We start from the raw sequence: 144179 nt of genomic DNA, 5'->3' as shown, positions 1-144179 counted from the left end.
TTGTAGATATTCAGATCCAAGCCTTGTCATACAATACTTGAGAAATTCATAGAATGAAAGACATACCCAAGACAGAGAATGTCAGAGACCAAGGAAGGGCAAGATCACTGAAAGCTTCAGAATAAGGAATAAATAAAGAAATGTGGCATTTATGCTTGGCAAAAAGAAGCAGGAAGTTGAAAAGAATAGCTTTTAATTGAAGGACATGTTGAACAAGAAAGTTCAGTTCTCAGGGACAATGCAACCATCTTTAAGGTAAGTCCTAAAGATATGTATATATCCTCAGAGTCTCACAGTCTTGAAAGTGGCTGCTTCATAGTGTGGTGGCCACAACTAAAAGTAAGTGGAAAAATAACCAACGAATGCTCTGTATTGGAGCTGGCTTCTGCAAGTCCCTTTTGCCTCTGACTTATTATCACTTTTCTTTGGATTACTGGGGAGAGCCTGTCTAACATAGGAAAGCAGACAATTACACAATGAAGTTTTACCATGTACTATACAGAGACTAGCTGTATAACCTTTCATCATGTTATCTTTATTGAGTGTCACATACAAGTAGAGTAGAGGTTATACAAGGCCTATTGGTTACCACTCTATTTGCAAGGCTCATTTGGAAAATACCACACAAAGAAGATTCATAATCAGTTTCAATAAGAGTAAACATCACTCATGAAGCACTAATAATAAGCAATCTCAATGGTTCTTGGCTCCTGTAAGTAAAGCCATATAATTTGTCTCTTTGGAGGCTAGAAGCAAATGAACTGAGAGTTTACATAAAAGGATTATAAGACTAGATCAGAAGTCAAATAGTTACCTTTTGTCAAATAAAATAACTAGTTTTAAATGGTTAAGTGTATACTTTCCTTAATAGAGTCTAAATCAAGTCTTGCTATACAGGTATAACATTCAATCTGTTCACCAAATTGTCTTCCATGTTTGTGCCTTTGTGTGCTAAGATTACAGGCATATGCCTCCATGCCCTATATTTTTCCATTCTCGTTGTTCCTAATTTGCTATGTTTTAATTACCTAAGTTTTACAAGCCTGAGCATAGGAGCTGTTTTGAAAACCAACCTCCAAGAAGTATGATCAACACCACACAGCAGTTCACAACTCCAAAATGACTTTAACTTTTTAAGCAGTAAGAATCTATTTTGCTTCTAAGTCTTCCTTCTAGTGATTGGTGTGATTTTTGTCAGTGGGATTGCACAAGAGATGATAAACTAACAGAGTTACAGCATGCCAGCAATGAGTTTTGCAAGCTTAAAGATTCAAACAGCCAGGAATATGAGAGCATGGCGTGATCATGAGGAGAACCCAGACTAACACTGGTAATGCTGAAATCCAGAACTGTCTGACATTCATGTTCAGCTGCCATCAGTATTCTTATTACAACCACCTGGATATGTCAGGCTGACTGCTTTTGTGCATGAATAAGTATCATGAACATTTCATTACACATAGTAACACCTTTATTTTACAGAAGAGATACTAAGGTCAAGGCTACTATTATAATCTCTTACAATAAAAAGAAAAGGAAAATAATTCTGGTCATTTCTATCTGCAATTTAATATGCCAAAACACACATACAGGATTTCCTATAGTTTATAAGATCTAGGAGAAAAGGATGCATGAGGATGTGTGAAAGGATACTGTGAAAATTGTGTGTGCACATAAGAAATGGAATATAAAATGTGCTTTACAGTTCAGACATCCCATTAGTGCACTATTAAATATATATATATATTATGGGATAATAGACAGACATTAAGGTACATCAATTTTCTTCTAATTAATTTCATTGGCTCAATAATCAGAAATCAATGCTTTGTAGAATAAGTTGTCAGACTCACAACTTACAAGTAAACACAGTTATCTCTTTCTAAAAATAGAATCAGATTGAAGCAAATGTACTTCTGACATCTTGCTGTCACACATTGCCTAGATTTTACTGTGTTTTCCATATTTCATGATATATGAGAAAGAAGCTAAAAGCATTCCTTTTTGGTGTCCTATGGAAGAACTCATGACCTTTATATGTATTAGACATATGGTGTAAAAAGTATTTCCACTTCCAAAGAGCCCTTAAAGATCAGAGGATCATTTACCTTTGGTGCAACAAGAAACTTTGTTTTTTTTTTTTTCCTTCTTAATATAACTGTTACATTCTTAGCGTTTTGGCTATTTGTATTTGACAGCCTTGAAGAAAATATCTTTCCTATCTTGGTGCATATAAAATTCTGATATAAATCAAGGAACTCATAAAGAATGACGTGTTTTTGTTTTTATGTCTGCGGGATACATGTACTCAAGCAAAAAAGGGCACAACTATAAGCACAGAACGTCAGTTGGTCACATTGGCCCATCAGTCAGGAACCAGAAAGCAAGCTAGGACTGGGTCTGGGCTGAAAACCCCTCAAGTCTTACTTATCTGATCTCATGCCTGCAGCCAATGGTCCACCTTATAAACATTAACAGCCTTGCCAAATACCACTTGGAGGAGCTGCATGCTAACATATGTAGAACATCTCCTAATTCATCCATGTAATCACCTAATTTTAGATAATCCAAATCTAAAGTCACTATATATGCATATTTTTCACTTGCTCAGAAATGTTCCTGCTAAATATTTTTCTTTCTTGCTCCACGTGCACTACTCATTAGAATATCAGCATTCTCACGAACGTCGTCGTCTCTTAGATCTTGGCCATATAACGCTCAGAAATTACTTCATTGTATAGTAAAAGAAGGAATTGTCCAGACTCATGACTTACTGAGATTCTGATTTAATAAATTTTTTCTTCTCTGTGTAACTGACACAAGTAAAGTAAAACCCAGTGACATCTTTACTCTGTAAAAATTAACCACATATAAGCACCAAATAATGTTTGTACACTGAAGGCTTGCATATGGTAGTAGCATACTTTTAAAGAGATTTTGATTCAATATGTACCAAAATGTCATAAAGTATATTATTATCAGTGAACACTTAAAAATTTAAGAGAAGTCACCATTCTAAGGAACTCAATCTTCTTAAAAGTAGAAATTACCTTTATATTTGTTTGTAAAACAATTCAGTTCTCTGTAACCTGCTCCTCTAAATTCTGATCTTTGATAGTACTGTAAAATAAGAAACAGCTAGAGCTCTAAACCAAACACATGTGTAGATTGATTCCATAAAATGAAATAGACCATCCTCCTAATGTCTGAATTACATAGCGATAGAGAAGCAAACAATACTATCATAAGCTATAATTACTTCAATAACAAAACAAAAGCAGGGTGTTTGCTGTCTTACAGTAAGAACCACTGTACACTCAATGTACTTCTTCCCTTTTTAACTTAATGCAGAAAATGGAAGTAACAATGACAGCTGAAAAATCTGTACCTGGAGTTGCACTTTGGTCTCTCTTACTCTAGAGTACTGCCTAAAATTATGGGAATAGAAAATCAGTAAGTTGCCAATTTGTGTGGTATACCCCAATGATGCTTTACAGTCAGTTGTGTCTTGTATTATATATAACTTGTTATTCATAAAAGCCTAAAAGTAGACTTTAAGAATGATATCTTTATTAAAATAATTAGGGTACTTGACTCAATATACATGTTGCATATTTGTGAAACATCCTTAACTTAGGGTTAAAAAGTAATGTCATTTCAAATTGACATTTCCTGATATATAAATAACATTTAGTGGTGCTGATGTTTTGAAGGATAGTATTACTTCGATTGTACCTACTAGAAAATAATATTAATATTCATTAATCAAATTACTATCCTAATGTAGTTAATGCCACCAACAGCTTTGCTTCAAAATATATTTAGATGTTGCTCTATTTCTGTTGATGTTGGTATCAATAATCATCATTTAAACTAATTAATTCACTATGGGAAACTATAAATATTTATAGTTTAAATTATTTATGATTATAAATAATATTTTGCAGTGCAATAATCATCTAGACTATAAATAAAAAGACAGATGAAATAATAAGTACTCTACAGAAGAAGCTGTTAAATACATGGAATTACTCTATAAGTAAATATTAGAATATACACATAAACATAGAATATAGAATAGCCTAAGCATCGATCAAGTATCTGTTACCTGTTCCTCATTCAGTAGGCAACCCAACTCACTTAATGTAACCTCAGTCAAATTGTGACAAAATCTGTCTGAAAAAAGGGACGAACATGCTATGTAAGTCTTAATTTCAAGTTTTCTTTCACCACAAGAATTCATAATGTTCAAATTTAATACACTGGCTTCTAAAGATGAATGAGGTATGAAAAGAAAAGGCATACAAATGTGTGAAAACAAAGTTAACAATAAATAAGAAGTCCTGAAGAAATTTAAATGATCAGTCAAGTTATCTAAAATTGCTTAGTTTTATTAATTAATTTTTCATGTGTGTAATTTATTCTCTCAAAAAATGGAGCAGCGATGGGAACAAAATATTTTCAGTGAGATACAGAATAAAAAAAAAATGATTACCCTCATACTTTGCAGGCAGAAGAGCAAATGTGGCCGGTTTTCACTTTTTAATTCTTACTATAATATATAAGTATATATGCCCAGTTATTATAAAATTCCACCTACAGAAATTTGTCTTAAGGAAAAAATTAGACAGATTTACAATGTTGCCTATAACATAAAATGGTATGGATGGCTAGCATTTCTTGAGTTTGTGATATAATTATTTAACTTTATCAATACATTTTCAAGTGTCATTTGAAATTAGAGATGGGAGTGAATAACAATTGAGGCACTCTCTTTTTAAATTCATTCTTTTAAAAATTTTTACTTATTTTTAATTATTTATATATTTGTTCACTTTAAGTACAATTTTTATCCCCCTTCCTCTTCTTCTCCCCATACCACCCTCCTTCCCTCTTCACCCTGTCACTCCTCCCTACTCCTCAGATTAAGGGTGCACCCCCCCAACTCACAGCAGCACATCCAATAGCATAAGGGCTGAGAGGGTCTTCTTCCACTGTGTTCTGACAAGGCATCCCCACCAAGGGGAAGCGATCAAATGCAATCACCAGACTCCATGTCACAGACAGTCACATCTTACTTTCCTAGAGGACCCACATGAAGACCAAGCTGCACATTGTCTATGTATATATAGGTGGCCTGGATCTTCGAGACCATGCATGGTCATTGTTTGGTGTTTCAGTCTTCAAAAGCCTCTTGGGCAGAGGTTAATTGGCTCTGTCGGTATTCTTGTGGAGTTCCTATCTCCTCCAGGTCCTTCTATTCTTGCCTCTACTCTTCCGGAAGAATCCTTGCATTCCTTCCAATATTTGCCTGTGAGTCTCAGCATCTGGTTTGATCTGTGCTCGATGGCACCTCTGAGAGGACAGCTATGCTAGGCTCCTGTCTTCAAGCATAGCAAAGTATCATTAATAGTGTCAGGGGCTAGCTCTCTCTCCCATGGGGTGTTTCTCAGGTTGGGTCAGGCATTGGTTTGACATTCCATTAATCTCTGCTCCAAATTTATCCCTGCTCATCTTGTAGGTAGGGTAAATTTTAGGTCAAAGTTTTGTGGATGGGTTGGTGTTCCCCTTCCTCCACTCAGAGTTCGTCTGGTTGGAGGGTGTCCTCTTTGGTCTCCATGACACCTGCTACTAGAAGCCTCACTGAGAGTCACCCCCATATCCTCCCAGAAGCCTATCTAGTCATAGGTCTCCAGCTTGTTACAGAGATGCCTCCAGCCATGGTTTCTCTTCTCTCTACAAGCCTACTGCCCTCTTATCTCTGTTCTCCCCATCTTTGTCCTCCACCCTCAGTTCTTTCCATGCTCTTTCTCCTATCCTGTGCCCTCTCTTCAATGGCTTTTGTTGTCTATTCTATTTCCTCTTCACGTCCTGATTCTCTCTTAAGCTTGTTTACATACCTTGGAATTTTAGGGAATGAAGAAAATTCAACAATATTGTCTGTAGAATATCTGCCAGCTTCCTTTTACTGCAGAACCAAGGCAATATACAGCATGTAGACCATCCTGAAATCAATTACACTAATTATTATATTGTCAACTTGATATAAGCTAGAGGCATCTTGGAATTAACAATGTTTTTTGAGAGCATTCTTCCATCAGAATGACTTGTGGACATTTTCATGATTAGTGATTCATGTGGAAGGGCCACACCACTGTAGGTGGTACAAACTCTAGGAAGGTGGTCCTGTTTGTAGTTAAATAAAAGAAAACTCTGTAAACCATAGGAACAATTCAGTAAACAATGTTTCTACTTGCCTTCTGCCTCAAATCTTTTGTATAGATATTGCCTGGAGTTCCTATCCTGCCCTTTCTTCATAGTGAAATACAAGCCATGAGAAAAAATAAGCCCCCTCTTCCAAAAGTTGCTTTTGTTTGTGGTGATTGGACAAAAAAAAAAAAAAAAAAAAAAAAAAAAAAACTAAGATAGAAATTAGTACTTACAACATGGGGTATTGATGTAACAGACCTAACCATGTTGCCTTTGTGAAAATTGTGGAACAATGTTGCACTACCAAGGCCATTCAGTGATTACAGATTAACTGTCTGTTCTGTGGGAAATTTGAGGACAAGAATTCTGGGAGACATGTAGACAAGGGAAGCCTGGTTCTGAGATTTCAGAAGGAAGTTGGAGAGTGACTCTAAGACTCTACTGGGAGTGTTTGTGTGATATTTTATACTAAGATTTCATGGTGGCTGGCCAGATTTGCTTGAAGAATCTGCTGTGATTAATACAAGACCAGCAATACTGAAGTGAAGACTGTTTTACAGTGATTATTGATGCTGCTTAAATGGAGCTGATATATCAGCTGTGATTAACAAAAAACCATCATCATTTTATTGAAAGTTTTTCAGAAGTATTTCATTGAAGTCACTACATGGACCTGGGGTTCCAGAAGGGAACAAGGCTAGATCTCATTAATGATTAAACCCAGTACAAGCACACTTCAGGGAAGAGGGAATTTTTATGATCAGGCCCTGGCTTACATGGACCAAAGACTTTTGGACCACAATTGCTGCGTCAACAGTTTCCTGAGATCTGGATCCAAAATAGTCAAATTTTTCATGAGGCAAGTGGGTGGAGGGAGCTACATTTTCTTGACTCTGGAGATAACAGCAAAAGGATTCTATTATTTATTTGACATGTTTTGGTAGCAGTCGCTCACTGACCCATGGATCACTGGGACAACATTGATTTCTCTCTCACAATTCATAACAGCAAAGACTGCCTCTTGACAACCAGTCTTCTAGACTGAAAGAAAGATAGCTGTTTTCCCAGTGAAGGATTCAAGAGTATTGTTTTGAAAAGAATTCTTGCTGATAAAGTTTGGAACTTACTTTTACACCCTACTAACAATTAGGATAATAGCCTAATTGTTTTCCTTTGTAGCATTTAACCACAGGTTCTATATACAACCTTTGACGTATATTAGAGTTGTTTACTATATTTAATCATTGAATCAATTTAAATAAGATAATATGGAACAGGAACAATCTATTTTATAATATTCATATATATTGGCATATAATATAATAATTAATCTTAAAAGGTACATGTACTCATTAATTGACATGAAAATGTATTTAATATATTGCTGAATTATAAAGTAGGCTAAAAATATGATTTTGAATTTGTGAATATTGTAAGAGAGCTGAAAATAATACCAGAAAGCTTTCTTTCAGTGTTGTTTTTTTAAGTAATTCTCACTCTTTTGTAGATATCCATATATTTGTAGAGCTTTGTGAATAAAATTGGTTTATAATATCAAAAACTCCTTCTTTCTTTGTGGGACATAGAAGACAACACTCTTATTTTAGGCACAGGGTATGGATTTCACTATTCTTTGACTTGTCTGACTTTCTCATGTATAATTTTCCATTCATTTTTCACATCCACCATATTCAGTTCTTTTAAAAATTATGAAGATAAAGAGAGAGGATTAGAGATGAACGCTCATTATTCAATTATTTTACAAACTACCATTTAACACATACTTTGTTCTTGTCGTAACATATTCACTTCACATGGCAAACTTGACAAAGCTTTCCACATACATTGAATCTAGGACCTCTTTTTTACTTTAATGGAACAATTATGTGTTCTTTGTATCATACTTAGGTGAAATTATGAACCTTCAATACCTTCTTCTCTAATTATTCCATGTCTCTAATATACTTTTTCTTTTCTTTATTTCTCTTTGTCTACATGGTAAAGTATAGGAAACTATTAGAAAGACCAGAGCTGTTTTTTTATAGTTAGATATAAGAAAATATTATACATGTAATGACACATAAAATTGTATCACCTTTTGTAAATGTTCAGTGGTTGTGACTTTCTGACTGTATAATTAATGTTTCATACATATGTTATAAGTAGATTTCAGATATTTTTGTTTGGATTAGCCAGGATTCTCTAGATGACCAGAACCAACAGAATAAATACATATCAAAATGTATGTATTAGGGTTGGAGAGATGGCTCAGAGGTTAAGAGCAGTAACTGCTCCTCTAGAGGTCCTGAGTTCAATTCCCAGCAACCACATGGTGGTTCACAACCATCTACAAACTACTCTGATGACCTCTTCTGGTTTGCAGGTATACATGCAGGCAGAGCACTGTATACATAATAAATAAATCTTTTAAAAATGTATGTACTAGATTGGCTTGTATACTGTGGTATTGGTAGTGCAGCAGTGGCTTTATTCATACTGGAAAGGGTGGTAAACTGGAAAGGTTGATAATTCTGTGAGGCTGGATACTTCAGCAGTCCAAGTCTAGTGTTTAAGGCTGGCGGATTCCTGGAGGAGTGATTGGTTTTCATTCTTTATTGGAAGGCTGAAGAGGCTGGATTCTGATGTCAGGGAAGGTGCAAGCAGCAGAAACAAGAGCGCATCAAAAGGTGAACTCACAGGAAGATGCAAATAGGGCTGCTGAACTTGCAAGTATGACAAAAAGACAATGTATACTGGTGTTTTACAGCCTAGGAGTCTACCAACCCTTTCATAGGTATTGGCTAAGACAATCAGAAAACATAGAAATTTACTTTAGAAAACATACCCATCACAAAATTATAATTATAAAGTAGCAATGAAAGTAATTTTTGTGGTTGTAGGTCACCAAAAACATGACGAACCCTGTTAAATTGTCTCTGAATTAAGGTTGTGAATGGTGAATTTCTTCACCGTTTAAAAATATTAATATTTCAAAGTACTTCTCAAAAATTACCCTGAAATGTTGGGTTGAAAGCAAAACTCAAAAGTATAAAAGTATAAAGCAATTTATGCTTAGCTTTACTTTTCTCTACAGATAAACTTCGGAATATCTCCAGTCCATAAATTAGCTTATGGTTTAGGTTTAGTATATTTTAACTGCATGGTATGTTGCTTTGCATTTGATTGTTAATTTTCTCCCCAAGGCCTACTTGTTGTCTTTTAAAGGCACACTCTCACATATCACAAAATAATATTTGTATCCTTTCCTACTAAATTATACCTGATTGGTTGAATAAAAGGCCTACACCTGGGTAGGACAGAAGTATGGTGTGGAGCTAATGTTTGTGGGCTTTGGGAACAGAAGAATCATGGAAGCAGAGAGGTACTGGAGGAAAAAGGAGCATAGTCTCCGTGGGAAAGGAAAGAATCACATGAGTCAGGACGAGTGAACTATGAGAATGAGGAGAAAAGTTGGAACAGCCACATCTAACTGAGAACAGTGAAAGTCATAAAGCCAGCACAGCTGTTTGACAAAGCTTCAGAAAACCTGAGCTGAATGATGGAATCACTGTGTGAAGTCGCCCACTTTTTGGACTTGACCTCTACATATTACATTCTTCGAGGGTTTTTATTATTGTACAATTTTGGGTTATTGGGTTGATGGGTATTTACCTATGAACCATGCATGACCTATGAAAATTAGCACGGTGATTATTAAAAGTTGATAATACACTGCTTGGGACATGGGAATCTTCACAGGCTGGGTAGATGAATTTTTTTCTGTCTAATATCTGGAAACTGCAAGAGTTGCCATATTAAGAACAGCCTGTCATGCTTTGGCAAAATACTCCCTTAAAACTTCAATATTAAAAGTTTGGTTGTGGGCTTGATGATGGAAAACGATTGTAAAATATAACTCTGTTCTGTCAAGGTTTATCAATGATGACTAAACTTATGACCAAGCAGAAGTGAAAACATATGTCTGAGCACAAATATAATATGACCTATGTTTTGGGACAATACTCATCTACCCCTGCATTCTGAGTTCTATATAAATAAAGAAGCACTCTGACTGTCAGTCTGTCAGGCTACAACAATCCTTTAGATTCCCGTGTCAGGCTCCTTTATGCCTCACTGACTGTGTTTCTCCTCTGTGGGACTTGGCCATCACTGGGCTGGCCCCCTGGCAAGAAGCAGTCCAAATGAAGAACATGTACACATGTTTATAGAGATATTGGATGGGAAGTAGACCAACCGGCATGTGGGGCTGAGAGATAACAAGTTAGATTAGGGGGTTAATATCTATCTACCCAGCCTCAGCTTAGATAAGGCTTCTTTAAATATAATAAGTGTATGTGTCTTTCATTTGATATGGTGGTGGTTTAATAAAAACCATGATAATAATTATACGCAATTAATAATAATAATTAATAGCCTATGGATTTTCTGAAACATCTAGTTATGCTAAATTCTATCCAGTGTTCTAAATTTCTGCTCTGTTTTCACTATGAGAAACTTTAAAGCAGAGTTTTCAAGGTATTACAATGCCAGGCCCACAATATTATCATCAATAGCTAAGACTTCTGTTTTAGGATTTTTATTCCTGTTAAGAAGCACCATGACCACAGCTATTCTTATAAAGTAAAACATTCCACGGTAGCCAGCTTACAGGTCCAGAGGTATAGTCCATTATTTCATGGAAGAAAGCATGGCTGAAGGCACTCAGACAGATATGGTGCTGTAGAAGGAAGATGTTGAAGGAATATTAATGTGGATATTAATTCATAAGAATAATACAGAGACAGCTATCCTTATCCAGATATTTACCTGAGTAATGACGTATGTAGACCAGGAATGACTTACTTAGCCCAGAGCACAGTACTGAGCAATAATTACTGTATCCTAAACTTCCAAGCTAGTCCAGCTTCCTCCCAGCCAAATTTCCCATTGTACTGGCACTTTTAAATATCCTGAGCTCCAGTTCACTTTTCCTGATGCTTACTGGTCCTTTTCTCGTAGCTCAAGTAGCTCAATATCTTACTTCCTGTATCTTTCTCCTTCACTCACTGGACCTGGGTACCAAAGCCCAGCCTTGACAGTTCCAGAGGAGGGCAACTGAGGCAGGTATATGCAGTGCTGCAGATTTCGGAACCAGGCAGACTGGTGATTAACACCTCTTTCTCTCCCATTTAGGGTCAGTCAGTGAGTAAAAGTTCTTTTTTGTTCTCTATATCTAGAATCAAAAACCTTTTACATTTGGATACTTACAAAAGGCAGCCAATAACGACAGAGAGGAAGGGAGAGTTTCCTCCCTGCAACTCAGTACATGCTGTTTTGTCACTGAGGAGGAGAAATTTACTGATGCCATTTTTTTTTAAGTTTTTATTATTAATTTATTCTTGTTACATCTCAATGGTTATCCCATCCCTTGTGTCCTCCCATTCTTCCCTCCCTCCCCTTTTCTCCTTATTTCCCTCCCCTATGACTGTTCCTGAGGGGGATTACCTCCCCCTGTATATGCTCATAGGGTATCAAGTCTCTTCTCGGTAACCTGCTGTTCTTCCTCTGAGTGCCACCAGGTCTCCCCCTCCAGGGGACATGGTCAAATGTGAGGCACCAGAGTACGTGAGAAAGTCATATCACACTCTCCACTCAACTGTGGAGAATGTTCTGCCCATTGGCTAGATCTGGGTAGGGGTTTAAAGTTTACCGCCTGTATTGTCCTTGGCTGGTGCCTTAGTTTGAGCAGGACCCCTGGGCCCAAATCTGCCTATCATTATGTTCTTCTTGTAGGTTTCTAGGACCCTCTGGATCCTTCCACTTTGCTATTCTCCCATGCTTCTCTCATCTAGAGTCCCAATAGGATGTCCTCCCCTCTGTCCCAGTTTCCTGGTAAGTGAAGGCTTTCGTGGGACATGCCCCTTGTGCTAGTATGCAGATGTAAGTGAGTATATATATTTAAGTCTTTCTGCTTCTGGGTTAACTCACTCATTATGATCATTTCTAGCTCAATCCATTTATCCACAAATTTCGGGAACTCCTTGTTTTTAATAGCTGAGTAGTATTCCATAGTGTATATGTACCACAATTTCATTATCCATTCTTCTATTGATGGACACTTAGGCTGTTTCCATGATCTGGCTATTATGAATAAGGCTGCTATGAACATGGTTGAGCAAATTTTCTAGTTGTTTTGTTTTGTATTTAACCTGCAGGAGGACTCAAAAAGTGGTTTCTACCCCAAAACTGCAGGTGAATCTAAAAGGAGGCTCTTTGATCTGTAAATAGGCCTCATTGCAGAGATCTCCAGTAAGCTAAAGTATGCCTGCTCTTGACAGAACAGTGAGTCTATTAACTTAATTGTGAATATGCAGGGAAATAAAGAATAAGAAAGAGATAAAAACAGACCATTCTCTCTCACACCCATATTCAAGGAGAAAACGTGGATAGAGTTAAAAACTTCAGTCATGTTTGTCATCTGGTCAGAAAGTTTCTAGTTCTGAGACAAAGCTCTCCACATCAGAAAAAAAAAATACCTTATAATCAAACAGACAATTAATTACAAAACAGAATAATAAAAAATACAACATGTTACATGCTTTTTCATTAAACCTCACAGTTTCTTATCTATATATCTATTACATAAGTTCATCGTGAGCTCTGAATGACCAAGATTGACAAGCTCTAAAGGTTAATGGGATCCAAGAGGTTGCAAAAATACATATTACCTTCCATTAGGCCTGGCATGGCTACTCATATTCCAGCTATGTCTTTGTTGGTAGTTAGTTCAGGACAATGGTTTTATGTGTTTTTCATTCCAAGACACAAAGTAAATTGAATGATATTATTATATTCTATAAGCTGACAACATATAAGAAATTACAACAAAACAGTTTGTATTTTTGACATTCAGGTTTGTACTTAGACATTTTTTTGTTGCCCCACTGTATTTTGGGTCCATGGGAAATTTAAAGGGTCTTGTATATATTTAAGTTACATACCAGGATTTGTGTTGCTCTGTCTTATATGAGGCCACGAATCTCTCTCAAGCCTGCCTGTTGATGGGGCATCTGGAGGTCAACAAAAGCGTTTATTGTAGTCATAAACTTACTATCAACTGTTTAGCTTTTACTTCTAAAATAGTAAAAATTGAGTCAGAAATTCTATAAAGCTATTATTAGGAATAATGAAACAATTATGTCATCTGAACAACAGTGCATCTTCATGAAAATACCATAGGAGGTTTATTCAATCAGAGTGGGTAACTACCAAGAAAGTGATGAGTCACAGCATGTCAAAGTTTTGAGAGATGCAGCAATGAAGAAAGGAAATGTGTCAGAGCTGGAGGCAAATCTCAGGGTGTATCACTGCACAGAACTTGCAAAATACCATTTTACCTTCCAGAAAAGCCCACATGCCTACTGGACTTCCCCAAATCAATGCCTCTTAGCACCTGGCTATGCAACACTATTGTCTCCATTACAAAGCACTGGTTGCTCACTGTTTTATTAGCATAACAGAGAACAAATGGTGGACATGTTTACACAGACTTGAGACAGGAGAAATTTTAAATAAATATTATAGTGTTATGTCTGGATTGAAACCAGATACTGGAGTAAAGAAATGAGCATTCAAATGAACAAGTGTAAATTTAACAGTTTACAATAATGTGCCAACAAGAAGCAAACGTTTTATATATGGATCTATAGGCAACAGTAAGAGAGAATGACATTGGGCCTGGCTTGCGCATTTTAAACCACAAAGCGCATCCACAGTGACATAGGTTCTCCAATAAGGCCACAAGTACTCCAAAAAAGCCATACTTACTAATGGTGCCACTACCTATGAGTGTATGGGGTAATTTTCATTCACAATTGTTGCCTACTTAAATTCTTTCTTTTTCCAGGGAAAATTTCTTAGGTATGTCAATCTCAAAGTCCACCTCAGACACAAATTCTTGAGCTTCTTGGACATATTTTTTTTTCTGGTTTGTTTATAATCAGTGCTCTGGAAACTCCTGGACACACAAAACACCCTTTGTCTATACAGTATTTTGTAACTCTATGCCTGATCTTTCAAATTGCGCTATGGTGGAGAGTGAGATCTGACTCTCACATGAACTCTGGTGCCCTTTTCTGACCATGTCCCCTGTATGGGGAGGCCTGGCGGCACTCAGAGGAAGGATAGCAAGTTACCAAGAAGAGACTCGATATTCTAAGAGCATATATAGGGGGAGGAGGTCTCCCTAAATCACAGACATAGGGGAGGAGAGAAGGGGGGAAGTGGGAGGGAGGGAAGAATGGGAGGAAACAGGGGAAGGGCTAACAATCGAGATGTAATATGAATAAAATAATAAAATGAAAAAAAATTGTTTGGTCATATACTCAAAGTGTTACTATATTGTTATTTATTTCCCAGTGTTAATGTGAGATATTAAAGAATGATAACAAATAGACAAGATAACAAATGTACAGATATGAATGTACTCACACTCCCTAGCACCTACTAATAGATGCCCAGAACTATATCTGGATGTTACTTATCATAATCAGGCCTTTACAATTTTGTCAAAGCTGTGAGCCATAAAGTCATCTATCATTGGGGATTTTGTTATAGTAATAACTAGAAAAGAAATACAGAAATTGTTTGACAACTTATAGGGCTATTACTAAAAATGAATGTTTAAAATATAGAAAATGAGAAGCAGGCTACAAAACAAAACAAAACAAAACAAAACAAAAAACAAAAAACAAACTTGAAATAAGTAAGTGGTTCTTCATGAACAGTTCTCATAAGAGTTCAGAACATGGGAAAGCTGGGGAAGTAGTTTCACATGGAGTAAAGGATTTTCCTGGTATTTAGCTTTAAGAAAAAGAGCATCTTGTGATTCTCACGGATGGTGAAACACTAAATGAAATACAGTTAGAAAAAGTACAGATTTTCTGCACCAAGAGTTTTCTTACACCTCCTGTATCACATCACTGTCTAAAACAATATGTGTGAAAGAATCATTCTGGTTGTCCTGAAATAGAATCTTCTAGCTCGCATCCTTTGTATATCATTCAACCCACAACCATCAGACAAGAGTCCAAAGGTAGAGAAGTGCAGACTTAGGCAAATTGAAGAAACTCCATATTTATCTTTGTGTATTTCTTTAAATATTTGCACACTTTTTTTTTCATATTTTCCTTAAGCCAACTGAAACTTTCTTCAAATATTTTTTTTCTTTTTTTTTATTAATTTATTCTTGTTACATCTCAATGTTTATCCCATCCCTTGTATCCTCCCATTCCTCCCCCCCCCCATTTTCCCATTATTCCCCTCCCCTATGACTGTTCCTGAGAGGGATTATGTCCCCCTATATATTCTCATAGGGTATCAAGTCTCTTCTTGGCTACTTGCTGTCCTTCCTCTGAGTGCCACCAGGTCTCCCCCTCCAGGGGACATGGTCAAATGTGAGGCACCAGAGTACGTGAGAAAGTCGTATCACACTCTCCACTCAACTGTGGAGAATATTCTGACCATTGGCTAGATCTGGGAAGGGGTTCAAAGTTTACCTCCTGTATTGTCCTTGCAAACTAGTACAGCCACTTTGGAAATCTATCTGGTGCTATCTCAGAAAAATGGGAATAGGGCTTCCTCAAGACCCAGCTATTCCACTCCTTGGAATATACCCAGAAGATGCTCCAGCACACAACAAGAAAATTTGCTCAACCATGTTCATAGCAGCCTTATTCATAATAGCCAGAACATGGAAACAGCCTAAGTGTCCCTCAGTAGAAGAGTGGATAAAGAAACTGTGGTACATATACACTATGGAATACTACTCAGCTATTAAAAACAAGGAATTCCCGAAATTTGTGGATAAATGGATTGAGCTAGAAATGATCATAATGAGTGAGTTAACCCAGAAGCAGAAAGAATCAAATGGTATATACTCACTTATATCTGCATACTAGCCCAAGGGGCATGTCCCACGAAAGCCTTCACTTACCAGGAAACTGGGACAGAGGGGAAGGCATCCTATTGGGACTCTAAATGAGAGATGCATGGGAGAACAGCAAAATAAAAGGATCCAGAGGGTCCTAGAAATCTACAAGTAGAACAATATGATAGACAGATTTGGGCCCAGGGGTCCCGCTCAAACTAAGGCACCAGCCAAGGACAATACAGGAGGTAAACTTCTTCAAATATTTTAAATCACATCATTTGAGTGTAAATGAGGCAGATGTGACAATTTCTATATTCTAAGTTTTAAACTAGTAGATTCTACAGAATACATTCTTCTTTCATTTTATCCATCATAAGACAGCTCTAGAAAATAGATATTTATAGGAATTACTATATTTCAAATTAAAACATTTTCTAACCACAGATAGGTAGTTGATTGATGGTAAAAAACTAAATAATGACTTTGCCTTTTTCTGATTTAAATGTTAGTGCTGACCTTAAATACAACCTCAAAAGCTCTAGCTCGGCAATTTCTTTGTACTGTAACGAATTTTTCAATAAACAGATATTTAAAAAAAAATCTTGGGACATAAAGATACAAGAAAACATGGCCTTTATGGATCTAGTGAAGAAGCACTGGACTCATAACTCATTGAGGAGGGAGTACAATTGGAGGTATTCCTCCCTCGGCCCAAATATTATGCTCTGAGGTCTGACAAACACCACCTGGAGTTTCAACATCTCCTTGTCTTTCTTCTATTAAAAGCTTTCAGCTCATTTATACCACCTGACTCTAAAGTCACACTTCTTTTACTCTCCCATCCTCATCTAATTAGAGTGCTATTTTATTTTGTCTCTATCCTTTGGAAATTAGTGATTTTTTTCAGACATTGTTACGTTTTCTAAATCCTGCCAACACATTTGTATTAGTGTTAGCATGCCAGTGATCTTTCCAAACTACGAAGTGTGTATTCCCTTCTCCTCTTCATTATTCCTTAAACTACATCTTCAAAACACATTATAATGTATGAAGAAAATGACTACAATGTCTCTTGAACTATATCATCTATGTGTCCTTAATATAAAACAGACATTTTATTCCTGCAAAATTGCTCTGTTAGGAGCCTCCAAACAGGGCAGATATTAACTTAGGCATTATAATTGGGCCTCCACTAACCATTAACTGATTCATGAAGGTACAAACTTACATGTGGCTATAAAACGGTACTGCATCTCCCAACTCTAGGCTACCCCGCAGACAAAATTCAGTTCACTGTGGCATATCCTGCTTTTTAGTTTCCCCGTTACTTTCTTACTAGAATTTAACTTATTGGTCTAAAACCACTTCCATAAGAAGATAGTTTGAACAGTAAGATAGATATGACAGAAAATGAAATTTCAGTTTCAACTTTTTAAAATTCCATATCAAAACAGTTGTTGAAATGGAAAATGTATCAACTGTTTATATAGAAATTTACCCAGAAAAACAGTGAATTAAAATGCTTTCTTCACTTTTACTGCTGGGAGAAACACTTGTTTGTCTGTGTTGCTCTGTGGGAAATGCAGTAAGGAAAAGTATGGCAATCATCTGAAAGATTCATTACCCTCAGGCCCTTTTTTTTATCTGCCCTCTACAATTCTCAGTAAGACGTTCTGTACATGTCAAATGAATTTGTACATCAGTCAAGTAGATAAGAAGACATTTATGTGAGATAAAATTCTGAGACAGCTGTATGCAAGTATAACAGAAAATTATGTATATATTAAATACTTCACTTAATATTCACAAATGTGTGGAATATATTTTGTTCAAATCCATTCCTCATTCTCTTCCTTAAAATTCACCCAGTCTCTCCCACCACTTTTCTCTCCCAGTTTCATGTGCTCTTTTTGAGTGCCCACTGATTCATGTTAGTGTCAGTTTTACATGTATGTATGTGAGCTCCTACTGGAGACTGGGTAGCCTCTCAGGAGCTATATATATGAAGACAACTGACTTTTCATCTCCCCGTAGCCATCTATTGCCAATACCATCTTCAAATAATTGTAAGATGTACACATTTTAAAAGTTCATCCAAGAAACATGAATATGTGCTTTTTATTTTAAAATCTGCATTAATTCGAAGAATATCGATTATTTTCAAGTTACATGGCTAAGTTTAAAACTCTCAAAAAAAGAAATTATATTACTTATTTCCATATACAGGCTGTAAATAAATAAATCTGATTGGCTCAAAGATAAGTGAACTGGAGGGAATGTCAACTATATTTTAGTATTGTTCTAACAGTTATGTGTCAGAAATGAATGGATAAGGATTTGAGCCTGATCCTTAGCCCTTTGCATTATATGACACTAAACATAGGTTTTCTTTTTCTAGATGTTTTAATCACATACCAGCCCCCAGGGTCTTTTCAAAATGTCCTTGGATGGAAAAAAATATTTATTTAACTCTTGCTGCATGAAGCCTGTTTTATACTCTAGCATTTGCTGGAGTATTATAAAATTTTACCAATTCAAATACTTATTTGGGGCTGAGAAAGAGTCTGTTATGTTCTGCTGGCTCAATATTTCAGCAACTTCATTTAAGATTTAAAATTGCACTTTGAGTTATGCCTGCTAGCATATGCCTGTAATTCCAGTTTTACCAGACTGAAACAAGAGTACTATGGTTTTGACTCCACTTTGATATACATATGGAGTTATTACACTCTGAGCTATATAGTGTAACCATAGGTCCAAAATATGGTGTATTTCCATATTTATTCTTCCATAATATTAGTTTTATTGCATTTCTTGAAAGAATCTAGTTTATTTCTAAGATAAAGAATAGCTAGAGATATACACTATGCAAACCATATGAATAAAACAAGTGTGAAAAGAGTAATTACATGCTCCTTATTTTCATATACCACCTACAAATACTTGTTCATTTTCTTTGTTCCTCTATATTTTTTTATTGTTCAATTTTATTTAAGCTTTGCAGCATATCTTATCTTCTAAACAGTTGAATATATGCATCCATAGTATTTAGGATTTTTCATATACTACAGAATAATTACCAAATTATTTAAGTAAACATTATAATTTTTATAGATTACTGTCCAGCTTTCATTTTATCAAATCACTAGGAAATACTTAATATTTCTTAGTAATTTCTTTTTGAGAATTTTATTGAATTTAGTTGTGATGTGTTTTAATCCATTAGTATACATTGCACTCAGTCATCACTTTGGTCCTTTGTGTCACTGACTACTTTAACTCTATTAGACAATTATGAATAATTTTCCTTGCTCAAATTCTTACTCTTGCTATGTATTCCACATTGGCTATGTAGTCTCCATCATCTCACCTCAGTCTCCTGAAAGCTACAATTAAAGGTATCCACCATTTTCTTTTGCCTAGTTACGGGGGTTAGGAAGTAAGGAGATTGTGTTTTGTGAGTGTCTTGTTGGTTGTTATTTTATCTCATTGTTCTGGTGTTAAACCTTTCAAGGCTTTTTGCAGAAGGAGCTTTTTAAAAATTTAATTCACTTAACATTCCAATAGCACCCTTCTTCCTCTTCTCCTTCTGGCCCAACACTATCTCTTCTCTCCTCTCCTTCCTTTATTCTTCAGAAAAGTGGAACCTTCCTAGCCAATCCTCCACAGGTTATGAAATTACATCAGGACTGAGTGTGTCCTACTTCCCTGTAGCCTATCAAGGTACCCACACCAATAGAAAGTAATTAAAAAGCAAGCAAGAGTACATTTCAGAAGCTGTCTCTGCTCTACTTACCAGGACACCCACATGTAACCTGAGCTGTGCATAGGCCATATCAAGGTAGGGGGACCTGGGTCTAGTCTATGTATGCATGGGCCTTGGTTCCTGCTTCAATCTCTGCAAGCCCCTCTGGGTCCTAGTTAGGTGGCTCTGTTAGTCTCCTTGTGGAGCTCCTATCACCTGTCTGTCCTTCTATACTTCCCCTCACTCTTCCGCAAGACTCTTTAGTCTTTGCCCACTGTTTGGCTGAGTTTCACCATCTGTTTCAATCTGCTGATGGGTGTGGCCTCTCATAGTATAGCTATGCTTGGCTCACTTCTGCATGCATAGAAGAGTATCATTAATAGTGTCAGGGTTGGCTTACTCCCATGAGCTGAGTCCTAGGTTGGGCAAGGCATTGGTTGGATATTCCCTCTATATGTGCTCTATCTTTATACATGCACATATTGTAGGCAGGGTACATTTTGGGTGAAATATTTTTGGTGCGTTGGTGTTCCTTTCCTCCATTAGGAGTCTCTCTAGTTAGAGAATATCCTCTTTATCTCTGTGAGGCCTCTGCTTCTAGGCCACAGCTAAAGTCACTCCATATCCTCCCAGAATCCTACCCTGTCTTAGGTCTCCAGCTTATCACAGAGATGCACCTGCCCCTGGTTTCTCTTCTCTCTGCAGGCTCTCTGTCCTCCTGCCCTCCTTATTCCCATGTCTAATCTCTACCCTCTTTTGTCTTTGAGCTCCCTCTCCTATTTGTTCCCTCTTTTCAACCACTACTGCTGTCTATTCTATTTCCCCTTTGAATGAATTTTAAGCATCCTCCCTTGGATATTCCTTGTTACTTATTTTCTTTGTGTGTGTGAATTGTAGTGTGTTTATCCTGTACTATATGGCTAAAAGATGCTTATAAGTGAATACACACCTGTGTGTCATTCTGGGTCATGGTCACCTCAATCAGAATGACCTTTTGTAGTTCCATCTATTTGCCTGAAAACTTCATGATTTCTTTGTTATTAGCTGATTAGTACTCCATTGTGTAAATGTACCACAATTACCTTTTCCATTCTTCAGTTGAGGGGCATCTGAGTTGTTTCAAGATTCTGGCTGCTATGAATAAATCTGCTATGAACATAGTTGAACAATTGCCACTGTTGTATGTTAGAGCATCTTTGGGGTACATATGCAGGAGGGATATAACTGGCTATCTTAGTGATTCACTGCATTATCCATTAAAATACATATCACACTTCTTTATAGAACTTGAAAGAAAAATTCTACACTTCATATGGAAAAAACCCCAGAATAACAAAACACAACCTTACACAAGAAAGGAATTTCTGGAAGTATCTTCATACCTGACTTTAAGTTACATTAGAGAGATATATTTTTTTAAAAAAAACTTCATGGTGTTGTCATAGTAATAGACTAGTTGATCAATAGAACTCAACATAAGACTCAGAAATAAACCTATATACCTATGAACACTTGATTTTTGACAATGAAGTAAATCCAAACAATGAAAAAAATCATCTTCAACAAGTGGTGCTGGTTATAATGGAGGTCTACATATTTAAAACTGCAAACAAATCCATATTTATCACTCTAAACTAAACTCAAGTCAAAGGATAGCAAAGTTCTCAAGATAAAACCAGAAACACTAAATTTACTAGACTAGAAAAATGGAGATGAGCCTTGAATTCATAGCACAGGAAGAGCAGACAACTTCCTTAACAGAACACCAACATTCAGACTCTAATATCAACAATTAATAAATGAGACCTCCTGAAAACACAAAGCTTCTGTAAAGTAAAGCACTGTCAATAGAATGAAATAGCAGTCTAAATATTGGAAAAGATCTTCATCAATCCTTCACCTGACAAATGGCTAATATCCAAAATATATAGAGATCAAGAAATTAAACATCAGCAAACAAAATAATTCAATTAAAAATGGAGTACTGAGCTAAACAGAGAATTCTCAACAGAGGAATCTTGAATGGCTGAGAAGCACTAAAGAAATGCTCCACTTTCTTAATCATCATTGAAATTCAATCAAAATATCTCTGAGAGTCCATCTTACACCAGTTCAAATAGCTAAGACAAAAACTCAAATGACAATACATACTGTGGAGGATATAGAGAAAGGGGAACAGTCCTTTATTGCTGGTAAGAGAGCAAACTTGTACAACCACTTGGAAAATCAATCTAGTGCTTTCTCAGAAGCACTAGAATAAGGAGTTTTCAATTCTACCTCCAGTATGCCAGTTGATCTATCAATACTTTAATGAGTCTTTGTAATTTTTTGAGTCTTTTTAATTGTTGACATAACAACAAACAAATGAGCAAAACCAAAGAAAAGATTCAAGCTCATCACAGTACTTCCCTAGGTCTAATGTCAACCATTCCCCAAGGAAATATTAATTCTGAGACCTATTCTATTAGCAGCAGAGTAAGGTTTCACAGAAGCTTATATTTAGGAAAATTAATACATTTTAGTGAAAACGCTTTGTTTAAATTTGAGCTTTGTGGTAAAAATGCACTAAGAATTACATGGACATTTTAAGCTCAGACAACAGTTAGTGTTGCCAAGTTTTTCTAGTACATTAAAGCAGCTTTATTAAAATAAACATTTACAATACTGAAAGGAGTTAGTTATAGTCATTTCTGTATCCTGACGGCACAAGATTCAAATCAATTAGAAATCTCACAGGTCAACAGTGTTTTCCCATTTACTATCCCAGCTGTGTATCCTCTTCTACAATCCAATCACAACTCATTGTCCTCTGTGTTTCTACTTGAACTCTCTCTAATGTGGGTGCTTAAATCATGAATAATTTATCCTGAGTGCTTTGCTATAACCTTTATTAATAGAATCATTCCAAAAGTACTCCAGTACAAGATATCTACTTTAAATTATCCAATATCAGCAAGTCAGTAAGGGACACACATGGCAAACAATTCAATACCAATTATCTGACAAGAAGCATCTTGAGTTTATTTTGGCTAATAGTTCAAATTTGGGGAAAGAATAGTGGCCACAGTTGATGTTGGTTAGTCCACATTGTACCCATAGTCAGAAAGTGGAATGCAAACAATAGGTGGTACAGGGCCATAAAAAGGCAGAGATTGCCATGTGTCATTCACTAGAATGTAAGTCTATTGTCTCTGTTACATAGTCCACCCTTTCTAAGTAAGGCACAGCCCTTAAACAACCATGCACCTAAAGCATTAGCTATTCTTCCTATCCAAAACATGTTTGTTTAGCAGTTTTGGATTATTGAATGCAATCAGTTAATCTATATCTTAAAAAAGAATAATTTTTGATTCTGTGAAACATGTAAAATTTTCAAAAAAACTAATTTATATTCATATTCACCCTTCATTTTCTGTTTACCACAGGAAGAGCTATTGTATCATTTTATTATAAATATAGAGAATGTACATTTAAATTGATGATGTAAAAGTAACTTCTCGATATACCTGTGCCTAAATGACACTTTAGAGTTACTTGACATCAGTACAATAGTAACTTCAGAATGCTTGTTTTCTTTACCTCTTGGCTCATTTTATCTCTCTTCTTCTACATTCCCCACATGTACGTTTATTATTTCTGATTCATCCCTTTTATCCTAGGTGATCTTTCTTAATAGTAGCTTATTGCATATGATTCATCTCTTTTATTCTGTGTCACCCTTCTTAATAGTAGCTTATCAAAAAGGGCACCAGGAATTCTCTCTATCTTGCCAAGTTTCTAATATTCTGATCAATTAAAGTTATATTCTTCTTGAACCCATTCATTTGCTTTTAATTGCACACTTGGAAACCTCTATACCCTTAGAATTCATTATTCCCTTCATATTTCTCCTATGCAGTTTAAGACCCCATTACCTCAATGGTTTGAAGATATGTCCCAACTTGTTTTTATTGTGGTTCTATGCTCTAATGATTTATTGATACACACTGTTCATGATATTCTCTCCTATTCATTCACTTTCTTCTTTATGTCTTAGAAAATGAAATTACCATACAGAGAGAGAGAGAGATTGGATTGGAGAAATAAGGCTTTCTGGATAGCAAATCCTGAGGTCAAATTCTAGATTTTAAGTAAAATCTTTATAATCCTTTACATGTTTCTTAGATTTAAGCCTTGGTTTTCTTGGGAACAAAATCATCACAATGCCAATAAATGTGGTGAAGACCTGCCCAGAGTCCTCTCTCCCGCAGCAACTCCCACCGGCCACCACACCAATCACCTCCACTGGAAGGCTATGAATTGCAAACCTCAGCCACCGCCACTGCTGACGCTGGTGCCGCTGCTGCTGCTAGCCAACGGTCAGAACATTCTCCACAGTTGAGTGGAGAGTGGGATATGACTTTCTCACGTACTCTGGTGCCTCACATTTGACCATGTCCCCTGGAGGGGGAGACCTGGTGGCACTCAGAGGAAGGACAGCAGGTTGCCAAGAAGACACTTGATACCCTATGAGAATATACAGGAACAGTCATAGGGGAGGGGAATAATGGGAAAATGGAAGGGAGGGAAGAATGGGAGGATACAAGGGATGGGATAACCATTGAGATGTAACAAGAATAAATTAATAAAAAAATTTAAAAAAAGAAAAAAATGTGGTGAAGACACATTTATATTATATGTGTCTCACTTAAAATACTCATTTGACTGTTAATTTCTTACTTATAGTTGGTGTGCGTCAATTTTGTTTGCTTTTGAAACTGTGGTCTACCCACATTAATCTTTATCTTCATCTAGTGCTTATTGCCATTTCCACTTATAAGTTTATTAACGTGATTTCTGATTAAACCTTTACTCTCTTAAAATAATGTCACATACTTGCCTCAATCATCATTGTGTTTTCAGGATCTATCAGAGAATTCATCATCAGAGTGACTTACTACATTTCTGAGGAATTGAATAAATTGTGACCCATTAATATATTCAACTCTAAACTATCATGAACTGTAATGTGATAAAAAATAACAAGTGTTTATTATTTGAAATGTATCAATATATATATATAATTCATCATTTGTTAATTTACAGATATTTTAGTGTTTAATCAGCAAGGTTATAGTTAAACTATTTGAGAGGCTATAAGGATTGTAGCATTGCTGCCAAACATTAGACAGAGCTTGGCGAATCATGAAAAAGAGAGTGAGAAAGCATTTAAGCATGAGGGGGTTCAAGAACAACACAAGAAACCCACAGAATAAACTAGTCTAGGTTCATAGGAGCTCATAGGAACTAACCTGCCAACCAGAAAGAGTGCATGGAACTGACCTAGGGCTCTGCACATATACTACCATTGGGTAGTTGATATTCTGAACGGATGTCTAACAGTGGGAGCAGGTACTGCCTCTGACATCGTTGCCTGCCTTTGTGACCCTTTCCTCCTAGTAGGATGCCTTGTCTAGCCTCAATAGGAGAGGAATTAACCTAGTCTCACTGCAACTTGATATGCCAAGGCTGGATGACATCCACTGGAGCCCTCTCCTTTTCTGAAAAGAAATGGAGGAGAAGTGGATGGTAGAGAAAAGGAGATGGGATTCAAGAACTAGGGGGGGCATTGCAATGGGGATATAAAATAAATAAATTAGAAAAATACAACAAATGTTTCAAAAAAATATAAAAAATATAACATTCAGGGTGAATAAAAGGATTGTAGGGTTAGTGGTGGCTATTAACTCTCATCCAAGTCAATGGCACTCATAATCCTGAAAATGTTTCCTGAATTAGGTGAAATTGCTAATGGATAAGGCATTATTTTGAGACCATTTTCTGAGCACAAGGCTGAAGACTGATGCTCAGTTGGATCAATTATGTTCTAATTGCTCATTGCCCTTTGAATACATGAGCAATAATTTGTTTTGAGTGAAAATCACACCGGGTTAGTTAAATAAGAATGGGGTTCCACATACAGAGGCACACACAGTGTATGCTTTGATTTAATAATGAACACGTTCACATTACTGGTTAGGGAATCGGGATGGATTCCACAGCTATTCAAATACTCCAGATTAATAAATGATACTGTTGCTTGAAAGGCAAAGAATACATGAAATGAAAATACTATCTTAGTATTTTGACGTCTGCAACATTATTGAAAATTTTCTGTTAATTGTACTTTATTTAAATTGTATTTATTTATAAATGTTTTTAAGGCATAATTTATGCATGGATTGGAAAGAGTATTTTCTTGAACTCATTTTCAAACTGAAAATATTTTTTATTGATCTTGGTTATGTCTGTTGTCAAATTTTTGAGAAATAAACATATATTAATGCTTGTATAATAGTTATATAAGCTATGATTGTTAATATCTTTTATGAATTTGACAAACATGAAGACAGAAAGTTCCTACTGAAGAAATGGCTCCATGAGATTGGTCTATTGGGATGTCTATTTGGCATTTTCTTGATAGTTAATACATGTGTCACATTCCATTCTGCTATGGGCAGTACTATGCCTGGACAACTTGAACTAGACTGCATTAAAAAAAAAATCAAACAAGAACGACAAAAACAGGATGAGAATCAGCCTGAGCATAAGACAACAAACAGCTTTGAATGCTATTTCTGGTTGTCATTTTAAATACATTTGGAATTAACTGAAACACAGTGGCTCGGTAAATCTGTGAGCCATTTTTCTTAAAAAAAAAAAAATATATATATATATATATATATATATATATATATAAAATTATTAAATTATGTTCTTCTAGAAAAAGCTGACGAATACAGATGAATTGATTCTAGAGCATGAGATATATAAGGATGAACTTTTTAAGTATCAGGAATAGGCATTTCAATTTGCTAATGCCTAGAGTTATTGAAGTCTCCTGGGACCTTGGAGGGGTTTTGAAAAGCTATGATGTGAACTATTTTAAAAACTAACAAAACAAATGAATTTAATTATCCCGATTCACCAATTGTGACAGACTGTGTATTTGGTGGCTCTGTTTGTAAAAAATTTGACAATTTGTGGAAAAATATGAAAAATGATGATTGATGTTGGTCAGTTACTCCAAGCAGCTCTGGATGAATTGACACTGGAAAAGAGTGAGAACTCTGTGACAAAAGTAATAAACTTTCACCATCTCAGGATAAGGTGAAGGACAACAATATATCCAGTATTAAAACGTACTGCCTGAAAATGTGCCTAATATAAAGAGGTGGTTTCAATCTTTCTAATGGTGTGACTCTATAATACTGTTCCTAATGTTGTGGTGACCCCAACTATAAGAGTATTTTATTTCATTCCTACTTTAAAACTCTAATTTTGATACTGTTATGAATTATAATGCAAATATCTAATATGCAGTCTATCTGATATATATAACCCCGAAGGAGTAATAAACCACAGGTTGAGACCTGCTTGGCTAAAAGTCTCTACGTTTGTCTTGGATTGGAATCTTCTCTTCAGCAGTCACAGAGCTCAAGGTTTGAAAAATCAAACCAAAGCTCTCACTACAAGGGTGTCTGAATTACAGTCAAAATACATGCCCCAGCCTCAGTGGGTATTGGTGGTTAAAGTAAGGGTATTAGTTGGTAAAGAATGTTTTCCTGTAATTTAGAATGGATTAGTATGAGATCATTGAGATTCCACTTCTGTTCAGTTTGATGAATAAAATGCAATAAAGTTAATTCTGCCCCAAAGTACTAGGAGTTAGGTGCAAGCACTGAATCTCCAAAGCTAAGGTGGTTTTAGATACAGTAATGAGAAATACAGACAAAGCAATGTCAGCGATGTCCTAACTTATAAAGGGCAGCACAGGCAAATGATTTTTAATCAATTAAACGCTTTTTACATATACATTTATATTATTACACATATATGCAATAAACTACCTGTAGCAAGAGGAACCACGACACAATCAGAAATTGTATAAATGTTACATTCTTAGTATTTTGGCTATTTATATTTGACAGCGTTGAAGAAAACATCTTTCCTAACTCAGTAGGGCAAATGATATTTATGGTGTCATGACCTCTATGAACTTTCCATAGCTGCTAATGGATCACAATATTCCAGAAATGAAATAGATAAAAAGCCTACTGCCTCATGTGCTGTGTGTTACAATGGAATGACTGTGTGATGTCAGATCCTCTAACAGTAGAGACAAACACTGAGCCCCCAGATAGCGCACATTCCTGGGGTGATCAATCAGCAAGCTACTGGTAAATTGACTATATTGGTGCATTTCTTCTATGGAAAGGACAAGAGTTTGCCCTTAGTGGAGTTGATACTTATTCTAATTATAGATTTGCCATTTCTGCACATAATGCTTCTGTTAAAACTACTGTGCATACGTTTACAGAATGCCTTATTCACCATAATACTACTCAACACAGTATTGCTTCTGACCAAGGAACATACGCTAACAATAGAAGTATGGAAACTGGGGCACACAATCATTGAATCTACTGGTACTACCATTTTTCTGGTCACTTTGAAGCATCTGGCCCAATCAAAAGAGCAATGGACTTTTGGAAACCCGGTTACACTGCCAATTATATGTCAGCCGACCAGAGTGCTGGTGCATCTCACTATTGTTATGGTAGTATATGTTGTTAATTAACATCAAATACATGTTATTACTTCTCTTATAGCCAGGATACTTAAGTTCATGAATCAATGGGTGGAAAAATGAGTATTTCCACCCACTATTAACACTAGTAATCCATCAGGAAGTTTCTTGCTCCTGTTCTTCTGGCGTTATGTTCTGCTGGCTCAATAAATTTGGTTAGACTGCGGGGACCACTCACGCCATCAGATAAAAGAAACAATTCACTGAGGTAGAAGCTTAGAGGTCCATATCGGGCACCTGACGCTGTTAAGCCAACAGGATAAAAAGGAACAACAGTTATTATTAAGAATGATATTTCAAGATTACAAAGTGGAAATTGTATTGCCTCTCTAAAACAGATATGTTTCATGTGTAAAAGATAGTTTAGAGCGTCTATTTTGGTATAACAATGCCTTGTGATTGAATCAATGAAAAACTTCAGTCTAATCCAGGCAGGATTACAAATGGCATAGACATTTAAGGAATAATCATATGGGTCATTCCTCCAGGAAAATAACCAAGGCCTGCTGAGATGGTTTCTAAGCCTGGAAAATACAGAATATGTAAGAGAGGAAAGCAATTACAAAACTAGCTAAGGTCATCTGACAAGTTGCAAAAACAAGGATTATAATCGATTTGAGATTTTTTTATTCTATTTTATTAAGATTTTGTTTGTAGAAATATTTGTGTTTTTATTCCTTGATTCCCTTTTCATGCAATGTAATATCAATTAAAAGAACATCAATAGTTATCATACTTTAGTTTGAGATACTGAAATGATGCCCTCAATGGACACTAGTGTCCCTTTTAAATTAATAATGTTTTTTTTAATAAAAAGAGGGATAGATATACCATGTTCTTATCATTTTTATTTAGAAATTATTTCATGAGGATATATGATTATGTGTCAAGTTGACAAGGAGTAGAATTGTTAGAGATAGTTCTGGTTGTCAACTTGACTATATCTGATATTAAGTAAAACACAAGTAACTAGATATACCTATGAAGTAATTTACTTGATTACGTCATTTGAAATAAGAAGAGTTTTTTTGGTTTTTTGCTTTTTATTTTTCAAGAAAAGTTTTTTTTTTTCAGTGCATCCATCGCAGTCCTGGAACTCTCTCTGTAGACCAGGTTGGCCATGAACTTACAGAGATCCACCTGACTCTCCCTCCGAGTGCTAAGATTCCGCCCCCCCACACACACACACACCTGGCTTAATATGTATCTTTTAGGGTGGAAAGTTACACCTCTATTTTGGTCACACTATCTGTTCGAAGAAAAAAAGCTTCCTCTCTTTGCCTGATTATAAATCCATTACTTTACTGTCATTAGAGCCCACTTCTTCAGGCTTCTGGTGTATACTGAAGACTAGCTGAGAAATCAGACTTCGTGGGCTGAACAACTACTGCCACTGATGGATTCTTGTACCGTCTGTTGGTAAAACAAACATTGGTGGATTAGCTAGAACACAGCCTATAAGGCATTCTAATGAACTTTTTTATCTATACCATATCTACATATGATATATATATATATATTTCTGAACCTCTACAAATCCGTTACTAATAAAGCAAAATTACTCTATTTCAGTTCCTGCCTGCAGGTTCCTGCCTTTTGTCTCTGATCTGATTTCTTTCAATGATAAATTGTGACCTGGAAAGAAACTATAAAATAAACCCTAAACCCTTTTGTCCCCAAATTGTTTTTGTCATTGCGTTTATTAGGTTCCACTGACATATAATAATAACTTCATATGACAGCATTCTTACCACGCCATCTTTTCCTTAATATGGTACATGAACAATAAAGCTTTCATGTGTAAAGACTAATGGTCATTGAATACAGTTTAGATTTCCTGGGCTTTTTCTTTTCATTTATGCTAACATTTTTTAGTATTATAAATGGTTTTTCTCCTAAAATAACATTCTTTACATGAATCTTTTCATACTTGTATGATCTTTCCAATATAATCAATTTGCAAGTAGAAATGCTTCAACAAATCATACTGAGGGAATTTTTCTTTGATTTTATTTTATTATGCTCTGTAAGGCAATCCTTATGTTTTGTCAGCTTTTTTTTTGTCAGAGAATAGTGTTAATCATTTCTAGTTTAATTTTTATTTTAGAGATGAAACTCCTCATGTTGGCATTAATTAATATAATCTTAATTTCATGTTTAGGGACATCCTGAACCTTGCTGATTTTTCAGCTTTGTTTATTAAGTGTCCCTGAAAATTGTATTCATCTTGTTAAAATTTATAAACACTTCTTAAGACACTGCAGACGTCTGAAACTATGTATAGTACAGAAACTTTTGTTTATTATGTATATATACATATGTACATATAATGGATATATTTCTTTCTAATTATACTCATATGATATAATTAAAACTATAAATTACATTGAGTGGTTAACAAAAAGGGTAATAATTTATGAAAATTAATATACATATATCTACCATTAAATTTTATTTAAATTTAGTTAATTTGTGTTTACGAATTGGAGTGGATAACACTTTTAGACTAAAATAGACTGCAGAAAAATTGATCGATTCCTATGAAGGATAAATACATATGAGAGTATGTAGTTGTTTTCTGCAATTCTCTTAATGAAAGACCTCCTTTCAAAGTAGGAAGTATATAACTATTTTTTGATGTTTCTAAAATTGTTTGGAAATTTAGTTTCTCTAATATCTCATGTTTTAAATTTATAAAGTACACATTCTTAGAAAAATATACAGTTCCTCCAAATTTTCAATTCTAATATGTTTAATTTCTGGGTGAATTGCTCCAATATTCTTGATGTACTAAAACACTCTTTATTTACTTTTCTTTTGAGAAATAAACAGTTGTATTTTACCACTATTATTTAGGATTGCTTCAACATCAGCATAACCCATTCCATGGACCAGTGCACAGAAATTGGTGCTGGAGATGAGCAAGTACTATAGAAAAAGCACTTAAAAAGCTATATGAAAATCTTTTCAGATGCAGAATAAAGTCTACAAATATAAGTTTTTAGAAACCAGAATGTTGTTAATCTAGGTCATCTAATGGAAAAAGAGTAGCCCTATGCCTTACAATACTAAAGGATAAAATGTTAGTCTTGAAAACATGAGAGGGCACGTGCTGATTGCTGCTGCTTCCAGATTGCAATGAAATGAACTCAGGAAAGAATGAACAGATTTACAGGTAGATTGAATGGAAGAGAAACAAAGAAGGTTCATCAATTCAGGATCTTTAGAGAATCTACCAGGAAGGTCCATCTCTAAAGATAAGAAAATTAAGACTGGTGGCACTCAGAGGAAGGACAGCAAGTAGCCAAGAAGAGACTTGATACCCTATGAGAATATACAGGGGGACGTAATCCCCCTCAGGAACAGTCATAGGGGAGGGGAATAATGGGAAAATGGGGGGGTGGGGAGGAATGGGAGGATACAAGGGATGGGATAAACATTGAGATGTAACAAGAATAAATTAATAAAAAAAAGCAATCTTGAAAAGAAAGAAAGAAAAGAAAGAAAGAATAAAGAACATGATAAAAACACAGTTTTGTAAGAAACATACATACAATTTTTACACTTGCATTGACAATCACTGAGTGGAATATTTGTCAATTGGACAAACTGGCCCTAGTCAAAGGCAGCTGACTATTTCATCACAGTCAAAAACATAATTCTCCTGAGAATGCTAAATTAACAGGGCAGTTTTATATTGACGTATGTTCCCTAAATTGTTATTTCTCCTATTCTATAAGACAAAGCGCCATCATAGTTTACAGATTGTGCATGTGTTTTGACTGTGTGTGTGTGTGTGTGTGTGTGTGTGTGTGTGTGTGTGTACACATATGCATGGGCACGCAAAACTATGTATGTGTCAAATACAGAGATTGACATAAGCTCTCTCCTTTTCACTCTCTAGTTTTGAAATAGTCTCTCAGTGGAACTGGAGCTAGCTGCTTTAGCCATACTTGCTGGTTAGCAAGCCTCCAGCAGGGGTACAGACCAACAAGCTGCCCTCTGCTTTTATAGGGCACTGGAAGCCTTCAAACATTTCACTCTCTAAGCCATTCCCCAGCGTCTGTGCTAAAAGGACCTTTAATTCTAAGAGTTCTTTTTACCAGTATAATTTTAATAGAAAAGAGAAGAGAGACATTATCTCACATGCAATTGTATTTGTGCATGAACCTTGATCATTCCTCTTGATTGCATGGAACAGAATTGCCCTGCACATTTGTTTTCAATTTTCGTAAAATCTGTTATTATTTGTGTAGCTTTTGGCCATTTTAGTCTATCTATTTTGCCTCAAACATAAATATTATGATGATAGGCAGACAGATGATAGATAGAGGTATAGAGATGATAAATATATGAAAGATAGCTGATAGATTCTAAAAAATTGTACATTTTGTTCATAATTTAATAAAATAATATTTGTTACTATGGTGATAATTGCATATAAATATAATTTAAAATAATACTGATATCACCACAAGGATCATAATGAATAGCTTGATACAAATTGGCAGTGAAACTAAAGGACTCTGATTGAATTACAGCATAAAGTAATAACCATTATCAGAAAGAGACATTTCAAGTTACTTGAAATTAAATTCAATTTTATGTCATCGATAAATGGAATATCAAGAGGTCTGGATTAGTAGGTAAAGGACCTTAAGAGAAGGATACAGGTGAAGCAAGATGTAAAATTATATCTGCCCCTTGAGTATTGGATGCTAACTGGAAACAAGAGTTAATGTTTCAAAATATTGAAACTATACTACTATTTTATTAATATTTTGGCTTCAATTTGAATATTGAAGCTGAATCAAAAGGTTTTGTTTCATGACTAAACTCAGGAAAAAGCAGTGGTTAGGATAAAGATACTTGGAAGTTAACGAATGATGAAAAAAGGAATCAAATACTTGTCAACATTTTTCTTAATACTTCTCTTTCAACATTTATAACACATTTTAATGTGTTTTATTTTTAATTTATGTCTGCATCTATATGTATATTTATTTGTTTGTATGGGGAGACATAAAGAGGGAGGAAGAGAGCAAAGGAGAGAGAGAGACAGACAGAGAGAGAGAGAGAGAGAGAGAGAGAGAGAGAGAGAGAGAGAGAGAGAGCGAGGAGAGGAGAGAGAGGAGAGGAGCGCGAGAGAGGGAGGAGAGAAGAGAGAGAGAGATTGTATGCAAAAGCCAAAGTGTGTGTGTGTGTCTGTGTGTGTGTGTGTATGTGTTTTCCTTCCACTATATGGTTTCTAGAGATTAAACATAGGTTCTCACGCCTGACATTGAAAATTTTCATCTCACCAACTCTCTAATCAAATTTTAATGATATATTTGTATTTTGCTTTCTGTTTTTAAAACTATCAATTGTGAATAAAAATGCAACTCTATATTAATGTCTCTGAAAACTATGCATACAGAATTGATAAAATTGGCATACTGTCATTCAGTGGGTTAAGCATCTTCTAAAAGCCAGTTATGAACTTCATATACAATGAATACCATCTTGATAAATCAACATACAATATACAGTAGATATCATAAAAGACTGAATATTGCTAGTAGAATTCACTGTGTCATAATATAGATTTATTGTCAGTCAAATGGATTAATATGTATAATTTGTAGAAAAGATATTTTTATGATCTTCAGTAAATGACAAATGAGTAAAATATAGTCATTATGGTCAGCCCTTTGTACATTTCTAATTTAGTATCCAAAAAAAATTTTAAGTAAGGACTTTAAAAGAAACATTCTTACTGACAAATGGGAGTGAACATCATGGTGAGAGAATCACATACTGTTAACCAGAAAACTTATCAGGAGGAACTCAATATATGTGGTATACTCATTAGTTAAGTGGAAAGGTAAAAGCAGATTTGATTTATACTTGTCATCACTGAACTTTAGATTCTATAAACTTTAACATCCACAAATTCAATCCAAAAGCTTATGTATCTTTTTAACCTTGGGCAATATAAAGAAATCTTATAGGGATAAATGATGTAACAATTGTTTCTTTTGATGTTTATGCTAGTCTGACTGTGGTCTATGTGCTCAGGATCTACAAAGAAAGCAGAATATTTAAGCTCCTGTCTATTGGGTATCTATTAGCTTGTTTTGTGTTTAGTTGATGCTGGAAATATTGATTTAAAATAAAGTATAGGGATTATGAACCATTTCACCAAGTTTTTAGTATATTATTTCTACAAACAACCTTTACCAAAGCTAGATATCCACATGATAAAATATATTTTAACTACAGTGTCGATTTATTTATTTCTTATACATTTTGTGTATGTGCATGCATGTGGGTGAACGTGTAGTACTCTTGATGCAGCACACATAGAGTGGTTGAAGGATAGTTGATCCTCACCTATTGTATGAGTTCTAGGGATTTAACTTAGGTCATTGTCAGACTTGACAACAAACACCTTTACAAGGAACCATCTCAGCAGCCCTGTAGTTTAGAATTTTAAAATAATGTTAAATGTGAACTCTGAGCTTATATTTATCTCGGATGAGACTATTCTTTTAAAAGTATTTCTCTTGAGAACCAGTTACAGGCTCTGAGTGATGTCTCAGAATGTGAGGAGTCAGCTAAGCGAGCATGTACATGGATGGCCAAATGTATATAATTTAGATGCTTATGTGTGTTACCAATAGTAAATTAATACATAAATGTCATCCTTACTACAGAAATGAGGACAATCGCCAATAGGTAGTGACAGACACCCACTACATGACAACATAACCACTTCAGAGTGTTTGAGGTCTCTGTGAAGAAATTATGCTTCAGTACATCATTCAAATTCCCAAGAAGCCTCAGGGTTCATCTTTAAGCAAACATACTTACATACCAATTCCCATACTCTCATCCAAATGAAGTCACTCAAAAGAGAGACACAATACATCTTCCCTTTCCTGCTATTCTATTATCATTCTCCATACACAGGGTCATGACTGCAACTCACTGTCTCCTGGAAATATTTCACATTACAGAGAAAACAATAGAATTATGACTTGGTGACAGATCTGCTCTACTGCCAAGGTATGTTGTATCTCTCCATTAATTTCGCTGTTTTTCTTATTTCCCCCTGTCACTTCCCAGGAACCAAACAAAAATGATGCTTTCAGCAATGAGATGAAAAACAACAGGAAGAAACCCTTATTTTTCATTATCCTACAAGATTTGACAGTTCAGTTTAAGAAGTACATTTCTTTAAATCTTACCATTATTATTAAATTAAGAATATTGAATAACTCTAACAATACCTCCTACTTTTGAAATCTTTAAAAATTGACATATTTGGTTATTTTCTTTACAATTTATGCCAAAGAACAAAATAGCACATGTCCAGAAAGGTACATGTCTAAATGGAAAATGAGAAAAGTGTTTGTGGAAGTTGTACCGGAGAATTAAGGATTGGTAATCAGATAATTTTATTTTCCTCAATGTTAAATAAAATTGACAACACAAAAGTCTGAATTGTCCACAGAATGTTTTAGACCTCTTGATTTGTGAGCTTATATGCTTTCAAGATGTCTTAAGCAGGAGGGAAAAGCATTAAAGAACATGCTAGCTAAAAGGGAGAAGAAATTAAGAAAAAGAGGAAGAAATTACATAATCAGACAAATCTTGGAGTGAAGCTCACTTAATGGTAAAGCACTTGTCAAATATGTAGATCCTGGCACCAAACTTTGGGGGGAGAGAAAGGGAGAGAGAGAGAGAGGGAGAGAGAGAGAGAGAGAGGCAGAGAGGGGAGAGGTAAAGGGAGGGAGGAAGAGAAGGGAAGAGGAAAAGAGGTAGAGGGAGGGAGAGACACAGAAGGGAGACAAAGAGACACAGAGAGAATCTGAAGCATGTTCAAATGTTATACAATAATAAAAAGGACAATGAAAATAAATAAGGAAGTATGGACATTATAGTCAAAAGAAGGAAGAATCACTAAACAGATATTCACATTACTGAGTGAATGTGTAGCATTCCTTCTTGACCTTCTATAAGTTAAAATCATTTGGGTGCATACTTATCTAAACTTCCCCACACTGAAACATGAAATACAGTTCATACTGAGTACTTTAATGATTTCACATCTCATCATAGGCAATGACTAGAAGCAAGATGAAAGCAGATTTCTTTTCCTGCAACTTGTGTATTTTCTCAACTCTTTCACTGCTGTTCATTGAACAGTCTCTTATGTCCAAGAAACACAATTATATTTAAACCATTCACCATCATTAAAGACAATAAATTATTAAATTCCAATTTACTTTAGATATAGTTGCCACAGGGGCAGCAGTGACAAATCTGACTTCCACTCAGCATTCCAGAGCCACATCACACATCCTAATTTAGAGATCATATATACTCCCCGTCACCTCACGACTTTCTGCATGGGCGTTCCAGCAGTGCGAAACTGAGTATTGGTAGGAAGAATGACTTGTGGTAATAATATTCTGAGCCATTTAGGCAATGAGAAAAAATAGGAGTTCGCAGTTGCATATAAAGTAAAAAAATAATGTTGATTTACTCATTAATAAAATATTTGAACTTAAACAAAGACAACAGTTTTAAATTCCTTTGATCTTTAAATTCCTTATAACACAAAAGTAAATGTTTAGAAAAGGTTATTTGAAACAAATAGATTTTATGAATGTCTCTTGACACACACACAAAATGAATCAATTAATACTTAAACTTCTTATATTTCTTAAAATTTATTTATTAAATCACTTTATAACCCCCCTTCTTTTCCTCCCAGTCTCCTCCTCACATACCTCTTCCCCATTCTCTCCTTCCCTTCTCAGAGAAGGAGCAGGACACCCATGAGTACCAAGCCTTTCTACCATATTTAAGTCACTGCAGGACTAAATGTATCCTCTCCCACTGAGGCCAGACATGGCAGCTCATTTAGGGGAATGGGATCCAAAAGGAGATATCAGAGTCAGAGAGAGTTCTGCTTTCGTTGTTGAGGGGTCCACATAAAGAACAACATGTACATCTGCTACATATGTGCAGGGGGCCTAGAACAAGTTCTGTTATACTCTTTGGTTTCATGGTTCTCAAATAGAATCAGTCCTTGGTAGGCCATTCCCCCAATCTTTGCTCCATCTTTGTCCCTGCACAGGGACAGGATAAATTTGGGATCCAAAGTTTTATGGGTGTGTTGGTTTCCTTACCCATCTTCTGGAAGTCCTGCCTGGCTACTGAAGGTGACCAATTCAGGTTCTATGTCCCAGGTGTTAGGAATTTCAGCTAGGGTGACACCCATAGACTTCCTTGAGTTTCCCTATCACAGGTCTCTGGCACACCCCAGAAATGGGTTTCACCTCTGATTTCTGTTCTTGTACCTCTCCCCTGATCTCCCTTTTCTTAGTCCTCACCACTTTCCCTCTCTTCAGCCTCTCTCCTACCCAGTTCCCTTCCAACATTACCTCATAAGCTTATTTTACTTCCTCTTTTGAGTGCAATTTAAGCATCCTCCCTTGACTCTCCTTGTAATTTAGCTTCTTTGGGTTTGTGAATGGTAACACGGTTATTTTGTAATTTATTACTAATATCAACTTATAAATGAGTCCATAGCATTCATGTCTTTTGGGGTATGGGTTAACTCAACTCGAGATAATATTTTCTAGTTCCATCAATTTTCCTGCAAATTTAAAAATATCACTGTTTTTAATAGCTGAGTAATATTCCATTGTATAAATGTATCATTTTTTTTATCCATTCTTTGGTTGAGGGACATTTGAGTTGCTTCCAGTTTCTGCCTATTAGGAATAAAGCTGTGATGAGCATAGGTAAGCAACTGTGCTTGTGGCATGGTGGAGCATCCTTTGGGTATATGCCCAGGAGTTAGAACTATTTTCAATTTTCTGAGAAAACACAAAAATTATTTTAAAATAGTTGTACATGAAGGAGTGTTCCCCTTGCTTTATATCCTCTCCAGCATGTACTGTCCCTGGGTCTTTTTTTGTTTTCTTTACATTATTTTTATTAATTTATTCTTGTTACATCTCAATATTTATCCCATCTCTTGTATCCTCCCATTCTTCCCTCCCTCCCATTTTCCCATTATTCCCCTCCCCTATGACTGTTCCTGAGGGGGATTACCTCCCCCTGTATATGCTCATTGGGTATCAAGTCTCTTCTAGGTAACCTGCTGTCCTTCCTTTGAGTGCCACCAGGTCTCCCCCTCCAGGGGACATGGTCAAATGTGAGGTACCAGAGTACGTGAGAAAGTTATATCCCACTCTCCACTCAACTGAGGAGAATGTTCTGCCCATTGGCTAGATCTGGGTAGGGGTTTAAAGTTTACCCGCCTGTATTGTCCTTGGCTGGTGCCTTAGTTTGAGCGGGACCCCTGGGCCCAAATCTGCCTATCATAATGTTCTACTTGCGGGTCTTTTTATACTTAGTCATCCTGGTGAGTGTATCATCCTATTGATTCACGTTTCCCTGATGATTAAGTACTTGGAACATTTTGTTAAGTGTTTCTTGGCCATTAGAAATACCTCTGTTGATAATTCTCTGTTTAGCTCTGTACCCCATTTTTAATTGTGTTAATTGGTTTGTTGGTGTCTCATTTCTTGAATTCTTTATAAATTTTGAAAGTTAGTTCTCTGTCAGATATAGGGTTGGTAAATATTTTTTACCATTCTTTTGGCCACCATTTTGTCCTATTTATAGTGTCCTTTGCCTTACAAAACTTTTCACTTTCATGAGCTCCCATTGATTAATTGTTGATCTTAGTATCTGATGTTCTGTTCAGAAAGTTGTCACCTAGGCTAATGAGTTCAAGCACATGTCTCACTTTTTCTTCTATTAGACTTAGCATATCTGGTTTTATGATGAGGCCTTTGATTCACTTTGACTTGAGATTTGTTAAGAGTGATTCATATGGATCTATTTGCATTCTTCTACATGCAGACATCCATGTAGAGGAACACCATTTTTTGAATGTACTTTCTCTTTGCTACTGTATACTCTTGGCCTGTTTGTCAAAATCAAGTGTCCATAGGTGTGCTGATTTATTTCTTGGTCTTCAACTCAACTCCCTTGATGACTCTGTTTGTGTTTGTACCAATATCATGCAGTTTTTATTATCACTGCTCTGTAGTAAAGCTTGAAATCAGGGATAATGATACCTCCTGAAGTTCTTTTTAGTGCAGGATTCTTTTTCTATTCTGTGGCTTTTGTTATTCCATATGGAGTTGAGATTTTTTCTTTTAATATCTGTAATTAATTGTATTGACATTTTTGTGGGAATTGCTTTGAATCTGTAGGTTTCTCTTGGTAAGATGGTCATATTTATTATGTTAAACCTACTGATCCATGACCATGGGAGATCATTCTATCTTTGATATCTTCTTCAGTTTCTTTCTTCAGAGATTTGAAGTTCTTGTCCTACAAGTCTTTCATTTGTTTGATTAGAGCTACACACACACACACACACACACACACACACACACACACACACACACACACATATATATATATATATATATATATATATATGTGGTTATTTTGAAGAGTGTTGTTACTTAAATTTCTTCTTAATAAAATGTTTATCATTTGTATCGAAGGGCTAATGATTTCTTATTTATATTTTTATAATCTAGCCAATTGGATGAAGGCATTCATCAGCTGTAGGTGTTGTCTGGTAGAATTTTTGTAGTCAATTATGCATATTATCATATCATCTGTGAATAGTTGTACTTTGACTTCTTCCTTTCCAGTTTCTGTGCTCTTGATCTTTTTTAGTTCTCTTAATGTTCTACCTAGAACACTAAGTACTAGATTGAATAGATATGGAGGGTGTATGCAACTTTGTCATGTCCTAATTTTAGTAAATTGCTATAAGTTTCTTTCAACTTAATTTTATGTTAGCTTTAGGCTTGCCTTTATTTGTGTTTAAGTATTTGTATTGCATTCTGATATCCCCAATATCATGTCACATAATCACATGTGTTTTTCTTTGTTTATATAGTGGATTACATTGGTGCATTTTAATATATTAAATTACCACTACATCCCAGAAATGAAGCCTACTTGTCCATGGTGGATCATGCTTTAAATTTTATTTGTTCTGGCATTCAGTTTGTGAGTATTTTATTTGATTCGATGTTCATAAAGGTGTCTTTTGGTTAGGAGGCTTTTAATGACTATTTCTATTTCTTTTTTAATTTTTACTTGTTTATGTACAGTCTCTTTTTTAATGTAGTGATGTTTAGTCTATATGTTCCCCTACATGCCGGAAGAAGTTATCCTATCTCTATAGATGACTGTGACTCACCATATGATTGTTTGGAATTGATCTCAGGACCTCTGGAAGATCATCTGGTGTCCTTAAGTGCTGAGTCATCTCTCAAGGCCCCTGCTTCTATTTCTTTAGGCATTATAAGACCATTTAAATTGTTTACTGTTCTTGATGTAACATTTACAGGTGAAATCTATTGAGAAAACCATCTATTTTGTTTAGATTTTCCAATTTTGTCGAATGCAGACTTTGAAGTAAAACCTTATGGTACTTTGGATTTCCTGAGAGTCTAATTTAATGTCTCCCTTCTCATTTCTAATTATGTTAATTTTGATATTATATCTTGGCCTTACAGTTTGTTTAGTTAAGGGTTTGCCTAATCATGTTGATTTTCTCAAAGAACCAGCTATTGGTTTTGTTGATAATTTGTATTGCTCTCTTTGTTTCTAATTTATTGATTTCAGCCATCAGTTTGGCTATTTTTGGTTGCCTGTTCCTCTTTCTTATATTTGATTCTTTTTGTTCTACAACTTTCAGGTATGCTGTTAAGTTGCTCATATGAGAACTCTCCAATTTTTTATGAAGGTATTTGTTGCTCCAAACTTTTCTCTTATCATTGTGCTCCATAAGTTTGGGAATGTTGTACACTCACTTTCATGGCGTTATACAAAGTCTTTAATTTCTTCCATGACGCAGTGGTAATTGAATAAAGACTTAATTAGATTCCATGAGTTTTTAGGCTTGGAAGAAGGTATATTGTTTTTTTTTCTGTGAAATTTCGGTACATATCCTTTCTTTAGGTCTGTTTTACTTGTAGTATATTGTGTAGGGCACAATTTGTGCATAAATATTGTTTAATTTTTGTTTTGTTATGGAATATTTTGTATTGTTCATGTATGCTGCTTGAAAATTTGCTGGGTATTGTAGTCTGGCTTGATAGCTTGATACCTGTGGTCTCTTAGTGTCTGCCTGACATCTTCCCAGGACTACTGGTTTTTGGAGTTTCTGTTGAGAAATTGGATATAATTCTGATGGGTCTGCCTTTATATGCCATTTGGCCTTTTCCCCTTTCAGCTTTTAATGTCTTTTTTTGTTCTGAACATTTAGTGTTTTCATTATTATGTGGTAAATGATTTTATTTTCTGGTCCAATTTATGTGGTGTTCTATAAGCTTCTTGTATATTCCATAGGCAATTCTTTTTTTAGGAGAAATTTTCTATGATTTTGCTGAAAATATTTTCTTGTCTTTGGAGCAGTAACCTTCTCTTTCTTTTATTTCTATTATTCTTAAGTTTCAGATTTTCATATTGTCCCTGATTTCATGAATGGTTTGCATCAAGAACTTTTCAGATTTAACATTTTCTTTGACTGATGTATCAATTTCTTCAATTTTATCTTCTATGCCTGAAATGATTTCCTCCATCTCCAACATTTTATTGTTCTCCTCCCTGACTTTTCCATCTCCAGGATTCCCTAAATTTGTGTATGTGTGTGTGTGTGTGTGTGTATGTGTGTGTGTGTGTGTGTGTGTGTATGTGTGTGTGTGTGTGTGTGTGTGTATATGTGTGTGTTTACTATTTATTTTATTATTCTTAGGTCTTGGACCATTTATTCACTTCATATTTTTAATTGTAATTTCCTGTATTTCTTTAAGGAGTCTCTGGTCTGACAGGTCTTCCTGGAAAGATAGGTAGGTCCCTGGCCCAGAGATTGCATGATAAAAGGTCCCAGGTGCCCCTTTAGGGGCAGCAGGTATAACTGTGGGCTGGCATCTGGAACCATGTGTTCCCAGGGTCCTTACAGGCTTCCTTGGGAAGGTGGGTCTAAACTGTTTATATTGTTTCCATAGCAGCCTTGCTATTTTCTACCATTGGTTGGACAAAAGACGTGTACTTAAATTTTTGTTAAAGAAGAGCTAATTTATTTTAATCAAAGTATTATGCCATACTTACATGAAATTTATAAACTCTTATGAAAAATATTTTGTTTTCATTTGGCTTAGGCAGCTGAATTGTGCATTTCCTATCATAAATCTTTCATCTGTAGACATACACAAGGCAGAGAGACACAACACTCACTCATATAAATAAGATTAGGTTATTCACTCAGCAAACAAGTAACCTTTTAAGAATCTTTTATCTAACTTATACTATTTTGTATGGCCCTTTGAGACAGAAGTGGAAAAAGAACCACTGTCAGAATACCACTGATCCAGAGCACCATCCATTTTCTTCTCAGAGGTTGCTCTGGTGGTTTCATAGACTTATAGAGGAATGATGAAGCTTATTATGTCACTATGTCCTCACGAATGATGAAGTTTATTATGTCACTATGTCCTCACTGTCATGGAGGATGCAGTAGTAATGAATAGTTGTTTTTCACCTTCACAAAACTTAATGCTTTCTGAGGAAAATAGAACATGCTTGTTGATGTGGCTCTTGCTTCATGTCCTACTACGTTAGTTATGTCATATATTAATTGTTGCAGACCACTAGTTACTCCTTCAGGAAAGAGACTAGGCGTCATACACTCCTAAGACCCTACTGCCACCCTGTCTTTTAAGCTGCTTTTCTTGGGTAGCTCAATTTCACACAAATACACTTTTTTTTTCTGGATTTTTTTCAAGACAGCGATTCTCTGTGTAGCCTTGGCTCTCCTGGACTTGCTTTTGTGGACCAGATGGCCTCAGACTCACAGAGATTTGCCTGCCTCTGCCTCCCAACGTTCTGGGATTATCAAGACATGCACCACTGCCCCTGGATACAAAGACATTTCTTAAAGAAAGTATTTCTAAATGGCCCCCATGAGAATAAACACACCACAGCGGCATTTCTATAGCACCCTTGATAAAGACCTGTACTTGTTGTTTTATCTTAATTTTTGTTTATTTATTTTCCACACAAGATTCTCTCTTGTATGCAAAAGGTATTCCTTTTTTATGGTGTCTTGGTTTCAAACATTAAAAGGGAGGGCACACACCATAAGGTTAACTGAATGGGTAAAAGATAAATCATATGGTTATATCCCCTTATATGGGAGTTCCTGGTATGGAAATTACTTCCAGCCACCAATATTTTTTCTATTATTTCTGGTAATAAAGTACTAGAACTATTAATGTAAGTTCAAGCAATGAGAGATCAAAGTTTAAAACTTTTATTTTGATTTTTGTTACCCTATATAAGCACAAATTGTCTCAATGAGACAATGTCCAGATTGTGTGACTGGAAAACTCTGATGTCATTTGTGAGTCAGTGGAAGCAGAATAGTTTTCTCAGTCACTTACAGCAAGGAGCCAGGGTTCCTTGCTGACTGAGTAGAATTGTCTATAATTCATTAGCTTGCACATATTTAATAATACTAAGAGTTTTTATTTTATTATCATATTCAAACATATGCATTACTGTTCTAAAAATTAGACCAGCATCATTAACAGTATACTTTTGGACCATTATAGCAAAGTAAACAGCAATTCATGTTAAATAAGAGAAAAAATAGTTGTGATCTTTATGTAAGTCTGCATTGCTTTCCTTATAACACATCCTTGTATTATATTTTTTTAAGTACTTGATTTACTTGTTGATCTGTTAGCTTGTATATAATGAGTTTAGTGATGCAATAAATTAGATTATCTCTTCAACAGTGTATGTGTGTGTGTGTGTGTGTGTGCACATGTGTGTGTATCTATGTGTATGTGTTTTTGTATGTGAGATACAGAGAAAGACAGAGATAGAGGATTTACCAATTATTTTAAAATAAGAATCATATAATTCATGCATTTTTTTTGGATGAGAAGCAGACCAAACTGATACTTGGGTTTCATGCCAACAAAACAACCACCTCCAACTCTGAATAAAATCCTTCTGGTTTTTCTTTTGGTTCTTGTTCATTCTTTCTTTGTTCTCAGCTATGAGATCACAGAACTACAAAGTTTGACTCTCAGCTACCTAGTTATTTGAATTTCCTACAAATAATTTTTCCTTCTCCAAAATCATTTTTGAAAACAGTCCACTGTTTCCTTAAAATATTTTAGTTTATTTCTTTCACTTACAAAATAGTTACAATTCTTGTACATTATGTCACCATAAAATTTCCATCTTCATTCTGGAACGAAGGATGTATTGCTTTTCAGGTGTTACATTCCCATCTATTATAAGAGCAGCTCACTTCTCTCACACAAGGTGTGAGGATCAGATTTTGTTGCACGAACCACAGAGTAAATTTAGTAAATATTGAGAATTGTGTCATATATTCAATTTCCAACACAAAGTGTTTGAAATGGGCTTACATTACTGCCATCCATATACTATTATAGATGTTTGCTTCCTCAAGCTACACAAAGCATTTATCACTAATGGCTAAGCTATAAACAATTTTAGAAATACATTTTAAGAGACTAATTGTCAGAGGTAAAAAGATGTCTCTGTATTCAAGAGTGTTTGCTGTTCTTCTAGATACTGAAGTTCAGTACTCACCACTCATACTTGGTGGCTTTTACCCACCTCTAACTCCAGATTTAAGGGACCCTACACTCTTCTTTGGCCTCCAAGGAAAACCCCACAAAGCCACATTTAAAAAAAATAAAAATACTAATTGGGAAATATTGTTCAGTTATATAAAGTAAGCAGTGATGATACTTTTAAATAGGCTGATTGATAATGAAGCAGATAGCTAAAGATATAAACATTACTAGAGACAGAGATAGAAAGAGGGAGACAGAGACATGGAGAGGAATTCTATGGTAGTGAGTGCTTGAATTTTCTCAGATTCATCTCTTAATTATATTACCATTTCCTCAAAGATTTTGCTTGTTCATGGTTTTTGATTTTATTTGTGACCTCTGCTAAAGTTTACCTCTTACTTATTCAGGCTCATTAAAGACTTCCATTTAGGATATTTACCACCTAGTCATTGAGTACCCCTACCAGTTTGTGGCCCCCTCTAAACTATAATCTCTGCTGTATTGTGTAGGGAAGATATCATTGCTTTGATATCTATTGTAAAAGGCATATTAACAAAAGGAAAGTATTTGTGTTCAGTGGATATAACTTTTCTTCATACAGGGGGCTTGATAAATGAACACTCCCCCAACAGAAAGCATTATATACCCCTGTGTATTCTGATAAAGTGTGGACAGTTGTAGAGATAATTGAAGATATAGTCAAAGGACAAGGAATGGAGGAGAACTTAGCAAGGCATATTTCTTTACATTTTATCTGCCTTTGCTTATTTTTATGGGTATAGAGAGTGACTCTGTGGGATGAAGGTTTTATTAACTCAAAGGAAGACCAGAGGTTTCTATTCTATGAAAGTATGGAGATAGAAATCTAGGGGCACAGCCTGATTCTGCAGTGTTCTCGAATGTCAACGTTTCATATTTACCCTGAACACTGTCATTTCTATTATTACAACAATCACCAAATTACTGTCCCTTTATCCCTTAAGAATTACTATCGTTAAAATGTAAGTAAAATAATATCATCTTCCATTACAAAATGCTGCAATCACCTGTATTCCTTTTCAATTCCTTCTGTAACATTAAGGTTGTAATGGTTCAAAGCTACACGAATTAGCTTTGCAATCTTAGTGTCAGTGAGGCAGATGTCGGAAATGAGTCTATTAGGACCAGAATTAAAGTGCTATCTGAATTTCTTCTGAATGCTCATTGAGACTGTATTTTCAGGCTGTTACCGGTTAATAAAGGCGACCTCATACTTTAGCTTGGAGCTATTCAATCCATTTGTGAAGCTGCCTGCTTAGTTAAATCTCCATTTACTGACTTGATTTGCTTTCATCCTTCTAATAACCATAGTGATCACACCTAACCATTCAAAATAGCCAAGAGAGAGCTCATCTCGAGATCCTTAACTAAAATGCCAAATTTCACTTTTTTAGATGAGGTAACATATTTATAGATTCCAGGGACAAGACTTTAGACATATTTGAAGGTTAATATGCCATGGTGTTCACACCCTCATCTCAGTCAATCGAAAGAGTACAATTATTCTTTATTATTGAAACTCTAATATTCCAGATAAATCTATGGCTTGAAAAAAAAGACACTATAAAAGAAAAGCCTAATAAGTTATACAAATACATGTGAACATATGAACTTCAGATGTAAAAAGAATATTTATGACTCAGAATTAGAAATTGTTTATAAAAAACAATGTATAATAAATGTGATATGAATATAGCAACCAGTTTTTAACTTTGATTTTAGTATATGTACTTATTTACTTATATTGAGAATTCCATATATGAGTATTATACTTAGATAATTTCCTCCCTATCTCTTTTCTCCCCAACTCTTCTTCCCAAATCCTTCCCAAATTCATAGCCTCTTATTTATTATTGTTACACTTTACATCCAAAACGTGAAGTTATTTAAGTGTTTCTAGTAAACATATTTAGGGCTGACTTCTTGGGATTTGATCACCTATCAGGGGCTATTTTTTACATTAGACTGATTCTACTGCTCACAAGAGTTACTCATACCTCATAAGTCTTCATCTAGAGGTGGAGATTTATGACATTTCCAACATCCATATTGGCCTGCCCATTGTTGTCCCTTTTCAGGTCTTGTTTAGGCCATCACATTCTTCAGATTTCATGGATTTGGCTTCTCTGTCATACACAGCAGACACTGTATCACAACAGATGCCTTGATTCTTGGAACTTATAATCTTTCCCCTGATATTTGCATGATGCTTCCTGAGCCTTTGGTGTAGGGCAAAATCAATGGGCAGGCCAATGTGGATGGGGGTGAATCCATAAATCCCAACCTCTAGATGAAGAGTTACTGGTATTAATGATTCCTGTGAGTAGCAGGATCAGTCTAATCTAAAGGTTTTGCCCCCGGTGTGTTCACACTCTATTTTCTAAGCATCTTTCACTGTTGAGACTGTATTTTTGCCTGAGAGCATTTACTACCACATCTAAAGTTTCCTGGATGCCCTTTCCTTATGAAGAAGTTATTTAAGTTTCAACCATCATACTTTTCATGGATGATCTTGTTTTGTGCTCCTTTTTTCCCAGTTAATTTGTCTATTAGAATATGATTTTTAACAGAACTGAACACTTAGATGTAGTTAAAAACTCTTTTGGTCACCACAACTCATCCCTACCTGTACAAGATTATTTAGTGTAGCATCTGTTGACAACCTAGATGACAACCAATAGCTTACTAAATAAATAAAAATTTCAATGTGTACACAGCAAGGTATTGAAAATCATTGAAAATGAACTGGCTGTATTCAACATTTTGACTAAATATACGGATATAATATTGATAGAATTGTCAAAAAATAAGGCAGCCTATGATACAGTTCTAGGTTGTTATATTATAAATTAAATTAATAATGTAAGCTTATGATTATATATGCTTGTTTTATGTTTATATTACATACTTGAATAAATTATATATATATATATATGTGTATATATATATATACACTTATTATAGCTGTTAATTCTAGGTATACATAAATAATTAAAATGAGGGAGGAATATCCTTAAATTAATAATCTTGTGATATGTTAGCTGTTAGTTTGAGCAGTTTATGCCAGACATAATAATTGTATATGCACATTACAGACATGTGAGCACATGTACATATATAATATGTAATATCAGATGATAAAAAATTAATTGTATATAAGATTATTCATTTAGGCAGAAAAATCAAAGTAGATAAGACTAAAAATAGCAAAATATTAACAAAAGAAAAATCTAGATGAGAGGAAGCAGGGTATTCAGCCACAGGAAAAGATCCAACAAAGATCATGAGGAAGGAGATGGAGCTGAGGAAAGCTATAAAGTGCAAGTATCACTGAACCCAAGCATATAGGATTGTGCCATCCATATTTAAGGCAACAAAATAAACTCTTAGTATAACAAACCCTCACCCTGCCCTGGAAGAGTATAGTGGGCAAGAGGAAAATTATTTTAAGAATAAAGAAAAGAAGAAGTGCAAATGGCAGTGCCTATCATGCACTGTTTTTGATCTACCACTCAGAGGCCACAAGAACTGGGCACAATAGGAGAGTAGGGTCCTGCACAGTGAAGACCACTGTTGGGCCAAGTCCTGATTCAACCAATAACCCAGGGAGGATGGGAGCCCATTCTCCAAACTCTGGGCCTGAACTTGCCTGCAAACTGCAGCTGGACTCTAAAACCCAAACTAGTATATGGGACTGAACTTTGGGCAGTGAAGCACCAGAGCTCCTGGCCTGGGGAAATCTCAGAGAATCTAGTGGATCTATCCTCAGATTCCACCCCATGCCAGTCCACAGAAAGACCCAGGGGCCAAACAGAAGCTCAGGCAACTGTAACTACATTACCCAGCCACAGCATTGTGGTCTGAATGCACCTAGACAGGAACATAGCTACTGGCCACAGCAGACCATGTCTGTACAATTGGGAAGATAGAATCAGGCCCACCCAGGCTACACAGCACAGCAGGGTCTCCTACAATCTTGGAAGAGGCTGGACAGCCCTGAAGGGTCAGGACAGAAAACTAAACAGCAGCCCCAATGTAGCAGGAATGAACCCCCTTAGTTGCACAATCTGAATGGGACTGGGCAGAAGCCTAACTCTGCTGAACCAATAGAGAGCCTAAGGTGTGGAGCAAAGTTTCCTGGAGCTAAAACCAGGTCACATGCCTCTTCCAGGGAAGAATTCCCTGATCCCCACCAGCAAGGGCACTGGACATATAATCACTCACCAACTATCCAGTCTCAATGACCAGTGAAGGACACAAGAAGCTACCTCTTATCATCAGAGACACCAAAATGAGTAAATGCCAGCATAAGAACACAAACAACAAAAACCAAACTAATATGGCATCTCCACATCACACCTATCCCATAAAAAGCAAGCCTGAAAATTCAAACACAATCAAAATACAAGAAAATGACCTCAAATCCTTAGTAATGAAGATGATAATAGAAGAAATGAATAAAGTCTCTAAACAAATGGAGGAAGATGCAGCCAAACAGGTAGAAGACATAAAAGAGGCCTATAGAGAGGCACTGGAAGAAATTCAGAAAAATATACACAATCAGATGAAGGAAATCAATAAAGCAGTTCAGGATATGAAGATGAAAATTGAAACAATGATAAAGGCACAGAAAGAAGAAAAGCCGAACAAGAGACCTTAGATAGCAAAGCAAGCGACACAGAGGTGAGCTTCTCTAACAGAATCCAAAAGATGGAGAAATGAATCCTGGGACTAAAAGATACAATCTTAGAACTTGAAGCAACCATCAAAGAAAATGCTAAATCTGAAAAATTCCTGACACAAAACATCTAAGAAACCAAGGACACCATGAAAAGGCTAAGCCTGGGGGTAATAGGAATTGAGGAAGGAAAGATACCTGACTCCAAGGCCCAGAAAATATCTTCAACAAAATCATAGAAGAAAATTCCCCCAATTTAAAGAAGGATATGCACATAAACATACAAGAGGCCTACAGAACATCAAATAGAATAGACCAGAAAAGAAAATATTCCCATCACATAATAAGGAAAACACAAAATATACAGAACAAAGAAAAATATTAAAAGGGCAAGGAAAAAGGCCAAGTAACATATAATGTCACACCTATCAGAATTACACCTGACTTCTCAGCAGAGACTATAAAAGCCAAAAAGCCTGAAGAGATATCCTGCAAACCCTAAGAAACCACAGATGCCAGGCCAGATTACTATAGCCAGTGAAAATATCAATAACCATTGATGGAGAAAACAAGATATTTCATGACAAAAAGATTTTCAAACAACTTATACAGTAATTCTGCTTCACAGAAGTAACTAGAAGGAAACCTCCAACTCAAAGTGATGAGCTACAATGAATATTACACAGGAAAAATATAACCACACCATTGTAATAATATAACCATATAAACACTCTATTGCAACCAACATCAAAATAAAGGGACTTAACAGTCACTGGTCATTAATACCCCTCAACATAAATCATCTCAATTCTCCAATAAAAAGACACAGACTAACTGAATGGGTGCATAAAGAAGACCCAACATTCTTCTGTATTCGTGAAACAGATCTCAGCCATAAGGATTGACATTACCTCAGGGTAAAAGGCTGGAAAAAGATATTCTAAGCATATACACACAAGAAGCAAGCTGGTTAAGCCATTTTAATATCTAATTAAATAGACTTCCAACCAAAAATTAATCAAAAGAGATAAAGAAGGTCACTTCATGCTCATCAAAGGTAAAGTCAACAGAGATGACATCACAATTCTAAATATCTATGCTCCAAATACAAGTGCACCCACATTTGTAAAAGAACTATTAACAAAGGTTAAGCCACACATCGATCAACACACATTAATTATGGGAGACTTCAACACCCTACTTTCACCAAATGATAGGTCACTGAAACAAAAACTAAACCGAGAAATAAGGACACTAACCAATGTCATGAATCAAATGAATCTAACAGACAACTATAGAACTTTTCACCCAAACACAAAAGATTATACCTTGTTCTCAGCACCCCATGGAACTTTCTCAAAATTGATCACATAGTAGGTCACAAAGCAAGACTCGCCAGATCCAAGAAGATTTAAATAATACTATGTATCCTCTCAGATCACTGTGGTCTAAAGCTGGACTTCAACAACAACAGAAATCACAAAAAGCCTACACACATGAAAACTAAACAACTCTCTATTCAATGACATGTGGTTCAGGGAAGAAATAAAGAAAAAAATTGATGACTTCCTGCAATTCAATGAAAATGAAGGAACAACATACCCAAATTTGTGAGATATATTGAAGGCAGTGCTAAGAAGAAAATTCATAGCATCAAGTACCTTTATAAAGAACTTAGAAGCATCACACATATGCAACTTAATGACATATCTGAAAGCCCTAGGGAAAAAAGAAGTGGTAACACCCAGGAGGAGTAGATGTCTAGAAATAATCAAACTCAGGTCTGAAATCAATAAAATTACAAACAAAGAGAACAATTCACAGAATCAACAAAGCCAGGAGATGGTCCTTTGAGAAAATCAACAAGATAGACAAACTGTTAGCCAACCTAACTAAAAGACAGAGAGAATCTATCTAAATTAACAAAAACGGAAATGAAAAGAGAAACATAAAAACAGACACTGAAGAAATACAAATAATCTTAAGATCTTACTTCAAAGGCATATGCCACAAAATCTGAAAATCTAAGGGAAATGAACAATTTTCTTGATCGATTTCACTGGCCAAAATTGAATCAAGATCAGATAAACAAACTAAATATTCTATTTCTCCTTCAGAAATAAAAGCAGTCATTAATAGTCTCTCAAGCATAAAAGCCAAGGGCCAGATGGTTTCAGGTCAGAATTCCATGAGACCTTCAAAGAGAAGCTAATTCTGATACTCTTCAAGTTACCGAAAAGATAGAAATGGATGGAATTTTACCGAATTTATTCAATGAATCCACAGTCACATTGATACCTAAACCTTACAAAGACCAAACACAGAAAGGAAATTTCAGACCAATTTTTCTTTTGAACATTGAAGCAAAAACACTCAATAAAATACTAGCAAACCAATCCAAGAACACATCAAATATATCATTCACCATGACAAGGTAGGCTTCGTTTCAGGCATACCGGGATGGTTTAATATATGGAAATCTATCAATGTAATCCACATATAAGCAAACTCGAAGAAAAAAAAAACATGATCATCTCCTTAGATGCAGAAAAAGCATTTGACAAAATTCATCACCCATTCATATTTAAAGTATTGTAGAGATCAGGGATACAAGGCACATACCTAAATATAATAAAGGCTATATACAACAAGCCTATAGTCAACATCAAATTAAATGGAGAGATACTCAAGAAAATTCCTCTAAAATCAGGGACCAGGCAAGGCTGCCCACTTTCTCCATATCTCTTCAATATATTACCTGAAGTTCTAGCCAAAGTGAAAATATTACCAAAGGAGATCAAGTGGATCCCAACGTGAAAGGATGAAGTCAAATTATCCCTATTTGCAGATGATATATAGTATACATAAGTGACCCCCAAAATTACACCAAAGAACTTCTACAGCTGATACACAACTTCAGCAAAGTGACTGGATACAAAATTAACTCAAAAAAGTCAGTACCTTTCCTATATACAAATGACTTTACACCTGACAAAGGGCTAATATTCAAAATATATAAAGAGTTCAAGAAATTAAATACCACCAAACCAAATAACCCAATTAAGAAATCGGGTTCAGAATTTAACAGAGAATTCTCAAAAGAGGAATATCAAATGGCCGAGAAACACTTAAAGAAATGCTCAATGTCCTTAGTCATCAGAGAAATGCAAATCAAAACGACTCTAAGATTCCATCTTACACCCATCAGAATGGCTAAGATCAAAAATTTAAGTGACAGCACATGTTGGAAAGGATGTGGAGAAAGGGGAACACTCCTTCATTGCTGGTGGGAATGGAAACTTGTACGAACACCTTGAAAATCTATCTGGCACTTTCTCAGAAAACTGGAAGTACAGTTACCTCAAGACCCAGCTTTTCCACTCCTTGGAATATATCCAGAAGATGCTCAATTACACAAGGACATATGCTCAACCATGTTCATAGAAGCCTTATTCGTAATAGCCAGAGCCTGGAAACAACCTAAGTGTCGTTGTCGTTCAAAGAATGGATAGAGAAACTGTGATACATTTACACACTTACACTCAGCTATTGAAAACAAGGAAATCCTGAAATTTGTGGACAAATTGATGGAACTAGAAATGATCATACTGTGTGAGTTAACCCAGATGCAGAAAGACTCACATGGTATATACTCATTTATAATTGGACATCAACTCAAAAGGCATGTCAAATGAAAGTCTTCACTTACCAGGAGATTGGAATAGATGTGAGGACTTCCTATTGGAACTCTAGGGAAGAGAAGTATGGGGAAATAGGGAAATAGAAGGATCCAGAGGGTCCTAGCACCTACAAGAAGAACATCATGACAGGCAGATCTGGACTAAGGGGTTCTGCTCAAACTACTGCACCAACAAAGGACAATAAATGCATTAAATATTGATCCCATAGTCAGATCTAGCCAATGGACAGAACATTCTCCACAGTTGTGTAGACAGTGGGACTGACTCTGACATGAACTCTGGTGCCCCATATTTGACCAATCCCCTTGTGGGGAGGCCTGGTGGTACTCAGAGAAAGGATAAGTAGGCTACCAAGATGCGACTTGATAATCAATGACCATATGGTGGGGGTCAGATTTTTTGTTTAAGTCATCTTAAATGATGCATATTATCCTCCACAGAAATTATTAACTTTCATTCTGTGATGCATAATCCTGATTATGACCCCAATGGAGGTCAAATCTTTTTGTGTCTACAAGTACAATTCCAGAAAGTTTTAACTGAGGTAATAGAACTCAAACACACATGCATGTCACACCATTTCATAACTAAGATCTTGAACTGAAAGAGCAATTGGAAGTGACATCATAGTATCACCATTTATCTCCCTCTGCTTCCCAATGGTATACACAATGTGAACAGCAGTTTCATGTTCTACCATCACACCTTCTCCACTATAACCCTCAATATGTGAGACAGAATTAATGCTAGCTTACTACCTTGCAGGGATATTGTCAGGTTTTTTGTTTGTTTGTTTGTTTTGTTTGTGTGTTTTGTTTTTTGTCACAGTAATGCAGAAGTAAATGTTAAAGAATTAAACAATCTGAATTTCCCTATATATACCACATAAGCTTAGCTAAGAAATTGGACTTTAAGAAAACGGGAAAGATTAGAAATCACTTAAGAATTGGTGTGAAGTTTAGGTTCATTTCTCAAGGTATTTAATGGTGAGAATATAAATTTCAGATGAAGTATTATTCCTATATTTTGAAGAAATAAATTTAGAATCCCAATCAGAAGCTAGCAAATAATAAGGTTGTGCAAATCAGGAAAATGTCTATATTCCCTATATGCTTGTTGTGGCTCACAAAGAGAGAACCCTCCCCCACAAGAAATAGTGATTCAGTATGTCTGCTACTTAAATTAACTAAAATTGGAAAGGTTATGGAGGCCCAATGAATCCAGTTCTTTTTCAGCTAATGCTGCCCTCCCATCTTTGTCCAGAAAGCTAGTCGTGAAAATAAGGGTAAACAGATGAGCTAGCCTAGGGAGAATTGAGATACTGGTATAGGGAAGGGTTTGGAACAACCCTAGGAATTTGAACACATGATTAGAGAATTCAGTGGTCATCATTATTTAGTTGAAGACCAAACTATTGTGGCTATTGGAACCACATCACCATATGGAGAACAGAGATGTGCATCTGGATATTGGGTGTCTTTTTCTATTGCTCTCAGCTTTCTGCATGGGTCACCTCCACCATAATTATAAAAGCCATCTGGAAATTAAAAGTTAAACAAACCAACTGAGGACAATGCATGCAGTGATCTTAGATCCACTGTACAGATCTAGCCAATGACAGCTCATTCTCCACACAGGGAGTAGGGACTGCTGCCTCTAACATGAACTCTGGTGTCTGCCTGAGTTGAGCACTTTCCCCTGATAGGGAGGTCCTGAGGGCTCACAAAGGAAGGAGGTGTAGGCTGTCTGAATGAGATCTGATAGGCTGTGATCATACGGTGGGGCTGGGGGGCTTTTTCTGTCAGAGGTTTAGGATCTGGGAATAGGACAGAAGAGGGGTGGAATGTGGGAAAGGGAAGATACAAGCGAGGGGGTAACAATCATGATGTAATATTAATAAATTATAATACATTTAAAAGTATAATTTACAACTTCTTTTAATCTAAATGTTTCTAAAATGCTAAATGCAGCTTTTTGTGTCATTAGATAGTAGAGTTAATTTGTAAATATAAAGAAACAAAATGGAAAAGAAGATCAGATGAGAAGTAGTCTGCAGATACAGTTGCATTTAATAAAATGACATATTACCTATCCTAAATAAGTACAATTTTAGTGTTAGGATTTGAAATACATAGACATTCATTATTTAATTATATCTTATTTCATTGTTTAATCATATTGTACTGCTTTTTAGAATGTACAGTATTTAGACATAATACCAGTGTGATTCCTAGTACACTCCAGGATGAGAAGAGAATTTATTATATGTCTGTAGTTTCAGACAACTTCCACAAAAGCATATTTATTCATAATACATAAAATTGAAATATAATTTCATGAATTTTCAGAAAACATAAATAATTTTGGCTTAGAAAGGTGAACTAATTTTAAACTAGGAGATGACATAAGTGAGCTTCATAGAGACATTTATGGGGTAATGCAATACAATAAAATTAGCATCTCAAACAAGCAACTTGGACTGACTGAATGATTCTATTATAATTACTCTATCAGACTTACTTTCAAGGATCAAATGAGTTTTTCTGCTGAAGTCCTGCAGTATTATGATAGTGTGAAATATTTACTTCTTCAAAAAATAATTATTTAGATTTGAGCTCTATTTTTTAAAAAGGCATGTTCAGAGTGGACAGTCTAATTTTTCACTTCTCACTGTCCCATCCTCATAATAATGTCTGACACAATGTATCAAAAACTGAAAACTATGATACAAATATGTGGTTGTGCTCACAAGATATTGGACATTGGGCTGAAGATGTAGCTCAGGTGGTAGACTGATTACCTAGGATGAAAAAAGATCTAAGCTCCACATGCAGCACCACTCAAACCAAGCATGACATCATGTTCCTGTAATCTCAGTACTTTGGGAGGAATGATGGTGGATCATGGTCATCCTTTACTAGATAAGTTTGAGGACAGCCTGGGATACATGATATCTTCTCTCCAAAACGATCAAAATAAAACGAATATTTCTTCATTTTAAAATGCACACAGGACCTTAGTGGGTTCAGGTGTTAAATGCTTTCCCCACATGTATGAGTATCCCCAGAACTCACGTAAACAAACATCGATTATTCACTTACAATTCAGGTCTCAGATTGCACATGCAGGGAAGCATGTGAGAGAAAGACTAGCCCTATGGGAACAGACTATACCTCATTAAGAGACTTTGAGCCAATAAGTAATGTTTCAGAAATGTAATAGATGATTATTCTCCACATTAACTATGGAGCTTCATAGGTGTACACGTACATGCTAATCCACACATGTGAACAAACACTTACATGCCGTACAACACATACACATACATTTGGAAAATGGAAAACACTTATGCTCAGGTACCATGGACAAAGTAAAATAGAAAGTTTTTAGGGTTAATTGTGTGATTGTGTTGATTTTTCTGTGGATTTCATTAGCAGCCATTAATCCAATGCTGTTACCTTTAGAATAATGAAGTAGACACTAAAGGAAAGTTGATTGATATTGCCGCTTACAAAATCACAGTAAGAGGGAAAATGTAAGATTTTTGACAGTGAAACCTTACCATTCAAGAATTTTTTGTCAGGGCTGGATAGATGGCTGAGAGGTTAAGAGCACTGACTGCTCTTCCAGCCATCCTGAGTTCAATTCCCAGAACCACAGCGTGGCTCACAACCATCTACAATCTGATCTGATGCACTCTTCTCTCCTGTAGCTGTACATTCAGGCAGAGCACTGTATACATAACAAATAATGAATAAATCTTTAAAAGAAAACAAACAACCGAAAATAACTTTAAAAATTGTCATCAGGTGTTGGAAGTTGGTCTGATGTACTTTGAAGCTAATTCTGCTTGCTGTCTCTGTGTCCCACCTTGTACCTTCCTTAAGAGCCTAACCAATAAAAGGCCATCACACCAGGGCAGGGCAAATGGAATAGAGGTGGCTATGGTTCCCAGGCTTTGAGAGAGAGAGAGAGAGAGAGGGAGAGAGAGAGAGAGAGAGAGACAGAGAGAGAGAGAGAGAGACAGAGAGAGAGAGAGAGAGAGAGAGAGAGAGAGAGAGAGAGAGAGAGAGAGAGAGAGAGAGAGAGAGAGAGAGAGAGAGAGAAGGCCAGAGGAAAAGAGAGGAGAAAGAAAGCTGCACCATGGGTTAGGTTGAGGAGACGCAATGGCCAGCCAGTATGGAGATTTGGGCCAAATGATAATAATTGGCAAGGACTTGGGATTATGGATGTGAGGTAGCTTGATAGAAATTATTAGAAAAAGATGGCATAAAAAGTAGTTTATGGGATTAATATCTGCCTTGCCCCAGGTTTAGTAAGGCTATTTTGAAATATAACAGTTGTCTGTGTCTTGATTGATTGCTAGCACATAAGAAAATACTGTCATAATAATAATTACAGGCTTAATAAAACATTATTAGCCCATACTAATAAAATAACCACAATAATCAGAACTGACTATACTTATCCTGAAGAACAAAGTTAGACAGTGCCCAGCCACTTAGCTACAACTATACCTTAAGTGTAGCTCTGCAGTGAAAATTCTCCTAGATATTATATATGTACTCAGAACAACATAAAGCTATGGCATTATTTGAATTAATAATGAAGTGAACTAAGTACCAATTAATAATGAAGTGAACTAAGTAGCATTTTTCCTACATGATACTCAAATGCATCTAATAATGTTGCCGTTCCATTTTAGAACAGAATATTGTGATTTTTTTTACTTACTGTTTTTCTTCCCTTAGGTGTCATTTTGTGCACAATCTTTAAACAGAAACATAGAAATAAAATTACTTAGATTTACAACCTTTGAAATTGTATATTTTAAATATTCAAATGTTCTCTGGCTGTTTTTATCCCAGGATATTGATCTCCTTTTTATCCTCCAGACTACCAATCTTGGATAAAATGCTGCAAAGCTATTTTTCATCATTGTGTAAAAGTAACCTAGTACTGGTAATTAATCAACGAATATTTGATTGATAAGAAAATGCTCCATCATAATGATGCCATTAAAATACAATTTAAATTTAAATTACAAATAAATTTAAAATACAAATACAGGAGACATATTTAAAACAAATACTCAAATATTACTGAGTTGTTCTTGTTGATAGACTTGAAGACACCACTTGGATGAGTGTCATTTATATTATCTGGAGAAACTAGTACTGCACTGAGCTTCTATCATGATGCTTAAAATCACTTTGATCACTATTGTTAGCATCTTCAGAATTATGCACAACTTTTGGAGTAACTGTAATTCCCTGGTAAATTTTTCAACAGTTGCTTTTGGAACCTGTAGATTTCCCTGACCTGTTCACTATCTCCTGTTTTTGTTGTTGACCCACAAGAAGATCATCACTCCTGTTCCCTTGGAAATCCCAGTGTGATTTTTACAGAACCTTTGCCTGACTTTGAGACCTGTGTTTCAAATTCTCCACATACCAGCTGCATGGGGATCGCAAGGTGCAATAACAGACAAAGCATCTGTTAGTCAGCAAGAGATTTGCCATCTCACTATAATCCTTCTAACAGCCCACTGAGGTGTGCTTGCCCTCATTTTTCAGATGACAATACTGAAACTGAGGTGGTTTACATCTTGTGATTGAGGCCATTGGATAAAAGTAAGTACCCCAGTGGGTTGTTATAAGAGTCATAATGTGGTAGCAAAAATACAAGCATAAACTGCAAGGCTTGTATGTTTAATTTTTGTGATGTTGGTAGATAGCATTCCATGGTGGCCTTATCACAGCTTACTGAAAATCTAAGTGATGTCAAAAATGCATTTGTCCGCTGTATTTGTCAAATTGATATAGGATGACTTTTCAGGACAGAAAAAACAAAAAAGAAACAAAAACAAAACTGTTATAATACAGTCATTTGACCCAGGGGAAGAACTGTAGTAAATGTGCATGCCTTTCGCTCTCTCTCTCTCTCTCTCTCTCTCTCTCTCTCTCTCTCTCTCTCTCTCTCTCTCTCTCTCTCTGTGTGTGTGTGTGTGTGTGTGTGCACACATGTGTGTGTTTGTGCGTATTCTTAATTACTAAGAGGATTTAACATCAATAATATCACTTCAAAGAAATGAACAGAATTTTCTTTCAAAGTAAGAAGGAAAGAAAGAAACATTCATATTTCCATCAATTTTAGCTTGTATGAGAAACAGTTATCCAACTGGTAAAAATAAAAACAAAAAACAAACCAACAAATTAAACCCAATTCCACCCCATGTTTAAAATGAGATTTGTTAATACCTCTGAGTAGTCTGTATACAAATTTACCATTCATGTTCCTTCTTGCTTCCTATATTAGTTCTTTAAATAGTTTCCATAGCAGTACAAAAAAAGCGTTAGAATAATGTGTCTCTGCTTTAATTAACAATATTAAAGTTAAGGCAAAACAGTTTTGAGACTCACAGATCACATCTTGTTGAGTGTCTATTTTGGGTTCTACCTACCCCACAGGATATACATGTGGAAGCCCCAGAAAAAGGCTTCTAAGAGTTCACAAACCCCTGAAACTTTATACAAATTTATTTTTGTAGTTCTCAGTGTGTGTTCATACCTTTCTCTAGATTCCTGCATTGCTGGAAAATAACCCAGTACTTGCCTTATCTAGCACATGGGCTAATTTAAAACCTTAATTAACAGTTTTAAATTTGAATTATAAGGTGTGATATACAAATGTTAGTACCAAAAATTGATATAATAGAGACGATAGTTATCTCTAGAATTAAACCTGAATTCAAGAAAATGTAAGAATAATCAACAGTCCTCTATTTGAATCCACTCACTCAATTCTAAATAGTTATTTATCTATCTCTAGAAGTACTTAGTTGTAAATATCTTGTTTATGTGTGAAATTGCTAGGTAAAACCCAAATATAAGTAACTGATACCACCTTTAATAAGAAACTAAGGTATAACATCCCCTCAAAAATTATTCCTGATAGACTGTCTCTTCTATATCTGTTCTGGTTAGTCATTTTACCACACAAAAAAATAAGCAGTATTATGTGTCATGGTAAGTACCCCATTACTCTTACTTTAAGAATTAATATTTGCAGCCAGTTCTAAGAGAGACTGTTTCACAGCAGACATCCTGGCTTTATGTGGCTATAATGTAGATGTATGCACTGAAGGTGGACTTCTCAAGGTCCTTTGATTGCTAAATTGTGTTCAGGTGTGGTTTTTCTATGATGGTGCCATTTACTCTAAAGAGAAATTTATTTACTAATGAGTGGCACCAAACTTATCTGTGAGCACTTAGAAATGGCTGCAAATATTTAATTATTGAAGTGTAGAAAGGGTTACTTGGAATGACAGTAATACCCATGAAAGAACAATGCAAGGAACATTTTGAATAATTTTTCTATTCAGTGAAATGACTACTTGTTTTAATGACTAGAAAAAAACATAAAAGAACAGTAATTTAGGAATGATTTTTGGTACTACTATATGTTGAATTATCATTCTAATTACTCTATTTAATTTGCAAGAGCAGACCAATAGCATAATCGATAGATATCCTAGTGTAGAAGGGGGGCTCTCACATGAATTCCACCCCTAGACAAACAATTACAGACATTTAATGACTGCTGAGAGAGGGAGAATTTTCCCTCTCAAGGAAGAAATCCCTAGTTGCTCAACTAATACATAGTAGTCAGACATGAAACCATACCCACCAAACCAACATGAACGAAGGCAACAGATTTAATTTCTGTACTTGCGCATACTTATATGTGTGTTTTTGTATGTGTGAGTAAAACAATGTATGTGTATAGAAAAGAAAGACATCAATTTGAGAGTGAAGGGGGACAGGCATAGAGGTTGAAAGGACACTTAGAAGAAGTGGAAATGTTGTATTTATATTTTAAATTAATAAAATAAATAAATAAATAAATAAATCTTAAAAAAAATACCTACATGCAAAATAGTAGTAGTAGTAGTAGTAGTAACTATTATGAGAAAAATATTATTATTATTTGGACCACAACTTCACACCATGTGGAAAATTCAACTGACAATCTTTGTATCCTTGAATTAGGCAAAGCATTCATAGATATGACACTAAAGTATAAATAAGAAACAAAAATCCTTTGTGTATCTCAGGTTGCTGTCAGGAAAAGTAAAAGGCAATCCATAAACAAAAGGAGACATATGCAAATAAAAAAGATTCAGTAAAAAATAAGTATTTGTTTCTTGAATTCTAAAATTAATGAAAAATGTTGAATTTCTGCATGGGAACATCTGCATTAAAAAAGAAACTTTCAACACATTTTCACAATACATAAGCTAATAATGTCTTATAAAATACTCTTAAAATTGGTCAAGGACTCACTAGCTACAAGAAGTATTACATTTCTCCACATGTGTTATGTGTCTCTTTATACTGAGTCTTGCCTCACTAGTCTCTATTTTCACATTTTTAATCCAGTTTTTAGTGCCTTCTCTCATCATTTTTTATCTGGTGTATGAATATATGTCCATAACTTACAGAGAAAGAGGAAAAAGTTTTACTGATTTCTTTTAAAGGTACTGGGAATAAGTATGATGGTTTGTTACATGGTATGTAAGTCCTTCACAATTATGACAGTATGAATCTGTAAGATAACCAAGGTTGAAAGTATTGGCTCTTCAATTTAAATAACCCTTTTAAACATACAATTTATTTCACTCACAATATATATTTTAAAAGGACATTTTGCAACATCTTGTTTGGTATTCATAAAAGCAAATGAAGATTAAACACATAATCACCATCAGGCTTTCCTTCCTTTCTGAGTACACTGAGACAGCGAATCTGTACACCCAGATTGGTCTACTTACAGGAAAGCAAAATCAACACCATATTTAAAGCCATGTAAGATGTTTTATCTTAGGCTATACTTAAAGTGCTTTTATCAAAATTAAAAGTAGTTTCTTCCTTTGAAACTATTCACCAAACTGAATGTTTCAATATATGCCTTTTATCTTTTATCTGTTGTATTTTATTAAACAATGTTACATTCTGTTTTATCTAGTCAATTCTCTCTGTATCTGCCTCTGTCTTCTGTCTGTCTGTCTGTCTGTCTGTCTCTCTCTCTCTCTCTCTCTCTCTCTCTCTCTCTCTCTCTCTCTCTCTCTCCTTCCCATTTTAAATCATCATAGAGCTTTGCTCTCCTCATAACATTTCTTTGACTACAATTTTTTTCCCACTAAGTCAACCTCTTGCATTGTCGGTCATCTGGTCAAATTAGAGATGTGGAGATTTTTCTCTTTCTCTTCAGAAAACCCACAACAGTTGGCTTCATCCAGGTGTCTGAAACTAAGTAGAGCTTATACTTATGATATGAAATAAAAAGAAAATTTAAGACATTGTAAGTTTCTGCAAAGGCTATTTTGGTTCTCTGGGTTACAAATTTAAAGACAAAACCCAGAGTTCTTTGCAAAATAAATTTCCTTTCACCTGTGGTCATAAAGACATCATTATACAGCCACTGATGAGAAAGAAATGAAGAGTAGAAAGGAGTCAATTTATCATATTAAGTACAATCTTACTTAAAATTCTAAACTAAGTTATTTTCATTATCATCTGATTATTCTCTTGTTCTTTATACGTGAATTGTAGACAATACATGAGGCTCTGCAAGCTTTATTTGTGCTGTCAATTAATTAAAGACAAAAGGAATCTTGGATGGAAAAGCGACATTTTTCAGTAAAGGAAGCTCCTGAGAAATACAAGACATTACAAAGAGAATGAAGGTACAGAAGCCAAGTCAACAAAGAACTGAAGTGCTTAGAAGAATTGGCTTTGTTCTCTCTACCTACACATAATTTGGAAAATATAATAAGGTATAATTTCAGAAGACATGCTTGCTGCTTTTAATGTCTTACTACTGTGATTTTGTTTCATTTATCTTGTTATTCACTGAAAAACACTAATTGAAAAATTGTTATTCTTCCTGTGGCATGTCTTTTGACATCAAAAATATAAACCAATATTACAACTCAAACAAGTTATGTATCTTTCTGGTTTTACTAATTTTTATGATCACCTAGTCAAATCTCCTGATATTCATATCCATTTAATAACTATCTGCTAAATGAATAAATGGATAAATGATCACAAAACATGTAGTAAAACATACAGTTTTAAAAAAGTGTTTTTGATTCAAACCCTGATCAGAAACAACTATAGATTTTCAAATTCATAATAATTATATTATCATAATTTTAAAACTGTTTGAAAATAAATACCAAAAGCACTGTTTTTGCTACTCCAAACAAAACAAAACAAAACAAAACAAAAGAACAAACAAGAAAGAAAGAAAGAAAGAAAAAACAAAAAACGGGCTTTGCTCCCCATTGTCTCACACACTTGTCCTTTCCAGCTTGGGCCTCACAGAATGGCTCCTGCAAAGAAAGATGCTGAGACGAAGGACTGTTCTACCATCAAGAAGGTGGTGACCCCAGGATACATCATCAACATTCACAAGCACATCCATTGAATGAGCTTCAACAAGCATGGTCCTGGGGCACTCAAAGAAATTCAGAAATCTGCCATGAAGGAGATAGGGTGTCCATATGTGTGCATATGTACCAGGCTCAATAAAGATTCCTGGGACAAAGGAATAAAGAACGTTCCATATTGTATCCAGGTACAGTTTTCCAGAAAATATAATGAAGACGAGGATTCACCAAACAAGCTCTACACATTGGTAGGTTAAGTGCCTGTTACCACATTCAAAAATCTATAGACGGTTAAGATAGATGAGAACTAACCTGATGGATGCCAAATAAAAAACAAACAAACAAATAAATAAATCACACAATCTCAGGTTAAGAAGTGAAAGACATTACAAAGAGAGTTCTAATAGATACAAGGAAAGAATAAATGCTGCTCATATTCATGCAATGCCATTTACAAGCATTGCTTAATGCTAACGCTTTGTAGTAAGCATCAGTCAGGTAGTTATTAGCTCTTTTTACTAGGCCTGTTTGAGCAACATACGAAATTCCAAAGAAAACCGTGGGCAATGGGCTGAAAGATGGCTCAAGGTTTAAGAGACCTTGCTGTTCTTGCAAAGGGCCCAGCACCCACGTCAGGGTGACTCTAGGTCACGAGGATCCATTATTCTCTTCCAGTCCCATAGGCATCATGAAGTCCTTGAAATCGTAGCCACAAGTTTGCTTAAAATGAAGCCTAGTGTGTTATTGCCTCTAAAGTATGAAAAATATTAATTTATATCTCTTAAAATTTTCTTAATAGGAGTATAAAACATGTCACAAAAGGAATTGACTTTCACAAATATCTTCCATGGCATATCATTGCTTACTTGTAATCACAACAGTTAGGAGATAAAGGCATGGATATCAATAATTTAAAAATTTAAGGCTAGCCTAGACTACACCAGATCTCATCTCAAATAAAACCAAAATTTTGTTTTTAAATTGAATCTGTTTAATATGCTAATCCCTAACCAGAATATTTAAAGCAGAAAATTTTGATGAAGTTTAAAACTTTTTATTGTGTTTACTGTTAGCTTTGGGAACTATTAGGCCTTAAAGTTACAACATGAACTCTGATATACTTCCATGAAAATGATTCAAGAGAATAAATAAAACAGAACATAATTTATTCTCTTATTTGTGAATGACATCAGATTATATCTAATAATACACGTGTTCTTTGAGAAGATTTTTGATGTGAAGTAGAAGAGACAAAATATTTGTAAGAATGATGAATAAATTCTAAAAAGAAGTGTGTTTAGAGCCTTATTGGTTATATAAGCTGCAAATCTCCTTTTAAATGATACTAAGGTCTGGAGAAAGTTGAGAAAGATCAGAGTCAGCTCTGTAGATGACACCCGATAAACAAAGGAAATGAGAGCACATGCACAACAGCACATGGGCATGACCTCTACAATTTCTCTGAGTATATCAGATAAAATGATGAGGCCCACTCACTAAAGGGCCTTTTTACCACCAAAGAAGTATCACCTCTTTTCAAAGGCATAATGAAGGGATATAGCAGAAGCTCACGGAGTAAATTTGCATCTGAGACAGAGGAATGTAGTATCAAAGTAGCAGGTAGTTCTTGAAGGGAGTCATAGTAAGTAAGGGAGGAAAGGAAGTACAAGCCCTGTTGAAAAGTTTGAAAGGAACAAAATATCAGAGACTAAACTGGGTAATTTTGAAGATAAGTACAAGGTAAAACTAAAATATATATGGACTAAGGAAGTGGCATACAGCTATTCTCCTGACAAGCTGCTTGCTTAAATGGACAGCTCAAAAGAAAATTTCAGATTTACCAGGCCTGAAGTTTTCAGCTTTCAAAACAGTAAATTCAAAGTACTGTGAGATGACTACAATTTAGTTCCATGCTATAAATATTGGGTTTTATGGTAAAATAAATTAAGCTAAATTTGAGTACTCATTGTGGCTACAGGTAGTTTATACTACTTAGTGCCAAATGTTGGCAAATTGCTGGGCCTGTTGCTTTGTGGTCAGCTGGGGCTTAGCTGATGCATAAAAACTTCTACTGTGCTATTTGAAATGAGAGCCTACTCCTCTTCTCTTTTCCACCTTCAAAAATATACATAACATTTTAAATGTATACTATGTGATGAAAGTCACTCTTTGTGTTTAAAATGTCAAGTCTGTTTTATTAGATGTCACATCTTCTACATTAAAAAAGTAATTTAATACAATGGGAGAAAATGGATATAAAGGATAGCTGAGGGAAGAATGCTGAAATATCAGTAATTATGTATTTATTGTATCTATATCTTTAATGAGAAAATTAATTAAAAGCTTTGGAGGGGACAAATAATATTGTTATTATAATCATATAAACAAATGTAGAAAAATTACAATTTAAAATATTCTTTAGGGTAAAATGCTGTAATAATAAATCAAAATGGTTAAACTCTTTTAATTTCCCTCATCTAAATGTAATCTTAAAATAATATTAAAAACTTAAACAGAGGCTGAATAAGTTGGTTCAGTGTATACTTTGTTTGCTGTGTATAGCTAAAAGCCAATTGCAGCTGCCTGAAGTCCATAGTTCACATGTAGTCTATGAGTTTATATTGAAACTACCTTTGGAATATATCTCAAGAGAAGAAACAAAACCTAGCTATGAAATTTCTAGTGAGTTTTCATGGAAGATTTAAGGCAAACGTATAGAAGCTGCCAGGCCCATTTAAAAAACCACCCATCTTTATATCCTCTAAAATCCGATTATTATTTCTTTTAACTAACATTTTACTTTTTGAGATTATAATTATATTATTTTTCCCTTTTCCTTTCCTGCTTCCAAGTTATTCCAAGATCTATGTTCCCTCACTCTCCTAAATTCATAGCCTCTTCAATTTTTTCATTGTTGCACACACACACACACACACACACACACACACACACACAAACATGCACACATAGGCATATTCCTAAATACATAAATATAGCCTGTTCAGTTTATAAGCCTGTTTATTATTACTTGTATGTACCTGTTTTAATGGCTGACTGGCCTACAATGATTATAAAAATTATATTATATTATAAAAAAAATGTATGATTTCTCTGGTTCTATGCAGACACCAGAGAGTGGTACTGGCTTCCATTATTCCAGAAGAACTTCTTACTGACTGGCATTCACAGCTAAGGTATACTCGACTAAGCCTCACCTCTGGCATATTTCTTAGTCTTGCTGCATTGGTGAGAATGGAGAAAAGGAAAATTAAAATATATTTTCGAAGCATCTCATTTTAACTAAACAACTGTACAGTCTGTGTAATATCATATTTTCTGGCATCCAAAAGGCGCTCATGCCTTTGAGAGTCATTGCCATATAAATCCAGGAGTACAACATATAATGTGGCCACTTCTAGAATGGAAACTCTGCCAATTCTCTTTTGACAACTCTACATACATATTACATGTTCTTTTCCCATTACAGCACAACAAAAATATACCATCCTGATCAAGGAAGAGCAAAAGAGCAATGCATTTGCTCACACAGCAACTACCATTGAAAAGTATATTAAGAAAGGCCTTGCTTGGCTACCAAGAAATAACTTGATACCCTATGAGCACATACAGGGGGATCACATAGGGGAGGAGAGTAAGGGGAAAATGGGAGGGAGGGAAGAATGGGAGGATACAAGGAATGGGATAACCATTGAGATGTAATGTGAATAAATTAATAAAATAAAAAAGTAAAAAATAAGAAATGCCTTGTTTTATGGATTCAATAAAAATCAAATCCATTTTTATAATACTATAATGAGATTAGAATTGGTGATTCAAAAATATTTAAATTATTAAAGTATCATTATGATTTAATTTAATAAGTGAATAAAGTTAATTTAATTTAAGATCTAATGCTACATCTTTTAATGGGATTTGATAATGGACTATGAATCCTAGTTTAGTAGTTTATTGAATGCAGTTCAATAAGACTAATTCAAAACTAATTTTTATCATCTGAAACAATACCCTTTTTTTTTCTGTACTTGAATTCAACAACAGATTTAAAAGTAGCTGGTCAAGCGAATTATTTTTAGTTTTAGCAGCATTTCCTATGAGTTTAAACTTTTCAAAGTCCAAATTCTGTTTACTGGTAATGTGAACCGAGAGCTATTATTTTAAAAAAATATATTATTTCTTTGAGAATTTCATACAATGAGTTTTGACTATATTCAACTCCTCTTGAAAATTCTCCAACGCCCACCTTATACAACTCACCCTAAATATACACACAACATTTGAGTGTTCTTTTTGGTTTTTCCACTGAGTCAAGTTTATACAGCCCAGGTACTCTTGGGAATGAAGTCTACCATCAAGGGTGGTGGTCCTACTAGTGATCCTTTCATTAAAGAAAGCTATCTCTTTTGCTCACAGAAGCCATCAAATGCCAAAGCCTATCAGATAATGGTCGAATTTTCTGCCAACCTTCCCCTTTTCATATTGTGATTTTTGTCAGAATTGAGCAATTTTGTGCAGGAGGAGCATGACTGTTAAATGCAAATAAAGGGGGAAAAAAGGTTTTGATTGTTTTATTTGCTTCAGATGGCAAAAATTAGTTTTGAATTAGTCTTATTCAATTACATTCAATTCATGACTAAACTGAGATTTAAAGTCCATTATCAGATCCCATTAAAATTCTTAGCTTTAGTTCTTAACTTTATTCATAGTAATTATAATTTATAGTATTTATAATTATGTATGGCCTTTCTACTATAAAGGGCACTCTTGAAATTTTTGCTACTACCAACTATAATTTAATAATCATTATCTAACTTTTCTCACATACTACTACACTTTTCAAATTTTAGTTACCACTATTCTACCCTTGTTCTTCAAGCACAACTTTATTGCGTTCTACACTTATGTGTCATGAGATACTTGTCTTTTTATGCCTAAATGATGGCACAATGATGGCTCTATTTCTATTCCCATTTTCATATTTTATTCTCTTAAATATTCATATATCCTATATATTACGTATATGTAGTATATATAATCACTGAAATTTCATTAATAGATATTGATAACAAATTAAGAGAGTTTTATTTACCACTGTGATCGTTCTGCTTTTTACAATATAAAATTCATTTCTAGCACCTTAAAGTAAAGCAACTTATAAATGGTCAGTATCATTGAATCCATTGTTTCAAACTGAAAATGAATACAAGTCAAAAAAAAATCATATATGTGAATGATGTGCTTAATTAAAAGAGAAGGGGAAAACTGACCTCAATATAAAATAACTCCAACAAGTGAGATGGAATTTATGAAAAATGGTGATACCTCAAGAAATACTTAGATATCAGTAGAACTTTTGAGATTTTGTTTTCATTTTTATTTTCCTTGAAATTAAAATTTAATTATATCTTTTCTACACCTAATTCTTTACATGCAATCCTCTTGCTTTGTCTCAAAATAATGGCCTGTTTTTAATTGTTGTTACAAATATATGGTAATATATGATAAAATATGGCAATATTGTGTGTGTGTGTGTGAGAGAGAGAGAGAGAGAGAGAGAGAGAGAGAGAGAGAGAGAGAAGAGAGAAGAGAGAGAGAGAGAGAGAGAGAGAGAGAGAGAGAGAGAGAGAGAGAGAGAGAGAGATAGAGAGAGAGAGAGAGAGAGAGAGAGAGAGAGAGAGAGAGAGAGAGAGAGAGAGAGAAGTGGCTCTCTCCATATAATAATATTTTATGTGTGTGATTTTAGGGTTCACAACTGGTTATTGGATAACCAGTTGGGGTGTTCTTGTCTGGGGAAACCCTAGGTCTCTGGGCTATCTAATCTCTGGTTTTTGTCACTCAAGCAGAGTCTGGTATGAGTTCCTCTTCTAGGCATAGGCCTTAAGTCAAATCAGACATTAATTGGTTACTCCCACAAGTTTGGTGCTGCCATTGGCCTTGCATATTTCGCAGGCAGGACAAATTGTAGACAAAAGCTTTTGTGAATGGATTGGAATGTATGGTTTGGTTTCCTATTGGTACTCTATAGAGTACTTTCCCATGCCAAACACAGTGGAATATAGGGGCAAAGGTACTGTGCAGGCACCATCTCAACCTGTCCATTTTCAACGTTGTGTGGGTGTTGTCTTACTCAACAAGATCTTGTCAGTTTGTGGTGAACACTCTATTGTCTTGGAAATAGCCTGGATTGTTTGGGGATTGCCATGGAACACCTTTAGCTAACAATTTAATTGGATGGAACACAACCCACTAATGAAAGTGTCATTCGATAGCAAGAAATGGATGGCTGGGACTTTGTGTCCCCCATTATTTGGAGATTTCATTAGACTTGGCTTCATATATTTTAAGAAGTTTCTGGGGCACTAGGTTTTCATAAGACTTCTCAATTCTAGCTGTTTCTCCCTATATTTCCACTCTCAATTACATCTCTCTTACCTTCCAAACTTTTTCCTACAGACCACAGGTCCCTCCCCAAATCCTCATATAAAGTATATTATTTTTTCTTTCGCAGGGAGATCCATGTGTTCCTCACTACCTTAATTAGAGAATCCACTCATCTGATCATTCAGCCATTGGACAAAAAAAAAAAAAAAAAAAAAAAAAAAAAATTTCAGGTAAAATTGCTAGCCAAAAATATTCCGTGGGAACAACACCACTGAATATTTCTGGTATTGCTTATCTTCCAAAGAGAAATAGAAATGGCTATGTTGATTTCCACAAAAGATATCTAATGGGAGATTTGATGGAGAGTTAAGAAAACATTTCTTTGCTAAATATGACAAACCTGAGCTATTAATGATGTACAATCATCGACTAGGTGAAGCTGAAATGACAAACACACTCATGGTCATAAAAGAGGACTCAAGTCATATCATAAAAGTTTGAAAAAGATAACACAGACATAGGAAGGGTATAGAGGAAAAGATACTAGGAAATGAAGGATATGACCAAAAAACATTTTTTAAATGCATTAAATTTTCAAAGAATAAAACAGGTTTTAAATTCTAAAATAAAAATACAGCCATACTGTGGCACAAATGCAAAAAGTCACTATGGTCTGCAGAGATCTAACACATTAGAGAAGTTAAAGAACTCTTGACTAGAAGACAAAGTGAGGTATGAAAGGGCTTTAGAGAAAGAAAACGGATTGCAAAGGCTCTTGTCTCTGTGTTTCTTTTACAGAATCAAAGTGATAAGCCAGCATGTGTGATCTTAATCATCCTTATACATGTAAAATGGAATCTCAGAGTCATTTTATTTTTATTTCTCTGATGACTAGGGATTTTTTTTTCTGTTGACAGTGTTTTTTACCTTACAGAATCTTTTCAGTTTGATGGTGTCCCATTTATTAATTGTTGATCTTAGAGCCTCCTGTGCCAATTTTTTTTTAACAGATTTAGTGTGTACAGTTTTATGTTGAGGTCTTTAATTCATTTGTACTTTAGTTTTGTGCAGGGCAATAAATAAGGGTCTATTTGCATTTTTTACAAGTAGACATTCAGTTAGACTAACTCCATTTGTTGAAGATGGTATTTTTTCCTTTGTGTGGTGTTGGCTTTTTGTAAAAAATAAAATGTTCATTGTTGAGTGGGTTCATTTCTGGGTCTTTGATTCAATTTCATTGATCCACCCACCTATTTCTATTCCAGTGTCATGCTGCTTTTATTACTGTTGCTTTATATTTCACCTTGAGTAGGATGGAGATACCTCCAGAAGATGTGTTTTTATATAGGATTCTCTTAGCTCTTAGGGTTTGGTTTTTGTTTTGTTTTGTTTTGTTTTGTTTTATTTGGTTTGGTTTGATTTGGTTTGGTTTTCCAAATGAAGTTCAGAAATTTTCTTAAGGGAAAACTCCTCCATTGCTGTTGGGAGTACAAACTTGTATAACCACTTTGGAAATCAATCTGAGGCTTTCTTAAATCATTGGGAATAATTCTACCTCAAGACCCAGCCATACCACTCCTGGGCATATAGCAGAAAGATGTTCTACCATACAAAAACAATATTTGCTCAACTTCTATATTCATAGTAGCCTTGCTCATAATATCCAGAATCCAGAAACAACTTAGATGTCCCTCAAATGAAGAATGGATAAAGAAATTATGTTGCATTTACACAATGGAATAGTACTTAGCTTTTAAAAACAAGGAAACCTTGGAAGGTGCAGGCAAATGGATGGACTAGATATGATCATTCTCAGTGAGGTAAGGCAGACCCAAAAGGCACACAAAGTATATACTCACTTATAAGTAGATATTAGCCAAATAATACAGGATAACAACATTACAATATAAAGAGAATACACTAAAGAACTAAATAACAAGGAGGACCCTAGGAAGAATGCTTAATTCTAATTCAGAAGGAGGAATAGAATATCCACCAGAAGCAGTTGAAGAGAAAGAACATAAAGTGAGCCTACCACATAGGTCCTCTGAAAGATTGCACCCAGCAGCAAATCAAAGCAGATGCTGAGACAAACACTATGTACATGTGTCCCTACACTTTAGCCTTACATGAGGGTATAGTACTCTAAAATTACCCTGAGATTGAGAGGGCAGAAGACAGAAATATTGGGTCAGCCAGTGATTTTTCCCCTCCAAACTTCACCCTGGATCTAAAGTTCATGTTTATGATTGTAGTTTTCATCTTTAAAGAGTTTAAAATTTCAGGAAGAGATATAATAGTGAAATACGTACTTGGAGAACATTCCCTCTATGTACATGGACAATATTGATTAGGATAGATAAAATAAACACAGGTATACCAGTCAGAAATTACAGTAATGCACATAAAAAATAAAGATGATTTTTCTAGAATGACAATTTAAAAGCTATTAGGTAAAAATATATATCCTAAGTAGATGGATTTTTAAGCAATAGCATCAATTAGTTCACAGCAATAAAGTAAAAATCAACAAAGAAAATACATTTGATCAAAAGCTCAACATAATTGGAAATCACAGATACATGCCTTAAAGTAAAATAAAATAATCATGTAAAAATGGGTAACAATTACATGATGAACAAAATTATCTATTTGATATATATATAAGGTAACATTGAGAATATAACTTGCTACATATACTTTCAAGGGCTATTTGAAAGTATATTTGAGGCTTAGGATATAGGCCCACTGGTAGATTGCTTGGTTCATCTGCAGGAATCCCCAGTTGTATCCTCCAGCACTGACTAAAGCAGGCATGGTACTCAACCTATAATCCCAGCACACCAAAAATGAAGACACGAGGATTAAGAGAATAAGGCCATCCTTTATTACATAACAATTTTGAAGTAAAATGGCATATATGAGACCCTCTGTCTTTCTCTTATATGCAAAAGTCATATTAAAATTCTCATGGCATTAATTTCTATTCTCAACAATTTTGTGCTGCATTCTACCAATCAGTGCCTCAGAATCTACACTCAGGAAGTTTTGCATCATAATAGTAAAACATCAAAAATTAAAATTGCACCAATAGGAAATTTGTTGAACAAAATTTGAAGAACAGACAAAGATAAAAGTACAAGGAGGGGCCGGGTGTGGTGGCGCACACCTTTAATCCCAGAACTAAGGAGGCAGAGGCAGGTGGATCACTGAGAGTTCAAGGCTAACCTGGTCTACAAAGTGAGTCCAGGACAGCCAAGGCTACACAGAGAGACCCTGTCTTGAAAAACAAAAACAAAACCAAACGAAAGTACAATTAGGAACTACTTCACTATTTTAATTTTTAATTTTGTTGATACTGGGAATTAAACTAAGAGACTGACACATTCCATAACAGTGTTTTACTATTCATCAGGATTAGAAATATTTTTTCCAAGTGAATGTAAAGCTTAATGCTGTAAGTACAGTACAAATTCATCCTGCTTACACTGCTATAATCAACAGACAGAAGATAATAATTGATAGATTTTAACACAGTCTTTCACTTTTACCATTGGCTCTACATTTCTCTTGCTTTGAGAATAGAAAATGTTTTCTTCAAGATTGCCAAACACAAATAGCCAAAACACTCTGAACATAACATTAATATAATCCCTGATTGTTTTGTGGTTCTTCTTGCTCTATGTAGTTTATTTTATATATGTATAATAATATAAATGTATATGTATAAAATAAAAATATTATTTAAAGACATAATCCAATTCCAGATACTTCAATAATTTTGATGATGATATTATGTTTTCAAAGCATCAGAGACTTTTTTGGTTTTTAATGTTGAATTCATATTCTCTTGAAATCCACCAGGTGAATATATATAATCTCTATCCTTAAATTAGTAGGTATATTCAAATGTTTTGGTGAACAAACAGTTTGGGAATGAATGCATAGTCTCAGTTGGGTAACTTCCTATAATTCTGTCATACATATCATTTCTTTTTTCTAAAGACCACATGGCTTATGCATAAATACAATTGATTAAGATTTCCTGAGTCTGACTTGGTGGTGCACACCTTTAATCCCAGAACTTGGGAGGCAGAGACAGGTAGATCTCTATGAGTTCTAAGCCAGCCTCATCTACAGAGTGAGTTCCAGAACAGCCAGAACTATATACAGAAACGCTGTCTGGAAAAAAATTTAAATATATATTTTGTCTTAGTATATTTCCAATGTAAGACTTTTGATTCTAAGATACTTTTTGAACTTGGGGGGATTATTTCAATCTTTCAATCTCTCTCTCTCTCTCTCTCTCTCTCTCTCTCTCTCTCTCTCTCTCTCTCTCTCTCTCTCTCTCTCTGTGTGTGTGTGTGTGTGTGTATGCATGTATGTGTGTGTGTGTGTGAGAGAGAGAGAGAGAGACAGAGAGAGAGACAGAGAGACAGAGAAAGTGAGAGAGAGAGAGAGAATGTGTGTGTGTGTGTGTGTGTGTGTTTATGTAGGAGTGGATGTGTATCCATGTGTGTGCATATACAGACCAGAAGTCAATGACTAATGTATATGTTTAATCATTCTAAATATTTTTCTGAGTTAGGGTCTCTGTAGCTAGACAAGATGGCTTATAAGTCCAAGGGTTCCTCCCCTGCACCCTCTGTCCCACTTTAGTACCATGAGTATAGATAATCCACTTCTAGCTTTTACTTTGGAACCCAAGCCCATATCCTTAGACTTGGATAGAAAGAACAGTATCCACTCAGACACTCAGCTCTTGCTTTTACAGTTATTTTTATAGTGGTGTGATTTTAATGCATCTACTTCCAACACAACTATCCCAATGTGTAGAACATTGCATGTATTAGTATTACATAGATCATAATAATTTATGCTTCAAATGCTGCTATATCATCTGCTTCTTCTAATCCTTTAAGTTGTCCAATAGACACATTGGCAAATAAAATGTGATTTGTGACATGAGAGAAGAATAGAATATATGACAGTGAAACTCAAAGAAATAAAGTATGATTAAAGTCAGGACATGTCATACAATTGACATCTGCGGTGAGCATGGATTTAGAAAAGTTCTGGCATCTTTAGTTTCTGGCATTTCAATTTAATAGTATTATGTCTTTAAAACTGAGCAGCAAGTGTCATATTGTAGGTCTTGAAGAAGCTTTTGCTTACCTGTCTACATTAGAACACTGTAAATTTGTCATCCCTTTCACCACCGTGGATTGTCAGACATAACACACAAGTGAGCAGAAGAACACAAACCAATTATGCAGGATCTTACAACTAAGCTGCTTACTTGCACAGTCAAAAGTCTCATTTTTCACTCCATTACCTAGATGTGAACTGCAGCCTGCAGGGAACACTAATTAATGTAAACTCATTTTCCCAGTCACAGGAGCCTGTGTGCTTATTGGTTATTTTTCAATAAACACAAAAAGAACAGAAAGGGCTTGTTCTGCCATCGTATTTTCATATCACATTGCATCATGTTGCCCTAAGAAATAATTCTAAGCTTTGATCAAATGTATCTAAAAGTTTAACTCATTGACACATTTTCTCAGTTAAACATACAAACTTTTAAATTATTATCAAAAAAAGAAAAAAAGTAACTTTCACAATCACTAGAAAATTAAATTATTCATAAATATATATATATACTTTATCTCTTTAGCTCTATAAATATTCTACTAATGGTAATATCACAGATCAAACATCTATGCTTTCTGGGCCTTCATTTTGATGTAGGTATTAGGTTTTGTATGGCATGGGTACAGAGATGTATCACTGGGGTATAAGGAGGTTATTAGATTATGTGTTAAAAACCATATATACATAGAGAGTCAGCAGCATTTTCAGGGTTACAAAGAGATAGTTCATGTCCCAGCACCAAGACAAACAGCTTGGATGGTCTCTGCAGAGAATCAGAGCCCAAAAGGCAGTCTCTTATTATGACTTTTGAGAATAGGAATTGTTCCTAGCAAGAGTCTGCCTCCAGGTAGTCTCATTCCTAGAAAGAAAGAATGGAAATGTATGGAGAAAACTATGTGACAAGTCTTTGATATAGACTGAGTTCCCAGGTGATATACCATGGAATGAATAAGTTGGTAAACTTGGAACTCATAGAAAATGTCCCAGAAGGATGTTTGTCAGTGTCTGAAAAAAAAAAAAAAAAGGAAATATATTGTTAATATTATGGTTTGAGGAAGGCCTACATTCAGAGATTAGTAACATTACATAGGTATAATGTTTGTCATCTGGCGTATACTTTTAATAACTTTCAAAGTAAATAAAAATGTGTTGGTACTTTGATGGGGATTACATTGAATCTGGAGATTGCTTTAGCTAAGAAAGCCATTTTTGCTATGTTAATCCTACTGCTTCTTGGGAAATCTTTTCCATCCTCTGATATCTTCTTCAATTTCTTTCTTTAAAGACTTAAAGTTCCTCCTGAGTGATGTAACACAGACACAGAAAGACACACATGGTATGTGGGTCTTTAAAAGCAGGTATTTGCCATATAGTAAAGGATAATAACACTAAAACTCACAGACCCAAAGAAAAGTAACAAGGATGACTCAAGGGAAGGTATTTAAATATCACTCAGAATTATAAATAGAATAGACAACAGAAGTTCTTGAAGAAAGGGAGCAGAGTTGGAGAATGAGCATGAAGAGAAACAAGAGTGGAGTTCAGACTGGGAAGAGGGAACAGGAGGACAGAGGGCTTGCAGAGAGAAGAAACATCATGGGCAGTGTCATCTCTGAGAGAAGCTAGAGAACTATGACATGTTAGGATCCTGCGAGGATATGGGATGACTCTAACTGATACTCTTAATAGCAGCAGTCAGGAAGACCGAAGAGGCCATGTTCTAAGTAGACTGAGCTCCTACTGAAAGACTCTCAACCCACCCACAAAAATTTTGACCCAAATTTTAGGGTGCCTCCCAGATATGCAGCGATAAAGATAGAGGAAAGATGGAGGGAATGTCCAACCAATGCTGGCCTAACCTGAGTCCTACCCTATGGCAGAGAGCCAACCTGCCTCACTAATTGTAATACCTTGCTATGCCTGAAGACAGGACAGTAGCATAGCTGTCCTTTGCGTGGCTACACAGAAAAGTGGCTCAAAACAGATGCTTAGACTCACAGCTAAACACTGGGCAGAGCACAGGGAGTCTTGTGGAAGAATAGGACTCAAAGGGGACAGTATCTCTACAAGAAGACCAACAGAGCCAATAAGGGTGCAGTAGGGGAGCTTATGGAGCACCAACCAATGACTAGGCATAGAATGATCCTAGGCCCCTTACACATATGTAGACAATATGTAGCCTGGACAACATGTGGATCCCCTAGAAAGGAGAGAGAGGAAATATCTCAACCATTAACTCTATTGCCCAGTGGGAGTGCCTTGCCAGGACACTGAGAATGAAGATGTCCTAAGTCCCAATATGATTTGATGTACTAGGGTGAGTTGGTGGATGTAGGGTTTTTGATCTGAGGAATAGGGGATGAGGGTTAGGAGAAAGAAGGATGGAGGATCAGTGTTAAAGGAAAGGAGGTAGTATTTATGATTGGGATGTAAAGTGAATTAATAATAATAGTAACAATAATAACAACAACAACAATAATAATAATCTTTCCTCATGAATTTCAACCAGAAATTCTATGTAGTTATCCATGACAGACATTTTTTTTTCAGAATTTCCCTGTTTTTTCACTTTCCTAATTACACTTGAAATTGCACTGCACTTCATTGATAATTCCCTGTAAGAGATTCATTTCAATACTGGGAGTTTTCTGGTCCTTAATGTTCCAGTGTTTCTTTGAGGCATCTATTTCCTGAAGCTTAGACTATTTTGAACATACTTTGGCACATTAGAACAAGCAGTTCAGAGTGATACATATTACTTTCTTGTGGAATTGTGCTTAACACCAAATAATATTATAATGTTTGCAGGATAATATTTAAATTGAGTTTTACTCTCAAATGACCATTTCCCTTTAGAAAAAAAAAAGTCTTTCTATTAAGCACACACTTGAAATGTTCAAATTAAATCTCTTCATGGTAAAGTAATGGCTTAGGGCAGCTCCTTAATAGAAGATAAGAAGGCCAAAGCCATTTTACTCCGCTTGCTGAAGACATTCAGAAATCCTCCCCACTTTCTTTATACTGTGATGCCACAATTAAATTATTTATCTTTCACGAGCTTCGTCTTTGTATTTGGAAAATGGTCTTGAGAGTCTAAAACATAATGCTTTAAAAGACCAGAAGCTGTAAGTATCACCTCTTTCAGTTTAATAAAAACAATTAATTCTATCTCCATTGTTTTGCATATAAAATTATGTAACAATTCTTGTAATATTTGTTTTTAATTGCTTGTTTTAGTTAGCATTTTCCTTTAGCATGTCCATGTAATCATTAAGATATGTAGGTGGAAACATTTAAACTATGTCAATCATAAGAACGAAAGTCAGGAAATATCTTTTTTTTCTTTTTCTCAATACCCAGTTTTATTTTGAACAGGAGAATTTGTTGTAGGCTCTATACTTTTACTTCTGTTTTAATTTATTAGTGCGTTTCCTTCTTATTCTGTAAAGCATGTAAGATTTGCATCATTCCATTTGCCACACATGTTTGGTATAATGTACCTGACCTCTATATTTTCTGGAAATGTTGGATCAATTCCACACACCATGCCTTACTTGTTTTCATGCTAAAACATAAATTCCACAGAAGATCAAGATACCTCACATAGATCTTTGAAGACAGTCAACATATCAATATGCCTAGAAGCAAAAGATGAATTTCCCCACTGTTTGATCAATAGAGCAATAACTGCGAGTGCTATGCATGAAGATAAAGCTATCTTTTCTGTTTTCATATCTAACCACTTTATTTGACTTGATTTCATCTGCGTTAGAGAATTCTATTGCCTGACTACACACAATGCAAAGAACATATTTCATTCTATTGATTCGCAATTTCCTCATCATTAATTTCATTGACTGAGTATTATGCTTTTAAATTAGAGGCAATGGAGGCTCAAATAGTGAAGTTCTGTCAATTTACTGACACAACTGCCCTTCCTTCCTTTCTTTTGTTCTTCATTTCTTCCTTCCCTATCTCAATCACTTCCTCCCCACTTTTTTGTTCCCTCTTTCTCTGTCTGTCTGTCTCCCCCCTCTCTCTATATATATATACATACATATATATAACAAATATATATATTACACAATATATATACATATATATCACAAATATATATATTACACAATATATATACATATGTATATATTACACAAAACAAGTACAAACAAACAAATAAATGACACACATCCTCCCTCTTTCCCTCCTTCCCTCCCATTTTTATTTTCTGGCTCCCTTCCTCCTTCCCTCCTCATTTCCTCCAATCATAGGAGTAAATTTCTAGCACATCTTACAGACAGGAGAGATTGCAGGTGTATAGTTTCATGGCTGGGCTGGTGTTTACATTTCTGTTTCAGTAGCCTGCAGAGTACATTTCATAGCCAAAGAGACTATAACGCAGCAGAGAAGGTTCTGTGTAGGTATGTCTACACTTCTACATTTAATGAGCTTTTTTGATATTGTCCTCTTCAATGGAGCCCCTCCGTCCGTGTGCGGAGAGCAGCCTTCTGTCATGGCAATAGCCCAGTTTGTTTGAGAATTATCACTAGGCATCGTTGTCTCAAAGCTTAACCAAAATAAACCCAGTGCCTCCAGCGGGAACTTTGACTGGCTACAAGACAGTTCAGAGTCCATTACCTCCGCTACAAGAAGTCCTTGCTAGGATCACTTACGTAGTTCCCAGGAAGTTCCCACTACATAAGATTTTCAAACTGTGATCCAAATTCCGGCATCTGTCCTATAACTCTCTAATTCCTTCCCATTTCCCCCCCACCTGGTCACTCTTGCTCCCGTTCTCATCCACCTTTTGTCTATCTGCAAAATGTAATCTATTTTACGTTCCTGGGGAAATCCATGCTTCCCCCTACAGCTCTCCTCTTTACTTAACCTCTCTGTGTCTGTAGGTTATAGCTTGACTACCATTTACATATCAGGTAATATCCACTTATAAATGAATACATACAATATTCATCTTTTGGGGTTTGGATTACTTCACTCGGGATCATTTATTTTTTTAATTCCAACCATTGCTCTGGAAATTTTATTTTATTTTATTTTATTTATTTATTTATTTATTGGTCACTTAGATTATTTACTCTTAAACAATAGCCAGGGACTACAGTGTCAGGATGATAGTATAGCTTTTTAACCAAAATAGATTTTTAAAAGGTGTTTTTTCCTTCCTGTTTAGAAGATAATGTTCACAGCACACATCTCAGCTAATAATGTGTACCTACTGCATTATTTTCTTAATATTCAAAGTGATGTTTCTTCCATCGAAACCTTCAGAACTCAAGCAGCCTACTACCCAAAAGAGTGATGTCCTTTGGGTCAGAACTGGGTTGAATTGGAGAGCCATATAGCAAGTGTCAAGTAGGCAGCCTACTCCAGAAGGACCAGAGAAAACACTGTCAGAGCATTGATTTTCAAACACAGAAGATTGCAAATTTTCTAATGTCACTTATTTTTAACATTTGAGTAACACTATATTGTGTAAATGAACCACATTTTCCTTGTTCACTCTTCAATTGGGGGATATCTAGGCTGTTTCTAGTTTCTGGCTATTATTAATAAAACCACAGTGAACATGCTTGAGCTAGTGTCTTGTTATAGGATGGATGGGTGTTGAGGTAGGTCAATTCCCAATTTTTTAGGAACTGGCATATTGATTCTCATAGCAGAATGTACAAAGGTAGCAGTTCCACCAGCAATGGAGGAGCATTCTCCTTGTTCCACATGCTTGCCAGTATGAGCTATCACTTGTGTTATTTATCTTAGCTCTTCTGATAGGTGTAAGATGGAATTTGCTTTTCATTTCCCTGATTGCCATAGATGTTGAAAATTTATTCAAGTAATTCTTATCCATTTAAGATTTTTATATACTTCTACATTCTTGCCTCTTTTTTTTTTCTAATTTTTTAGCCATCTTTTTAAAACCACCTTGCTTTTTTCCTTTTTTTCTTATAATTTATTCACATTACATCCGGATTGTTATCCCCTCACTCTTATTCCGCCCCCACTCTTATTCCTCCTCCACCATTTGACCTGAGCCTATCAGGTTTCATCTGGACAGTCTTCATCACTCTCCTTTGTGTTCCTACAGGACCTCTCTACAAAGGAGAAGTGATCAAATCCTAGGTACCAAATATCTTGTAAAAGTCAGTCTCCCACCCCACCTTCCACATTCCCCATGTGGAGAATGAGCTGTCCAGTGGCTATACACAAACAAGAGGTCAAGGGCCTCTGTTTTCACTGTCCTTGTTTGGTGTATCAGTCTGTGCAGGCACCTCTGGGTCCAGATCTGTCAGCCTTCATAGTCTTTTTTTTTTGTGGAGCTCCTGAAACACTGTCCCATGTCTTCCATCCTACATCTTTTCCATACAATTTACAGCTCTTCCCCAGAGTCCAGCAGCAAGTCCCAGTTTCTGTCCCTATCCCGCACTGAGTGGACATTTATATTGGGCTAATATCTACTTATAAGTGAATATATACCATATGTGTATTTCTGGCTCTGGGTGACCTCATTCAGGATGGTCATTTCTAGTTCCTTCACTTGCTTCCAAATTTCAAGATTGCCTTGTTTTTGCTAGTTGAATATTATTCCACTGTGGAAATGTACCAGAGTTTCTCTATCCATTCTTCAGTTGTGAGACATCTACGTTGTTTCCAGATTATGGCTCTTACAAATAATGCTGATATTAACATAGTTGAACTTGTATGGTAGAGCATCTTTCAGGTATATGCACAGAAGTGGTATAGCTGGGTCTTCAGGTAGCACTATTCCCAATTTACTGAGAAAGCATCAGATTGATTTCCAAAATGGTTTTACAAGTTTGCACTCTCACCAGTAGTGTAGAAGTGTTCCCCTTTCTCCACATCCTCACCAGCATATGCTGCCACTTGAGGTTTTGGCCTTAGCTATTCTGATATGAGTAAGACGGAATCTCAGAGATGTCTTGATTTCCATTTCCTTGATGACTAAGGATGCTGAGATTTCTATAAGTGTTTCTCAACCATTCAATATTCCTCTCTCAAAAATTCTCTGTTTAGCTATGTACCCTATTTTGTCATTGGGTTATTTGGCTTGGTGGTATTTAATTTCTGGAGTCCTTTATGTATTTTGGGTATCAGCCCTTTGTCAGATGTTGGGTTGGTGAAGATCTTTTCCCAGTTTGTAGGCTGTCGTTTTATTCTGTCGACAATGTCCTTTGCCTTCTGGCAGCTTTTCAGTTTCATGACATTCCATTTATTAATTGCTCACCTTAGAGTCTGAGCTGTGGTGTCCTTTTCAGGAAGTTGTCTCCTATGCCAATGAGTTCAAAGTTCTTCCTCACTTTTTCTTCTAACGTATTTAGTGTGCCTGGTTTTATATTGAGGTCTTTAATCCACTTGGACTTCAGTTTTGCAAAGAGTAATAAATATCAATCTACTTGCATTTTTCTAGATGTAGACATTCAATTAGACCAGCATCATTTATTCAAGATACTATAATTTTCCATTGTGTGAAGTTGGCTTCTTTTTCAAAAATCAAGTGTCCAGAGGTATGTTGATTTATTTCTAGGTGTTCAATTTGATTCCTTTAATCAACCAGCCTATTTCTATGCCAGTACCATGCTGTTTTTGTTCATATTGCTCTATACTACAGGTTGAGATCAGAATGGTGATTACTCCAGAAAATCCTTTATGGTACTGGATTGTTTTAGCTATTCTGGTTGTTTTGTTTTTACATATGAAGTTGAAAATTGATTTCTCAAAGCCAGTAAATAATTTTATAGGTATTTTGATGAGAATTGCATTGAATCTTTAGATGGTAAAATAGCCATTTTTACTATGTTAATTCTCCCATTCCAAGGGCATCGGAGATCTTTCCATCTTCTGAAATGTTTTTAAAATTCTTTCTTCAGAGAGTTGTGGTGTTTTTTCATACAAGTCTTTCACTTTATTGGTTAGTATTAAACCAATATAATTTATAATATATGTGACTATGGTGAAGTGTGTTCGTTCCCTAACTTTTTTCTCAGCCTGCTTTTCATTTATATACATGAGGGCAACTGATTTTTTTAGTTGATTTTTATTTCAGCTACTTTCTTGAAGGTGTTTATCAGCTAGAGAGATTTCTTGGTAGAATTTTTGGAGTCACTTATGTATACTATCATATCATCTATGAGTTGTGATAGTTTGACTTCTTATTTCCAATTTGTATCCCCTTTATCTACTTTAGTTTTCTTTTATATCTAGGACTTTAAAAAGTATATTGAAGAGATACAGAGAAAATAGATAGCCTTGTCATGTTGCTGATTTCAGTGGAATTGATTTAAATTTCTCTATTTAGTTTGATGTTGGCTATAGGCTTGCTGTATGTTGCCTTTACTATGTTTAGGTATGTGCCTCTTATCCCTGCTCTCTCCAAGACCTTTAACATGAAAGGGTGCTGGATTTTGTCAAATGCTTCTTTTGATATTTAAGGAGATGATAATGTCTATTTTTTTTCTTTCAGTTTGTTTATATGATGGATTTTATTGACAGAGCCCATATATTGAACCACTCCTGCATGCCTAGGATGAAGCCTCATTGGTCATTATGAATGATATTTTAGTTGTGTTCTTGCATTCAGTTTGTGGGGATTTTGTTGAGTATTTTTGCATTAGCATTCATAAGATAAATTGGTCTGAAATCTTGTATCTTTGTGGAATCTTTGTATGGTTTAGGTATGATGGTGACTGCAGCCTCATAGAATGAGTTTGGGAGTGTTCCTTCTGACTCAATTTTTTTCCACAGTTTGAAGAAAATTCATATTATCTCTTCTCTAAAGGTCTGGTAGAACTTTGCCCAGAGTCCAATTGGCCCTAGGCTCTTTTTGGTTGGGAGACTTTTAGTAACTGCCTCTATTTCTTTAAGAGATATAGGACAACTCATTTTGTTTACCTTATCTTGATTCAATTTTGGTAATTGATAGGTAGCAAGAAAAATTTCCATTTCATTTAGAATTTCAAATTTTGTGGCATATAGCCTTTGAAGTAAGACCTAATGATCCTTTGATTTCTTTGCTGTCTCTCTTTATGTCTCTCTTTTCCTTTCTGATTTTGTTGACTTGAATTCTGTCCCCTGCATTTCAGTTAATTTGGCTAAGGGTTTGCCTATCTTATTGATTTTCTCGAAGAATTATCTCTTAATTTTATTGATTGTTTTAATTGTCCTTTTGTTTCTAATTTATTGATTTCAGCCCTGAGTTTGATGATTTCCAGCCATCTACTCTTCTCGGGTGTATCTGTTTCTGTTGTTCAAGAGCTTTCAGGTGTGCTGTTAAGTGACTAATATGGGATCTCACAAGTTTCTTTGTAAAGACACTTAGTGCTATGAACTTTCCTCTTAGCACTGCTTTCATTGTGCCTCAGAAATTTGGGTATGTTGTTCCTTCAGTTTCATTGAAATCTAGCATATTTTTAATTTCTTTTTTTTATTTTGTCCCTTATCCAGAGGTCATTGAGTAGGGAATTATTCAGTTTCTATGAGTTTGTAGGCTTTCTGTAGTTTCTGTTGTTGTTGAGTTTCAGTATTAGTCCAAGGTGGTCTGATATGATGCAATGGGGTATTTCAATTTTATTATACCTTTTAAAGTTTGCTTTATGACAAAATATATGGTCAGTTTTGGAAAGATTCTGTGAGGTGCTGATAAGAAGCTTATATTCTTTTGTGTTTTGGTGAAATGTACTGTAGATATCAGTTAGGTCCATTACATTAATGATGTCCATCAGTGTCATTGTTTCTCCATTTAGTTTCTTTCTTGATGATCTGCATATTGAGGAGAGTGGGGTTATGAATTCTCCCAGTATTAATGTGTGGGGTTCAAAGTGTGATTTAAGCTTTAGTAATGATTACCTTCTCTGGTCCAATCTATTTGGAGTTCTGGAGGCTATTGGTATGATTGTGGGCATTTCTTTCTTTAGGTTCAGGAAGTTTTCTTCTATGAGTTTGTTGAAAATGCTTTCTGGGCCATGGTGCTGGCCGTTTCCTCCTGCTTCTGTTGCTTTTATTTTGGTGTTTGTGTTATTTATAGTGTTTCAGATTTCTTAGGCGTTTCATGTCAGAAACTTTTTTGTTTAATGTTGTTTTTGACTGATGTTTCAATAACTTCAATTGTATCTTCCATACTTGAGATTCTCTCTTCCATCTCTTGTATTATGTTGTCATTGCTTATTTCTATGTTTCCTGTTCTCTTCCCTTTGTTTTCCAACTCTAAGATTGCACCAGACTGTGTTTTCTTTGATAGCTTCTAATTCTCTCCTTAGGTCTTGAATAGTTTTATATATTTCTTTCATTTCTTTCTCCCATTTGATTGAATGTACCTGTAATTCCTTATAGGATTTATTAAATTCTTCATCTGTTTGAAGGTATTTTCTTGTACTTTTTTTGAGTGATTTATTTTCCTCCTTTATGACTTCTATCATTTTCTTCACCTAAAATTTAAAGTATTCCTTCTTGAACTTCATGCGTGTTTATATCTCCAGGGCATGCTTTGGTAGGGTCACTGGTTTCCAGTGCTGTTATTTGGATGATCTGAGTTTTGTTGCTTGTCTTCTTCCACTGGCCTCTTAGCATCTGTTTGTCTCTGGTGCTAGCAAGGTTAAAGGTTCCTCCAGTGTGGATGCTGTCCTTGTCCCACATGTGCCAGGTAGGTTGGGAGACAAAAACAAGTGTTCCACACCAGAGCTACATCTCCCCAGAGGCCTCCTCAAGATGGTAGACAATGGGTATTCAAGCCTGCACCCACCTCACCTCTGCTGGGCTACCTTTCTTTATCCCATTTTGGTCAGGCAGGAGAGGAGCAGGCTGAGATAGTGCCAATCCCAGAACTGTTCAGGTGCTCCAAGGTCTTTCTTGAGATGGCAATGTTCTGCCAATCTGCTCTGGGTTCCAGATGGGCCATGCCAGCTAGCAGCCGAGCCACTGAGAGAGGTCTGAGCACAAAGCTGATTTGGTTACTCATAGACCTTGAGATGGTAGCTAATGTGATTTGTAGCCGTTGCCAGACTCACTTCTGCCTATATGTTCTGTGTCCCAGATGGGCCAGGCTGATAAGCAACTGGAGGAGTGAGAGAGATCTGAGGCCAAAGTTGCTTGGGTACTCCATGGCCTTTCTCAAAATGGCAGGACTCTGTCTGTCTGTTCTGTGAGATAGATAGGCCAGGCCAGTAAGTAGTTGGCAAGCAGAGAGAGATCCAAGCTCTAAAATGCTCAGGTGCTCCACAGACTTTCCTGAGATGGCAACAAATATGAGTTGTATCTGAAGAAGAGACTCAGCTCTGCCTGTCTGCTGTGTGTTCTAGATTGGCCAAAGCAGTAATCTGATCGCAAGCAGAGAGCAGTCTGAGCCCAAAGTTGTTCAAGTGTCCAGCATGCCTTCTGGAGATGGCAGGGGTCTGCCTATCTGCTTTAGGTCCCTGGTGGTCCAGGCCAGTAAGCAGCTGGAGGGAAGAGTGGGACCCAAGCCGAAAGTTGTTTGGGTATTTCACAATTTCTCTCTCTATGGCAGCTAATGTAGACTATAGCTGGTGCTGGAATTCAGCTCTGCCTGTCTCTTCTGTGACCCCAATGGGCCCGGCTGGTAAGCAGATGCCAGGGAGAGAGATATTGGAGACTAAATCTGCACTTGTGTCTCACAGGCCTTGTCAGGATTGTGACTAATGTGAGTTGTCCCCAGGAACTTTTCTGTGGACCCCTATCACTTGGGAATCAGCAGCACTGGTGTTTTGTAGCTCTGTTGCTCTTTGGGTCACTGGGCAGTCATAGCTGTTCTGATGATCAGATACTGTGTGATTGGTTCCATCCCCACTTAAGATTTTTCAATTGATAATTAGATCTATACCATATTTATTACTTGGATTAATTGGTTTTTTATATTTTTTTCTGAGTTCATTATATATATTTTGGCTCTTAGTCCTTTATCAGATGTAGATTTGGTGAAAATATTTTCCAATTTTGTTGCATGTCATTTTTTCCAATTATTAGTGTCCTTTGTCTTACAGAAGCTTTTTTACTACCAAGTGGTTCTATTTATTAATTGTTGATCTGAGTGCATGCACTATCAGTGTTTTGTTTAGAAAGTTTATCCTGTGCCAATACATTCAAAGATATTCCCATTTTCTTTTTATCTGGTTCAGTGTACCTGATTTTATCTTCAGATCTTTGGTTCATAAGGACTTCAATTTGTGCAGAGAGGTGGGTATGAATTTATTTGCATTCTTCTACATGCAGATATGCAGTTTTGGCATTACCATTTGTTAAATGGGTGGTCTTTTGTGCAGTGTATGTTCATGATTTCTTTATTAAAAACCAGGGATCTTGGGTGTGTTGTTTTGTATCTGGGTCTTTACTTTAAGGTCATTGATCAGTGTATCTAATTTTATGCCAATACCATGTGTTTTTTTATTCTTACTATACCTCTGTAGTACAACTTGAAATTAAGAATGGTAATAACTCCAACAGTTCTTTTACTATTAAGATATCTTTAAGCTGGACTGAGTTTTTTGTTTTTCCATAAGAAGTAGAGAGTTGTGTTTTTTTAAAGGCCTATTGTGTTTGTTCTTGATGTAGATTGTATTGAATCTGTAAATTACTTTTGGTAGGATGGACTATTTTTTTTACTATGTCAATCTTGCCAACCATGAGCATGGGAAAAAATTTTCCCTATTCTGATAACTTCTTCAATTTCTTTCCTGAAAGAAAGATTTTTGGTATACAAGTCTTTCACTAGATTGGTTAGAATTACCCCAAGTTTTTTATATTGGTTATGGCTATTGTAAAGTGTGTTGTTTTCTTGATATCTTTCTGAGTCCATTTGTCATTTGTATATAAAAGGACTATAGTTTTTTGTCTTTTGTTTTTTGTTTTAGTTAATCTTGTATCCACCCATTTTACTGAAGATGTTTATCAGGATAGGAGTTCCTCAGTTTGGGGTCACTTTTGTATCTTATAATATTATCTGCAAATAATAATACTTTGAGTTCTTCCATTGTAATTTGATCTTTTTAAACTTAAGTAGTCTTTTTGCTGTAAATAAAGTTTCATGTACTATATGGAATAGATATGGAGAAACTAGGCTATCTTATTTTCTTCCTTATTTCCTCAGATTCATTTGAATTTTTCTCTATTTAATTTGATGTTGGCTAAAGGCTTGCTCTAAATTACCTTTATTTTGTTTAGGTATGACCCCCATATTCCTAATCTCTTCAGCACTTTTGTCATGAAGCAGTGTTGAATTTTGTAAAATGAATTTTTAAAAATGTAATGATGATGTGTTTTTTCTCAATCTGCAACTTTTAAAATTGCATTAGAAAAAGAATAACTCTACATTATTTTTGAGTATTTTTAATCAAACATATTTTAGGACATGTGATAATGTTTAGCATTTAATAAAATTAACTGTGTTATATTAATAACAAGCTGAAAGAGAAAAAATCTTTGAGTCCTAAGTTCTAGCCAATATCCCCGAAAATACAAATTTTAAATCTACTTTCTAAATTGTAATTATCTCAGTTATAATATAAAGAAAAGGTAAATACAGACAGCTTGAAAAGTGCTCATGAACTTTTGCATAAAGACTAATTATACAAATAAATATTGTAAATATATTCTGTGATATATTCTGAGTAAAATTCTTGGCTTATAAGCATGGCTTGACTGACAATTTAACAACATTTAAAATTGTATTTTTCCAGACAGAATTAGTCTATTATTGGTTTCTGTCTCAAATTCATTTTCACATATTTTGTAAGCACTTCTGATTTGCAAAAGAGAGAGAAAAAAACATCCAATTTTATTCAAGATTAATGTCATTTGTGTCCTTTAAGTGCTGTATTAAAAAGAAAACAAGTTATATTACTAAAGTTAAATATCATAAATAAGCAGTAGCAACTGATAATATTGGAATGATTATTAAGAGATGCCATTAATCTTGTATACTGGATCATTGTTTCTTGCGGATCAGCCAGCCTGTACCACTTAGTGATCTCCAGTGCAATGAGAAACCCTGTCTAAAAAATGAAGTAGGTGGCTCTTACAGCTCCTAAGGAATAATTCTTAAAGTTTATCTCTGAATTTCATATGCCAAGATACCCAGCTGAACACATACACAGATTCATCTACATACACGTATAATATAAACACCCATGCCCAACAAGAACATGTGTATAATAAGTGAGCTAGACACACACAGGCACACACAGACACAAACAGACAGACAGACGCACAGACACACAAACACACACACAGAGACACACACACACACACACAGAGAAATGGGGAAGAGGTTGTTTATCATTGAGAAATTGTGGCAAATATTGGCTTTTCATTTCTTTGCCATCTTCTGTTCTAAAGTAGTTCTTAGAGGCTTCGTCCTTTGCTTATATGCAAAGGGTGGAATAGTGATTACAGGAAATGAAGACTCCATTAGCTTGAGTGGTGCCCTTTGGCTGATAGGCATAATATTCTCAAACTACAGTACTTTACACTGCCAATCTTTTCCAATGGAAAATCACTACACACACGTCTATGGCTCTCTGAAAATACTTTTTCTTTTCATAAAGAGTGGAATAGAAGCAGGTAAAACATGAGAAGTCATTCATTAAGTGTAGCTGGAGAGCCATTCTGCTCATAGTTCCTGAGGATTAAGAACGACATAATGAACCTAGGAGAAGGATAATTACAGGCATGTGCATATGTCATCAGCAGACAGAGGGAGAGGTTAAAATGCCACAGCTCCTATAGAAAGCTTTTCTTATTTGGAAACATCTTCATAAGCATCCAAAATAAGTTGCTTGTTAAGGTCTTTTTCTCATCATACTTAGCATAAAATTTCAAGTGAATTTCTATTACCTATCAAACAAATGTAATTTTCATGTTTGGAGTTCTGAGATCAATACCTTAATTTATAATCCAATAAAACATACATAGAAAAAATGACTAAAATATCAAAAATAATTAACTGAATATGTATTATAAATGAACTTTATTCTAAAATTTCTGTATTTAGATTGTATATGCTTAAAAGCATGATAATTATTATATTAACTACAAGCACTGTTTCACTCACTAAGACTAATCCAGTCTTCAAAATGTAATTGAGTTTGCTTGAAATGTTTGTGTTTATAGTCAGTTTTTACAGCTATAGAGTAAGAAGGCAGTAGCGGATTGATCAACTGTGAAGACTTCTCACAAAATTAACTTAGCAGCTAGAGTAGGTTTGATATCTAGGAAGTTAATGTGGGGTACATATTCTACAAGCTAAGTACCTTTCATATCCAAAGGCTACTAATTTCAAATACTTGCACAACCATTAAATTCCTTTCCACTATATCTCATTGTTCATGGGTTGCAGAAACTTGAGGGTTACAGAAGTATAGCTCAATAAAATACACAGTTTTTCTTATTATAGAAGCACAGAGCTTTATAGAGAATATATTTTTAATTTTAGAAGTCTAAAAAATATATATGAGAGTCAAGCAGCCTCCTTTCTTGGCCTTTAACCTCACTGAGAAGGGGAAATTAAATAGACATCTGAAGTGAATAGAGGGAAGCTACTGGGTGGAAGATGGGGAAAATAAAAAATAAGATGATATATGCCTTAGCAGCTTTATCACAAAAAAGAGAAGATATGAAGAACAATGAACATTAATACCACTGCCACCTTGCTCTTGACCAGTAGAAAAACAGAGGAGAGTGACAGACAATGCAGTGTCTTGAATCTCACTTGGACCCAAGTGCAATATTATCATGGCATCCAACGTATTATATTTTCTGATTATATATTTCCCCTTATTTAATCAGGCTGTCATGATTGACAGACACTCATATTATTGTTTTTCTTACATTTCATACACACCACTTCTATGTCTATATTGCAGTCAGAAAATCTAAGACACAGGCTGTGCATGTAGACATGTAAGTCATCCCAGCACTCAGGAGATGTAGGCAGGCAGGAGGACTGATATGTTTGAGGCAGACTTTCCTGGAAGAAATAAACTTTATCTCAAAGCAAAGAGACTAAAACTTAGAAAATAAAATTAATTTAATAATTCATAAATATGATAAGCAATGTCTCTAAAGAATTAAAACAAACCTACTGAGTTCCCTAATGTGTTCTTTCCATGGCTCTGAGGCATAATTCTTGATTTTAAAAGCTTGTAGAACTCAGTATATATTAACACTGTGGAAGACACAGGAAGGTATGAAGTAGCTGAATTTAGTTTGTTGTAGCAAATCTTATAAATTTACAATGCAATATGTCTTGGTACACCTCCAACATATCATAATTATTTAAATATTAATACCATGAAAGACTAATATTTTACAAAAGAAGAATTGAAATCTCAATGGAAAACAATAACTATTGCAATAAAAAGAGTACAGCAGTGGAAATCAATGCAGTTGACACAGAGACACAGAAAGCACAGTTATTGACATTAGTGGTAGAGTTTGTGAAACTTAGAGTAGATAATGCATAGTAAGGAGTTAAGAGAGAAACTGACATCTATGTATTCTATGCCCTGCAATCAATCATAATAGGTCAGATAAACAAGAATAATCACATTTTTAAATGAGAAATAATATTATAAACCTATAGTGGTAAGTAATTTGGCCCTGGTCATAAAATCCTGGGATTCGAGCCTGGCTATAGTTTCCTCATATTCTTTTGCAGTGGTACCTTGCTGATTTCCAGTATCCATCCACAACCATTTCATTCAGCCTATGGCCACTCCAATTAAAGTTTCTACTTTCCATTTTCCATGGCACTTGTAATAATTAGCCGTGTAAGGAAGATTTGGAAAGTGAAATAAGTGGAAATGAGCTTCATAATTTCTGATGGTTGCCTTGAATAAGAGGCAAACTGGCCACATCATTTCTACATGTACTTGCTGTGAAGGCAGAGGAAAATGTGTCAAGCCATGTTGGATCATTAGGATAAGGATGGTCTTGTGAGACAGAAAACACCCATTTCTCTACCTTCTTTTGTCACTAGGTAAGTACCTAATGGTCTTACCTAACAGTGTTATTCCCAATAAACATATCATTAGCTGGACACTGGGGAGGGAAAGGAAGGAAGAATTAAGGATTTCCAACGCCAGCATGGTCCACATAGCAAGTTCCAGGATAGCCTGAGCTACATGGAGAAATGTTGTCTCAAAAAAAAAAAAAACAAAAAAACAAAAAAACAAAAACAAACAAACAAAAAAAAACCAATAAAATAAATAAAGAAAGAAAAGAACACAAACAACAACATATCTTTCTTTGCCTATCTCATTGAAGGGTTAAAGGGATCAAGCAATGACAAAAATAATAAAACTACCTTTTGGGACCTATTCTTATATACTATGGAGAATTTTGCAGGAATTACATGAAACACTTTGAATCAGACTTCCTGTGAAATCCAAAAGACTCAACAAAATATGACAGTTTATATGTCACATTTTAAACAACAATATATATATATATATATGATAATTCAAACATATGATGTAGCCCATTGCCATCTTACCAAATTGTCCTTTTATCTTTATTTTATTGATTTATTATTTTCAGGGGGGAAGGAACATTCAGACAGTGTTTCTCTGTGTAGCGTTGGCTTGTTTTAGATATCAGGCTGGTCTGGAAATCACAGAGATCTACCTGCCTCTGCCTCCCTGAGTGCTAGTATTACAGGCATGCACCACCCTTTCTGGCTTCATTTGATCTTTAAACAACTAATAATTGTAATAGTAAAAAAGTAATTTTATATAAAATGTGTAGATCTGGCATCCTTTGCTCAATTAACATTGTGACTCTTTTCTTGTTTATATAAAAGTTCTGTGGGAAAGGTTTTGTATAATAGCCATGTACCACTTAAATGCCTGTTTATTTGTTTATTCAATGTGTGATTGTCCATTTTCTACTGCAGAGTACTTGAAAGAAATTATCTTATATTCGACGTAGGATTTTTTGGTTTTAAAACTGTGTCAGGAGTCCTTTCAGAAATGAGCAAAAATTACATTGCTCAACTGATTTTTGATCTAGTTTCTTACAGTTACGCAGGAGTGGCACCATATAAATAATGCACAAGATATTGTCACTGACACGGGCAGATAAAACTAAATAGTACACTAGAACACTTGATGATATGATAATATCTAACTTGAAAACATGATTTATGTCAGGAGTAAGGAATAAAATGTATTAGGAAATTTTGGTTTCTGAGGTGGAATGCTTTCCAAAGATTCATTTATAAAATGAATCCCAAATATTCTGAGAACAAAGTACCAGTGTAGAAGTACCCTGACTTCTGTTTATATATGTGAGTCTAAGAATCTGTAGTTACAAGACACTCCTCATTGTTGGCTCTTGGTCCTTGTTGGATCTAAGCCTGACAACTCTCTCCACCCCCACCTTATCTATTATTTCTCTCTTTACTTTCACTCTATTCCCGTATATATCCTGCTGTCCCCCAACTCTTACTGTCACAATGATCCCACCACCTCCCAACTTAATGTTTTTTAATTGATGTTGTTATTGTTTTTGTTAACCTACTATTTCGTTCAATCATCCTTGATAGGCATGTATGTGTGGCCATCCGATGGAGCATATGAAATCTATCAGTGGCCACATTCTCAAAAAAAAAAAAAATGATTTATTTCTCTTAGAAACTACTAACACCAGTAAGTACATAGTTAGCATATTTTCATTGACTCCTCTCCTTTGGAAAAAGTAGTTTCACTGACCAAAGTTGAGAAAAGCACAAATCTATGGATATAAGCATAAATATTTAGATGGTAATTTCACATCAGTACATCTTATGAAAATACCAATAGTAAATTCTACCTTAGGGCATATGAGGTTTCCTGCTTTGAGTTTTTGAGCACGCTTACTGTACCAGATAGAAAATTCCATCTTGTGGAGGAGGCCTCAAATCAAATTATAACTGATTTCTCTCCTCTGAACACACCACTCTCTGATGCTTCAGGTTCCATTTTTCTGCTTTTCTATTTTTACGTGAATTCCATTCACAATATTTTGCATTCTTAGTTCTTTTTCATCTGTCGTATTTTAGCTAGCTTAACTTTTCAGAAATGGCTTTCTGAGTAGTTATTTAAAATTCTGTTACATCTTCTTCCTCACCCATATTGTATTTATACATAACCCTCTATTTCCTACATATATATTTATATTTTATTAATTTACTTTCTTTCTTTCTCCTCTTTAAGTGGTCATATTATTCTCAGGAAGAATACTGCCTTGATTCCTACTGAATCCTAGTTAGTGAAAACATGCTTTGACAGAAGAGATGAAATTATTAAATATTTGATGGATATAAGAATCAATTGTATATGCTTTGAATTATATTTGTCCTAACAACAAAACTGAAGAGATTCTATAAACTGCCCACTGTTGGTAAATCACATTTAAGAAATCAAGAAAATAAGATATTAAGAAAATCTGAATGGTAAGTTGAAGGAAAGGACACACATGCAAACTGGGAATCAAGAAAAATATTCCTGAGATCTATGAATAGTATTGTTTTAAGCAGAATTGCCCCTATAACATTCACAATTTTGAGACCTAACTTGGAATATGTAGAATCTCATTATATTTGAAGTTAAGATCTCTAAAGTGGCAATGAATTAAAGTGCATTAGTTTAGACCCCAATGCGATAAGGTCAAGTATTTCTTATGAGAGAGAAAGCAGATAGGCAAATGGGGTAGATCACAAGAACACAGAGAGAAAGCAGGCATCTCTGAGTGAAAGAGAAGGATCTCAACAGAAACCAACCGCCTATTCAATTGATCTCACTATTGCTAGCTCCAAGAATTAAGAAACACCTTTCTGTTCCCTCAGTAGAAATTTAATACAGTTGTCTTAGTAGCAAATGATATGAAGAAACTGAGTCAAGGAACTATTACGAACTCAAAGCCAAACACAAATTCAAAGAGAGACCATATGGACTATCTTTTACTTTGTATACTGACAGCAGCAATCAGAGTACCGAAAAACTAGGAAAACAATGTAGATAAATCAAAGTGTAGTAAGACAGGGAATGTGAAGGTAATTCTTGCTACAGCAGCTTGTGCTGAAACATAGGAGGGTGAGTATTTCTATGCATGCTGGATTTAAAGATCCTGTTGTTTTATATGAAATGTGATAAGAAAGCTCACAATGCACAGGAAAGAATATTTTTACAGGTGTGTATAATGATAGCCAGACAATTCATAACAACTGGAAACAAGAGAAACTGTTTTATGATACTTATTGTTATTCTAACCTTGCTTCCATATTTGAGATGCAAATTCTCCCGAGACTAAATGACAATAAATATAAAACATTGAACACCAGGGGATTTTAACTATCTCATCTAACAATGTAAACACAGCACTTACAGAGCTTTGTGAAAGTGGGATGCGTTTGCTTTTAAAAATCTGTAACCAGATGTGATTGCTGGCCTTTGTTTCATCCACAATGATGATGGAGAGGAAGAAATTAATTGCAATTTCGATGAATGGAATGCCCGACACAATAATAGTTTTCAGCAGATCATTGTTTTCACTCCTTAATTTCCACCCAGCAAAGTTTTATTTCAATGATACATCATCATAATTGTCATTTTTATAAACATCAGACATTGCAGGTGCATTTGAAAACTCACCCTCTACTGCAAATACAATGCCTGGAAGAAAGTAGAGGTAATTATGGGATTGCAGAATTCCTTTGATGGTTTGCAGAATATCTGCATTAAACAAACAAACAATCAATAAAAAATCTGCAATACATCTGGCTCATCCAATAGCCAACTATGTTCATTACTTTTGTGTCAGTCTCACCAAAATACCTGAAAAAACAATTTAATGGAAGAGACTTATTGTGGCATTTGAAGCTTTCGGTTTGTCTTCATCTTCTTGGAGGAGGCATGGCCTATTTCCTGGTAAGAGGGGACTTGTGGCCACGGTTTTTCACAGAAAAGTACACCAGACAGAACATCATGTAAATTAAACTAGAGACCCCTATTATGGTTACCTAATTTTATCATAGATCCCACATCCTAAAGGTACCATGTTTTTCAGTAAAAGTGCCTCCAGCTAGGGCCCAAACTCTCAAATCCTTAGGGATATTTCATATTTAAACCACAATAAAAAACATTTCCATGTGAGTTTCAATATTTAGTCACATAGTTATTTATTTCTGTTCCTACTCCCCAGTTTTAGCTCCTATCCTATATCCAGTTTATTTGAAAATTAGAATTCATCTACACAGAACCTTTAAGCATTTAGTTATATATAATTACTGACTGTCTCATGACTGATGTATAAAATAATAGATAAAACAGATCAACAACGCATGTATGAGACCACTAGTGTAATTAGAATATTGTGGCTAAATAGTTAAGATGACTGCCTAATAGTCTGTCATTAAAACCTCAGATACAAATTACAGGTCACACTAAGATCCTTCTTCAAGAAATCATGGCTTCCTTTATTTGAAATACTGAACATATGTCTGAACTGGTTTCTGTTTATACATACCTCCTCATGCATTAGGACTTAGGTTTTAGCTTTCTGTCATTAACTTAGGCATAAAATTTTAAATCTCTATTCAAATATAATATACTTGATATCTGTGTATTATGTCTGTAAAAGATCAGTAAACATATATAACTTGTCTATTTTCAATAAGTCTATCAGTATAAAGAATGACTAGTGTAAAATATGTTTTTAATAAAAAAAATTTTAATAATAAAACATTTAAATGCCATATTCTGCACGTCTCTGAGGTTTTTGAAAACTTTACCCACTATCCTATCTTATCTTACTATAGAGTCATACCTATCTGCTCCACCTAAGATGTATATACTTGAGATAAAAGGAGACTAGTATTGACATGACCATGATTTGATCAACTAGCAATTAACTTGTATAACTTATTTATCCTAAACTGCCTACAATAGAATTTTCAAAGTATAAGAAGTAAATCTTTTATTAAAATTGAGTTATATGAGTACAATACTTCATACTAGAGTAGAAATACATATATATATATATATATGTATATATATATACATGTATAATGTATGTGAAGAATAATCTTACATTTGAATTCTATACCACTGTACCTAGAATTATACTTATTTTGCGTCCATATACAAAATTTTATACCACAGAATTAAAAATAATGTGAGTGACAATTTAGGCATTAAGTTGAGGAGATGATTCACTTATCTACTTTTTATTATTTTAAAGATTCACTGACAATGAGACTGGTTAACTCTTGGCAACACCCAGCCTACCTCAAAGAGGATGATGAACATCAAAGAATCTCCTTATGGAAATTGATTCAAATGTAGCAAACCAGCCACCAGACAAAATGTCCTCATTTCTATACCACAGACAGAATTCTGCCTAAAAATGGGTAAGCTTGGATGCAGGCAGAGTATATGGCCAAACTCTGCCAAGACAAGTTAAGGAATTGCCTCACAAATATGTCTGTGAGATATTTTGGGGCAGAAGGCAGAAAAAGATTCCACAATGTTAAAGAGAGTTTTTGGTGACTATTCCGGTAGCAAACTGTCTCTGTCATCTTCTCATTAGGAAAGCTACTAACCTTCACTCCTGGTATACTCAGGTAATCATGTTTATTCCTTCTCAAGTCTCTGAAGGAGTAGAAGACAAGGTTGTTTATAGCTTAAGATGCTTTTAGGTCTAGATAGATGTTTTAAGTTGTTAGGGACAAGATGTGATGGAGATTGATTTACATTCAACATTTTAGACCAACCAAGATAGGAAAGATGTTTTCTTCAAGGCTGTCTAATACAAATAGCCAAACACTATGAATATAACATTTTTATAATTCCTGATTGCGTTATGGGTCTTCTTGCTATAGGTAATTTATTGAATATATATGTAATAATATAAATGTATATGCAATTAATAAAAATATTTTTAAAAAGAAAAAATAAAGAAAGAAAAAAATAAATGAGAAATTTTTTCTAAGAAAAGCATGAACCCTCCCCCATTTAGTTGCTAAATTGTTAAAACTTTCACTTGGAGACTCATTTGCACAATATCAAATTGTTACATTGTTCTAAAAACAATAACTATAAAAATATTTAAGGGCACCAAAAAATACTGTCCACAGAACAACTAAACAGGGCCCATAGATGCTCATAGGGAATGAAGCAGCCATCACGGAGCCTGCGTGGTCTGTGCTGGGTCTTCTACATAAGTGTTATAGTCCTGAAGCATGGCTGAATTTGGCCATGCTCACTAGCCTTTTAATTTAGATAATGTAATTTGCTCATATCACTGATGTTTAAATAATTGAAAATAAACATCATATGACAGTTAATTCTTCAAGAGTTCTTCTTGTAAAAGAAAACAGTAATTGTATAATCTGTGTCATGAACTCAATAGTTAACAGCAAAAGAGAAGTTAGGAGATGCATGTCTAAAATTAGGTACATGAGGGTGAGTAAGCATTGTCTTTCTACATTGCAGAGAAAAAAGAAATATGTTGATAAAAGTTATGAAGGAATTCTGAGGGTGTCAGATAGTGTCATGATGGTAAATTAAAAGACCTTAATTAACAGGCAAATTGACAGACATATGGAAATCATTTCCTTGAAAGAAAGAAATATGTTCTAGGGAAATGAAACAGAGGCACATGACAAATTTGAAGAAATTTCTGGCAATCTATATCCATGAAAAACAATCTGTCTCCTTAATACATAAACAGTTTCAATATAAAAATGTATATTTGACACTAAATGAGACCTATGTAAGATACACAGGGAACAAAATGACATAGTATGCCTGGGTTAAAAGAGTAGGAAATTAGAAGAATTTGAATATGCAATAGTTTGATAAAATCTTGATTTTATTTTTAGAGTCTTAATATAATTGCATATTTAGCAACAGCAGCAGCAGCAGCAGTAGTAGTAGTTTCTCTTATAATTTATTCAAAGTACATCACAATTGTCATCCCCTCATATGTATCTTTCCAATCCCCTTCCCTTTTCACCATGTTTCCCTCCCCTAGACCTCTGACACAATGTGACCTCCTCCCCCATGATATGATCACAATCTATTAGATCTCATCTGGATAACTTGCTTCCCCTTCCTCTTAATGCTACCAGGCCTCTAAGGGGAAGTGACCAAATAGGGGGCACAAAGAGTTCATGTCAAAGGCAGTCCCTGCTTACCCAACCACTGTGGAGAATGAGCTGTCCATTGGCTAGATCTGAATACTGCATATGTTTTCCTTGGTTGGTACAGCAGTTTAGGCAGCTCCCCCTGCCCTGGGTCTAGATCTGACAGCCTTGATGGTCTTATTGTGGGGCTCCTGGACTCTTTGGGTCACTTTATATCGCCATTCTTCCATACTATTCTCACGTGGAGTTCAATAGATAGTCCCAGTGTCTGTCCCAATCTCCTGCTGAGTGAAGACCCTCAGAAGACATCCATGTTGTGCTAATATCCACTTATTAGTGAGTATAAACTATGTATGTCTTTCTCAGCCTGAGTTATCTTACTCGGGATGATTATTTGTAGTTCCAGCCATTTGCCTGCAAATTTCAAGATTTCCTTTTTTTTTTTTTTTTTTTTACAAAGCTAAATAGTATTCCATAATGTAAATGTACCACAGTTTCTTATCCACTCTTCGACTGAGGGACATCTAGGTTGTTTCCAGATTCTGGCTATTACAAATGAGGCTGGTATGAACATAACTGAGAAAATGTCTTAGTTGTGTGGTAGAGCATCTTTCATGTGTATGCAGAAGAGAGGAATAGATGGGTTTTGAGGTCTTGGGTCTATTCCCAATTTTCTGAGAAAGTATCATATTGATTTCCAAAGAGGTTGTACAAGTTTGCACTCCTTCTAGCAATAAAGTAGAGGTCTCCTGTCTCCACTCCTCAATAGCATGTGTTGTCACTTGACTTTTCAATCTTAGCCATTCTGTTGGGTGTACGATGTAATCTCAGAGTTCTTTTGATTTGTATTTCTCTGATGACTAAGGACATTGAGTATTTCTTTAAGTGTTTCTAGCCATTTGATACTCCTGTATTGAAAAATCTCTGTTTAGCTCTGACCCCATTTCTTAATTGGGTTTTTTGGTTTGATGGTGTTTAATTTCTTGAGTCCTTTATATATTTTGGATATTAGCCCTTTGTCAGATGTAGGGTTGGTGAAGATCTTTTCTCAATCTGTAGGCTATCTCTTTGGTCTCTTGATGGTCTCCATTGCCTTACAGAAGCTTTTGAGTTTCATGAGGTACCATTAATTGTTGACTTTAGAGCCTAGCCTGTTGGTGTTCTGTTCAGGAAATTGTCTCCTGTGCCAATGAGTTCAAAGCTCTTCCACACTTTTTCTTCTAACAGATTTAGTGTCTCTTGTTTTATGTTGATATCTTCAATCCACTTGTCTTCAGTTTTGTGCAGGGTAATAAATATGGACCTACTTGCACTTTTTCTACATGTAGACATCCAGTTAGACCAGCATCATTTGTTGAAGATGCTGTTCTTTTTCCATTACATGGATTTGGCTCCTTTGTCAAAAATAAAGTGTTCATAGTGTGTAGATTTATTTCTGGACCTTTGAATCAATTACACTGATCAACAAGACTGTTTCTAGGTCAGTAACATGCTGCTTTTACTACTGTTGCTGTATAGTACAGCCTGAGATCAGAGATAAGATTATTCTGGAGGATCTTTTATTGTACAGTATTGTTTTAGCTATTCTTTTTGTTGTTGTTTTTCCATATGAAGTGAGAATTGATCTTTCAAGGTTTTTAAAAATTGTGTAGGTATTTTGTTAAGGATGGCCTTGAATATGTAAATTGCTTTTAGTAAAATGGCAATTTTTACTATGTTGATTCTCCAGATCCATGACCAAGGCAGATCTATTCATCGTCTGATAGCTTCTTCAGTTTCTTTCTTCAGGGACTTGAAGTCCTTGTCATTCATATCTTTGATTTGTGTGGTAAGAGTTCTACCAAGATGCTTTATATGATTTGTGGCTATTATGAAGGAGTAGTTTCTCTAATTTCTTTTTCATCTCAATTATCATTTGTATATAAGTGTTACTGGTTATTTTTTGAGTTAATTTTGTATCCAGCTACCTTGCTAAAGGTGTATATTATCTATAGGAGTTCTCTGGTGGAATTTGGGGGTTACTTATATACACTTTCATATCATCTATGAATAGTGATACTTTGACTTTTTCCTTTTTGATTTGTTTCCTCTTCATCTCCTTTAGGTGTCTTATTGCTATTGCTACAACTTCAAGTATTATACTGAAGAGATATGGAGAGAGTGGTCTGCCTTTTTTGTACTAGATTTTAGTGGAATTGCGTTTAGTTTCCATACATTTAATTGATTTAGCTATTGACTTACCATATATGTCCTTTATCATGCTTAGGTATGGGCATTGCATCCCTAATTTCTCCAAGACATTTTTCAGAAAGAGGAGTTGGATTTTGTTACAGGCTTTTCTGCAGGTAATGAAATGATCATGTGATTTTTCTTTCTTTCAGCTTGTTTATATGGTGGATTACATTGGCACATTATCCTGTGGTGAACCATCCATGCATTCCTGGGATGAAGCCTTGAAGATGGTTGATAGTATTTTTTTATATTTTGTTGGCAAGTATTTTATTAAGATTTTTCCCCCATCAATATTCATGAGTAAAATAGGTATAAAATTTTCTTTCTTCATTGAGTCTCCATTAGGTTTGGCTATCAGGTGACTGTGGCTTTATAGAATGAGTTTGGTAATGTTCCTTAAGTTTCTATATTGTGGAATGGTTAATTCCACATTTATTTGGATGTCTGGTAGAATTCTGTGATAAAACAATCTGGCCTTTGGCTTTTTTGTTTGTTTGGAGACTTTTGATGACTGCTTCTATGTCCTGAGAGGTTATAGGAGTATTTAAACTGTGTATCTGTTCTTGACTTAACTTTGGTAAGTGAAATGTATCAAGAAAAGAATGCATTACATTTGGCAAATACAGGCTTTTGAAGTAAGACCTAATGAGCCTTTAGATTTTCTGAGTATTTGTTATTCTGTCTCCCATTTTATTTCTGATTTTGTTAATTTGGATACTCCCCCTCTTCTTTTTTTGTTAGTGTGGATAGGGGCTTGTCTATCTTGTTGATTTTATCAAAAAACCAGTCCTCAGCTTGATTGAGTTCCAGCTTTAATCTATGATGGCATGATATGTTTCAAGGGGTTATATCAGTCTTCTTGTAACTGGTGAAGTTTGCTTTGTAACCAAGAATACGGTCATTTTTTGAGAACACTTTGTGAGGTGCTGAGATGGGGAGTTTGGGCCATTGATATTGAGAGATATTAATGATCAGTGGTTGCTTGTTTGATGTTGGTTGTGATAGAGTTTGTGATGTGTTTTCTTTCTTTGGTTTTGTGGATGTTAATGTGATGTTGGTTTCTCCTGTGTTTTCCTGGGTATACATAGCCTCCTTAGATTGGAGTTTTCCTTCCTTCTAATGTCTTCTGTAGGGATGGATTTGTCGATCTACGGTATAAACTTTGTTTTGTCATGGAATATTTTGTTTTCTCCATCTGTAGTTATTAAAGGTTTGCTGGGTATAGTTGTCTGGGTTGGCATCTGTGGCCTCTTAGTGTCTGCATGGCATCTTCCCAGGCTTTTCTGGCTTTCATAGTCTCTGTTAAGAAGTCAGGGGTAATTTTGATAGCTTTGTCTTTTTAAACAACTTGGCCTTTTTCTCTTGTAGATTTTAATATTCTTTCTTTGTTCTGTGCATGTAGTGTTTTTGTTATTATGTATTAGGAGAATTTTCTTTTCTAGTCCAATCTATTTGGAGTTCAGAAGAATTTTTTGTGTTTATGGGTGTCTCTTTCTTTAGGTTAGGGATGTTTTCTTCTTATGATATTATTGAAATTTTTTTCTTAGCCATGGAGCATGAAGTCTTCTCCTTCTTCTATTCCTATTATTCTTAGGTTTGATCTTTTCATGGTGTCTCTGATTTCTAGATGTTTTGTGTCAGAATCATTTGAGTTTACCATTTTCTTTGACTGATGTATTGATTACTTCAACCATATCTTCTACACTTCAGATTTTCTCCTCCTTCTCCTATATGCTATTGGTATTGCTTGTATCTTTAGTTCCTGTTCTCTTCCTTAGGTTTCACAACCCCATGATTGCATCAGATTGTGTTTTCTTTGTGGCTTCTATTTCCATTTTTAGGTCCATTCGAATAATTTTATTAATTTCTTCCTCCTATTTGATTGTATTTTCCTGTATTTTTAAAAGGATTTATTCAATACCTTCATTTATTTGAATGTATTTTACTGTTTGTTTGTTTGAGAAATTTATTTTCCTCCATCAAAGCCTCTATCATTTTCACATTCTCAGATTAAAACCTTTTTCTTGTACTTCAGGGGTGTTAGTATCTCAAAGGCTGGCTGTGACAGTATCACTGTTGGATTCACTTTCTGTGTCACAGATAGCCTAGCACTGTGAGAAGCAGGCAGATAGAGTTCCTAGCTAAAAGGTGCTCGAGTGCCCCCACTGGGACCCTTGGGATAGCAGACAATGGGTTTGGAGACCAAGCCCACTTCAGTGTTGCTGCAGTTTTTTCCCTTAATTTGAACATGAATTTAATCATAAACAAAGTCTCAAAAAAGTTTCTGTAGTGTTATAGCAGTTGTATGCTGTATCTTAAAATGGAGAGAAGTTTCTTAAAAGATGGCCAGTTCCAAGGCATTGAATTTGTCTTATTTCAAGAGAGTTAGTAACTTTGGTTTTGATTATGGCATTCCCCTCAAGGAAGTTAAAGGAAACATCTTCAATTTGGGGACAACATTAAAAACGTGCATTCCATACCTGTAGATTGCATAAGAACTGTCAAAGTACTGTCAATTGAACTTGCTTAATGGGTGAAATTAAAATATAGATGAAGTAAATTTATTTTATGGTTTTATACTAATTTGAGCCCTGTTATTTTTTTCTGCCATATCCTTAAAAGTAATTATAACCTCAGCACTGTCTTTGTAATGACTGCATTTCAAATGTGTACAAAATGAAGGAGTACAGTATTAACATTCATATATGTTTGTGAACAATTGTCACAATTCCACTTATCTATCTCATTAATCTCTTGAAAATAAGTTGAAAATTTTTATCAAGGTACTTTGGTAGTCATCTCATAACACTAAGGTCATATGCCGACATAGATATATTAGTTTCATATCTTTTTTAAATTAACAATAAAGCGGGGCAGGGTGATACACAGTTGTAAACTACGTACTTTAAGATTGACAAAGAACAATAAAAAATTTGAGGAAATCTTGCGGTATATAGTTTGTTCAAAGTAACTCTATCTCAGGAAAATCTAATACTTATTTTATGTATACTTTTGCACATGATATTTTTTTCCTGTTATATTGTACAATCCAGTTAAACTTCATGCCTTTGATTTACATGTTTTATTAATTTAAATGTAAGATGTATACTCAGTTTTTAATTGTTTCACAAATAGTATATTTTATCCCAGCTATTTTCCAGGAAATTTGAAATTTTATATTATGTCCATTGTTTCACCATTACTAGATTCAAATGAAGTCCCTCTGTCTATCTCTCTCTCTCCAGCCTCCTCTCTTCTTCATCTCCACCACCGTCTCAAGCTCCTCCTCTCTTCCCCTGCCCATTCCTTTCTCTCTCTTTCCTTCCTCCTCTTACCTTCCCCCTCTACCTCTACCTTCCTTTCCCTTTCTCTCTCCTTCCCTCACATTTTCTTGGTTTTTTTATGGTGATAATTTGAATCACTATGTAGATGGAGTTATAGATATATGCAATGTCAAGCAGCTTAATCTTGAAATAGTAGTTTTCCTATTTCAATTTTTCAAATGTTGAGATCAGAGCATGTGCTATACATCTCCTCTGGGATAAACTGCTTTGTGAAAATATGAAGAGTTTATTATTCCACTTTTGTTACCAATAACATCCTAGAAGAAATATTTTCTTGTTTCTAAAAACAAGATTTTAATTATCAGTCATCTGAGAAATTGAAGGTTAAGATGGTTTCTGAGGAGCACCAGCTCTCTGTTCCCGAAGAGCCACCTTATTCCTGTATCCTTTGGATCAGATAAAGCATGGCTGATCACATAGAGCAAAAGGGGAAGGCTGAAGTGTCTCAGAAGACAGATTAGCACATTCAAATCTAAGGTAATTCACTGGCTTCTGCTTCTTGATTCAATAGGGACACCTTTTAAAAATGGATTTTAGAAGGAAAATACTCAAGTGATAATGCTTTTATATGACGTTTCTTAAATTTTGGAGGCAATACCAGGGAGGTTGTTCAACTGCTTGATTATAATACTAACTTGCGTAGGTATATTTTTTCTTTTTCTCTTTTGTTTTAAATTTTTTTATTATTAATTTATTCTTGTTACATCTCAATGGTTATCCCCATCCCTTGTGTCCTCCCATTCGTCCCTCCCTCCCATTTTCCCCTTATTCCCCTCCCCTATGACTATTCCTGAGGGGGATTACGTCCCCCTGTATATGCTCATAGGGTATCAAGTCTCTTCTTGGCTACTTGCTGTCCTTCCTCTGAGTGCCACCAGGTCTCCCCATCCAGGGGACATGGTCAAATGTGAGGCACCAGAGTACGTGAGAAAGTCATATCCCACTCTCCACTCAAGTGTGGAGACTGTTCTGACCATTGGCTAGATCTGGGTAGGGGTTTAAAGTTTACCGTCTGTATTGTCCTTGGCTGGTGCCTTAGTTTGAGCGGGACCCCTGGGCCCAAATCTGCCTATCATAATGTTCTACTTGTAGGTTTCTAGGACCCTCTGGATCCTTCTACTTTGCCATTCTCCCATGCTCCTCTCATCTAGAGTCCCAATAGGATGTCCTCCCCTCTGTCCCAGTTTCCTGGTAAGTGAAGGCTTTCGTGGGACATGCCCCTTGGGCTAGTATGCAGATATAAGTGAGTATATACCATTTAAGTCTTTCTGCTTCTGGGTTAACTCACTCATTATGATCATTTCTAGCTCAATCCATTTATCCACAAATTTTGGGAATTTCTTGTTTTTAATAGCTGAGTAGTATTCCATAGTGTATATGTACCACAGTTTCTTTACCCATTCTTCTACTGAGGGACACTTAGGCTGTTTCCATGATCTGGCTATTATGAATAAGGCTGCTATGAACATGGTTGAGCATATTTTCTTATTGTGTGCTGGAGCATCTTCTGGGTATATTCCAAGGAGTGGAATAGCTGGGTCTTGAGGAAGCCCTATTCCCATTTTTCTGAGATAGCACCAGATAGATTTCCAAAGTGGCTGTACTAGTTTTGTTTAAAAACTATATATAAACATTTTATATTGGAAATGAGAATTCTATGTTTAGTTCTGAGCCCCATTTCTCAATTGGGTTATTTGGTTTGGTGGTGTTTAATTTCTTGAGTTCTTTATATATTTTGGATATTAGACCTTTGTCAGATGTAGGGTTGGTGAAGATCTTTTCCCAGCTGTAGGCTGTCGTTTTGTTCTCTTGACAGTGTCTCCTGCCTTACAGAAGCTTCTCAGCATCATGAGGTCCCATTTATTAATTGTTGACATTAAAGCGTGGGCCGTTGGTGTTCTGTTCAGGAAGTTGTCTCCTGTGCCAATATGTTCCAGGCTCTTTCCCACTTTTTCCTCTAAGTGGCTTAGTGTCTCTGGTTTTATATTGAGGTCTTTAATCCGCTTGGATTTGAGTTTTGTGCATGGTGACAAATATGGGTCCAGTTTCATTTTTTTACACATAGACCTCCAGTTAGACCAGCACCATTTGTTGAAGATGCTATCCTTTTTCCATTGAATGGATTTGGCTTCTTTGTCAAAAATCAAGTGACCATATGTGTGTGGATTCATATCAGGGTCTTCGATTCGATTCCACTGATCAACCAGCCTGTTGCTGTGCTGGTACCATGCTGTTTTAATTACTATTGCTTTATAGTACAGTTTGAGATCAAGTATGGAGATTCCTCCGGAGCACCTTTTATTGTACAAGATTGTTTTAGCTATTCTGGGTTTTTTGTTTTTCCATATGAAGTTCAGAATTGAACTTTCAATGTCTTTAAAAAATTGTGTAGTTATTTTGATAGGGATTGCATTGAATCTGTAGATTGCTTTTGGTAGGATGGCCATTTTTACTATGTTAATTCTCCCGATCCATGAGCAAGGAAGATCATGCCATCTTCTCAGGTCATCTTCAATCTCTTTCTTCAGAGTTTTGAAACTTTTTTTTCATAAAAGTTCTTCACTTGCTTAGTTAGGGTAACTCCTAGATATTTTATATTGCTTGTGGCTAATGTGAAGGGTGTGGTTTTCCTAATTTCTTCCTCTGCAAGCTTGTCATTTGTGTATAGGAACGCTACAGACTTTTTTGAGTTAATTTTGTATTCAGCCAATTTGCTGAAGGTGTTTATCAACGTTAGGAGTTCTCTGGTGGAATTTTGAGGGTCACTTATGTACACTATCATATCATCTGCAAATAGAGATAATTTGACTTCCTCCTTTCCCATTTGGAAACCCTTGATCTCCTTTTGTTGTCTTATTGCTCTGGTTAGAACTTCGAGTACTATATTGAAGAGATATGGAGAGAGTGGGCAGCCTTGCCTTGTTCCCGATTTTAGAGGAATTTCCTTGAGTATCTCACCATTTACTTTGATTTTGGCTATTGGCTTGCTGTATATAGCCTTTATTATGTTGAGGAAAGTGCTTTGTATCCCTGATCTCTCTAAAACTTTAAACATGAATGGGTGTTAAATTTTATCAAATGCTTTCTCTGCATCCAAGGAGATGATCATGTGGTTTTTTATTTTCAGTTTGTTTCTATGGTGAAGTACATTAATGGATTTCCGTATATTAAACCATCCCTGCATGCCTGGAATGAAGCCTACTTGGTCATGATGAATGATATCGTTGATGTGTTCCTGTATTCGTTGTGCAAGTATTTTATTTAGTATTTTTGCATCTATGTTCATAAGAGAAATTGGTCTGAAATTCTCTTTCTTTGTTGAGTCTTTGTGAGGTTTAGGTATCAATGAGACTATGGCCTCATAGAATGAATTTGGTAATTTTCCCTCCATTTGTATCTTTTGGAGTAGCTTGAAGAGTATCGGTATTAGCTCGCCCTTGAAGGTCTGGTAGAATTCTGCACTGAAACCATCTGGCCCTGGGCTTTTTTTGGTTGGGAGACCATCGATGATTGCTTCTATTTCTGTAGGGGAAATGGGACTATTTAGCTTGTTTATCTGTTCTTCATTCAACTTTGGCAAGTGAAATTGATCAAGAAAATCGTCCATTTCCCTTAGATTTTCAAATTTTGTGGCGTATATGCCTTCAAAGTAGGATCTTATGATTCTTTGAATTTCTTCAGTGTCTGTTGTTATGTCTCCCTTTTCATTTCTGATTTTGTTGATTTCAATACTGTCTCTCTGCCTTTTAGTTAGTTTGGCTAACGGTCTGTCTATCTTGTTGATTTTCTCAAAGAACCAGCTTTTGGTTTTGTTGATTCTTTGGACTGTTTTCTTAGTTTCTAATTTGTTAATTTCAGCCCTGAGTTTGATTATTTCCAGGCCTCTACTCCTCTTGGGTGTTTCTGCTTCTTTTTTTTCTAGGGCTTCCAGTTGTGTTGTTAAGATGCTTATGTGCGATGTTTCCAATTTCTTTTAAAGGCACTTAGTGCTATGAATTTTCCTCTTAGCACTGATTTCAATGTATCCCACAAATTTGGGTATGTTGTTTCTTCATTTTCATTGAATTTCAGAAACTCCTTGATTTCTTTCTTTATTTCTTTCCTGACCCAGGTGTCATTTAGCAGAGAGTTGTTTAGTTTCCACGTACGTGTAGGCTTTTTGTTATATCTGTTGTTGTTGAATTGCAGCCTAAGAGCATGGTGATCTGATAGGATACAAGGTATTATTTCAATCCTCTTGTATCTATTGAGGCTTGCTTTGTGACCTACGATGTGATCAATTTTGGAGAAAGTTCCATGGGGTGCAGAGAAGAAGGTGTATTCTTTCTTGTTTGGATGAAAGGTTCTATAGATATCTGTTAGATCCATTTGACACATGGCATTGGTTAATGATGTTATTTCTCGGCTTAGTTTCTGTTTCAATGACTTATCCTTCAGTGAGAGTGGAGTGTTGAAGTCTCCCACTATTATTGTGTGGGGATCGATGTGTGGTTTAAGCTTTTTTAGGAGATCTTTTACAAATGTGGGTGCCCTTGTATTGGGAGCATAGATGTTCAGAATTGTGATGTCATCTTGGTTGACTTTACCTTTGATGAGTATGAGGTGTCCTTCCTCATCCCTTTTGATTAATTTTGGTTGAAAGTCTATTTTGTTCGATACTAAAATGGCTACGCCTGCTTGCTTCTTGTGACCATTTGCTTGGAATATTTTTTTCCAACCTTTTAGCCTGAGGTAATGCCTTTCATTATGGGTGAGATGTTGGATCTTGTTTATGTACCCACTCAGTTAGTCTGTGTCTTTTTATTGGAGAATTGAGGCCATTGATGTTGAGAGATATTAATGACCAGTGACTGTTAAGAGTCTTAATTTTGATGTTGTTTCCAGTCGAGAGTTTGTGTAGTTGTGTTTTTGCTATGGGATAGTTATCTATTTCCTGGGTAGTTTTGGTTGGAGCTTGACCCTTCGGGATGGAGTTTTCCTTCTAGTACCTTCTGTAAAGCTGGATTTGTGGATTTGTGGATAGGTACTGTTTTTGTCCTGGAATATTTTGTTTTCTCCATCAATGGTTATTGATAATTTTGCTGGGTAAAGTAGTCTGGCCTGGCATCTGTGGTCTCTTAGGGCTTGCAGGATCTCTGTCCAGGCCCTTCTGCCTTTTATGGTCTCTGCTGAGAAGTCGGGTGTAATTCTGATAGGTTTACCATTAAATGTTATTTGGCCCTTTTCCCTTGCAGCTTTTAATATTTTTTCTTTGTTCCGCATGTTTTGTGTTTTGATTATTATGTGGCGGGCAGTTTTTCTTTTCTGGTCAATTCTATTTGGTGTTCTGTAGGCCTCTGGTATGTTTATAGGCATTTCTTTCTTTAGATTGGGGAAATTTTCTTCTATGATTTTGTTGAGAATAGTTTCTGGGCCCTGGAGTCTGATGTCTTCTCTTTCTTCAATGCCTATTATCCTCAGATTTCTTCTTTTCATGGTGTCCTTAATTTTTTGGATGTTTTGTGTCATGAGTTTTCCCGATTTGGCATTTTCTTTAATGGTTGATTCAATATCTGTGATTGTATCTTCTAGACCTGAGATTCGTTCTTCCATCTCTTGGATTCTGTTAGAAAAGCTCACCTCTGTGTTGCTCACCTTCTTCTCTGGGGTCTCACGTTCTCGTTTTTCTTCTGTCTGTATGTTTATCATTGAATCTATTTTCATTTTCAGATCTTGAACTGATTTTTTTATTTCTTTCATCTGATTTTTTGTATATTCCTGAGTTTCTTCCATTGCCTCTTTATAGGTCTTCAGAGCTTGAACCGTTTTATTTATTTCTTTCATCTGGTTGTTTGCATTTTCCTGCAATTTTTCCAGTTCCACTCTATGTGCTTCTTTTATGTCTCTCACCTGTTTGTCTGCGTCTTCCTGCATTTGATTACGAATTTTATTTGTTTCCTCCATTATCATCCTCATTACTAAGGATTTGAAGTCATTTTCTTGTATTTCTGTCATATTTGAGTTCTCTGGGTTGTTTTCTTTGGGATAGCTGGAAACTGGAGACGCCATGTTGTTTTGGGTTTTTTTGCGTATGCTTTTTCGTTGTCCTTTAGACATCTTGCTGTCTTTGTTTTTGTTGGGTAGCTTCCAGAGTTGGATGGAGGGTGTCTGACAATAGAGTCACTTGTTTTCTCACAATTTCCCTAAGCTGTGAGCTCAAAGCTTCACTGGTGTGGATGTTAGGAGGTTTGCCCTGTTGTTCTGGTCTCTCACAGCCAGTGATCTTCAGCCTCCCTGTGCTGTGGATCCTGCAATTGTTCCGGGTTTCTGAATGAGCATTGGGTCAGGCCAAGGTATCCACAGCCTTCTGTGTTCCCCGCCAAGTCCAGCCAGGAGCACTGGGCCCGAACCATGGGCTGAACTCAGCTAGATTCTGATGGCCTGAACCGTCTGCCAAGCTCAGGTAGGGATTCTGGGCCCCAAATGCACACAGGGTCCAGCCAGAATTTTTGGGCCGGGACTAGGCACCAAGCTCCACTAGGGGCTTTTGGCCCAAAGTGCATGCTGTGGTCAGTTATTGACTCAGGGCCCAAACTGACCACCAATCTCAGCCAGGAATTCTGGATTCAAACTGCACACTGTGTCCAACCAGAGTCTTAGAGCTGGTGGAACCGAGCACTCTGTCCAGCCTGTGCCACAGCAGAACTGTGGCCGCTCTGAGTTAGCGCTGATGGTGGAACCAAGTGCTCCGCCCAGACTGTGTCACTGCAGGGGAGCTGCCGCTGAGCTGAGGTGGTGCCTAGGATGGAACTGAGCACACCACCAAGCCTGCGCCACAGCAGAAGAACTGCGGCTGCTCTGAGTTAGCGCCAATGGTGGAACCAAGTGCTCTGCCCAAACTGTGTCACTGCAGGGGAGCTGCCGCTGAGCTGAGGTGGCGCCTAGGGTGGAACTGAGTGCTCGGCCAAGCCTGCGCCACAGCAGGAGAACTGCGGCTGCTCTGAGTTAGCGCCTGTGGTGCAACCAAGTGCTCCGCCCAGACTGTGTCACCGCAGGGGAGCTGCCATTGAGCTGAGGTGCTGCCTAGTGTGGAGCTGCACGCTCAGCTAAGCCTGAACCACAGCAGGGGAGCTGTGGCCACGCTGAGTTAGTGCCTCGGGCAGAATTGCTTGCTGGGCCGGGCCAGTACCCGGGACTCTGGGGCCGAAAGGTCCGCCGAGTCCAGTCTGGGTCCCAAGGCTCCACGTGACCCAAATCCTGCCCCGAGTCCCCTCTCCCGCAGAAACTCCCACCAGCCACCACACCAATCGCCTCCACCAGAAGGCTATGAGCTGCAAACCTCAGCCACCGCTGCTGGTGCCGCTGGTGCTGCTGCCTCTGCCGCTGCCGCTCCGATCAGAGAAAATCCACACGCCTCCCGTGTGCAGGGGCACGTAGGTCCTCCGCACCCTGGTCCCTCCGAACCATGGAGCACTCCCGCTGCCGTGATGTTTGGACCTCTGTGTTCCTGGCTCAGAAATCTGTGCAATTCCCTGAATTGTTCACTGGAGCCTCCAAACGCGGTCCACACTGCTCGCCGCCATCTTGGATCCTCCCTTATATTCTTATTATCCTTACATTTAAACTTTTTATAGTATCTCATATTTCTTGGATGTTTTGTGTCAGGAAAGTTTTAGTTTTAATGTTTTCTTTGATTAATGTATCGATAACTTCTATCATATCATCCACACTTAAGATTCTCTCTTCCATCTCTTGTATTCAGTTGGCATTGCTTGTGCCCATGGTTCCTATTCTCTTCCCTATGTTTTCCAACTTTAAGATTGCCTCATCTTATATTTACTTTGTTGTTTCTAATTCCCCCTCTAGGTCTTGAATAGTTTTATTCATTTCTTTCTCCCATTTGTTTGAACTATACTGTAATTCTATATAGGATTTATTCAACTCCTTTATCTCTTTGGATGTACTTTTTGGAATTCTTTATAGGATTTGTTCAATATCCTCATCTGATTGTACGTATTTTACTGTGTTTCTTTGAGTGATTTATTTTCCTCTTTCAAGGCTTCTATCATCTTTAACACATCAAATTTGAAGTCTTCTTGTGCTTCATCAGTGTTCATGTCACCAGGACTTGTCATAGTGGGGGTCACTTGTCTCCAGTGGTGTTACATGGCTCTGAGTTTTGTTGCTAATCTTCTTGTACTCTCCTCTAGGCATCTGGTTGTCTCTGGTGTTAACAGGCCTAGAGGTTACTGCAATAAAATTGCTGTCTGTGCCCCACATGGGCCAGGCAGTTTGGGAGCTAGTAAAGAGAGATCCAGACAAAGGTTGTTTGCTACAGCTCCCCAGAGGCCTCCACAGGATGTTGGACAGTGGGTGTTAGAGCCTGCACCCAGCTCAACTCAGCTGGGTTTTCATGACTGTATCCCAGTTGGGTCCAGGAGGAGAGGAGTGAGCTGAGAGATTTCTAAGCCCAAAGCACCTCAAGTGTTCTACAGTCCTTTTCAAGATGCAGGGCTCTGCCTATGTGCTAGGTATTCCAGATAGGTTAGGCCAGTAAGCAACTGGCAGGCTGCAAGAGATTCAAGCTTTAAGCTGCTCTGGTGCCCCACAGACCTTTACGAGATGGCAGCAAATGTGAGTCTTGATCTGAGCCAGACCCAGGTCTGTCTATCTGCTCTGTATCCCAGATGGGCCAGGCTGGTAAGTAGCTGTGTGGCTGAAGTGGACCAGAGCCCAAAGCTGCTGTGGTGTTCTACAGGCCTTTCTGAGACAACAGGGCTCTGCTTATCTGCTCTGTGCTAGGCCAGAAATTTATTGGCCAGTAGAGAGATTAGAGCCCAGAGCTGTTCATGGGGTGGAAGCTAATGTGGGGTATGGCCTGTGCTGGTCTCTGCTTTGTGACCTAGATGGATCAGGTCAATGAATTGTGTAGGTAGGCAGGGAGAGATCACAGCCAGAAACTGTTAGCAGAATGGCAGCTAATTCAGATTTTGGCCCAGCCAGGTTTCTGTTCAGCCTGTCTGCTTGGTTTCTTAGCTGTGTCAGAGCAGTATGTTTCAGGCAGGTGGGCAGAGAGAGACCCATGCATGAAGTTGCTCACAGGATGGTGGCTAATGTGGATTGTGGACTACACCTGGATTCAGCTCTGCCTTTAAGTTCTGTGTCACAGATGGTCCCAGCCTGTAAGTGGCTGGGGACTAAGAGAAATCAGAACTCAGAGCTGATTGGATGCTCCAATGGCCCCTTTAAGACAGCAGGCCTCTCCCTATCTGCCCTGTGACACAGCTGGACTAGGCCAGCAAGAAGCTGGGAGGCTGAGAGAGATCAGCACCCAAAGGTGCTTGAGTGTACCATATTCTTTTTCAAGAGGCAGCTAATGTGGATTGTGTCCTGTGCTGAGACACAACTCTCCCTGTCCACTATGCATCCCATAACTGGCAAGCAGTAGAGCAGTGGTGAGAACCCCAAGCAGCATGGATATACCACAGTTTTTCTCAAGATGGAGCCTAATGTGGGCTGTGCTCCAGGATTTTTATGTAGATCAGCTGGGTGGCCAAGAGTTGGACTCACTCATGCTTTGCACAATGTGGATCCCTCTCACCTGGGAATCAGCAGGACTGATGCTTTGTAGATCTCGATTTGGTCCTTAGGTCACTATGTGGTCCTGGTTGTCCTGCTAATCAGATGCAGTGTATGGTCAGTGCTGCCATCTTGGGTTTACCTTCTCAAATGCTTTAAGAAGCCTGATGGAGTTCAATATTTAGGCAATTGTTTTTAGAAGGACAATGTACACCTATTTGGCATATTTATCAAAGTTGCTGTTTCCAAACAAGAGAAAGCCCCGTTTCTCTATAAATCATCTTTTACCCCTATAACATGTTACATTGGCAGTGGAGTAAAAGAGAATGACAAATAGTTATGCTTCAGATGGAAGGTCCCTATGTTCCAAGCTTAATTAGAGCAACCTGAAAGTGCCAAGTACTGGGTTCCAGCCTTTCCCCCATTTATTTCAGATTGAATTTTTATCCATTTGGATTTTTGCAACACTTAAATAAGCTTATTGTTTGGAAAGACTGCCTTGCTAACAATTATGTCAAACAAGCATTGACAATATCCATTATATGAGGTAGAGTCTTTCTCACCAGTTGGTTAAAAGTTGATTTGATTACCAAGTCTCTGGAGGAAAATCCTGCATCTGTGATGACTTGTCTTAGTCATCAACTTGATTTGATCTGTGATCAGCTACCAAGCATACCTCAGAGCAGGTTCATGAAGGTACTTTCTGGAAGGATTTACTGAGAGCAGATGTTCATCTACAACCTTGGTCAATGCCTTTTGACGACAAACAAGATAAAAAAAAAAAAAAGGTACTAGTGAAGAGCAAGACTGCATTTGCCTGCTCATATCCATTCCTTGCTGGGGAGTGCATAGATTCTATTGCTGTTTGTCCTGTTCATACTGTCTATTGCTGAAATTGGAACAAATTTGATTTGATCATGCTATGTAGACTGAAGACTCAGGGGTCTACTGGAATGTTATACACTTTCTATGCCATATTGAGATTGTTGAAAAAATCATCATCATCATAGATGAAACAGCTATTGAGTTCTGTCTCTCAAATGTTTATACAACCAAAATTGGCCTATGTAGCTAATATAGCATGATACAATCTAATAAATCCTCTTTCTAATGTATTCTATTGACTATATTCTCTAATTAATTAATGCAAGTTTTTTACCACTGAAAGAAGACCCTGTAGCCTTTGCTTTCTGCTGCTGTGATAAACACAATGACTAAAAGCAATCCAGTGAAGAAAGGGTTTATTTGGGTCTTATATTATAATCTGTCATGGAGAGAAACTGGAGAAGGAACCCGAGGAAGGAAGCTACAGGTAGAAATGAAGTAGAGACTATCTAGGAACACTACTTACTGGGTTGTTCCCGAGCTCATCATCTGGACCAATCTCACACAATCTTTGCTTAGGTCTCTAGGAATGGCACTTCCTTCTATGAGCTCTAACCTCCTTCATCAATGCCCTACAGGTCAATTTGATGAGGCAGTTCTTCACATGAGGTTACTTCTTTCAAGATGTTTCAAGTGACAAGTATGATTAGCTGTCATACTTGGTCCCATAACAAATTCTAAAGCTTCAAGAAATCTCAGTAACTTGCTGAAATCATGCTTATGGCCAACAGATTCAGAAGTATGATATTAACCCTGCTTCAGTAGCATTTGGCTATAGTCCTCTAATTAATGCCATAAGCTTAAGTGACCAAGAGACAAGGTTCCTACCAATCAAAGCATCTTTAAAAACCAGAGACGATAGATAAATCGTTCAGTTATATAGATGCCCACCCAAAGCTACCAGGAATAGCAAAGAAGCAGAAGAACCTCTCCCTACCTGAGTTAAGTATTCTAGCCATCACAAGTCATAAAAATGTAAATTATAATATAAAATAAGAAAAGATTTGCATTTCCTGGAAAGTAATTTAAAGCACCATGCTATATTTTAAAACACAAGCAAGTGTAACAAGCATATTATGTGTAAATTGTGGTTTTGAATTTATATATTTTTTTTGTGGAGTGACAAATTAATTTGTTGATTTAGATATATTTTCAAGTTATTAAAGAATTATTTTTCAGAGACTCAATTTTTAAATTAATTTATACTTTTTGTAAAATAACTGTAGGTATGTCAAATGTTCAGAAAACATCTATAACACTCTCAGAGTACAAGCAAAATATGTAACAGCAATAATAGAAATAAAAAAGTAGTCACTAGATACTACAGAATGAAATATGATCAATAGTTTGTTGACTCCATGTTATTGTTACTCTTGCTCCAATGTGACAGGATGTTTACAGAAGCAACTTATTGGGAAAAGGGTTTATTTTAGTTCATTGTTTCTCAGATTTTTGACCATCTGTTTGGCAATTCATAATTCTGAGCCTATTTTGTATCAGTGTGGTCTTGTGATGGAGGCTATTCATATCATAGTGGACTATGAAGCAGAAAACTAAGCTCAAAGGGATCAGGGATTAGATATCCCAAGGACTCAAATCTATTGACCTGCTTCTCAAGCTAGATGCCAGTTTTCAAAATTTCCTGGTTTTTTCTATTTATTATCTTTGGCCATATTCTGTTCATTTTGGAGATTAGAATCATGTCCTTAAAGTTGTTTCCTAAAACTTATTTCTGGACAGTTTTGGATTTGGTTTCTCACATCTCATAGTTATACCATGCAAATTTCCTTGAACAGTTTATTGAACCCTACCTTCTAGGTCAGCCATTATTTGATGCATCTAAGATTTCTTTAGAAAACTCTTTATTGATAATCATTCAATAACTTCTTTGGTTCTGGCATAGCTTTTTAAAAATTTTATATTGTTCTAGTCAATTTTTTTCTATAACAAAACAATTTTATGATGTTGAGATTATATGGGCAAAAATTTGAACAAAGCACAGCTGACATAGCTTGATCTTCACTATACTGTCTGAGTCTTCAGTTAATAAGAATCAAATAACTTGATGTGACCACACAAATCACTCATCAGGAAACAGCACCATGTATCAACTGAGTACGTGCTCTGGTATTTAAAGACCTGCTTCTAGAGCTCCAAGTGATGTTTTTTATGTGTATTTTTCTATCTATTGATCTATATTCATATTTATTTCTCTCTTTATATATGCTGGGCATGAACAGGAAATGGATGCTCATGAGGCCCCTTAATAGTGAATGACTCTATGGACCCAAAATAGCCAGAGTCAGCATTGCTGTACTGTACTGTTCGAACCTCTCATGAGCTTGTGATCCTCTCATGGAGGCGTGTCAAAGAAGTATTGGATAAATCTTCAAAAGATTCAGGTGTTCAAAACTAACTGTTTATTGAAATGTTTAAAAATTTCTATTGTATTATGAAATATCAAATGTTACTGTAGCAGTTTTAATGTCAGATATGAAGAAGAGATGAACCACCTATTCAGGAACACTTTTGTGTCTCTCTGGGTAGCATACTGACCCAGAAGGCCACATGAAAGGGTCTATTAAGTACAATTATTAATTTAAAACAAGCTGACTCATTAAGTGGCATTATTCACCAGGTGCTTTCTAGAAAAGAAAAAGACAAATATATTAAAGCAAATTTCTTTGCACTACATTAGAAACAGTTCTAAATATAAATAAAAATCATTTATTTTTATGAGCTTTTGTTTACTCAATAGACATAACATTAATTCCTGTACATAATATTTATTCACAAATCATTGGAAGTGTTGTACAAAAAGTGCTGTGTTCTCCGTAATGTAGAGAAAAAGAATCAGTAAGATCAGGACTCTTGCTAATTACTAGTTACACATAGCTAATTACTAAAGTAAACATATGTCTGTACTTCTGTTTTTTGTGACACTAAAAACTGTGATTCTAAGAGCTTGTTCATGACACAACAGGGTAAATATTTCCAGGTTGGTAGGACCTGATTTAAATCCAATACTTTGTGGGCAAAGTAATACATTTGTAAATTTGAAGCCAAACTGTTAGTCACAGTCAGTTCCAGGCTGGCCTGGAAGCACGTCAATCAAATGAGACCCTAAGTTTACTAAAAATTATCATGTGTCTTTCAAAGGTATCAGGTGACTTCACCTCAATGGAAATGTGGTCTTGTGATTAAACTGGAGAGGTATGTACACAACAAAATAAATGTTTGAAATGCTAAGAGAATTACACTATAAAGACAGAACCTGATAGATCTATCAGAAGAATTCTGTATTGTACAAATTTGCATATGCTAATACCCTCAATATAATTTTGCTTTAGCTTTTATTTTCTTTGTGTTTTCTACAGAAATTCCCCTACAAAACATCCACCTTTGACAACTGATGGAAGGGGGATTATAAAATGATGAGACATACTCCAGGCTAACTGGGGAGTTCACAGTGTAAGTGGGCAAAAAGGGAAGGTAAGCAGCATCTGGAAGTAAACAAAAACCTGGCAGGTCACAGACAGAGCCAGAAATATGTGTGCAGGAAAGCCATGGGTGCCATGACAGTGATCTCCCCTGCCTGGGATATTCCTTATAGTCACAGTGAGCTGCAGCCTTGCATTCCCACAGGCTCATTTCATCCCTGTGAAACCAGACCTAACTCTACTTAATTAGAAAAGAAACCCAAGTAAGCATAGGCTTTTATTTTTCCTAAATGGGAAAGGAGATGCCTTAGATAACAGTTTTGTCATCAAGGCAAGATCAAATTGCTGACCATCTAATTATATTGGGCAAAATAACACCGGATCTTAACTGATGGCCTTCCTAATTCAGAAGCTCAAAAATCAAATTAAAATGGAAGATATTATGCTTATGGGCTAATTTGTCCAGAGTTGATTATATTGGAGACTTATAAAGGAGCTTTGTGACTAATTATTTTGCATTGTCTACTTCCTCAATATTAGAGATGATATAATCTATCTAGACAAAATCAAGTCACATCAATGTCAAATCAATGCACTGACAGAACCAAGATTGAGTTGAATACATAGTCAGTTGGCAACAAGCTTAAACATTCCCATATTACTCATATTTCAGAGTACTACGGAAAAAGTAGCACCATATAAGATATCTAATTACCACAGAATTATACAGTTATGAATATGATGAAACTATATTTGTAATTTTCAAAGAAAAAAAATTATGTATTCTTATAAATAATATAATGTACACATGATTATCTTCTACAACTTATTCAGTCATGATGCTAAGAGGAAATAAAATAATAGTTAACCTGAAGAGTATACATTTGTTTAATTCAACTTAATTTTAGAAATTGCTGTTTCATAATTTGATTTGATAAATGTATATATAGTCATATATTCAGTCTTTCTGCACAGATCTTTTGCCCAATTTTTACTTGAATGAAAGATCTACTTACATGAAGAAGCTTACTACAGATTTATCCTCAAATGAAGAAAGAATTAAAAATGACTTTAAGATATGTTATATTTGCATGAGCCCATAACGCAGGAAGTTTGATGGTCTTAAGTGCATTTTCATGTCACTTACTGATGCCAGCTTTGGTTTTGTTTCTATAAGCTCAGACAGATAGGCCTCTATAAGCTCTTATGTCCTTGTCCTTCCTTTGTTTTGCAGAAGAAATGGTCATGACAACCTCAGAACTTTGACCCTCCTCTAATTTATGGTAATCCTGCTTTTTGGTCAGTCTGAAGTCTGATACTACCGACTGTAGAAGAAATCAGATATAAGTTGATGCAATAGGAATGGGAAGAATTGTACCTTATTCACTGTTTCATCTAGCAGTGTTGAGCCTCGGAATTTATACTAACAGATGACTGACTGGTATCTGTAGCTTCTTTGTGAAGCAAAGTTACTCCCAGTACAAAAAAAGACCTGGAGAATCTCTTCACCTATATATTCTGTCTTCTTAACAACCACAAATAATCCTCTCCTGGACAGGATTCCTGTTCTTGCCTTTAACTTTGGCCCAGAGCCTCATTTTTGGCTTTTCTCTATATTCTTAAGCCATTCCACTAGGATTCAGGGTTGTTTCTAGAAGTGCTGAGAAAACAGAAAACTTTTATTCTTTTCACAAAACTTGGATAGATTCATCTATTGTGTTTCTAAACAGTCAGGTGTGTTCAAGCAACCTTTTGTATCACACTATTACGCTCTGGGTTCCATTAGATGAAAAAATTTGCATATTTATTTCCCCCTATTTAGATAATCCTGGTAATACAGTATTTTCTCCAGAAAGAAGGGAAATATGCTACATATAAACCATGAGGAACAGCTGAGTACATGAGCAAAATTAATCTCTTTCTTTCTTTCTCAAGGCAGCTATTTTATTTACATTGCTGCTCTACATGCCAGACATCTAAGGTAATTTCTAGGTTGTATGGACTACTTTAAATGCCAGTGAAAGTCTTAAGCAGTTTTCCAGCATTTTTTTTATTCTGAAGCTTATATATACCTGAACAATAAATGATTAACATCTACATTGACTGAAATGAAGAGTACTGGTATCTTCATTTTCTATTCAGATACTATAACAAAATACACAGACATAAGCAATATAGAGTAGAAAGGAGATATTTAATGTCCTACCATCTGGTTTCAGACCATCAGTGCAGATGTCAGAAGGAGGGACACACCGTATCGAAAGACTCACATTATATCTATAATCAGGAACAGAAAGCATAGAGAACATCCATGTATTCTCAGCTCAGTCCTTTCTTTTCATCAGTATGGCCAGCTTATGAAATGGTACTTCCCATGTTTTGAGTGGAGAGTACAACCCCACTTAATCCAACTAAGAAATTTTCTCTCGTATACAATCCCAAGCCAATCTGACCTTGACAAGTCTCATTGAGACTGCTTTCTCTGATAATTCTAAACAGTATGAAATCAAGAATTAAAATTAGCCATAACATTTCCCCTCCTTATTTGTTTGACACACAAGCATAGTACTTTTTGAGATTATCTTTCATTCCGTGTTCCCAAAACCTAATGATAATCTCATGCTATAAAACAATTCCAACTTTTAACATTCCAATAATTGTTTTTTTAATGCAACTTAAAAAGTGAGTACATACTCACTTATAAGAGGATGTTAACCATGAAAGCCTTCACTTACCAGGAAACTGGGACTGAGGGGAGGACATCCTATTAGGACTCTAAATGAGAGAAGCATGGGTGAATAGCAAAGTAGAAGGATACAGAGGGTCCTAGAAACCTACAAGTAGAACATTATAATAGGCGATTTGGGCCCAGGGGTCCCGCTCAAACTAAGGCACCAGCCAAGGACAATACAGGCGGTAAACTTTAAACCGCTACCCAGATCTAGCCAATGGTCAGAACATTCTCCACAGTTGAGTGGAGAGTGGGATATGACTTTCACACGTACTCTGGTGCCTCATATTTGACCATGTCCCCTGGAGGGGGAGATCTGGTAGCACTCAGAGGAAGGACAGGAGGTTGCCAAGAAGAGACTTGATACCCTATGAGCATATACAGGGGGAGGTAATCCCCCTCAGGAACAGTCATAGGGGAGGGGAATAATGGGAAAATGGGAGGGAGGGAAGAATGGGAGGATACAAGGGATGGGATAACCATTGAGATGTAACAAGAATAAATTAATAAAAAAAGTAGAAATTAAAAGAGGATGTTAACCATATAATACAGGATAACAAAGAGTACTCTATGAGAATGCTTAATTCTCACTCAGAATGGCAAATGGAAAAGACACTGAAAGTGCTTGAAGAGAAGTAACAGGATAGGAGCCTACAATAGAGGTCCTCTGAAATACTCCACCTAGCAGGGGATTGAAGCTAATGATGAGACTCACAGCCAAACTTTGGGGCAGAGAACAAGGATACTTAGGGATGAGTTGGGAGATAGAAAGAGCTAAAGGGGACAGGAACTCCACAAGGAGAACAACAGAGATAACAAATCTGGGACAGGGGGTAGCTACAGAGAGCGATGCAGCAACTAAGGACCATGCAGGGAGAGGATGTAGACAAGTGCTCGAATATAGTCAACAGGCAGCACAGTCCCCATGTGAGCCCCATAATATGAGGAGTAAGAGCTGCCTCTGATGTGGATCCTGTTGCCTACCCTTGGCTCACTTCCCACTGGTGGGGAGGCCATGCCAGTCCACAGAGGAAAAGGATGCAGGCAGTCCAGATGATGAGACTTGATACACTAGGGTCAGAGGGTAGGGAAGGAGGACTCTGCCATTCTGAGGGCTATGGGAGTCGGGGGAGAGAGAGAAAGGGAGGAAGGGTAGGACCAGGAGGAGATAAGGGAGGGGGTTACAATTGGTATGTAAAGTAAATAAATTAAGAATAAACAAAATTAACTTTAAAACTCCAAGTTTCTTTTTTGTGGCCTATAAATTGAAAACCAACAAGATGCATACTTCCAACATACAATAAGATAGATTAAACATTTTTAGTTTAAAAGAGAACTATGATAGATAATAATACTATCAAAGCAAACCTAAAACACACCAGGATAAAAGCAAATCTGTGTATGAAAATGTAGCTTGGTGAGTTCCAAGGAGCTTAGATGGGCAATACTTCCTTTTCCACAAGACACATAATGACCATTACACAGTTTTCATTCCACACTTGCAAGTCTTCTTGACAGAAATCCTAAAGGTCTGCCATGTCCAATATTCATGGGCATCCATTGCAAAAACTTTAGGGCTTTTCTGCTTAGATTCCAAACTTCTATGTAGTACCTAGCCTCAGCTGTTTGTCAGGACCGTATAATCTTAGATATTTCATCATTTCAAAACTATAGCTACACAGATACTACTTATACCACTGCCAATTTATCTTGACAGCTTGGAGTACAACTTATTCTTCTTATAATACAGCTATATTTACTCCTGTGTGCTTAGCCTGGGGAAACATTTTTAGGGGATTTCTATTGTCACCATCATCATCATCATCAATTTATCAATTTATTCACTATACATCCTGACTGTAGTTTCCCCTCCATCATCTCCTCCCAGTCATTTCTCTGTCCCCCAGATATTCCTTCTTTTCTCTTCAAAAAAAAAAAAAATGGGAGACCACCTACAAATATCAACCAGCCCTGGCATATAAAATTTCAATAGTACTAGATGCATCCTTTTCTACTGAGGCTAGAAGAGGCAGCCCAGTAGAGGAAGAGTCCTACAGGCAGGTAACAGAATCAGAAACAGTCTCCACTCTCACTTTTAGGAGTCGCACATGAAAACCAAGATATACCACTATAACAATTGTACAGGGGCATATGCGAGTTTCATGAAGGCTCCCTGGTTGGGATTCAGTCTGTGTGAGCCACTATGGTCAGGTTAGTTGACTTTGTGGGTTTTCTTGTGGTATCCTTGACCCATCTGGTTCCTGCTATTCTTTCTTTCCTCTTCCATATGATTCCCCAAGCTCTACCTAATGATTGGCTGTGGGTCTTTGTATGTTTCCACCAGATGTTAGGAAAAGTCTCTTTGATGAGGATTATGCTAGGTTCCTATCTGCAAATATAGCAGAATATCATTAGCATTGGTTGTACACTCCCTCAATTTCTGCTCCAATTTTACCCCAGAACATCTTGTAGGTGGGAAAAATGTAGGTCAAATGTTTTATGGATGGGTTGATATTTCAGTCTCTCCATGGGAAGTTGTGCCCAGTTACAGATGGTCACTTCAGGCTCTATTTTTTATGAATAATAGTCTTAGCGAGTAATAGATTCCTGGGAGTTTCTATTTCTCTAGGTTTCTACCTTGTCCTAGAGATGCCTCTGATCTCCCCTCTCATTCCAGTTATCTCCCTCTGTCCTCCCAACACTTCATCTCAACTCTTCCTATTCTCTATCCCATCCTATCCCATCTAGTGTCCTCCTCCTAGCCATCCACAATGTCTATTCTATTTCCTCTCCTTATTGAGAGTCATGTTTTCCCACGTAAGATCTCATTAACTTCTTTGGGTCTTTGGATTATAACATGGTTATTCTTTACTTTACAGCTAATATCCACTTATAAGTATGTAAATAACATGTTTTTCTTTCTGGCTCTAGGTTACTTCACTCATGATGATCTTTTTTATTTCCACCAATGGACCTACAAATTTCATGATGCCATTTTTTTTATATATATTTGGACAATACTCCATTGTGTAAATGTACCACAATCTCTTTATCCATTCTGAGGTTGGGGAACATCTGTGTTTTTTCCAGTTTCTGACTATTATGAATAAAGTTGCCATGAACATAGTTGAGCAAGTGTCCTTGTGGTATGGTGATGCATCCTTTAGGTATATGTATTGTCATGGTATTTCTAGGTCTTATTGTAGATTGATTCCCAGTTAACTGAGAAATGTCCTAATTGATTTCCAAATTGGATATACAAGTTTACATCCTGATTATCATGACTATCACCTGAGTTTTTACCTAAGCCATTCTGACTGTTGCAAGATGGAATTTTAGAACCATTTTTATTTGCATTTACCGATGACTACGGATGTTGAACATTTCTTTAAGTGCTTCTCTGCCATTAGGGATTCCTCTGTTGACAGTCTTCCGTTTAGTACTGTAACTCTTTAATTGGAATTTTTTAAATGTATTGTTTCTTGTATTATTTGTATCAGCCTATTGGATGTAGGGTTGACAAAAATAATTTCCTATTTTGTGGGCTGCCATAATATCCTTTTGACACTGTCCTTTCCCTTATAAAATATTTTCAGCTAAATAAAGCCCAATTTATTAATTGCTGATCCTAGTGACTGTTCTATTGGTGTCATATTTAAGACATTGTCTTCTTTGCCAGTTCATTTAAGGGAATTCCCACTTTCTTTTCTATGAGGTTTAGTGTACCTGGTTTTATGTTTAGGTTCTTGATCCACTTGGGATTGAGTTCTGTGGAGGGTGATAGACATGGATCTATTTGCATTTTTATACCTGCATACATCCAGGTGGATCAGCACCATTTTTGAAGATTCCTTATTGTTGTTGTTGTTATTGTTATTATTATTATTATTGAATAGTATTAGTATTAATATTTTAGAGACCGGGTTTTACAGTATAGCCTTGGATGTCCTGGTCTCAAGGTTTTTTTTTAATTTATTGTATTTTTTTTCATGTTACATCCTGATTGTTATCTCCTTGCTTGTATCTTCCCTCTCTCATACTTCTACCATCTTTCACCCTATTCCCCTTCCCTAGGCCTCTGACAGAGGGGGAACCTCCTCACCCACCATACAACCACAGATTATCAGGTCTCATGAGAATAGCCTGCATCCCTTTGTACTGTATGCCCACTGGGCCTCCCCACCAAGGGGAAGTGTTCAAATTGACGGCATTAGAGTTCATGTCAGAGGCAGTCCCTGCTTACCACCAAAATCTGGACTCAGTTTTTAAACCAGGCTGGCCTCCAACTCACAGAGATCTGCCTGCCTCTGCCTGACTAAATCCTGGGATTACAAGCATGTAGAGGTAGGTGAGACTTCAGGAAGGGGATAGAAAGGGTAGAAGGACCCTGAGGAGACAAGAAACCCACAATAGAGTCAAATAGTGGGCTTAGTGGTTTTTCTGAAGACTAGCGTGCCAACCAAGGACCATGCATGGACTATAAGTAGACTCAATACACATATGTGGCCAGTTGGCAGCTTAGTCTTTATGTAGGTCCTACAATAAAGAGATGAGGGTATATTTTTGATATGGACTCTGTTTCCTGCTTTCCAGTGGTGACCCTCTGGTGAGGCTTCCTTGCTTTGCCTCAGTGGAAGAGTGTTCACACTTTTGCAACTTGAGGTACCAGGGTAAGTTGGGTGCCTCCCCTTTTCTAAGGGTTACAGTAGGGGAGATAGGTGGCGAGTTATGGAGGGTGGGACAGGGTAGAGTTTGAGGAGGTGGATGTAAAGTTAATTTTAAAAAATGAATAAAGTGAATTTTTAAAAAGATTTTCTATTTAGCTACAGTCTATTTGAATTGCAGATAAACATCTATGTCAAATCCAATGACACTGAAAACACAATACTAATGTTCAGAAAAATGAGGCTAAAATATATAAAATACTTGTGTAAATTACTAAACAAACATGGGCACAACAAAGCTGAGTAAGACCGGATGCATGTCTGTAGTAAGTATGTCATACTAACAAATTCACATTTGTTGTATTATTATTGATCATTTTATGAAAGTTTTACAGAAAGAATATAGTGTGTTATGTCTACAATCCATATATCTACAATGATCTCCTGGGATGCTGTGGAAGTTTTTTTTTAATAAACTCATACTTTAATTACTTTTACATAACAAAATTAATATAAATGTACAATATTTATACTTCAACGTTCATCAATTTGTAGGTATACTCTTAAACCCAATAACTTTTAAAATATGAAAATATCTACATCCTTCCATGTTAACATTTTATTTCAACTTTTCAAGACTTTTTTAGTATCCACTAATAGTAATTATGCCTACAATCAGACTCTAACTAATTAAGTTAAAATAACTTGATATGTATTACATAATAAATTATCTATATGGTGGTAGAGGTTAGAAATTTAAGGATTGGAACTAGTGTATGAGAAACTTTAAACTCTAAATGGTATCAAGCTGAAACTACAATTAACTTTAGCAAATCTGGAAAGTACTAGCTGTGTATCTGACTAATTATGCTAAAATAGATGCATACATCTATGATAGAGTTTGAGTCTAAGTGACCTAAGATTTCCAGAATTGGGTTCTACCCATTCTTACCCATTCTCCTAGACTACATAGGCGTTCATTCTGTAAGTCTTAACAGTTGTGACTCTCCAATATGTTAGTTGAATTATTCATAATCAAATATTTTCAGTTCAAATTCTGGATATTTGTAATACTTTTGAAAAATGTTACACTTAAGTTCCTGAAATTGTAATAAATTCAAAGTGTAATTCTTGGCAGAGACTGGAAGATCCCAGGACTGTCTGGCCACCAGCCTTACTAAAAATCTGCAGAATTCAGGGTCAATGAGAGACTCTAACTCAAGAGCATAAGGAAGAGAGTGGATGACATCATGCATCACTTTCTGGCCTCTACTCATATACACATAGTTGCACATACCTACATATACGCATGTAAATACACACAAAACATTGACAAATATAAATATATATCTGCATACAATTAAATTGCATTAATATAACCCTAAATAAATCAGCTAAGCCATTGCCTAAATGAAGTCTACTGTGGGGCTTTGCCCACCTAATACTCAGATTTGGACAACTTCAAAGTTAATTTGGAAGCTTATCAAGATCCTTCGAGCATTCATTCTTTTGATATACCATGCTCATATGTAACTGCTAACTGTCCACATTGTTGAAGAGCTGCAAGGTCTTGGGGATAAATATACATAATTCAAATAGAAAAGAATATTAAGGGTGTGTCATAGCTATGGAGTGTGCACTCAGTCACAATATATCTCACTATATGTATCTATATAGGGATCTCTTCAGTGACATATTTGGCAAGATTGTAGTATCAAAATTCTGGGAGGGTATTTATAGTAGATATAATTTGATTCTAAGAAAAAAGATAATACTTCTTGAGTTCAAAAATGTATATAAACTGCAAGACACTCTTCTTTTTCTTTGCCATTCTCATGGAAATTTGATAACTCTAAGTCCAAATACCAATAATTCTGTGTGTCAGATACCAAATGCAATTTCAAAGCGACAATACGTAAAGCCTTTTATTCCATTATAACTGGATGCATTCTGTTCTCATTATCCCTTCCAAGTTTCACATTAACTTTTACCAGACATGTGTATTTCAAGTACAGCTACAACAAAGAGCTAGACAATCATCTGCAGAGAGGATGTGCAAGCTTATTCATGATTAATTTGGTCCTTTTTAAATCTGGGCTCTCCTTGGGAAGCCTCTGATACTGGCAGTTTAAAGAGATAAATAAGACAAGAGTGGTCATTACACATAGATATGCCCAAGCACATTAGAGTATTCTTGTCTTCCATTTCAATTTACATAATTTCTAAATGTGCTAAGAATGGAAAGTATTGTTCATTGATGGCAGTTTCTACTACAGAACAGTCAGCATCTCAAAACACAGTTTGGCTTAACTAGAGCTGAGAAAGTGATTGCTTTAAAGTTTTTCTAATCCATCTCTTTGTAAAGGTTTCTTTTGAGCACAGCAGCTGTTTCCATCAGTCACATCAGTCACATTTAAAAATGTCCTAAGCAACAAATGGGAGCAACTAAAGAACACATCACTTGGTAAGTGCAATGGGTAAGATAAATAATTCAACAACAACAAAAAAAAGCGGGGGGGGGAGTTTTTTTTTTTTATTATTAAAAGTGAAGTTGTGAAGGAAAAGAGGAAAAAAACGGGAACAAAAAAAAAAAAAGAGAGAGAAGTAGGAATGAATAGGGGCCATAAGTGAAGAGAGAATGAGGGATATGGACATATGTAAAAGACTGACAATGAGTAGAAAGATAAGGATGAATGAAAGAAATAGATAGTCAGTCACAAAGCAAAGGAAAACCAGATCCTTGGCAGCATTATATTCTTACAGCTCATTAATTCCAGAGGCAAATGACAGTTGACAGGGTGTTAACAATATGACCTCTTTTGTTAAAATTATTAACTAAAATGTGCATTTTATATGCAAATTAAGAAAAACATATCAGATGTATCAGAATATATCAGAAATGTTCTCTCTGGCTTAGGACAGAAGAAGCTATTCTGAAGTAGGAATAGCTCTGTACATCTTGTCTCTTCAAGGATTTTAAAATAAAAATACCAATGATGGTCAGTACTCGTTCTTCCAAAGTTGTCTATCAATGTCTATAGAATTCCTTAAAGTGATGATTGTTGAATAAGTATTTATCACAGTTTTAGAAAATATTTAGAATGACTTAAACACACACACATGCTTAAATATAAAAGTTCAGTTATAACCTAACAAGTTCAGTGAAATGAGCATCAGCATTCAAGTATGAAATACCTAGATTCCATCTTGAATTTTGTCTGTGGGAACTAGAAAATGAAATGGTTTTGTTCTCCTTATTATTGCATAAGTGAAATAAAATAAATATCACAAATTGCTGAGATGCTATGAAGACTTGATACTATGGTGAGAGCTGAACTCATAGCCTCAGTCTTGGTCTTCAGCATTGCCTTGTATGTATGCATTGTGTTTGCTGTTGTCTATGTTAACTTATTTAATTTAGTAGACATTTATTAAACAAAGTCTTAGCTCAATTCACTGTACCAGGTGTTTGAAAACAGTTTCTGATTTCATCCAGATAAATAATGTTCAAAGAAAATGTAGGACTTAGTAAAATAGTATTTATGTTTTAGGAATTTTTCTGCTAAACAGATATTGTTATTTCTTTTTTTTTTAATTTATAATATTTATGCACTTTAATGAGTTTATATCACTGGGATCTTTCTAGTACACAAATGAGAAAACACCACCTTATATGTACATAATAATCACGACTTTTTCATCCTCACTTCATTAGCTATCTATGCATAATAGATAAAGTTTGATTTCTTTTATAGTCCAAAACATATGTGAGCGGCTCAAAAATTAACATTAAATCTTTTCACTTATTGTTATTTCTTCCATCGACAGGAGATAATGGGGAGAGCTACATGACATGAAAGAGATTACTTAATTTGAATCAAGTATATGCATATATGCATGTAAATACTGTGCTCATGCAAAAATGCAAACCCTTTCTGGGCAAGGATCCCATATTATACACATGTATATGTGCTATATATTATGACTATTAAACTTTGTAAACATCCCACAATATCATTCTCTACCACTTATGTAGAAAAGTGGTCCATATGTCACTAAAATATTGTCTTAGTAATTTTATCTGAAAGTCAGAAGCAGAGCTTTTGGCATTAACCCTACTAGAAAGTTATAACAAAATTTGAAATTATGAAATATAATAAGTTACATTGGGAGATTTTACTCCTTTATTAATTATTATTAAAGTGCAGTTTATCCTACTTTCTTTTACTAAAGCACAAAATGAACATATTCTGTCAATTTCTTAAATTTAATTAGAGCCGACACATATTCCATTGCGTTATTAAAAAGGTAAATATAGAAAAATGGAATTTTTAAAAAAATTCTAAGAGGCAAGTAGTCTGTCTTATGTAGGGACACACACCATACAAAGCAAGACAGAACAACTAGAGAATTGGTAGAGAAAAAACAGTGTCAGCAGTACATTATTAATATTATTATTAATATTATTTCTTGATAATTTCATACAAAATATTTTATTATATTTAAACCCAGCAACCTCCTTCTGGATCCACTCACTGTCTCTACCTATTTAACTTTGTGCCATCTCTCTCTCTCTCTCTCTCTCTCTCTCTCTCTCTCTCTCTCTCTCTCTCTCTATCTATTAAAATGTATTCTGATTACATCCTGAATGTTATCCCCTCACTTGTATATCTTCCTGTTTTCCCATCCCTCCCTCTTCTACCCTATTCCACTCCCCTACGTCTGTGACAGAAAAAGATCTCCTTCCCACCTTATGACCACAGCCTATCATGTCTCATCTGGATCTGGATAGCCTGCTTCCCCTTGAGTGCCACCAGGTCTCCCCATCAAGCGGAAGTCATCAAATAGGGGGAACCAGAGTTCATGTCACAGTCAGTCCCAGCTCTCCACACAACAGTAAGTATAGCTGTCCATTGGCTATACTTACTTCATACATTGTCAGCGGTTGGTACAGTAGTTTGTGTAGCCCCCACCACCCCTGCTGGGTACAGATCCACCAGCTTTGAAGATTTTCCTTTAGCTTTTCCAGAACCTCTGGGTGCTTGTATTTCCCGATTTTCCCATACCTCTCTAATCTGAAACCCCCATAGCAAATCCTACCATCTGTCCCAATCCTCTGCTGAATGAAGACTCTCAGAGGACATCCCTTTTGGGCTAGTGTCCAATTACAAGTGATTTAATTTAGTTCATTTCTCAAGATTCTTATCTTTCTTTTTATTATTTGTTTGTTTGTTTATTCACTTTAAGTCCCAGTGGTAGCCCCATTCCTCCTCATCTCCCAGATCAACATCCTTCCCTCTCTCCCTCCCCCACCCCTAAGGGAGTCCTCATTCCATCCACCCCATCTCATCAAGTCTTCTTAGGACTGAACATGTCATCTTCCCCTGTGGCCTGGCCAGGCAGTCCCACCAGAGGGATGTAAATGAAAACCTGGCAAGATAGTCTATATCAGAAAGAACCCCTGCTCCCTCTTCTAGTGGCCCACATACCTGAGCTACCTATCAGGTAAATCTTTGTAGGGGGTCTAAGTCTAGTACATGCAAGGTTCTTCTTTGGTGCTTCAGTTTCAGCAGGCCACTCTGTTGGTCTTCTGCAGCTTTTGTCACCTTCAGGTGCTTTTCTTCCCCCTTCCCCCGACTTTTTCACAAGGCTCCCTATGCACTGCCCAGTGTTTTGCTGTGAGTCTCTGCATCTGTTTTGTACTGCTGCTGGTTGGAGCCTCTCAGAGAACAGCTCTGCTAGTCTCCTGTCTGCAAGTATAGTACAGTATCACTAAAAGTGTGGGGAGGTAAGTTCTTTCTTTTTTGATAGTGAAATTTTATCTTTCTGACACGTAACTAGCATGTACACAGAAACACACACAAATATACACATGTATCTAAACACATGTACACACACTTAAATACACATGTGTGTGCACTTGCAGATAGATATTCTATCTAAATGTATGGTTACATTTTTTTACTGTTTTTTATTTATTCATTTTTTAAAATTTTTTATTAATTTATTCTTGTTACATCTCAATGGTTATCCCATCCCTTGTATCCTCCCATTCTTCCCTCCCTCCCATTTTCCCCTTATTCCCCTCCCCTATGACTGTTCCTGAGGGAGACTTCCTTCCCCTGCATATGCTCATAGGGTATCAAGTCTTTTCTTGGTAACCTGCTATCTTTCCTCTGAGTGCCACCAGGTCTCCCCCTCCAGGAGACATGGTCAAATATGAGGCACCAGAGTATGTGTATCTCAATTGCTATCCCATCCCTTGTAGCTTCCCATTTCTCCCTCTTTCCGCTTTCACTCTATTCCCCTCATGTATGTCTGTGACTGAGGGGGACCTCCTCCCCTCCCTATATGATAATAGGATATCAAGTCTCTTCTTGATAGCCTGTTATCCTTCCTCTGAGTACCACCAAGCCTCTCTATCAAGGGGACATATTCTTTTCCAGATTAGTAAACTCTTGTATAAACTGCTATTCTTTGTTGTATCAATAAAATTTCAACATGTAGATTTGTGTCTCTCCCCTTCATGAGAGCTATTGAAGCAGAAATCTTTGCCATTAAAAATTTAACGATATATTAGTGAAATATTTTCTTTTTATGAATTTTGTATTTGCATGATATTCATGTGTGTGTCCATATGAGTGAGGGGCACATGTAGAGCCATTGTATATGACAGCATGGATACATGAAAACTTTGGGAATTTTTCTTTCTTTACATCAATCTCATTATAGGAGGCCTAGAATTATAGATAAATGTTACTTGTAACTAGTTTTACATTGGCTTATGGATTTTTGCTCAGTTACATATACTTCAAAACATGTACTTAACTCACTAAGCCACCATCTCAAACACCAATTTTTTAATTTATTAGTATATAAAAATTAGACGAAGAGCTGATCTATGAATATAGTATCTTATCACTAGGAATCAATGCATTTGAAGTGGCAAGCTCGTGACTGGAAGGTTCTGTACCAGATCCGCTGTACATGTTAATGGCTGTTGCTTGGTCGTTTTGTGGGACTCCTAACAGTTAGAGCGGCTATTTCTCTAACTTCTTTTCTGATCTTGACGCTCTTTTTTTCTCCTATTGAGTTGCTTTGTCCAGTCTTTTTTTTTTTTTTTTTTTTTTTTTTGTACTTGTTCTGCCTGGTTTGGCTGTTGTGTCTTGGAGGACTAATATTTTCTGAAGGGGAAGGGAGAATATTGAAGGACATGAGAAGAATGGAGGAATGGGAAACTCATCAAGATGCATTTTGTTAGAACAGAATCTATTTTCAATTTTATATATATATATATATATATATATGATTTATATGTGATGGTATAATATATACTGACCTATTAGATTTCCAGTCTTTACAATGTTTATAATAACATAGAAATTATTTTTCCAATTACATTGTATTTTAAATTTGATGATATATTTAAATACCATTTAATATTTTATCAAAATAGCTACAAAAATAAAGACTCAGAATATTTATAGGCAGAAGACCAAAATAGGCAGTATAGTGAATTATAATCTACTCATTAAAGGAGTTGGTCAAGCAAAGTTGATAAAGTAGAGAAAGATAAGGCCAGTAAAGTTGGAATATGCATGAAAAATTCTTGATCTCAAGAAATGAAATGAACTTGGAAAACAGAATATAACTAAAGTTCAATTAGTTACAGACTAAATATATTGCTTGGGATAAATATATTCTACCAATTCCTGTGATAGTCAATTACTTTAACATTCAATCAAATTTGTAGAATTAAATAGAGGAAAACTACAGAGATTGAATCAACATTTGGTGACCTAATTGATTAACAATGATCTCAGAAATTTGCTATTTTTCCTTAGCCAAAATATTTATTCTCTTAAATTTTCAATGTCCTAAATTGAAAATGAATACATATTACACAAATTTATAGTTAATACTAAATAGAATAACATATTCTGGGATAGATATTAATGTGTATTAATTTTAAATGTACTGTTTATTATCACATATTATTTATTATATTTGTGTTTGATTATGAAAACTTTTCAGCAACTATTAGGTGTTTAGTCAAATAAGAAATTTGTTAATGCAAAAATATACTTTTATAGCTTTATTATATTTTCAATTATGTGTTTCTTTGTAAGTGTATGTCAAGTATATGTGCAGGTAACCACAAAGACCAAAAGGTGGTGTCAGATGAGTTGCAGCTGTGGGTAAGGTTGTTTGGGAGCTTTCTGACATGGATTCTGGACAAGTAGGCTATGTGGGTGGAGATTCTTAGCCTTCAGTATGATGGCTTAAGTTTCTTCTTTAAGCCCAGAATGGTATAAGGAAAGAGCCAATGCCAGAAAGTCATCCTCGACCATCACAATGAAAAGATACGCACACATATGTACATACACATATACTATAAACAAAATCCTAATGCTTTAAAGTGAAAATAACTCAGTGGAATTGCTTATATCACTCTCGATCATATTAAATAAACATAAATATATTTTTCTTCTCTAAGGAAAAAAAAAAGGCAATGACTAACATGAATCATTCATCTCCTCTTGTATTATCTCAGATTCTAGAATAATATAAGAGAAGAAAGCATCACCATAATGTGATACAAAGTTTAACTTCAGAATAATGATTTACACCTTTATGGACTTCTTTATTGTGCAACAAGCATCCATTACCTTCTGCATAATTTGTCAGTGCTCACTTTTACCCTAAAAGTTAGAGTTACATTTTCTACTGCCTCCTTGATTACAATGAATATTGCAATCTACCAATTTAATCCAAATGTTTATTAAACTCTTTCTAGGAGAAGGAAATCAAATTATTTCAGAAAAACAAGACCTTTATTAGTGCATCAATGAGCATGTAATTTTTATTACAGCTCAGCGATTCAGTAAACTACACTTATTTTGTAGCTATCTTCTAGCAATTTTGTTAACATCAGTAATAATTAACAAGTAGGCATGTAGGTAAACTGAGATGAGCATCCATGAGTGATAGGTGCCTTAACTGTTTATAGATACTGTTAATGAAATAACAGAATATGGAAATGGACTGAGGGAAATGGGCATCACTCGTAGAAGTCTAATTTGTGCCTAGAGATTTACAGTACATTGATTTTTATTGTCAGGGACCGCCAGATTTACATGCTTTGTCAAGAATTTTATTTCTGAACTGTGAGATTGTTGAAATATCTTTTTGATGTCATATAAATATCTTCAAATCTACATACAAGCATGACTGTAAAATACTTTCTTCAAAATGCACATTACGTAAAGAACAGGGATTGAGTGAAAATAAATCCCTCTAGTTTTTAAGTAAAATTAATGTTGCTTTCCTTTGATTTCTCTCTTTCCACCAAATATCTAAGACACAGTTAAGGACTGCCGGCTTAATCTTGAAAGAACATGCTGAGCATCATGATTAAGTAGCATCATTCTTTTACCTTCCTAGCCTACAAACTGATATTGAAGTCACTTGTAGCCCTCACAAAACATGTAATAGAAGATACTGCTGACCGTTTCCAAGGCCATCCTCCCAAATTTAACATAAATGTTGAGTCACCAATGGTAGCCTACAAGCTTTTTAATGTCATGCCATTGTCCCCACAACCTTCATATTAGTTTCATTGTTCCCTGATGGAGGTTGGTCTTGTCTGCCCAAATAAGCAGTACTCCAAATTGTTTGCAACCTTGCTTCAGAACTTATTCCTGTTTGTCCGATACAAGCCATCACACCTGGGCAGGGTAAATGGGATAGGCTTTTGGGAAGGAGACCAGAAGAGATAAAAGATGAGGAGAAATTAGAGAAGAAGGGCAGGAAGAAGGAAGGCCCATAGGGTAGGGGAAAGAAGGACAAATGGCCAGCGTGGATGGAGATTTGGATCACATGATTGTTCCTCCTTAGAGAACTCACCACAGTTTCAACTCATATATGAAAAGTCAGTTTTGTTTACCATTAATGTATACTTCTCTCCATTAAAAGCAAACAAGCAATGGTAACTTTCATTTAGGGATGGAATGAAAAAAAAAGAAGGGGGAGGGATCTAATTCAACAAAATAACAAATAAACAAAAAACAAAACTATATTTCATTTTTAGTAATGCAAAATATAAAACCAGGAATAAAGATTTATAAATAATACAAGGGATTTCCATGCAGAATTACATACTGTTTCATAAACAAAGAGGTTAATTTGTTAAATTTATTACCTGGAAGACAATAGTTAAAATGCTACATTCTCTCAAAATTTCATCTTGGGTCACTTGTAATGAAATATGAATACAAATTTTTGAAATGATGTCTTATTCATTTAATTTATATCATACCTTATTTATTATGTCATTTTATTTTTGCTTTGTTATTATAGTAGGTGAATGTATTAATTTTATTCAAAGTTAGTTGAAAGTTAGTATGATTACATTTTTTTTATTATGTTATTCTATAAATCATAATGAGAAATACCAACTTTAAAAAGATAATAATCTGGGTTATATTAAAACTGAGTGTTTGAATCTATCATAAGCTCAAACAAAATAAAATTATGTCACAAATTAAAATTATTTGCAATAAGTATAACTAAGATCACATAGGTATTTTTCCATTTTCTGTACAATATACATATGTATGTCCAAAACAATTAATAATAAAAAATAAATAATAAATCTGTAGAAAATAGATACTTTTAACACAGGTATTTATAAAAAATAATGTTAATAGCTACAAAAATAACATTTAAAATATAAGCTGGGAATATCACAATGTGTTAGCAAGCAATGGATAGAACAAGTATTTTATGCAATACATCCATACAAAATATAAAAAAAGCATGACTAGGCATAAGCATCACATTGCTTGCCCAGAAAACAATTTTCAGTAAAGAGTAGAATGTAAGGGGATTATTTTCAAAGTTCAAACACTAGAAAAATTAAGCAGACATTCTTTAATTAAATGAACAAGGTAGTATTCCTGTAAGGTACCTTGATTTTTAAAAGTATTTTTAGCTTAACTCCAAGATCTATAGTGTAAATATCTCTACCTTGACAACGTCAGATCTGAATGTAAAATTCACAGGAAGAGCTCTGAACATCCTTCTATTTGTGGCAATTGCTCTTTGGCTTCAGCACTATGAGCACACAGTTAATAGAGAAGTTAAACTTATATATTAGAGAGAATAGATAAATGCAAATTCTATAAAATTATAAACTTGTTTTTAAGGTATAGCTATGACCTTTATAAAAATATAGAACTAATTCATGGTGAGTTTTATTCAGAAAGAAAAGAATTGTTTGTATAATAAACTTGATTAAAATGAAAACCAAAGAATGAAATCTCATGGTTCCACTCTGAGGTATCTGAAACTTCCTCACTGATTTAGGAAAATGAGCATATTTGTGACCTATATAACTATAGATAATGATTGAGTTTATTTTCCCACTTGATAAAATGTTTTCAGATTTTACAATTTCTACATGCTGACATGATTAATGAGTAGAAGAGCTTTTAAGTAGCAGCAACATCAAACAGACATATTTCTCTAACCACTAAACATTATGGTGCAAGAGTTTCAGTATAAATTTTGAAGAATATACCACCAAAACTTTTACTTCATCACTAAGCTATAAATAGTCTTCTTCTTAAAGAATGCAACAATTTGATAATAAATACCACCCAAAAGTTACAATTGTGAAAGCTGTTATATACAGTGTTTTATCATTGCTATAGCTACTTAAAACTGTTAATTATGTCAGCCTCTTATATGATATTATTTACAGCCTTATACAGTGGAATAGCAAAATATTATAAATAAATTTCAGATTTGATGTGAAAAAAATCCTCTATTTTAAAAGTACTTAGTTTGCTTTATTACTTTTGTGTATGATTTATGAGTGTTGCATATGTGCCACTGTGACTATTTGGAGGTGAGAAGACAACATTGTGGAGTTACTTTCCTCCTCCTTATACATGGTTATAGGCATTGAACTCAAGTCATCAGGCTTGGGTGGCAATTATCTTACATAATGCTCTGAGCTTTCTCACCCACCCACACCTTGATGTTAACCATTCAAAGCAATCTCTATATTAAATTTCTACTACAATCTTTTTCAACATGAGAAATCCCCTCAATCTATTTCCACTACAAATTCAGCCAAATTAGCTTCATTGACCATTATATATAGTATAATATAATAAATCCTAAAATTAGGAGTGAAAACATTATAAGAAACAATGTCAGCAAAAGTAAAATTCTTCTGGAGAGTGAGAATACCATAGAAGACCACGTCTTTTTTTTTTTTGTTTTTGTTTTTGTTTTTTTTTTATTTTATTTTATTAATTTATTCTTGTTACATCTCAATGTTTATCCCATCCCTTGTATCCTCCCATTCCTCCCCCCCCCCCGCATTTTCCCATTATTCCCCTCCCCTATGACTGTTCCTGAGGGGGATTATGTCCCCCTGTATATTCTCATAGGGTATCAAGTCTCTTCTTGGCTACTTGCTGTCCTTCCTCTGAGTGCCACCAGGTCTCCCCCTCCAGGGGACATGGTCAAATGTCTCCACAGTTGAGTGGAGAATGTGCCTCTCACGTACTCTGGTGCCTCACATTTGAGACCACGTCTTAGTTATTGGTACTATTGGTGCAATCAGACACCATGACCAAAAAGCAAACTGAGAAGGAAAGTGTTTATTTAGCTTACATTTCCATATTAATGTTCACCATCAAAGAAAATAAGGATAGGAACTCAAACAGGGCATGAACCTGCAGGCAGGAGCTGATCTAGAGGCCATAGAGGGATGTTTCTTACTGACTTGCTCCTCATGGCCTGCTCAGTAAGCTTTTTTGTTTTGTTTTTCTCCAACAGAACCCAGAAAAAACAAGCCCATGAATTACACCACACACAATGGTCTGGGTCCTTCCTTACCAATCACTAATTAAGAAAATGTCCTACATCTTGATCTTACGGAGACCTTTTTTTTTCTTTTTCTTCTAATATTTTTTTATTTTATTATTTTATTCATATTACATCTCGATTGTTAGCCCTTTTTTTTTTCCTCCCATTCTTCCCTCCCTCCCACCTCCCCCCTTCTCCCCTCCCCTATGTCTGTGATATGCTCTTATAATATAGAGTCTCTTCTTGGTAACTTTCTATCCTTCCTCTGAGTGTCACCAGGCCTCCCCATCCAGGGGACGTGGTCAGAAAAGGGGCACCAGAGTTCTTACGGAGACTTTTTATCAATAGTGTTTTCTCCCTTTTAGGTAACTCTAGCTTGTTTCAAGTTGATATAAAATTAGCCAGCACAATTGACCCCTTGTCAATTTGACACACAAACACAACACTGTTAATCCATCCCTTTTCTTTTTTCTTCTTCTTCCATAAATATTCCATAAATTAAAAGTCTCAAAGTCTTTTAAAATTTACATAATTAAAAATCAATTCTCTTTATATTAGCCAAAATTATTTTTAAAATCCACAATCAATTTTCAAAGATCAAAGACTTTCAGCTATGGGCTCCCATAAAAATCAAAATTAAATTAAATACCTTTTAATTTCAAAAGGTAGAACCATGAGTTAATCACAACCTGAACAAAGCAAAACTAAAATAGAATAAATAATCCAACTTCCAATGTCTGAGATTCATTCAAGATCTTCTAGACTCTTGCAAAGAGTCTATCATTTTTTCTGGCAAATGGTCACTCACTCTTCTGCTTAATAACTTTTTTGGTTCTGCCCTTTGCAACATACAGAACTTGTATTCTAAGTTCATACATACTCCAGTCTAATGCTGTAGTTGTTCTGATGGTTGTCCCAAGGTATGGCTAACTCTAAAATGCTGAGGTCTTCTGTGACAACTGGGCTGCCCTTTCACCAATAGTCTCTCTTAAAGTCTTTTATGGGGTCAAACATCAAGTTCTCTACATAATCTCTTTAATCCTGGGAATTACACCTCTACTAATGCTGTGTCTTTATCAATGGCCTCTCTGACCTCTTAGAGTGATAGGTCTATCAGCTATAATCACATGAAACCTTCATAAATTGAAAACCAGTACCTGGATTGACTCTTATGCTACCAATTTTGGCTGTCAGTAGGAGGTATAATGTTGGTTGCATCCTGACTCTCAGGAAACACTTCCCAGAAGCTGTCATCTCAATTATGCTGGTTCCTCCTTAGTCCTTATTATTTTACTTGCTTTAGCTCACCAGCATTAAGTATTCCAATGAGGAAAGGCTTCACTTTAATTGTTCTGATGTCTTGATAGTCACATATGATTCTTCAGCTCCAGCTAACCAAAACTCAGAATCTTATTTTTATATACAAAAAAGCCCCTGTCTTTCAACTTTCTTCTGAATCTTCACAAGACCAGACTCTATCTTCTGCATTGACCTCAACATTCTTCTCTTTCAAGCTTCCACATAACAATTTACCACACACTGAATATTCAATAGATTTTTTTTTCTTACACAAAGTTCCAAAGTCTGACAACAGTCCTCCCAAAAGCAACCTAGTCACATCTGTCACAGCCATTCCCAACAATCCTTGTACCAGTTAGTCTTAGTCAGAGTTTGTATTGCTACAATAAACCACCATGACCAAAAGGCAAGTTGAGGAATAAATGCTTTATTTGGTTTACATTTCTCTATTGCTGCTCACCATCAAAGAAAGACAAAACCAGAATTCAAAAAGGGTAGGAATCAAGAGGCAGGAGCTGATATAGAAGCCACTGATGAGCTGTTACTTACTTGCTTTCTCCTCATGGATTGTTTAGTCAGCTTTCTTACAGAACCTAGGGACTACCAGCACAGCCATGATATCACATACAATGCGCTGAGTCCTCAGTCATCTGTCACTGATTAAGAAAATGTCCTACATCTGGATTTTATGGAAGCATTTTCTCAACTGAGGTTCCCTCCTTTCAGATAATTGTGTGTCAAATTTCCTTAGCTCATATGGCCCATAGGTACATGTCATTGATTGTACTTTTTAATTGATTCCAGCACTTGGGCTCATTAAGGTGCTTTTTCACTCCCCAAAACTGTCAAAATACAATTTGCAAACTTTAAAATGTGATTAAATATATGTCAAACCTTTGCAAATTAGTGTTTGTTGAAGGACATTTTTGGAAACATTATTTATAATCTACTTGTTTAGGAAATAATGCACAGAATCAAAAGCAAACTCATTATAAACAACAAGCTTTTAAAATTATCATCTTTTGAGTTATATTTTCTGTTCTAAAGAAATTGCATTTCAGTTACACACAAAGGTGAGCAAGTAGATATGTGACATTAGTATTCAATGTCTTTACTTGATACAAATAATAAAGTTAAAAAGGTATAAATTTTCCTAGAATTAAAAAAAAAATGTTTTGTGTGACTTAAATAGTTTCTCAGTACAAAGGCCATGGGTTTCAGAGTTTAACTTATTTCTAACATTTAAATAATTTACTATAATTTATAATTTTAATTAATAATGCATTGTATGTACCTATAACACATTGTATATCACTTAAATAATTATTAGCAAGCTAAATTTATATTTTCCAGAAATCTGAATCTTTTCATGGGTTATGCTGCAGAGCTGATTTCGTGATATTTTCATCCCAGAACTAATAGCACCATTAATTTGTAACAAGCTAAGTTGAGATAACTATGAGAAACACACACACACACACACACACACACAAACACACACACACACACACACAAACACACACACACACACACACACACACACACACACCATGGGTCTTTTAAAGAGTTGAATAATATGGTGAAAGATTATGTTTAAGAAGAAAGTTTAAATCTGAGGCTAATACAAATGTACCCAATTTTTATCCCCCACTTGATGGCACATGTGGGTATGCAGAGCCTTCTATAATTACATGTTTAAGAATTTGTAACTCAGGATACAAATACATGCGTAATTGCACCTATTATAGTTATACAAAGATAGAGTAATTTATTTGTTTAATTTTCTCAAGACTGATGAGAATAAAACATTTTATTTGTAAACAGTAAAAATGTAAACATAATGGTTTTGTCATTATTATTTCCCCATTGAACCATGTATGGTTGAAGGGGTTCTTTGTGTGGATTTCTTTAAATAATATTTAGTTTACTTGAGGAAAGAAGAACCACTCTGAATACTTTTAGTATGGACCCAAAACTGAACAAAAAGGAGACAACATAGGAGTTAGCACAGATATGAATCCCTTATTTCATTGCTCTCTTATTTTGGTGTGAATTAAAATTTCTTCATGTTCCTACCACCATGACTTCCCTGCAATGATAGACTGAACACAGGAATTGTGAACTGAATAGACCTTTCTCCCTTAAGCTGCTAATGTCAGTTTTTTTGTTGTTTTATTTTTATTTATTTATTTTTTATTGAAAGTAGACTCCTCTCTCAAACAATATATCCTACCCATAATTTTCCCTTCTTCAACATCTTCCATCTCCCCTCACATCCCCTCTCCTCCAGATGAACACCACCTCAAATTTCCTTTTCAGAAATGAATAGGCTTTCAAGAAACAGCAAGCAAACAGGACCAAAGGAGAGACAATAAGACAAGGCAAAATTTGGGGAGGAAATGATTTATATGGTTTACACTTGAAAGTCAAGACAGGAATTCAAAAAGTGTAGGAACCCAGAGGCAGAAGCTGATATAGAGGCCATGGATGGGGTGTTGCTTTCTGGCTTGTTTCTCTTGCATTCCTCAGTCAGCTTTCTTACAGAACCAAGGTCCAACCAGCCCAGTCATGGCACCACCCACAATGGGCAATGCCTGTCAGAGGGCTGCATATATTAACCTATGTGCAAAGCTAAACAGTAATCATGGTCATCACTAATATTAAGAAGTAGGACACTTGGCCACCAAATCTGACGTAAATCTTGACTATAATCTGCATATCTGAAGCCTGAACTTTTGTCTCAAATTCTCTGCCTGACCGTATTTTAACTTCTAAGGCAGAAAATTGTCTATATATTTTATGGCTCTAAATCTATTCTGAAAATGGAACATCAGTAGGGAAACCTCTTCTTTTCAAAGTATTTTCTCTAATTTCCTCCAAGTTTATCTTACATAATGAAATAATATCTGACAAGAAAAATACAAATTGAGTTCAACACCAATATCAAATAAAGAAGAATAGGAAGAAGAAGAAGAAGAAGAAGAAGAAGAAGAAGAAGAAGAAGAAGAAGAAGAAGAAGAAGAAGAAGAAAAAGAAGAAGAAAAAGAAGAAGAAGAAGAAAAGAAAGAAAAGTTAGAAGAAATGGAGGAAGGTTAAGAAGAAGAGAGGAAGTAGATAAAAAGAAAAACAAAAAATGTTATATTTATCTTCCTAAAGAAATGAAATATTATGTCTTGAAAGAGTATAAATTACTTTAAATTTAAAAGAAAAAAGATGAATCTTTATTTTTTTTACATTTCTTTTTTATTTAATTCATTTATTCAGATTATATGTAAATTGTTATCCCATCCCTCGTATTCATGGGTTTCTCCCTCCTTCATACTTTCACCC

The sequence above is a fragment of the Acomys russatus genome, chromosome 4 (genome assembly GCF_903995435.1).
Source record: "Acomys russatus chromosome 4, mAcoRus1.1, whole genome shotgun sequence".
Lineage (NCBI taxonomy): Eukaryota > Metazoa > Chordata > Mammalia > Rodentia > Muridae > Acomys > Acomys russatus.
This window is presented reverse-complemented; position numbering follows the sequence as displayed.